The sequence below is a fragment of the Protomyctophum bolini genome (assembly GCF_963924005.1).
Source record: "Protomyctophum bolini genome assembly, chromosome: 13".
NCBI classification, from domain to species: Eukaryota; Metazoa; Chordata; class Actinopteri; order Myctophiformes; family Myctophidae; genus Protomyctophum; species Protomyctophum bolini.
Genome location: NC_137874.1, coordinates 37,594,395 through 37,738,573, shown reverse-complemented (window position 1 = coordinate 37,738,573; position 144,179 = coordinate 37,594,395). Strand labels below are relative to the sequence as shown.

At 44.7% G+C, this 144,179-nt stretch overlaps 3 protein-coding genes and 1 pseudogene across 9 annotated transcripts; 2 read left to right on the top strand and 2 right to left on the bottom strand.

Moving 5' to 3' along the window:
- Positions 1 to 30,237: 30,237 nt before the first annotated feature.
- Positions 30,238 to 34,035, bottom strand: LOC308327297 (polyamine-transporting ATPase 13A3-like; the record flags this gene model as incomplete). The annotated part of the gene is made up of 1 exon (XM_080780610.1): positions 30,238 to 34,035. The coding sequence occupies one exon, from the start codon at positions 34,033 to 34,035 to the stop codon at positions 30,238 to 30,240; it is 3,798 nt and encodes a 1,265-aa protein (XP_080636736.1).
- A 15,511-nt stretch (positions 34,036 to 49,546) lies between these two features.
- On the bottom strand, positions 49,547 to 70,957 carry nsg2 (neuronal vesicle trafficking associated 2; the record flags this gene model as incomplete). The annotated part of the gene is made up of 4 exons (XM_080781174.1): positions 49,547 to 49,780; positions 50,867 to 50,977; positions 61,664 to 61,774; positions 70,826 to 70,957. The coding sequence occupies 4 exons, from the start codon at positions 70,955 to 70,957 to the stop codon at positions 49,547 to 49,549; spliced, it is 588 nt and encodes a 195-aa protein (XP_080637300.1).
- Positions 70,958 to 75,166: 4,209 nt separating this feature from the next.
- Positions 75,167 to 76,219, top strand: LOC308327652 (E3 ubiquitin-protein ligase TRIM35-like; annotated as a pseudogene). Its single transcript has one exon. The product of its transcript is annotated as an E3 ubiquitin-protein ligase TRIM35-like (transcript).
- Positions 76,220 to 82,929: 6,710 nt separating this feature from the next.
- LOC308326661 (cytoplasmic polyadenylation element-binding protein 4-like) lies at positions 82,930 to 138,625 on the top strand. Of its 6 annotated transcripts, none has more exons than XM_080779641.1 (16): positions 82,930 to 83,357; positions 84,969 to 85,252; positions 86,284 to 86,466; positions 87,852 to 88,041; positions 89,008 to 89,111; positions 90,956 to 91,491; positions 92,318 to 92,521; positions 114,684 to 114,774; positions 122,453 to 122,503; positions 123,833 to 123,856; positions 127,691 to 127,855; positions 130,399 to 130,488; positions 132,913 to 133,031; positions 134,839 to 134,953; positions 135,488 to 135,669; positions 138,342 to 138,625. In XM_080779641.1, the coding sequence occupies exons 2-16, from the start codon at positions 85,066 to 85,068 to the stop codon at positions 138,567 to 138,569; spliced, it is 2,469 nt and encodes an 822-aa protein (XP_080635767.1). In that variant the 5' UTR covers positions 82,930 to 83,357; positions 84,969 to 85,065; the 3' UTR covers positions 138,570 to 138,625. The 6 variants fall into 6 exon arrangements, with proteins under 6 accessions (XP_080635767.1, XP_080635766.1, XP_080635765.1 ...); XM_080779640.1 differs by having other exon boundaries at positions 86,281 to 86,466; XM_080779639.1 differs by having other exon boundaries at positions 86,278 to 86,466.
- Positions 138,626 to 144,179: the final 5,554 nt, after the last annotated feature.

The window sequence follows — 144,179 nt, the reverse complement described above, 5'->3', positions numbered from 1 at the left end:
CACACATTTTATGAATGACACATAAAAAAATTGCCACCTATTAAAGCTCACTGTAGATCGGCTGTTTTTCGGCACACGACACAAGTGCAATTGGATCAGATCAAGCAAATCACAATCAGACTCAAAATCAGGAGTTAAACCTAACTTCTGAACGCCTAATCCTAACACTAACCCCAATCTGAGTCTTTTCTCCAATTATAAATAAAACATCTCTAAACATCCAACATTCCAATGATCTTGTGAGGACCAGGAGCAGGTTCTTACAATGTCTGTTCCTCCAATTCTGATATAGCCTACATATATTTGGGACATTTGACCTTCACGGGTATATTACTAAAACACACACACACACACACGCACACACACACACACACACACACGCGCACGCAGGGTCATGTGTGATGCGCAGCATTGTCACTCAGAGAATGGGGCGGCAGTGGAATATAAAAGCAGTCAACATGCAGCAGGATGTAAATTACACGGCGGGCGAGCGGCAGTGAAATGTACACTTCACAGCAGCTTACAGCTGTCAACTGCCAACACTGACACATACCAGACACACCACTCTGCCAGAGCCACCGTGCGCGCGCGCGCGTGTGTGTGTGTGTGTGTGTGTGTGTGTGTGCGTGTGTGTGTGTGTGTGTGTGTGTGTGTGTGTGCGCGCGTGTGTGTGTGTCACACAGACATCGTGTCTTTTCACAGGAGACAGTGTCCAGATTGTTTTTGATTTGACATCCAGAGTGAGATTTATATTTTCACATGCGTGGAACCATGAGTGATGAATGTTCTTCTAACTTTAATTCTTCGTCAACTGGGGGCTTTATAATTATATGGGGGGCTGTGTGTTGTTGGCAGAGGACACCCTTGAGTCGGAGCAGCGACAGTCTTCCATGTGTTTGTATGGTGGTGAGCTTCTCTTCCTACTTTGTCACTATTCCGTATAGACCAGGGGGGCAGTCAGACAGATATTTTGTGAAGCCACTAAGGAAATGAAAGTTCATATAATGGCCTGTTGTGGCGCTGTCATTGGACCCAGAAAAACCCATAGCCCCATAGAAGTCCATGTATTTGGGCCCAACTTCACCTAGACTGTATTACCTTAATAAACATGGTCATGAATACTTTCTTCTTCCAGTCACTAGTTTAAAGTCTCATTTCTAATGTCATAATATTTTTTTTGGAAAATTATGGTCCCATTAATTTAAAAAATGACCATGAAGTCGCGTATGTTCTGAGGGGCGTGGCTACCGTTACAGTCTATGAACGGGATCCCCCACCCACTCGAGTCAAAATAAAAACCAACGAAGAAGAAGGGGGGAAGTCCCGCCTCGTTGTCTGGGCCAGCCAATGGGCCAGCTGGGCCAAAACGGATCTAGAAAGATGGCGACTTCCATTGCAAAGACTGACAGGCTTCATTTTACGTTCATGTTAGACCCGGGGAACGCTTTCTCCATATTTTTTACAGTCTATGGATCCGACTGCATGCACGGCCCCATTATAACTACCCTTATCCCTAACCCCATAACCTCACTGTAACCTATAACGGCCCCATTATAACTACCCTTATCCCTAACCCCATAACCTCACTGTAACCTATAACGGCCCCATTATAACTACCCTTATCCCTAACCCCATAACCTCACTGTAACCTATAACGGCCCCATTATAACTACCCTTATCCCTAACCCCATAACCTCACTGTAACCTATAACGGCCCCATTATAACTACCCTTATCCCTAACCCCATAACCTCACTGTAACCTATAACGGCCCCATTATAACTACCCTTATCCCTAACCCCATAACCTCACTGTAACCTATAACGGCCCCATTATAACTACCCTAATCCCTAACCCCATAACCTCACGGTAACCTATAACGGCCCCATTATAACTATACCCTTATCCCTAACCCCATAACCTCACTGTAACCTATAACGGCCCCATTATAACTATTAACTACCCTTATCCCTAACCCCATAACCTCACTGTAACCTATAACGGCCCCATAATAACTACCCTTATCCCTAACCCCATAACCTCACTGTAACCTATAACGGCCCCATTATAACTACCCTTATCCCTAACCCCATAACCTCACTGTAACCTATAACGGCCCCATTATAACTACCCTTATCCCTAACCCCATAACCTCACTGTAACCTATAACGGCCCCATTATAACTACCCTTATCCCTAACCCCATAACCTCACTGTAACCTATAACGGCCCCATTATAACTATACCCTTATCCCTAACCCCATAACCTCACTGTAACCTATAACGGCCCCATTATAACTACCCTTATCCCTAACCCCATAACCTCACTGTAACCTATAACGGCCCCATTATAACTACCCTTATCCCTAACCCCATAACCTCACTGTAACCTATAACGGTCAAAATAACGGGATGCACGATTCATCGGTATTATAGCACAATCGGAATCGGCCATAAAAATGCCATATCGGTATCGGAGCGGTCTCAAAATAATACAGATTATATAGGTTTTCACCTACAAAAAACTGAAGAATTAAAAATAATTCTACATTTAATTAATTCAGTTGTGAAAAAACAGACACCATCTTTAACTAATAACCTTAATCAGAGCCTGCACCCTGCTCAGATGCTGCCCGCCTGGCACCACTGAGGCATCACAACAACACCCTCCGTGGCCCCTGGACGGCGGTCTGCCAGCCTACTGTACAACACACTGTACATTAGATTGATGAAGGAGGGGCGCCACGTGCTCAGACATGTGCCGATAATTAAACTCAACCGCAAACCTCGGGCTTCCATTAGGCACGCGTTGGGAATGCGTGTGGGACGCGCAAGCGTGTGTGCGTGTGCTCAGTGTGTGTGTATGTGTGAAATGTAAATTGCATATTCCTGTTTAATTACTGATGAACTACTCTGGATTAATTATTCATTCATTGTTCATCCTATTTGAGTATTATGTTTTATACCGTGTGACTGGATTATTGTATTTGCAACTGCAAGTCGACTATATGTTTACGTATGAATGGAGTGTCCGAGCGGGGAACGTAAAACTAGGAAGAAATATGTTTAGTCAGCATCGTACAGTCCTCTGATTACATCTATGTATATGCATTGCTTGGGGTTAACCTTAGTTTCATCCTCATGGAACTCAACGTTTTACCAGTGTTATTTTTGTCGACAAATGTCCACCAACTACCTTTTCTTTTCACTGACGGAAACAAAATAAAGTCTAAATAAAAACTAAAACAGTAAAACTAGGACTAAACAACAATTGACAATTTTGCCAACAAATACAAACTATAGACTAAAATGAGGCTGGGAGGGACTATAGTGGAGTCCAGTAAATAACTACTTGGTTGCACTCGGGTGTTTTGCTCTGAACATAGCAGATAACGGAGCTTGTAGATTGTCTGTTTTCAGCATGCGACCAAGCGTGAAACTATAAAAAGTGCTCTTCGGAGAACAGGTCTTCACCAGGTCAGGAATGTGTGTTGTGGTTTGGTATTGAGTGATCATACAGTTCACAAAAGTTGTCCTCCTGGTTGGCTGTACAGACATCGTTCCTCTCCCCGGAAACAGGAAGATTACCTTTTATATAATATAGTCTATCTTCATGATCGAGTGAATCAAGCCTTTCAATTACTTGCAAGCCCAGCAACTAGTCGAGACTGTGGCAACATTTTCCTAAACTCCTTCCCACAAGAACAGTCCCTCTAAAGGTCCTTTCAAACGAACAGCGAGCCGGACGCAGGCGCTGCGTCACGGCGGGATCCGATGGTACTGTAATTTCCGACGGAACATTAGGCCGTCATGCGGGAACAACAGTCGGAACTAGCGCTGGAACATGCGCTGCTCCCGTGCTTGCGGTTATTAGGGTTAGGTTAGGGTTTGAGGTACTGTAGGTTGTCGGTCTATAATGACTGTCGGACCTATAATAGTGTCGGAACTAAAGCAGCTCTGCTCCAGGTCTGCTCATGAGGGCCGCAGGACGCTTATAGAACTAAAGCAGCTCTGCTCCAGGTCTGCTCATGAGGGCCGCAGGACGCTTATAGAACTAAAGCAGCTCTGCTCCAGGTCTGCTCATGAGGGCCGCAGGACGCTTATAGAACTAAAGCAGCTCTGCTCCAGGTCTGCTCATGAGGGCCGCAGGACGCTTATAGAACTAAAGCAGCTCTGCTCCAGGTCTGCTCATGAGGGCCGCAGGACGCTTATAGAACTAAAGCAGCTCTGCTCCAGGTCTGCTCATGAGGGCCGCAGGACGCTTATAGAACTAAAGCAGCTCTGCTCCAGGTCTGCTCATGAGGGCCGCAGGACGCTTATAGAACTAAAGCAGCTCTGCTCCAGGTCTGCTCATGAGGGCCGCAGGACGCTTATAGAACTAAAGCAGCTCTGCTCCAGGTCTGCTCATGAGGGCCGCAGGACGCTTATAGAACTAAAGCAGCTCTGCTCCAGGTCTGCTCATGAGGGCCGCAGGACGCTTATAGAACTAAAGCAGCTCTGCTCCAGGTCTGCTCATGAGGGCCGCAGGACGCTTATAGAACTAAAGCAGCTCTGCTCCAGGTCTGCTCATGAGGGCCGCAGGACGCTTATAGAACTAAAGCAGCTCTGCTCCAGGTCTGCTCATGAGGGCCGCAGGACGCTTATAGAACTAAAGCAGCTCTGCTCCAGGTCTGCTCATGAGGGCCGCAGGACGCTTATAGAACTAAAGCAGCTCTGCTCCAGGTCTGCTCATGAGGGCTGCAGGACGCTTATAGAACTAAAGCAGCTCTGCTCCAGGTCTGCTCATGAGGGCCGCAGGACGCTTATAGAACTAAAGCAGCTCTGCTCCAGGTCTGCTCATGAGGGCCGCAGGACGCTTATAGAACTAAAGCAGCTCTGCTCCAGGTCTGCTCATGAGGGCCGCAGGACGCTTATAGTGTAAAACTAAAAGATAACCACAATCCAGGTCTATAGTCGCCCGCGGGCGTGTGCTCCAAACGAACACACGTGCCACAATTTCACGGGACCGTGGCAAGGAAAATACGCTGGCGTAGTCGCCCCTCAACGTCCAAACTAAACGCACGCCTCTCATTTAAAAGGAATTACTATAGGCACATCAGTCGCTCCCTGTCTGAAATACGGCCTGAATACTGATAAATCACAGTCCATTTTGATAGGTATCGTATTGCACAGTGGGAACAACCATTACTGAAGCCATTTTTGTCCCTTCGCTTCGTTGATCTTTGTCCATGACCCAGTCAAGTCATCTTTTCACAGCTTTTTTGTTTTGTTTTGTTTTTGGTGCATGGGGGGGGGGGGGGGGGGGGACCAGGTTTCATGGCGATCAGATCAGATCATAAGCCCTCCTCCCTATCGACTTCCTCTCCCCGGAGAGAGTTGTAATGGTGGGACAGTTCTTTAGGACCAATGACAGCTCCATAAAAGGCACTGAGCAGGTCGCCTTGTTTGAAACGGAGCCACGGCTGGGCTTAAGACCGAGACCATCATAATAATGAAAAGGAGTCGCCTTTCATTGTTGTGTCAGCGACACTAAAATGCACAATGGTGCACCGAGCTGTCCCTCTCTGCGGCTGCTGCTGCTGCACCAGATTACTATCTCTCTCTCTCTCTCTCGGTGTGTGTGTGTGTGTGTGTGTGTGTGTCATTCTATCGCCGTCCGACTCTCTGTGTGAAAGCCGATCTGGTCCCGCGGTGCGTTTAGCGGGACAGTGGACGCTATAGATGATGAGAGATCGGACAATATCATGCCGTCCATCACGTTTCCAGAGAGACAGAGGCGGCCATTCAGAGCGCTTCATTGAACAAGCGAGAGGGTCGCCGCGTCTGCTGCCAAAACAGAAGGGCATGAAGAACATGCACGGAAATAAAACAAGACATGATGATTGATAGTTACTGTACATGAGCTCTGGAGTTTCTCAAATTGGGATGCCATATGACGCAAGTCCAGGGGTGCTGCAGAATATAGCCTACTTTAATTTATCCATTTATCACTTCAGTTAAACCCATTTATGAAAAAGTCAAGAGAACGATTCACCCAAAATCTCATCTCAATTTTCCAGACTATAATACCTGAGGCCAGATTCTGCAAAATATCTTGCCAGTATGTCCTGGCCAGTATTCTCAAAAAGGTAACAGTTGTGCTCAAACTGTTTTCATGACATTTTGGCCGCCGACCTCCATCTCAAAATGAAGATTTGCACACGTTTTCGTGATTTTTCAAAAATAGCAGATCTGCAAGCTATTTTTCAATAGCTTAAGTATAAAATAATTAAATGTGACATAGTCACATACTATGACCTGAACATAACGTTCCACTTACACCCGTCTATACTTGGTAAAACGGACCTGAGTTTTGCTGTACTTGGTTCGTTCTTGTACCGATGTACACCGGCCATGTCTCTTCGGCAAAACTAGCAGGTGAGATCTGCAAGCGTCGACTCGACTCACAACGCGTCACAACCAGGCGTCACCGATATGGCTGTACACCAACAAAATGTGTCCGTGGCAAACTGGCAAAGACTCGGACTTGTCCGTGGCGAGTTCTAGATTTTTTTTTTAGTTTTTCACACCATTGTAACGTTCTTATCTTGATCATAAAAGGCCCAATTACTGAATGTCAAGTCTTCAGGTTCCCGTCATAATATGTATGACTTGCTAAGACACATTATGACTCCCCCCTCCCCCCGTGCCTCACATAATTCCCACCATTGTCAACAAACACAACGATGCACTCCCCAATCTCCCCATCACGTTCAGAAATACACACGTCTCCTCATTCTCTCCTCACTTCCACGTTAGAACGAACGACTTAATTACAGCCTCTCCACGACGACTCGCACATTAATCACGCCGATACATGTCGTTACGTTACTTGTCTTTGTAGCTGCCGTGTGGCTTTGCCAACCAAATAAATACGGCGTTTTTCAATTATAAAGCCGGCCCGCATAAACAGAACGGCAGCCCTGGCTGTGATTAGAGCGTCCAGGGAAAGCCTGTTTAACCCATTCTGAACGGGAACCCATTTTGGTGTTGGCATCATGTCATGCTTTAGCTATTGAAAAATAGCAGATCTACAAGCTCATAGCGCGCCACCGAGTGGCGCGCTACGAGCTTGTAGGTCTGCTATTTTTTGAAAAATCGAAGAACGACTGACATTTTTTAGAATCTGATCTCAGGTCAGAATGGGTTCATCAGACCAGTGTGTTGTCCAGTGGAAACCTCGTATGAATCTGATCTCAGGTCAGAATGGGTTAATCATGGCTGTGGTCTCTCTTCTTCTCTGGGACGGACCTCAAACCCATCGAGGGGCCCTCGTTTCCATCTCCTGCTGCGGCCCCGTCACCACTGGTGGGAGAAGTATATACGCTGGTGATTGTTTTGTTTTACTTAAGTAAAAGTATAGAAATGCCACGAGATAGAAAATAAGACTACGAATAAGATACTCTATATAAGCTGTTACAAGTAAAAAGGCCTTAATTTCAATCTTTCATTTGAGTAAAACTAAAAGTATTGCCATCAAAATAAACGTATAAAGCACCAAACATCTTTCAAAATGCTTTTTTGGGAAATACTGTATAGAACGTTACTTTATATTTCTTATAGCCAGAGTGTAGTTTTAATGTTTTAATGCATAATGTCTACAAAGTAACTATAGCGTCCGGTCAGATTAAAAAAAGTAGGGTTTCATCCTGAAGCAACATGCTCCATGAAACCACGTTTATGAACGGTTGTCACTAAAAGGTCTGTCTGTCTGTCTGTCTGTCTGTCTGCCTGCCTGCCTGTCTGTCTGTCTGTCCAATACCGTCCATCCGTCCGTCTATCCGTCCACCCGTCTGCCTTTTTTACTAAAGTGAAGTTTTTAACATTACTTGTAACAGAGTGTCCCTGAATGGTGGTATATGCTTTTACTTACAGTATAGGCCTTCATAATACAAAAACTAAATCTGCATATATATACTTCCACCTCTGGCTCTGTGTATGTTTTTTTTTATTTTTAGGTTTGACCCTTGACCTGTGTAAATGGCGGGACCATCACGACTACATAAAATATTAAGTGTTACGACATAAAATGTGTCAAGCTGCCGGCTTTGAAGATTAAGGCCTGCTTCCCCCCGGAGGCTCCCCGCGTGAAACAGGATCGGCTTTGTAAGTCCTAATAACTCCTTAATTTAGTGGTCTACATGCACGCACGCACGCACACACACACACACACACACACACACACACACACACCCACGCACGCACACACACACACACGCATGCACAGAAGCATGCACGCACAGAGGCCTTCATTTTGTGGTTGAATGGAAATGACTCCAGCATGGTGGAAATAAGCTACCGAGGGCCTTGCCACAGTGCGTGCGTGTGTGCGTGCATGAGTGGGTGCGCGTGTTGGCGCATGTGCGTGTGTGTGTGAGAACAGTCCCAGGTGCTACTGTAAGACTCGTTAGAATTTCAGAGTCCGCCTTTAAGAAACGACAGCGTTCAAAGCCCAAATAGCAGATAAGAAAAAGCTTTATATGATTATTAGTGATTATGTGAAAACATGCACATTTACATTTTCTTTAAAATAAGTCTAAATAAAATAGAAGAAATTGTCATGTAGGTCGAAAATGTTTCCAATACCTCTCTAGCACAATAATGTTTAAAATCATCACTAACAGGTATATTTTACCCGATTCCATTAAAAAAGAAATCTCATCAAAATATATTAAAGTAGCCTACAACGATAAATGGCAACATGAGGCACTGTCCTAATATTTAAACATGACCCTGTAGAAAAGCAGCTACCGGTAAATCTGTGAAAAATGTGGGTATAATATTGTTAAAATAAATATTCCTAAAAAACTCCTTTGGTCCACCTATTCCTGGGACACGTGAGCCTCGTCCAGTGAAGGCACAATATAATTGCATCAGCTGACCATTGTGGGAATATGTTGGTTGTTTTTTGTGCATCCTAAAGGTACCCAAGGTACCCTCCCACCTCAGACATGAGCAGCATTATGAAAAGCACATTGTCCAGGAGAAATTCACCCAAATGCTAGTGTGCTATAGTGCTCAGGGACAAACTGATCTCCATGCTGGCTAACCCCTCACATCCACTCTATGGTGACTTACAGGACAGAGTGAGCACCTTTAGGGCCGATTCATACTCCTATTTTAGAGCCGAATAAAAGTCGGTTCGGCTCTGTAGAGCCTACAATTTGACGTCATTTGAGGTTCGGGGGGGGGGCGGGTACCGTCCTAAAGTCGGCTCTTCGGTGCTACTGAAAATTTCTGACGAGCCGAAATCATTTCGGCACTACAGCGCCGAAACAGCGGTAAAATAGGAGTATGAATCGGCCCTTAGCCGTAGGCTCACCTTCCCTCCGAGAATGAACACAGAGCGCTATAGACTGTCCTTTCTGCCAACCATCAGACTACACAAACACATAAGAACTTTCCTGTGTCTGAAGTCTTTGGTCTTGTTGTGATTTGGTCCAGTTGTGTCCAATGTGTTTTTCTGTTTTTCTGTCTGTCTGTTGTTTATTTTTTACATTTTACATGCTGTAACGTATCAATTTCCCTGCGGGGATAATAAAGTAGGCTACATCTCATCTCATCTAAACACAAATTTTCCAAAATACTTTGAGAATTTGGCATTGTCGTCAAAGGCCAACATTTTTGAAATGTTGGGACATTAAGTGGATATCCTCCCCATCGCTGCACCCTCACAGTCACAACAGATACGACTTGTCGTAAAACACGGAGAAATGAACGCCGCAGCAGGAAAACCCCACAGCATTATGAGACCTGTGATGAACCCAGTTGGGAATTGAACGGCCATGATGGGTTTCATCATGGCCGTCATCACTGTGTTGTGTGTTTTGAATGAAGAATGGATTTAATTGCACTGAAACACAGAATTTAATATCTGCTGCCGTGAAGTTCAAATTGGTAATGCGTGTTTTATTCAGAATTCATGTCATAATATTCTACAATAATGGACCATGAGAATAAACTAATTAGGCAATTTGAGGTAATTATTTTTAATACTTTTACACTACATCTCAAAGGCAAATATTGCACTTTTTGCTCGGCTACAATGTTTTACATTGTGGTATTGGTACTTAACCTAAGTAAATGTAATGTATACTTCTTCCACCCTACACTACAGAATGGAAAGGCCAGGATAGTGAATACTTTGCATGTTAGCTCCCCCTTCTGGCGAATCTACAGACCTGCAGTTGCTGCTCAGGGTTTATTGTCTACTCCAGTGGTTTTCAACCAGTGGTCCTTGAGTGGGTTCCAAGTGGTCCCCAGCTACGGAGAGTTTATAACCAAATGGACCCTTATTAGATCTTTAACTATTGGATCGTAAAATGTAATCAAACCCTTACGGGTCCATGTTAAACATCTACATTACTTAAGTTGAAAGAAGTCTACACAATTAGAGCATGTAGAAGTATTGTTATTATACCAGTAAGACGCCTGAGGGGGAGAAGCGTACACGCATCCGCCTGGGTGACAGCAGACTGCAGGGCGAGTGCTGGCGCTTTGGCATGGGGGTTAGATCAACATATGGAATTAATTCTGTACTGGCCATACAGTATATATGGAGTGTGTCTTGAGTGTACATGCAGGGTTTTATGAGGTCAGATCAACATATATGGAATGTCAGAACAAGTCAGCTGCTTGTATGGAGATCTAAGGGTGGCAGAGGGGGCAGTGTCTTGAGTGTACAGGGTTTGATGAGGGCCCAGGTATAGGGCCAGCCCAGGCCTTAATTTCCGGGCCTGTTGAGCCGAGTGCGGCTGAACTAATAACTTTGGGGCAGGCCCGTCTAGAGCATGTCAAAAAAGTCATGTCACATTACACCCATTCTAGCCTCACTGCATTGGCTCCCGGTACAATACAGAATACATTTCAAAATCCTCACTTTCACCCACAAAGCACTCCACGGCCAAGCCCCTGCCTACATCACCGAACTGATTCAACCCTACACAAACACACGTTCACTCCGATCAGCCGATCAGCACCTCCTCGTGGTCCCCAGGACCAGATTAAAAACAAAGGGTGACCGAGCCTTTGTAGTGACAGCCCCCAGACTGTGGAACGCCCTCCCCCTGGACCTAAGAACTGTCCTTTCTGAGGCCTCTTTTAAAAAACAATTAAAACATTCATGTTCAGACAGGCATTTGGTCACATATAATCACTGTTTTTCTACTGTTTGTGTTTTTATCTGTGTGTTTTTATTGTCCTTTTTGTTGCTATGTTTTTTTTCACTGTTGACCCTGTGAAAATGGCTGCCTGCTGTTTTTATAGTTTTAATCTTGTACTATTGTAAAGCACCCTGTGCACTCGTGCTGAGAAGGGTGCTATATAAATAAAGGTCATTCATTCATTCATTCATGTGCGTGTGTGCGTACACACACAGAGGCCCCTTTTCCGCCAAAATAACTTGGCCAGCAATGTGTCGAATATAACCGGTCATATTGTCCATAAGTGGCGAAAATTAAATCAGTTTTCACTGTTTCACTTTTCTTTTTTGTGCTGATTTTTCGCTTGCTTGTGACATTGTTCGTATTGCATCTGCACCTTCTAACCTGTGGACTAAATGGACTAAATGGACTGCATCTATATAGCACTTTCATCCAAAGTGCTTTGCATTACAATGCACTTCACATTCACCCATTCTGAAGCAATTCATTTCCAGTGGAAACACTCTGAACATGGAAATTAAAACGTCTGGGTTTCCAAGGCTACTCTGAACTGGTTCAAAATGAGTAAATGACAGAACAGAACCGGTTCTATACCCCAGTGGAAAAAGGGCCTGCGATCGAGGGAGTAGCCTAGACAGAATAATATAAATAGTGCCATATTGTAGCATTATTGAGCACCAATTGTATTCAAGATAAAGGGCGGAGTGCTGTTTTTGTACGATAAAACATGAGGTTTGTGACGACGACTGTAAGAAAACTGTGTGCTTCCAAACTCCAAACTGTTCTGACTCTGACTGCCTCTCTGTCACTCTGAACAAAGCAGCTCCCTAATCAACAATATATATAAGCTACACTTGATTTCAATGCACACCAATTATCAAAGGTACAAAATGTTCTCTCAATGCAAAGATACTCTATAGACATAGGCAATAGGCTATACTAGTAGTACATATAATGAAATAAACAATGCATTTAGCAAATATAATCTTCAAACATTTATGTTTCATATATTTGACTGAATACTCAATATGAAATGTAAATTATCTCTGTGGTTTGGCTTCCACAACTGTGTTGGAGTTTTATTTTTTAGCAGAAAAGATATTTAGACAAAATATGCAAGTAACATACTGCAGGAGTCATGGAGTGAACTGAACTAAGTCCTGATTATTACTCATTATTAAGCTTGATGTGTCTTGCAGAAACACGTCATGAATACACGTCATGACCTTATGACTGATCTGCTATTTCTGGCAACTGCATTAACCGCAAAGACAGTTGGGGAAGGGATAACGTATACTAAATGACAGCTTTTCAACTGAAAAATGTCCAAATCCAACCGTAATCCGATATGAATTAGCCCTAAATCTGGGATTAAAGGGTTTAAACTCAAATCCATCAGAATTGGCCGCGATGTGCACAAAACATGCATGACCCCAGTGCTATGCTCACACGCACGCACGCACGCACACACACACACACACACACGCGCGCGCACACACACACACACACACACACACACAAACACGTTTGCCAGCAGATGGCACTATACATTCTTTCTCAGGTCAGTTTATCAAAGGAACAGCCACACTGAGACAGACCAACATTATTCCAAAAGCTTGCATTTTCTGGTGTCCTTATTTTATGTATTTAGCAAACATAGCACATCTAAAGCTTACAAACGGTCACATTGCAGCACAGCGTGAGCTTGTAGATTGGCTATTTTACCTATCTTTGAGTGGTGCAACCACTCCAAGGAACACCGAGGCCAAACGCCAGCCATAGCATCTGTTGCAAATAGTCATGAAATGAAAGCAAGCACTTACAGGGGCAGTTCACTGAAAAAGGTCGTTTGTCCCTATGTCCACGTACCTGTCCCTATGTTTACACAGAGAGAGAGAGATAGTGTTGCACTGTTGCCTGCTAATTACAGAGAGAGAGCGAGAGAGGGGGGGGGGGGGGGGGTATCTGCTAAAGCTAAATGCTAATTCCCCCACACAGTAACTGTCATTTCTCGACCGTTTCGGACGCAGGGCGGCTGGAAGTTCCGGGGGCCCACCGGGGACCCCCACACCGAGTCGCACCACTCAGTTCACACAGGTGTGATTTTTTAAGTAGTTGAACTTGTTGCTGTGTATACTGGTAGAAAGTGTATTTACGCTAAATATGACCCTTTCATTAAAACAGAGCAAAATTAAGCCATCATATGATTATAAATCCAAATCATCTAAACATACATACTCAGTAGCTTGCTGCCTGCCTTAGCAGGAATTTAAATACTAATGGCATCCTACCAACACAACAACTTATATGCCTTTTTGTAGGATTATTCTGTTAAGAATTAAAAGATACAAAGATGTCATTGCTGTTGGGCACAAACCGTGTAGATTTCATACATACATACATACATGCCACAGTGTCTCAGAAAAGTAGCAAAAATAGACAATCTACAATCTCACAAAACATCACAATGTGACATTGCAAGGAAAAACAAATGAATTCATTGAAATGCGAGGGTGCAGAGTGCAGCAGACTATAGCCGACACCAACTCAGGACTCCTGGATCACCTGTCCTATACAACACCCCATTGGATCAGGCACCGCTGACAACAACAGGTGGCACTGCTCTGAAGGAAGTCAAGGACTTCCAGTACCTTTGGGCTCATGGGTCAGCTCAACGGGAGCCATGGCTTTGCTCCAACAGGGTCAGTGTGCTTGTGCCTGACAAAGGGCCCAATCCATAACCCTATAGGTTTTTCTATTTCATTGTTTGTTGTATGTGTGGACACACACACACACACACAGGTCTGGTAAGTGTGCGTATACGCACTAACATTTATTCAGAGCGTGTGAACTGTTAGATCGGTGAGTCGTGAAGGACAGGGGTGACTGTTTTGGGGGCTGAGAACCACTGCCTTAGAACACTTACAGTCTCCATGAAAATGAGGACAAATTAGAGACAAATCTATCCATCTACAGTATATAGCAGGATCCTTGTGTTGGTCATGTACTCGCAAGTGCATGATGAATTCCGTGTCAGCCGCCAGCAGCACATCATTATGAATCATGCCCCTGTGCCGATTAATTAATATGAAAAAGGGGACCGTAATAATTCTCTCACATGCACAGGCCCCATGTGGCTGATATACAGCCACTGATCCAGACCCGGCCAATCAATCTGGCGTGTTCAGCACATGGACGCTGTCCGGTGGAAGCCTTGTATGTCCAAAACCGTTACAGTACGGTTTTGTATATTCACCTTTTATTTATTCAGGGAAGACCATTGAGAGCATATGCTCTCTTTTTCAATATACAGTATGGAATATTGTGGACATTAATGATGCTGATACACTTTTAAAAGCGAGCGACAGCCTGGCGTATTTTCCGGAAGTGCGTTATTTGTCTGTGGAACCCGGAAACTACTGGCGGAAGTGGCGATAGTCGAAATGTTGCCGGAGGAACGTGGAGGAGTCGCCGTTATTAAATCATATCATACCGTTACTTTTTCAAGAAATGGGAATAAAAATAAGCTGTGTTCCAATGGATCAAGTGGATAAGTCATTATTTAGTCAGAATTAAGCTCTCATTACTACTTTTCAATGTTTATTAAACAGACACACATGCAGGACCTTGAAAATGCTTCATAAATAGTCATTTTAGCTACTTTTTGTGTGACCAAAAACAAATAATATTAAAAAGATATATTGGGAGATACAAGGTTTCTGCCCGGCAACACCGACATGAGGGTGCAACGTGAGTGGAATAGACATCCAGAGTTCAGGCACTTTCATTAAAACAGAGCAAAATGAAGCCATCGTGTGATTATAAATCGAAATAATCTAAACATACATACAGTATAGCTTGCTGCCTGCTTAGCAGAAATGTTAAGATATTAACCCATTCTGACCTGAGATCAGATTCATACAAGGTTTCCACTAGGACACACACTGTTCTGATTAACCCATTCTGACCTGAGATCAGATTCTAAAAATGTCAGTCGTTCTTCGATTTTTCAAAAAATAGCAGACCTACAAGCTCGTAGCGCGCCACTCGGTGGCGCGCTACGAGCTTGTAGATCTGCTATTTTTCAATAGCTAAAGCATAACATGATGCTAACACCAAAATGGGTTCCCGTTCAGAATGGGTTAAAACAATGGAAATGCCAGCTTCCTTACTTGGATTTCGGGAGGTGTAGTTCCAGACTATATATAGCATTCTGAGATTGTGCAATAGTTGTCTGGCTACGCGAGACTAATGGCACCCCACCAACACAACAACTTATTTACCTTTTTGTAGGATTATTCTGTTAAGAAGATGCAAAGATGTCATTGCTGTTGGGCACAAACCGTGTAGCTTTCATACGTACATGCCATAGTGTCTCAGATAAGTATAGCAAAAATAGACAATCTACAATCTCACAAAACATCACAATGTGACATTACAGGAAGAAAATGAATAGGGATTCATTCAAATGCGAGGGTGCAGAGTGCAGACTATATCCGACACCAACTCAGGACTCCTGGATTACCTGTAACATCCCATTGGATCATCCACCGGTGACAACAACACGTGGCACTGCTCTGAAGGAAGTCAAGGACTTCAAGCATGGGCGGATTTAATGGGGGGGGGGGGGGGGGGGGGGCTGGACATTCATTTGGCCCCCGGGGGGTCGCAACCCACGGGTTGAGAACCCCTGCTTTAAGAGACCGGCATCACTATGGTTACGAATCTGCCGTAAAGCAGGTCGTCTCTGGGTGACTAACGTGAGTCGTTGTGACTCTTATGTACATGCTGCTGTGCTGTTATCCTGCCGAAGCTTTTCAGTAAACTTTTTGGATTATAATCAATAAGGAATAAGGACATTCGAGCCATATTACAAAGATGCCCCCGCCAGCCCGCCCCTCTGCAATTAACTAGCCTACTTATTTGCGCAGTTTTCTAACTCAGAAAGTGAACTATCTATAAGGCAACACTGACAGCAATCAGGTAAATATTAAATAAACAAACTTGCAGGATTGCAGTGTCCTGTCAATGCCGGTTGTTGTTGTAACTTGTGGTGTGATTCTGACTGTAGTTTGTAATCATCTCTCTTATCATGACATGATGACTCGCTGTACGGCTGTAGTTTGTGCGTGTGTGTGTGTGTGTGTGTGTGTGTGTGTGTGTGTGTGTGTGTGTGTGTGTGTGTGTGTGTGTGTGTGTGTGCATGTGCGTGTGTGTGCATGTGCGTGCGCTGCTGCCCTAAATAACACATTTTTACTTTTTAGGGGTTAGGGCATTGTCTAAAAACGGCAAAATAATTAATAAAAGGTTCAAACTACACCGATGACTTCAAGTACCTGGGCTCATGGGTCAGCTCAACGGGAGCCATGGCTTTGCTCCAACAGGGTCAGTCTTATATACACCAGTGTAAACAGGACAAAAACAAACAAACAAAGAGCTACAGTATAGTGCAAAAGAAAGAACACACACTCACACAAAAAGAAAGTGCTGAGTAAAGTGACAAAGTGTCAATACAGTTCAAGGTCAGCTGTTCAGCAGCCTGACTGCCTGGAGGAAGAAACTGTTACCGAGACGGGTGGTACGAGATGTGATGCTCTGGTAGCGTGTTTTGGAAGGGAGCCGTTGGAACAGGGTATTTGCGGGATGGCTGGTGTCTTTAATGATAATAAAAGACACCAGCCATGAATGGTGATAAAGGAAAGGCAGAGGCAGAGGATTCTCTGGTAATTGGTGTGTGTGCGTGCTGTACATGAAAGAACACATACTGTAGTGTGACTGGAGGTGTATCCGCACTGGAGAAAAACCTTTCAATTGTACACAGTGTGACTGGAGACAGGTGTATCCGCACTGGGGGAAAAAGCCTTTCAATTGTACACAGTGTGGAAACATACGGGACACGCTTTGTTTCTGTATTGTCCTAAAATACCCAAACTAAATGTAATGTAATCTCCTACAATTTCAAGTGCTATGTTGTCAGGGTGGGGGTCCCCGGTTCAAGTAGGCTATTATGCTTATATTGGGGGTTCCCCAGTACAAATATGCTTATATTGGGGGTTCCCCCAATATGCTTATTTTGTGGCATCGTGGCCTGAAACGGCCTGAGAACAAGTGCTCGATAGTGCATTCCAGTGCATTCCAAACAGAGCAGCATCAGAGACACATGGGGAAGAAAGTGCAGGACTTTGTTACTTGGATAAGGAGTGCTTATCTAGCCGTGGAATTGTGCTATATTGATTTGAGCCTCTTGTTCATCTGTGTTGCCACCAGAGGCACCAAGTTCATTTCACAAAGTGGATCGTTGTTAAGCAATGGATGGCACAGACGACTCACTGGACCGTGTGGGTGGATTAAATACTCTGATTGTTTTACCTAATAAGTAAAAGTATAGAAACACCACACCAGAATATAGAATGCCTATTTCTCTGATAGGTACTTCCCACCGCTGCACGTGACCATAGTGTGGTGATTGATATACACCTCACGTCTCTCCACTGGTTTACTTCTCTGGCTCTCAAGTGTTCAGGCTTACAGTGCTGAAGGACTATACTTCTGTTGTAATTACTGCTTCCACACGCACGCGCACACACACACACACACACACACACACACACACACACACACACACACACACACACACACGCACACACACACACACGGCACACACACACACACACACGCACGCACACACACACAGCTTCGTAGAGGGTATGCGCTTGACATCGTCATCAAACCCGGAAGTTATGCAAGAACGCCTACTGAGTCGAGTGGCAAAGAAATACTTTCTGGCCGTGACAGCCCATACATACAAACATAAAAGTTCTGTCTGATTGTATTAAACAACGTTAAATAAACAATGTTTAACAACTCACCTCCACTCCAACTCAACTTCACTTGATTTGCCATTCACTTTATGCATGCGCCGCATACACTCTATTACTATAGCCTGGCTCCAGTTGCAAAGTTGCAGTCAGTGTTTTACTGTTTGGAGGAGGAGTTTGCAGGCTATACTTATTGGCCAGTTTGTGACACAAAATAACTTGTAAGATATTTGGATTACAAAATATTTCCAGATTTTTGCCTTTTATGTTTTTTCATTTTCAGTTACAGATATCGTGATAATATAATCTCTTGCAATATATTGAATATCGCAATATAACGTATATCGTGCGATATTATCATTATCGAGGGCCTAATATCACCACAGATATTGTATTGTGAGGTACCCATATCGTCCCACCCCTGCTAGTAACACAAGTACTCTCTATACTCTCGCACTTTTAAGTCCAAAACTCTCACTCTCTCACTAGCAGACGCCCACACATTACATTGATCCATTTTGCCAGACTGACAGTTCAGCGACAAAATGAGAACCAAACCAGAGGTTAGTTGGTTACTGCAAGAGCGAGGTCTATCCAATGCCAACTCGCTGCCCTCCACACTCTCCTATATCTAACGTCAGGTTCATGAGCTCTGTAGCGTTGTTATAGCTAAGCTGTCGCGCCGCAGCACGTCTACATATATATATATATATGGTGTGCTTCTTTCCGCTCCTGAGCTTTTCCCTGCATGGGTTGGCTCCCATACAGTCAATTTACTTGCCAAGAGGAGGAAAAAGGGCCATTGCAGGTTGCATACCTGGGCTGTATTGTCTGAATGTGTCAATGTGTTCAAATGATCGAGCCAGTATAAGGCAGGCTCTAGACCGGATCTGAGCACTGAGCAGTATACATAGAAACCGTTCGCCAGCAAATCCAGGAGATCTTTTGAACGATCGCGGGATTCAGGGAGTAGACTAGACGTTATATATAATTCCTGGGAGACGTCCCCGGAACTTCCCGAGAGAGGTGGTGGGATGTGTCTGCATTGCGTTATTATTGCTGTCATACTTTTTTATGACGGAGTATGATGGATGTTTTGTGTACATCTGCGTCCTGCCAGTTGGCGCACTGTGCTGCGCCGGGGCTGATTTCCCGCTGCTGACATCTCATTCAACACTGTGCTCGTATGCTGCTTTCTGCCGCGCGGTTATTGATCCCAGTCTGCCTGATACAGGCCCGGTGGAATATGGCTCTGGCTGCTTTTATTTAGTTAATCTGGACAGCGGGAGAGCTGGATAAATGTTGTGCAGTCTTCGTTTTCAATGTCCTCAGCTGCCCCCCCTATATGTTCTGTTTGATATGGCGAATGGAGCATTTCTGTTGAACCGATGTCTTCAAATAGGAGGATCGCACAACACTGTTTTGCTTCTCTTCTCTTTTTTTTACCCTGGGAAGTAGCTGAGCACAGGTGCTGGTCTACTTTGAAGGGCTCATTTGCCCCGTTTGAATTCCTGAAACAAGACAACGACATCCCGAATAACCATTTCTTTAGATACCTGCAGGTGCGCAGTTTCGCTCAAAAACACTTCCCTTCCCCATCCCCGCCACCTAAGACTGATATAAAACATAATACTCAAACTCCATCCCTTGAGCAAAAAGAACATATCAAAAAGGTATGAAGTACTACAAAATATCAAACCCCCTTCATTTGATAACACTAAATGTTTAGCAATGTTTATAGCTGTAAATGACATTGTGTGTCACTAGTGCGTCTGTGTTTACATGGCTGTCATGTTGGAAACGGCAGTAAATCAAGCGGGGCGCAGCCGCGCAGCTGGTGCTCAGAGGGTTTGATTAGGCAGCGGTCTGTTATACAGCGGAGCGGTCATTATCAAGACATAACTCACCGCTGAATTCAGCGATTGACCAATCAGAATCAAGCATTCAACCAAGCCATTTAATAAAGCCTAACTATGAGCGGGTCTGTGTCTCCGTGTTTGTCTCTTGAAAAGGCATATAAGGCCTACACATGAGATGCATTTTATTTACACATACCAACAACTCCATTAACCTCAAACATAGCAGCCCATGTGTAACTGTCGCCCTTTTGCTGACCGTGATATAGGTTGCATTAATGATAGCATTTCTCAACACAAAACATGGTGTACGTTACACACACACACACACACACACACACACACACACACACACACACACACACACACACACACACACACACACACACACACACACACACACACACACACACACACACACACACACACACACACACACACACACTAGTATAGAGCCCTGAGGGACTCCGTTCAACCATAAAGGGTTTAAGTGGTTAACCTCAAGTTCAATTATTCTATGCATATTAGACACGTGTTTTCTTGTCTGCAGCCATACATAAATTAACCACTTTATAAGCAAACATAAAATACCGTCAATCACATCATCACATCACAGGGCTTTACAAGCCAATACAGAACGTTCTCTCCCTGGAAAGTTATCATGGTTTTTAATGTACGTGTATTTGTTTCTAATTACGTGCAGCGGCGTTTGGGGCCATTAATCTAAGATCATGTTGATCTGAAATGCAGCCAACAGAAAGGACACGGTAATTTCATTAAAATGCTAATGTGTGTTGTGATGGTGACCTTGCTGCTGATGCACCCCAGACAGGACACATATTAGAATAATTACGGTTATGTAAACGCATCACTGAGGGACGCAGTTGAGCGCCGCGCAGACTCTGGAATCCCAGTGTCCATATTTATTTATTTTTCAGGCCAAGGAGTTTTTTTTCTTTTTTAACTTCCAACCGAATCCAACCGAATGTTGCCCAGAATTGAACAGTGTGCAGGTGTTTCTTGTGCTGTCTCTTTCGTTTCCTGGCTTTCCAGAGCCTCCCAGGTGTAGATTGACTGCTGGGTTGTAGTTCACACCCACTTTCCAGCCTCCCAGGTGTAGATTGACTGCTGGGTTGTAGTTCACACCCACTTTCCAGCCTCCCAGGTGTAGATTGACTGCTGGGTTGTAGTTCACACCCACTTTCCAGCCTCCCAGGTGTAGATTGACTGCTGGGTTGTAGTTCACACCCACTTTCCAGCCTCCCAGGTGTAGATTGACTGCTGGGTTGTAGTTCACACCCACTTCCCAGCCTCCCAGGTGTAGATTGACTGCTGGGTTGTAGTTCACACCCACTTTCCAGCCTCCCAGGTGTAGATTGACTGCTGGGTTGTAGTTCACACCCACTTTCCAGCCTCCCAGGTGTAGATTGACTGCTGGGTTGTAGTTCACACACCCACTGCGGCAGGATAGAAGCAGACACTCTCGATCTCCCCCGAGAAGAGACTCCAATTGCGGTCGAAATTATAGCTGCAGGACCAACATATTAGTGTTTCCGGATGGTAACGGCAAGGTGTCCTTGAGCAAGACACTGAACCCCGAATTGCTCCTGATGTGCTGGTGGTTGGTGCCTTGCATGGTTTCTGCCGCCATCGGTGTATGAATGGGTGAATGTAAGGCACAAGCTATGTAAAGCGCCATGGTTGAAGGCGCTATATAAATGTTACCATTTACCTTTTATTCATGTTGAATTATTTTTGAATGAGCAAGAAAATGGGGGAATGACACACTTCTTCACTTTCAGACAAAACAACTTAAATATACAGTAGATGCAACATTTCAGTCTCTCCTATGGTATGTTCACAGGTTGAGGCATATACCGATGCTCTGATCAATAAACTGCCAATTGTGTGTGTTTGGTACATTTTCACTGTTCCCGATATCCCTAAACCCGGGTGAAATTCACCCAAATGCCTGTAGAAAAGTAATAATAATAATAATAATAAAAACAGGCACACAAACCTACCTTCTATCATGTCGCTGAGCATCTTGAAGCTATACCCAAGGACCCCCCCCCCCACACCTCAAACATCAACAACCTTATGAAGCTATACCCAAGGACCCCCCCCCACCTCAAACATCAACAACCTTATGAAGCTATACCCAAGGACCCCCCCCCCCACCTCAAACATCAACAACCTTATGAAGCTATACCCAAGGACCCCCCCCCCCCCACCTCAAACATCAACAACCTTATGAAGCTATACCCAAGGACCCCCCCCCCCACCTCAAACATCAACAACCTTATGAAGCTATACCCAAGCACCCCCCCCACCTCAAACATCAACAACCTTATGAAGCTATACCCAAGGACCCCCCCCACACCTCAAACATCAACAACCTTATGAAGCTATACCCAAGGACCCCCCCCCACCTCAAACATCAACAACCTTATGAAGCTATACCCAAGGACCCCCCCCCCACCTCAAACATCAACAACCTTATGAAGCTATACCCAAGGACCCCCCCCCCACCTCAAACATCAACAACCTTATGAAGCTATACCCAAGGACCCCCCCCCCCACCTCAAACATCAACAACCTTATGAAGCTATACCCAAGGACCCCCCCCCCCCACCTCAAACATCAACAACCTTATGAAGCTATACCCAAGGACCCCACCCCCCACCTCAAACATCAACAACCTTATGCAGCTATACCCAAGGACCCCCCCACCTGCCCAAGACCCCCCCCACCTCAAACATCAACAACCTTATGAAGCTAAAACCTTTCAATGCAGCAATAATGAGACTTCACTTCATCCTGGAAGTTGAGTTGCTGACACCCAGCTTCAAAGTGATACATGGCTTAAGAGGGTGTGACTAATAGAAATAGAAGGATAATCCCTCTCGCTGCTGGAGTCTGCATCCAGCAGGCTTTTGGTGTGCGTGCGTGCGCGCGCGTGTGCGTGCGTGCGTGCACTCTCTAGGTAGAATGCATACAGTATAGCTATACCTCAACACTAGCTCTGGTCCATAGCTCTAATGCGCGCATTAGAGCTCATCATGTGCCCTCCCCCTCAGACATTCCCTCAACCTGCCCGTTCAATAGGACAGTGGGATTTAGAGTGTCTTGACCTATAGTCTTGACTCTTGACGGGGGTCAATACATTATAATGCTCACTGGATCCTGTGGTGGTTCAATCAAAACCATGGCCCTTATTGACACGGCAAGGCAGTGCAATATGAATAATGAATAATGAATCAGACATGCAGTCCACACAATACCACTGAATGGGGTTGATTATGTGTGCAGTATAGGGTACTGAACAAATGTATGTATTCCAACCTGCTACAAAAGGGACAGACTCCTCAGGGGTGTTTGTCTTGAGTTTGACGGCCACCACCCATGCCACACACATCATTCTTCTTGTTTATAGCTAAAACTGCAGCAAATTACAAAATGTGAGCAGCACATTTTGTACTTCATTTGTACATTGTATTCAATGTATTGAGGCACTTTGCGATTCTCAATTCTTATGTTGACATTGAAACAATGACACGCTGCTTGCAAACAACGTCCCTCTCACGGACGTGAAAACATGCTCTGGGCTAGTTTCAGTTCATTTCAGTTGGATCACATACACATAGGAAACCCAAGTTGAGGACAAATACATTATTTAATAATAAAGAATACTAAATATATACAGTAACCAAACTGACATTATATTTATGGCAGTCACAACAACCATATTTGGCTATATAGGGTACAGGTGCCGTCCTCTCAGTCTTAAAAATAATAATATGGAAGAACATATTCTGAATAATTGGTATTGCCATGCCGTGCAATCGTGACACTACACTGTAGATATAGATAGATGGATAGATATAGAGATAGATTTTAGATAGACTTCTGGTCAATTTACGCATATAATCTATCGGCAATATAGCTTGCTACGCCTTCTCCCTCACTTTATTGATCACGTTCGCATTTAATTTGTCCTGCGTTTGATAATGGATTTGACGTCCTCGTTAATAAATCATCAGTTGTTGCTGCTCACCGGCCGTGAAAGGCGTGGCGCTCTGCTGCGTTCCGGTGGCTTGGCTCATGATTGATCGCACAATCTATGATCGACATCATTTTATTTTATTTATTCTGAAATGTCACTAGGGGATAGTCCCTTGAGTTGCAGCAACTCGTTTTCAAGGGGGTCCCCAATCATGGTCTTTTCAAGTAGTGCGTGGTGATCCTGGCTCGCCAAATCCGACCATTCTCAGCCTCGCTTGGCTTTAGTGGAACGGAATAAACCAGGCTGTACAGACCAGGATTTAATAAGACTATAGTTTTGGTTTAAATCTTGGATTAGTTCATCCAGGTTTTCGTGAAATAGGCCCCAGGTGCCCAGGCGGTGGCGTAACCGTCTGGGCACCCGACTGGTAATCCAGTCGCAGTGTGCCGTGGGTTCGACTCCCGAGCCCGACACGGCCTTTACTGCATGTCTTCCCCCATGTCTCTCCCCCGTTTCCTGTCAGCCTACTGTCTGTCCCTTCAAAAAAAAACAATAAAAGGCGTAATAAGCCGCAAAAAAAATATCTTAAAAAAAAAAAGAAATAGGCCCCAGGTTATTAAATAACCAGAATAGAAGTTTACATCAAGAGTAGCTGAATTCAGAGTTCATATTTAAATGAATTCATTGGATTTGACTGTGTGGCGAGGCCACGTGAGGCTCCAAGACTGAATGAGTCATAATCACATTCTTCATTCAGGAGGATGGAGTGTCCATGGAAACACTAACAATGTAGTCTGGCCTTCAGACTGGAACATTTGCATGACTAGGGAAATCACACACACACACACACACACACACACACACACACACACACACACAATCCGTTGAAATTAGTGATACCTGCACAAATAAATGACTCGTTATAGTAATTGAATCTGCACTTGCAAAAGGCACGCACACATGTGCACAGACTTTCAACTACATAAGGGGAGTAAAACCAGTGGTGGAAAAAGTACTACCTTTCTTTACTTAAGTAACAACAAAGTATCAACTGCAACATAGAAGTCCACAACAGTCCGGAATTCAACATTTACTTGAGTAAAAGTACAAACATATTGGCATTGAATATGTTTGTACTATATTGGCTCTTTTAAAATGTATATAGAGGGTATGCACGTGACATCATCATCATCATACCAGGAAGTTATACTCCATACTCGGTGGCAAAAGAAATACTTTTCTGGCCTTGACAGCCCAAACATCCAAACAGAAAAGTCCTATATCTGATTGCAATAAACAACGTTAAATGACATTAAACTCACTTTGCCAAGTCACTTTGCCACTCGATTTCCCATTCACTTTATGCATGCGCATACCCTCTATAGGCCTACAGTACCATGGCTGAAGTGGTTATACTGTATGTTTTGTAATAGCCCAATAATCAAAGTAAATAGTAACTCGTTTTCACTAGTTCTCCAAGAATTATTGTAGTGGAGTGAAGGTACAATGTTTGCCTCTGAGATGTAGTGGAGTAGAAGTGTTGGAAATTGAAAATACTCAAGTCAAGTACAAATAGCTCAAACTTGTACTTAAGTATACAATACTGAAGTAAAGGTACTAAGTTCCTTTACACCACTATACTAAAACACATCCCAGTACCATATTATGTTCATCCCTCATTTGTATTACTTTATATTTGTGTCTCTCAATCCCTGTATTTCTCTCTCCTCATCTTCACTCTCTCTCTCTCTCTCGCTCTGTCCCTTCCTCTCCTCAGAGCGACAGCCTTATGGACAGTCATTTCACACATTCACAATGCAGTGTTGTGTTGCCAAGGTCGTTTCACTGGTCCTTAATTGGAGAAAGAAAAGATCAAATGTGTGTGTGTGTGTGTGTGTGTGTGTGTGTGTGTGTGTGTGTGTGTGTGTGTGTGTGTGTGTGTGTGTGTGTGTGTGTGTGGGCGTACGTGCATGCGTGCATGCATGTATGCATTCAAATCTGTTTGCATATGTGCGTGCGTGCATGCATGTGTGCATATCTGCGTGCATGCCTGAGTGTGTATGAGCATGCATGAGTGTCTGTGCAAGCATTGGAATATAGAATAGTCAGAAAAGAGTGTTGCGCCACAATAAATCATACATAAATGCATGGACTGTACACTTCCGTTCCAATTTTGACCTCTCTGATGCAGATCCGCTCCATAATGGAAATGTGTTTCTAAAGGTAGCCATAATCATACCCATGTGATCGGATTTCCACTGTTTTCGAACCACTCTGCGATTGAAATTGAAAAGTGGTTAGATGCGTCTGTGGGCTTTTATGAAGTGGATTTCCAGGCCGCCACACAGCCTTCAGATCCAGTCCTATAGTATATTGCGACGAGCATGCAGAGAAATTGGGTCACCGAGTTTATGGCCATTTGAAGTAAACAGATTTGAAGTAACGGAAGTCACAGATTTGACACATGGGACAGCTTCCTCCCCAGTATCTGAAGATTATTACCAACATAGTCCAAAACCTCCAAATGCAAACTGCTCTCTGGCCTCCTCTTTTATGATAATATTTGGAAATCTCTCAGATAATCTCAGAACCTGCTCTGGGCTGACATGGTTCTCTGGATCGACTATACTAGCGGTCAGTGGGAACGTCTCCAAAACCTTTTTGAATGATCTTCACGTACTGTAGAGGTTTCTGAAGAACGTCTTAACCCCTTTTTGGGCGAGAACCCCTTTTGGTGTTTTAAGCATTATGTTATACTTTAGCTTTTGAAAAATAGCAGATCTACAAGCTCATAGTGCGGCGGTCTGCTATTTTAGAAAAATCGTGAAAATGTAGTGCAAAGCTAATCCGTTCAACGTTTCAACACACAATGTGTGTGTGTGTGTGTGTGTGTGTGTGTGTGTGTGTGTGTGTGTGTGTGTGTGTGCGTGCGTGCATGTGCAACTGTGCATGTGCGTATGTTTGTGTGTGTGTGTGTGCGTGTGTGCGTGCCTGCATGTATACGTGCATAATGGATTTGAATAAGATTTCCATATTGCGCGTGTTCCTTTGATGTGATAATGTGTGTGACATTATGCAGTGTTGGAGGTGTGTTGACTGACACATTGGAAGCGGCAGGGAGATGGATCACGGTGACATGTGTCTGGTGTGGTTGACAAGCTCTCCACGAGTCTCTGCACGCACACACATAGGCACACACACACGTTTTTATTTCTTCAGAATAATGAGAGGAGAATGTGTTGCTTGCATTCTGTATAGTGAGTGTGTGCAGGAAAGGATTCCATATAAGCCTTCTGGCTTCTTCCCTTCCTTGCATTGTATTTTTGTTCTTTGATATGTTATTGTCTATTTTTTGTACTACATGCTAAATAAATAAAACCTAAAACCTGGAGCAACTGAAAAGCATTTGCACCCATGATGATGTATTTTGTAAATGTGTCAAACTTTTCTTCAAAACACACTCTTCTGCACAACCAAGTACTATATGAGTCTGCACAACTGTAAATCAGGTCCTCGGACTAACCGCCAACGCAGTGATCACTTCCAACAGCCCCATTCATGTATATGCTTCAAACACGAGGACTATGCGGGGATAACCACATTTCCTCTGATGACACAATTAATCCCGTCTATACTGTATGAATTGTGAACACAGACAGATGATGACGGGACATTTAACCCATTCTAGGTGGGAACCCCTTTTGGTGTTAGCATTACGTTATGCTTTAGCTATTTAAAAATAGCAGATCTACAAGCTCATAGCACGCCACCGAGTGGCGCGCTACGAGCTTGTAGGTCTGCTATTTTTTTTAATCGAAGAGCGACTGACATAAGACATTTTTAGAATCTGATCTCAGGTCAGAATGAAAACTGTCAGGATGTAATAAGACATTTTTAGAATCTGATCTCAGGTCAGAATGAAAACTGTCAGGATGTAGAAGACATTTTTAGAATCTGATCTCAGGTCAGAATGGGTTAAACAGCTCAGTTCTGCCACACCGCCTCTCCTCCATGCATACCGATTCACTCTGCGGCGCTGACAGGAGAGGAGCTTTTGAAGAAAACCGCACGCATGCAGAGATATGTGTGCATTAATCGCCAGGGAGAGTGCTTACTGCTTAGGATGACTGACAGAGTCTCTGACAACTCTCTGGAAAGGATGGGGCATTGTGTGCGTGTGTGTGTGTGTGTGTGTGTGTGTGTGTGTGTGTGTGTGTGTGTGTGTGTGTGTGTGCACATGCATGCATATGCATGCGTGTGCACGTGTGTTGTGAGGGGAATGTCAGTGTTTGGAAACAGTGTTTGTGAGGATGGTGATCGTATAGGGGCTGCATGCAGCAACCAATTATTCGCCTAGCAATTATTCCATCGATACATTTGTCCGACGAATGTCGGACAAATTAAGCGAATAATCGAATAATTGAAGAAGCGAATAATCAAGAAACGTATTTGTCACAAACAGCCTGGAGGTTATTAAGATAGAGGGACAGACAGCAGGCTGACAGGAAATGGGGTTAAGTGAGAGATGGGGTGTGACATGCCGTAAAGGCCGTCGGGATCGAGAGTCGAACCCGCGACACACTGCCAGACTTGGGCTATACCAGACAAGGTGCCATGGACCACTGAGCCACGGCCCAGGCCCAGGCCCAGGCCCAGTCTGGAGGTTTAGTGCAGGCATTTTGAGAAATGTCCCTGAACAAAAACTGCAACAGAATTGCTTTCAACTGTTTTTGTTTCATAAATATGTTAGCAACAACATATCAAAAGTCCTAAGAAATCCCAGTTGTGGAACATATTGAAAGAGATGCTAAAGTAGGTGACGGTATGTACCATTAACCCATTCTGACCGGGCACCCATTTTGGTGTTAGCATCATGTTATGCTTTAGCTATTGAAAAATAGCAGATCTACAAGCTCATAGCGCGCCACCGAGTGGCGCGCTACGAGCTTGTAGAGGTCCATACTTTTGGAACCGTGAAGAGTTGTAATGTAAACTAGCTTAAAATAATCCAAACATTTTTAAAGACACAAACAAAATGGCAGATGGACACAGCAGCTCAGCCTTACATTAAATTGCATTCGTAACAATAATAGCATAATGAAGATGCTCTTTTGTTTAATAATAATGTAAAAAAAAAAAGGTTTAAAAGCCAGTTTGCTGGGGAGGGGGGTACAACTATTTGGGGATCCTTGGCATGGGAAAGTTCTGAAACCCTTCCATCAGAGGTCACTATAACTGATAGTGATGTCTGCCCTACAGTGGTTCTAAATGCCTTCCATCAGAGGTCACTAGCTAATAGTGATGCCTTCCATCAGAGGTCACTAGCTAATAGTGATGTCTGCCCTTATTTACACAGTGGTTCTAAATGCCTTCCATCAGAGGTCACTATAGCTGATAGTGATGTCTGCCCTACAGTGGTTCTAAATGCCTTCCATCAGAGGTCACTAGCTAATAGTGATGTCTGCCCGGTTCTAAATGCCTTCCATCAGAGGTCACTAGCTAATAGTGATGCCTTCCATCAGAGGTCACTAGCTAATAGTGATGTCTGCCCTTATTTACACAGTGGTTCTAAATGTCTTCCATCAGAGGTCACTAGCTAATAGTGATGTCTGCCCTACAGTGGTTCTAAATGCCTTCCATCAGAGGTCACTATAGCTGATAGTGATGTCTGCCCTTACACAGTGGTTCTAAATGCCTTCCATCAGAGGTCACTAGCTAATAGTGATGCCTTCCATCAGAGGTCACTAGCTGATAGTGATGTCTGCCCTTATTTACACAGTGGTTCTAAATGTCTTCCATCAGAGGTCACTAGCTGATAGTGATGTCTGCCCTTATTTACACAGTGGTTCTAAATGCCTTCCATCAGAGGTCACTAGCTAATAGTGATGTCTGCCCTACAGTGGTTCTAAATGCCTTCCATCAGAGGTCACTATAGCTGATAGTGATGTCTGCCCTTACACAGTGGTTCTAAATGCCTTCCATCAGAGGTCACTATAGCTGATAGTGATGTCTGCCCTTACACAGTGGTTCTAAATGCCTTCCATCAGAGGTCACTATAGCTGATAGTGATGTCTGCCCTACAGTGGTTCTAAATGTCTTCCATCAGAGGTCACTAGCTAATAGTGATGTCTGCCCTACAGTGGTTCTAAATGCCTTCCATCAGAGGTCACTATAGCTGATAGTGATGTCTGCCCTTATTTACACAGTGGTTCTAAATGCAAGGTCCAGGGAACCCCGTGGTGGGTGCTTGAGGAGAGTACAGTATAGATTGGGGTCCCAAGAGATACAAATATCATATCAAATGGGGTCGAATTCATATCAAACTGGGGGTCCATGAAAGCAAAGCTCCTGCTCCTGCCTAGGAGTCTATCACAATTTGGTAGGAGGAACGTTGTTCTTGCCTCGGCTTGGCTTCGGTGGTGGTGGTGGTGGATCTGGGTGGCCAGTCGGGGTCCGCGCTGAGCTCCAGGGCTAGTTGCATGTAGCGGGCCTTGGGGGCCGTTTGCCGACGACAGCATAGCCGCGATAGACACGTGTTCCCCCACACGTCAATGCCCCCCTTAGATGGCGGCACCCCGTCGCTGTCCCGTCTGTCTCTGCCGGACGTGAGCTTCCATAAGACGAAGTCGAAGACAACAATCTCCACCAGGACGGACACAGTGGCGTTGACGAGTACGATGCTAAAGAGCTTGACTCTCCATTCGAAGGGGACACAGACGATGTCCAGGAGCTCGTCGATGGCGGCGACCGGGTGAAACATGATGAAGAGCAGGAACGCGTACAGGCTCAGGACGGACAGCACAAAGGGCACGTTCTTGTAGCTGGGCTGTCTGAAGGGCTTGCCCTTGGAGAAGACCACGGCCACGATCAGGTACTGGAAGGAGGACACGTAGAAGAGGCTGGTGTTCTCGTAGTTCCGGATGTTGTGCTTGTCCACCTCGGAGCTCAGCGCCGGAGACGACAGGTTGCAGGCGTCGGACAGCGGCGTCCACGCCTCGTACCAGGGCTGGCGCCGCACGGAGAGGAAGGCCAACAACTGGAAGCCGAAACAGATGAGGATCTGGGACAGGACCGAGAGGAGCAAGGGGACCGAGAGCAGACCCGAGGGGGGAGGTCGCGGCACGAGCTCCTCCCACGCCGGGTTCAGACTCATGGTGAAGGCGATGAGGAGGATGATGGCCATGTCGATGAAAAGGAACTGGAAGTCGCCGAGGTTACCGAGGATGGAATAGAGCAGGGTGACGCTGCTGTACTGGATGATGCTGTAGAGGGCCATGAACTTGAACACGGAGAAGGAGGTGACGAGGGCGGCGCGGCCCTCCCCGATGAGGCTGGGAACACAGGAGATGTTGGGGGACTTGGAGGTGAAGGGAGCGGCCACGGAGGCCTCCAGCTGAGACAGGGAGATGCCGCCGTGGGCCCTCTTCAGAGCGCCCACGTCGTTCGCCCCGTCCCCGCACATGCCCACGAAGTAGTCCACGCCCTGCAGAGCTTCCACCAGCTGGGTCTTCTGATCGGGGGCCATCCTGGCGAAAACCGTCCCATTCAGGACCAGCTTCGGGAGCAGGTCCGGGAAGTGTTGCGAGATGACGGCGAAGGACTTTCCGCTCATGGCGAAGTGGTGCTGCTGCCGAGCACGGCGGGCCTTATCGGCAGAGTGCTCTGCGTGACACACCCCCTCCAGGTTGATCAACACCTCCTCCGGCCGCGGCGCCTCACCGCCGGGCTTGTCGGCGTATCGCCAGGTGATGCTGGCCTTCTGTCCGTCTCGGGGAGGCGTGGCATCGGAAATGATGACCGTGTCTTGGGGAGGGATCATCCCGCAGTCTCTGGCCACCGAGATGGCTGTCTGCATGTTGTCGCCGGTGACCATGACGGTGCGGATGTTGGCTCTGTGGAGATCCCGCAAAACCCCCGGTGTCTCTGCCTTCAGTTTGTTCTGCATGAAGATCAGACCCAGGAACTCCATGTTGGTCTCAATATGCTCCCTGTTGATGCTCTGCACCTTGTGCCAGGTGAGTTTGGACTCCAGGCGGCGGTGTGCCAAGGCGATGACCCTGAAGCCCTGCCTGGTGTAGTGCTGCAGAACCTCTGTGAAGTTTTCTGGCACCGTCTCCTTCTTGCAGAGAGCAGCCACCACCTCTGGTGCCCCCTTCAGATATGCATCCATGCGTTTGTCTCCCAACAGGCGAGCCACCACGCTCATCCTCTGAAGCGCAGATGAGAAGGGGAACTGACAGACGATGCCGATCTCGTACGCCAACGACAGCGTGTAAATGTCCTCGTCTTGCTCAGGAGACAAGACGGGTTGGGGCGGTAGCAGCCGCTTGGGCGGGCGCACCACGGTGGGCATGATGTGGTTGTGGAGTGTCGTCCCCTCCGCGGTAGCTTCCTCCAGGATCCAGCCTGTGGCTTCAAACATCTTGAGGTCGAGAGGGTCTCCAGACAGCCGCCCGTCTATCTTGGTGAGAGAGTGGCAAGAAGCCATGCAGGCCACAAAGCGAGACTTCACCAGGCTCTCCTTGTCTGCGCTCTCCTCCGACGGTCGGAAACTGCCACTCTCGACTCTCTGCACAGCGAACAGGTCCAGTCCGTCTTCCGTCAGAGTTCCAGTCTTGTCGAAGCAGACGAGGTTAAGCTGCCCACAGATGTTGATCATCTGGGGGCTGATGCAGAAGATGCCGACGCGCTTGAGTCTCTGCTGGGCGTAGACGATGCCCGCCGTCATGGCGGCGGGCAGCGCCGGCGGCACCGTGATGGTGATGATGTCCAGCGCCTCGATGACGATGGTCTCGGCCGGAACCCCGTTCCAGACGCTGAGGGCGACGGTGTAGACGAAACCGATGGCGGCCACGGCCACCAGGCACAGCAGGAAGAGGTAGGCGTCACGGTAAAGCTTGAAGTCCGTGGGCTTCGGGTAGAGGATGGAGCGCACCAGTCGGCCCTTGGCCGTACTGAAACCCGTACGGACCACCACGGCCTTGACCAGGTCTCCGGCGTAGTAGCGAGTCTGGATGACTTGCGTGCCACAGAAGAGAGTGTGTCTGGTGTGCCCTTTGGTTTGATAGACCTGGTCCCCCCCCTCCCCCCGTGACGGGTTGGGCAAGTTGGTCTTTGTGACCGGAACGCTTTCCCCGGTGAGCATGCTCTCGTTGACGATGCAGGTGCCACTGACCAACACGGCGTCGCAGGGCACGACGGTCCCGTTGCTGGGTATGACCATGATGTCACCGGGGACCAGGTCTGTGGCCATGGCGTGCTCCATCCCGCCGTTGGCCCGGCATACGGACACGCAGACGTTATTGTGAGCTGCCACCATAGCTTGAAGCATGATATATTGCTTTTTTATGGTGTACAGCGAGGTGGTTATGGATATGAGCGACATGATGGAAATGGCCGCGGCATAGTAGTAATACTCATCGGAAGCCCACAGGATCACGCTGAAGAGCTGGAAGATGTAAAAAGGGTTGAGGACCTCTTTCACGAGCAGCTTGAAAATGGACGGCACTTTCACCGAAATCTCATTCACTCCAAAGAACCGTCTCCTGTTCTCCTGTTGCTTCCTGGTCAGCCCTGCGCCGTGCTCCGAGTGGAGGCTGGAGAAGCACAGCCCCAGGTCCTCCAGTCCCGTTAGGAACTCAAAGTTCTGCAGGTCGTCGTTCCAAAAGTACTTCTTGCTGTGGAGCGTAAAATAACAGACGCGGGCAGGCTGGCGGCTGGCAGAGCACCCGTTGGGGCCCCGAGCCGATCTGCTGTCCATAGGGTGAGGGGTGCGTGCGTCAGCCAGCGGAGGGCAGTCTGTGGGGTTGGAGGAGAATGGGAGGGAGGTGATCTGGCTCTCCTCCTCCTCCTCCTCCAGGCCGTGGTAAGGGTTCCTGCTGGGCGCCAGCATCACTCGCACCCTGGCCAGGAACCAGCGACGGAACTCGTCGGTGGAGCGCAGCAGCACCACGTTGGCGTGGCGGGCGGTGGTGCGGCTGCACGTGGCCTTGGCGCACCACTCGGGCATCCAGTAGAGCGGCAGCAGCAAGGCCCCCCCGGTGCACAGCACCCCGAGGCCCACCAGCGCCAGACGCCAGCGGCACAGGCGGTAACTCTGCAGCACCATCTCGTCCTCGGCTCCCTGGTTGAGGACCTTCAGGTCTTCTCTCTCCATGCTGCAGGCGTGTTTGTTTGACCCAATGGCCTTCTGTTGACGAGTCACTCACTTTAGGAAGTATAGTCTTTAATGCCTTCTGTTGACGACTCACTCACTTTAGGAAGTATAGTCTTTTCGACTGTTGGTTCAAACAGTTTTCAAATGCTTCCGCCCTGAAAATGCGAAGAAACTACAGACGATGTTCCGTCTATGCACCCCCACTTCCTTCCTCGTCTTTGCAGTCACGCAAAAATAAATTCTACTTTAAATCGATTAAGTCAACACATGTCTAGCTTGCTGCTTAGCAGAAATGGAAATTAAAGAAATTGATTCAAAAATCTATTTTCGGAAAAAGGAAACTTCAGTTTGCGTGTAGCATTTGAAGATGGTGGATGGATGGATCACACAAACCTTGACCCCAGAACAAACATCTTCACACGGTGAAGATCACATCATAATTAAGGCTGTAATGAGACAAATACAGCTGTTATTCAACATAAAATATATCCAGATGTCTTTTTAGCTGTTTCCACACCCATGTCATCACTACGATTGCCCAAATATGGAGTTCCGATCGTCAGACTTCCCAATTACGCAAGTGCCCAAATATGTAGTTCCGTGCTAGTGATGCCCAAATATGAATGTCCTTGATCTCAGACCAGGCGTTCTAAGGATCCACCACTGATCTCAGACCAGGCGGTCTAAGGATCCACCACTGATCTCAGACCAGGCGGTCTAAGGATCCACCACTGATCTCAGACCAGGCGGTCTAAAGGATCCACCACTGATCTCAGACCAGGCGGTCTAAGGATCCACCACTGATCTCAGACCAGGCGGTCTAAGGATCCACCACTGATCTCAGACCAGGCGGTCTAAGGATCCACCACTGGAAATGGAGCCAATTTAAGGAAAACGCTGCAGTTCGCATTAAAATCAATGGGTATTTCACCAGACTTTCCCAATAGGAACCGGTTCAGTTCATTTTGGTTCTTAGTCCATGAGCCAGAGCTCCAACATTGGAATGTTAATTATTATGAATTGAGTGGTCAAAGCTTTAGCTACTTTAGTACTGTAAGTATATATTGATTGCAACAATATATGGTATACTTTTAATGTTTTTTTTTGTGGCAGAGAGATGCAGGGGGGGGGAAGGACACGCAGTAGAGGCCGTCGGGATCGGGAGAAGAACCCGCGGCACACTGCCAGACTGGATCACCAGCCACGGTGCCTGGACCACTGAGCCATGGCCCAGGCCTATGGTATATACCTTTAAACAGTACCTTTATAACGGATACATAATAAACCTTTATTTCACTTTAAGTAACAGACCTGAGTACAGCTTCCACCTCTGCGCAGGGAGACATAAAAAAAGAACACCTACTTTTTGTTATGTGCCCCAGAGAGACCTTCTACCACCCACCTATTATGTGTAACGAGCAAGATGGGAGGCCAAAATTACACAGTGAAATTACCCAGTAATTAGGGAGAGGAGAGAATGGAGTTAGGAGAGAATGGGGGGCTTTTAAAAGTTCACATATAAGGGGGGGGGGGGGGGTTCTGACAAGTATGCAGTCTGTCTGTTTCGGTCTGACAGGCCACAGATCACATTCACCAGCATACATACCGTATATAGCTCACAGTTTGCTTTTATATTCATTCCCACTGACGCAGCTGTCAAGCCAACGGTTTGATCCTTTGTTCCACTCACGTTTGTTGACGTGTGCTGAATTCAGTAACATTGTGGGTAGACAGACGTAAAGATGCTCCGGCACGCAGCTCTGGCCAGCGTCCGGAACTTGGGGCAACCCTTGACAGTACAGTGTAGCTCCAGGGCATTTTGAGCAGACAGGATTTGACACAGAGACGAAGGCACGGGAAGGTCTTGCAACACATTCACTGGCTTTTCTATTTCCTGTGTTTCATTTTGTTCATTAGTGGTAAAAAAGGCTGTGTTGATGTGTGATGCGTTTCGGAAATACTGAAATACTGAAATACTGCGTCCTAAGATGACCGTATATTCTCATGCACTATACACACTTAATATCTTCGCTGAGAATAGTCGATCTTCAAGCTCCCTGCATTAAGATCTGGTATATTTGGTGGAAGAGTGACGTGAACCAGCATGTAGGAGACATACTGGGGAGCCTGACCATTTACAGCTTTAACAGTAAAAAGTTAAATCTTAAAATCTATAAATGATGTCACCTTCAGAGTGCACGGTGAGATTCATACTGCTTTCCATGTTAGGTGTTTAGAATGCCAGACACCCCCCCACCGTCCCCTGTGCTCATGTCCCCTAGACATAAATATAGGACCGTTTGTTATGGTGGGCAATATTCACAACCATGAACCATCAGCCTAAAATGATGAAGACAAGATACACACGCGCGCACACGCACACGCACTACACAAATACATGCCATACACACACACACAGCATTAAGATGATATTTCTGCACCAGCCGAGTGCGTGTTTTTCTAACGTGAGCCTTTTCAATATTTTCAAAGGCAAGAGATCCACATATATTATGAACTCTGACACTCGACACTTTATGAACTAAAAGGACTTACTGTGCAATAATATGCGTTAAATGTTTGTATTTTGTGTTTTATATAGAGTATTATGTCTTTTGTTTTAAATGCACTGAGCTGGTTTGCAATTCAATTTCGTTGTCTCGTACAATGACAATAAAGATATTCTGATTCTTCTGATTATAGCACTGTAACCAAAATAGGTTTTTATAGGACATGGTTCTAAAAGAGAAAAAAGCTACAAAAAAATGTGGAGGTTATACTTTCACAAACAATCATATACAGTCAGATACATTCACAGCCTGTGTGTGAATGGAACTGAAGGTCTGTACATACAGTCAGGATACATGCCTTATACTGTATGTGTGAATGGAACTGAAGGTCTGTACATACAGTCAGGATACATGCCTACTGTATGTGTGAATGGAACTGAAGGTCTGTACATACAGTCAGGATACATGCCTACTGTATGTGTGAATGGAACTGAAGGCCATCTCACCACACCAAGGCCTGACTTGACTTGACCCACATTCGACAAAAACCCACACATTTCCCATGAATCACGACGACCAATGAATAAGTCATTCGATCTGGCGCGGCTTGCATGCTTGACTATAAGAGTTATATCTTATAATCTTTCACAGTGTTACCCAGCCATATGTCCTGGCTTTTTAGCTGAAAAATATTTAATAGAATATATGCGCGTCTGTCCTTTAGAAATAGGAAGAGAAGCAGCATTACCGTATAGGAAACCTGCAGTTAAGACATTAAAACCTGGGACGCATCTGTGTATTTATTTTAAACTTTAGTTATTGAGAATAGGATCTACACAAGCTCATAGTGCTGCACCGGGTGCCGCACTATGAGCTTGTAGAACGTGTGCAAATCTTTGAATATAACTAATTTTCTTTCACAGCAAACATTTTTAACACGTGCATATCTTTGCTTCTGCGGGAGGTCCCTGGAACAATATATTATTTTCAGATGGGTGGCCATGGGTGGCCAAATACATGAAATAGTTTGAGAACCATTGACAAATACTAAACACTACAAGTAAGACGCGCAAACGCGGGACGCGAACGCAGCTGGGTTGTTTTTGTGTGTGTGTGTGTGTGTGTGTGTGTGTGTGTGTGTGTGTGTGTTTTTTGTGTGATACAGCCGCGCCCTCTGGTGACAGACAGACATGTAGACATGTTCTGCTAGGTCTCATAGTTAGTGCTCACTGCGTTCGCAATAACAAATGTGCACTTCTGTTGCAGGTATAAAATTATGGAATTCACAAAACCAGGAGTTGAAGAGTTGTGCAACAGTGTTGCAGTTTAAGAAAGTGTTTAAACAGGAAAACATGATGAAATATGAATTAGAAGGTTAGATATAAGTGTTATTTTGTTCCCTCAGTGTTGTTTTGTTTGTTCTCTTGTTGAGCTCTTGTTCTTTTGTCTTTGTTGTTTTTCTTTCTTTTTTATTTGATGTAATCATGGTGATATAAAATGTATGGTCGGTAGCAGCATCAATTAGATGTTTTTTTTAATGATAGGGGCCTTAGAGTATATATGAATAGAGAAGACACCAGTCTCCTTCCATCCACTTGCATTAAGTTGCTAGTTGAAAAATAGCAGTTCTACAAGCTATGAGCTTGTAGAACTGCTATTTTTCAATAGCTAACGTATAACAAAATGGGTTAAAGTGTAATGTATTTTGCTTTCACACTGAAAAACAAAATGATGAACTGAGAGAAAATTGAACATGTCTTATAAATTAAACAAATTGCCTTTAAATGAGCTTATAATGGCATTATATATACAAGTTAGGAAAAAAAGAAATCTTGATGAAGAACAAAAACAGGTATGTTTAAAGAACATTGGTAGTAAAAGTATATCCATAAAAAAGAGGGATGTCATTAAGGGAGGTGGTCAAATGGAGTTGTTTTGGAGTTGTTTTGTAAAAACTGTTAAATGCCCGGATGCAAACTGTAACCCAGATGAAACCATAGAGAACCTGCTAGTGGACTGTCAGAGGTCTAGAGATGTATGGGGGGAAATGCCACAGATCGGTTTTTAACATTAACGTTACTTATAATGCAGTATTGTATGGAGTCTTTGATGAAAAACATGTCTGCTATGGAACAAGACTTCTATTGGGCTGTGGTTTGCACTGTGGTCAATAAGATCTGGAACACCAGGAGTGATCAGGAGGGCCATCTCTGGAGAGGTGGTCTTCATACAAATAGTAACTGAACTGAAAAGACAGAACCCTGGACTCAAGACAGAAAAACTGATACCAACACTCTGTGTGTGTATTGCAATTCCTTACTACTGTACTGCCAAACTCAATGTAATACGAGTGCCATGAATAATTTAAATAAAGCATATTTAAAAAGGAAAATGTATTTCGAAACGTAATTGTTGTATTAAATATTGTAGGATGGCATTTTGTATTGCCGCTATTTTTTGTATGTTATTTTTTATTCCTCAGGTACCCACACTTTCTCTCCATGATAAGGACAGGAATTGACCAGTACATAGAGATAAGTTTTGCCGTCAAGCCAGTCATTAAACAATAGCCGTCACAACACACAATCTTCAACACACCCACAACACAGCAGCCGCACACTTAGTAACACTAACTAACTATCTACTAACTGTAGTGTAGATGAACATCAGTCTTCATTTTTAAATGATGGCTGTCGTCATGTGAAAGCCCAAAACCTCTAGCTTGAACTTAAAACTTAAAAGGCTAATTGAAGTGGCCAAGATCCACATGATAATACTATTCTCTGTTACAACAACTCAGTTTGTTCAGTGGTAAACACAACACAACACAGACTGCAGCATCCACCCAATCCCAGAGCAGACACAACACAGACTGCAGCATCCACCCAATCCCAGAGCAGACACAACACAGACTGCAGCATCCACCCAATCCCAAAGCAGACACAACACAGACTGCAGCATCCACCCAATCCCAGAGCAGACACAACACAGACTGCAGCGTCCAATCCCAGAGCAGAAACACAACACAACACAGACTGCAGCATCCAATCCCAGAGACACAAACAGTCACTGACTGAACATTAATTCATTAATTGCCACCCAATCATTGCGTCCTAAAATGACAGCAACAGCTTGAAGTGTACACACAGCTTCATTTGCTTACAACACAAGCAGCAGCAGCAAATAAGGGAAAAAGCTCCGTACCTTGAGCTGTCTTCTACTTCAGTTGTAGAAGAAGGGATGGCGGCCAGCAGGGTCAAAGTTTGGAACCCACCAATGGATAGAGAGAGATAGAGCAGTCCTCTTTTAGTTGGTCCTCAGATGAGCCCTCCAGCGGGGTCTCCAGTCCTCTCCATCCTCCAGACATCCCGACTGTGGCGACTGTGGCTCAGGAGGTAGAGCAGGTCCTTGGGCAAAATTGCTCCCGATGTGCAGGTTGGCACCTTGCATGGCTTCCGCCGCAATCAGTGTATGAATGTGTGTGTGTGTGTGTGTGTGTGTGTGTGTGTGTGTGTGTGTGTGTGTGTGTGTGTGTGTGTGTGTTTAATCCCAGTGTCAATGGCACCGACCAGCCTCATTCTCCTCCTCCTGGAGGCCATCTTCTCTCACCCACCCTCGGTATCACTCCATACAGATAGATGCATGTTGGTAACGTGTTCATCCTGGTTGATGTTTAGCACTGCACGTAGCATTCTGGTGTAGCACAGTGGGGCCAGGGACGGTAGAGCAGGCTTCAGGGTCCAGCATTCACAGCTATATACTGTAGGAGAGCGGACATCATGAATGGTAAATGGTGCATTTATATAGCGCCTTACATAGATTGTGCATTACATTCACACATTCACACATACATTCATACACAGATGCCGGCGGAAACCATGCAAGGCACCAACCTGCACATCAGGAGCAATTAGGGGTTCATATATCATAAATAATAATAACTTGAATTTATATAGCACCTTAAAAAAACAAGGACACTCAACAAAAACATGCTATTTTTTCATGAATATACTATGAATATAGTAGAGTATTTTTTTTTTACATTGTATGGTTTTATTACTGTAAATTGTTTGACATTGACTTATAATAATAATTATAGTTGAATCTACTTGTTCAGTTATTGTTATTTTAGTATTTAAAAAAAAACCATTTGCACATAGCTTGTAGAAATGCCTATTCTCATACTTTAGTGTGACAGTCTTGTATGAAGAAGTATAGGGCATTAAGACATTTTGGGGCGGCCGGGAACCCCTTTTGGTGTTTTAAACATTATGTTATACTTAATGAGGTTTTTGAGGCCTAAATGGGGGATATGATGAACAGCAAACAAACACAATATTATTCACTTCACAGGCACAGCACACAAACAATGCTTTATATCCTGACTATAGTTCTTTCATTTTACTTTTTGTAAATATAATTAGTGACATGACATTACACACAAACAAACAATTCACCGCTATTAACCATGAATGCTAAAGCAGCTAATTACCGGTAACTGTAGGTAGTAGCTAGGTAAGCTAACGCACCTGGTCTCTTGGGGAATGGTCTGGACTCCCTTTTTTTCCATGGACGATAATTAAACTTCTCCTCCTGCTGTCACCGTCATGTCTCTGGGTAGTTTCCACTCCCTGACAACATTGACAACTCTGCTCATCTTCCATGAGGTGGAAGTTGGTACGTTTTAACTTGTTTATTTACTAACAAACACGAAGGAGTTTGAGTCAGACAAACACTCGTCAGTGTAGAGCAGGGTTGTGCGTGTGCGTGTGTGTGTGTGTGTGGGGGGGGGGGGGGGGGGGGGCGGGGAAACCAAAGCCCTTTAAAGAGCCCGCGCGTACACGGAATGGTAGTGTAGCGGCCAGCTATGGCTGCAGCCAATAAGACTGTCTTGGGGGTGGGACTTGAAGAGTGAGTGAGTGCCGGGTAGTTAGGTTGAGAGTGCACTTCTAGTATGAGGAATATAAATGCTGTTGTTGTTATTATATGAGTGTTCTAAAAGGAATAAAGAGGGATCTTTATCGTTGGTAATGGTAACCACGTCTCTGCCTCCTGTTCCTGGGATCGTTACAGTATGTACGGTATGGTATACGATGTACGCTTGTAGATCTGTTTATTTTAAGCATGCGCCGCCGCCACCACGCAAAGTTATGACGAAGCCTGCGATGCGACCTCTTTTCTTTTTTTCACTATTTGATTCGCTGTCATTTGTTTACATATTTGGTAGCTTTACAAAGTCCAGTGTGAGCATCAAACGGACCAAAATCAAAATGCTAATATTTGGTCCTTGGTCCTTGACCTTCTAACTAAGCGAACTGTGGGTGTGGAAACGGCCTAAATCTTCCTGGGGCAATATTAATATTATATTATATGCATTGCAAAGGCAGATGAAGGATGGCTATACAGTGTGCTGATGTGACATGATGTCACAGACCATCTGTGAGTCAGACCCATTGGAACCCATTTGTGGGTGATTCTTTTCCTACATTTGGTTTTGAATTATTATTTCGAAACATTTTCAAAAAACATTCCCAAAAGAACAGCAAAACTGTTCATGAAATAATAAAAAAAGATCCAAAGATTTATTTTCTTCAGTAATGTCATGAAGAAATGAAAGAAAAAATCTAAGAAATTCCATAAATTAGAACAAATATTTAAGATGTAGTGAAAATGTACAAGCTCACTAATTTCTGTTGTGGGTCACACTCTGAAAGGTTTGGGAACCACTGTGTGTGTGTGTGTGTGTGTGTGTGTGTGTGTTTCTGGCATTTCAGTATATGTTCTGTATTGGTCATGTCACGTGCTCCTGTTCTGTTTGGTTTTCTGTTACTCTGTTGTTGCCTTGGTTTGTGTATCTTATTTTGTAGTATTGTTCCTAGTGGTTCCTGTCTTCCTAGTTACTGTTTACCTGCCTTGTCTAACCTTGTGATTTGTCAGTGTTTCCACCTGTGTCCTTTTAGTCCCCCAGCCTATCCCAGTGTTGATTATCGGTTGAGTTCACCTGTGCCCTGTTACCCTGTGTCTATTTAAGCCCTGTGTTTGCCATATGTTCTTGTTATTTCGTAGTTCCCTGTCGAGCGTGTCTGACCTGTATTTGCTTTCTAAAAGTCCTGTTATTTATCTGCCTACATTTTCCCATTTATGGAAGTTCCTCTGTTTCGTTAATACATCCTTCTAAGTTTACTTGTTCTGTCTGCTGTCGCTTCCATGGGTCCTCTGTACTCAGTCGTAACACTAAGGCACAATTGTAGAGATACAATTATAGGGAAGTCGAGGGTAGGGTGGCACAGTGGTGCAGAGAAATGAATAATTAACTGCTAACCAAAATGCATCACAATATTGCAAAAACATCTCAAAGCAACCATAAAATGATAAATATTAAGGTACAGCAATTGCAGCACAAAATTATAATCCTATTATGTCATATAAGGACAAAATCAATAGCACAAAGAGTAACAAACACAAAAGCAAATTAAGAATTTTTTTTTTAAAAAACAAAGCAATTCCATTTTGGCCGTGAAGAACCACAGCGTCATGTAATAAAGCTTCACATTGAAGTACAAGATGATTATGATCGCCGCCAGGGGTGTGTGTCTCAACTTTCTCCATGCCTCGATATCGTAAAGAAGAAATACTGTGTCCCAATGTGTTGAAATGGGTAGCTGCATTGAGCACAATTGGAACATTGATTTATAGTTGCCAGGAGGAATGTCTGATAAAAATTTAGGATTGGTAAATATTCTGGCCCGATGGAACTCAACTTAAATCCACAGGTATTATAGTATATATAAATTGAGAAACAGACATTGTGAAGACCATTTTCCTGTCATGTAAAATGCATTGTGTTGTGCGCTTGTAGCTTCAGGGTTATGGTTAAAAATGTCAAAGGATTGTAAAAGAATAAATGCTGATATAGGAATACAAATGTGTGTGCGTGCGTGTGTGTGTGTGTGTGTGCTCGCTTGTGTGTTCTGAATCTAGGCCAAAAGGGATAATCTGTGGTCATACGTCACTTATATTTAGCGGTGGTTGTGTAGACCTCTCATAGTGCTGACACTCAACAGTGCGCGTGTGTGTGTGCGCGTGCGTGCGTGCGTGTGTGTGTGTAGTGCTGACACTGAGCAGTGCACTAGCTGTCACAGCGGGGGGGATTATCCAGGATGTACGTTAAACACACGCCTAGATCCGAGCCCTCCGTCTCTGCTCTTTCATGTACAGTATAGCGACTCCATCTGAAATCCAACTAGTCCAGATATTCCCAGCATTTTCTGGTTATAGCTGCAGGCACACTGAAAAGCATGTGTGGCCCACCCATCTGACCACTTAAAGGATAAATCCGGACCAGCACAGTATAGTGACTCCATCTTGTTGTGCAGATCTAGCATAGCATCTAGAACCGAACTGTTTTGAATAACCCGTGAATAACCTGTGCTGCAGGCCAGGGTAACCCGTGAAACAGGGTAACCCGGGCCATGATGCAGGGTACCATCCCATCCCCTCCCCTCCCCTCAAACCCCCTCCCCTCCAGAATCAGCAATACTGCAACAATCAGTGGCTCTCCCGTCAACAGGTCATATATCCTGCTCTGGGGGAACTTTGTGGGAATTATTCAGCTGAAAGCTATTTGCCGATATAATATAATTAGAGAACCACGGAGAAGATTAAGCCGGGGACTGTCAATTGTCTCCCTTAATTCTCTCTTATCAGGGCTTTAAAAGTCTTTAAAAAAAGAAGAACAAAAAGCAGGTCGAGGACACGACTGCAGGTATAACCACTGCCAGTATACTAAGTACTAAGTACTAATGTACTAAGTACATTTAACACTTAAGTACTGTACTGAATATTTGAAATGGGACATTCTGCAGACTGCATACTTTTACTTTTGGTACTTTACAGTAAGTACATTTATATTATGCCAAATACTATTGTACTTTTACTCAAGTACATTTTGAACTCCGGACCTTTACTTACCAATTTTACGTTGCAGAATTGATACTTTTACTTAAGTAAAACAATGGGGTACTTTTCCCACCACCAACCACAGCACAAAGAGCAGGTTTTCAGGGCTTACAAGGCTTGGCACTTCACTAAGCTCACTCTAAGAATCAAGTCATATAAAACAAGGATTATCAACTTGTACTTTATGTAATATATATTTATTTGGCCTCTCTGCCTTTGTTGATTAATTGATTGATTGATTGATTGACACAGCAATAAGGTCGTCATGCTTGGGACTCGAACCCGCCGCTCTCTGTCAGAGCCTATGTGTATGCTCCTTAACCGCTAGGCCAGCGGCTCTACTCCCCCTTTGTTCATGTCAACAACCCCAAGTTTGATATACGTCTAGACTACTAGAGTATAGTGCATGTCTAGGACTAATGCTTATTAGTCCGGGCCTAATAGTCACATTCTAATCTTTTGTTCATTTTTTACCTCTTTTTTTTTCTCACAATAACCACGGCATTAGCTATAACAATTAATATCTTGTTGGGTTAATAGAGACTATATGCCTGTTCAAAGTTTGCATCTTTCATTTGATTAGTTTGGAATACGTCTTCAGACTTACAGGGTTTCCATCGGACAGAGTGTGTGATAGGTGACGCGTTCGGGTGACGTCACCGGTTTAAAAACGACTGTCGCACTAGCTTGCTGAGGCTTCTGGGGAAATTGAGGCCCAATGCATTCCAATGGCGGCTCGCAATGGGATGGCTCTGTCCTGCTCTCTTCTGTTATTGATCTCTGTCCTGCTCTCTTCTGTTATTGATCTCTGTCCTGCTCTCTTCTGTTATTGATCTCTGTCCTGCTCTCTTCTGTTATTGATCTCTGTCCTGCTCTCTTCTGTTATTGATCTCTGTCCTGCTCTCTTCTGTTATTGATCGTCAGTTTGGATTCTTTTTCAACACGACGACAAAAGGATCACACCATTTTAAGGCGGATTTTCATGACACGGTTAGCGATGACGTCGGCAGGCTCTGGTTCTTCAAAGGTTAATGAAGATCTAGGGCCTAGCTCTTCAATATTAACCTTTGATTCTAGGCAGTCAAATGGGGATTGCGATGTTTTTTTTTAATCCCGCAGTCAAACTGTTAAGAAAATGTCTCCCAGTCTGTTGTATATTTCCTAATTTTGTAGAAGATGGCGTATAATATGCACCGCCGCCGCCATGGCCTGGTCTCTGTCTTCCTGCTGTCATCTATAACTGTTAGATTCTAACAGTCACATTAGTATGCTACAGTATGCCTGTCTACCGCCCCCCCAACCCCTGTCTCGCCGTAAGGTCATGGTGTTCAGACGTCTCTTCAGCGTCCCGTGGCGGGCGGGGGGGGTTACAGACAGCTGGCGGATCAGTTGAGCAACCGCTAATGAGGGGAGACAGCTAATTCTATTCTCATACGATCCTTTGTAGTCCCGTCCAGCCCCAGGCAAGTTATGTTACAGTGCGTACAGTCCCCCAGCGGAGTGGTGGAAAAAGTACTCATAGCCGAGGAGCCACAGGCCCCAAAAGCTCAAGGAATAGAGATTAACCTGTGATGTCATCATGACGTACTTTTTATTTGTGCTTTTTTTTTGAGTGGTGTAACCGCTCCAAGGAACAGCAATGTGCGGGGTCAATCCTTAAGGACATCACCGCGAGTATGATGGCCTCAACTCTTATCACCGTTTTAGGTGATAAGCTATCACCTAAAACGGTGATAACTTATCACCAAAAACTGGAGTATGTCTGAGCCTTTACACCACTGTTATAGATGCACATGGGAGGAAGGAATCTTGAGATTTTGACGTGCCCTTTGGTGTGCCTTGGTTTTCCTAATCCTGCATTCGGAGTAGTTTAACATTTCCGAGGGTCTGTAGTTAAATTTGGACTGACCGCTCCCGTCCGCATGCACAATTTAAGTACCCATTAGTAGGCTACCACATAATCCTGCGATGTACTGTCTAGCACAGCATAATCCTGTAATATTTCATCTGGGACCCAAAAAACACTATACAAACTTTACAAAGAGAATCAGCAAATATGAGAGAGAGAGAGAGAGAGAGAGAGAGAGCTACTTTTCAGGTGACTAAAATATGACTAAATGAGAATTCCTTCTAAATACTCAACAACAATCTAATCAAAATGTGCTGTCAAAATCAACACAGACTCTCAGGACTATATGGTCGTGGGACATGATTGTGCACTTTAAGTCGTTGGTTCCCAAAGTGGGATCCGGGGACCCCCAGGGGTCCTTGAGGGAGTTCCGGGGAGACCCTTATTGAGAGTGACTAAATGGAACCAAACGGACCCGTTAGGTATAGTTCCATTTGTACACTCTCAGAGTTAAATTAACATTGATTTTACAATATAAATTGGGGGTCACACAGATAGCAAAAAAAAAATAGCAATAGACACACTCCATACAGGTCATAGTAACAGACACACACTCCAAACAGGTCATAGTAACAGACACACACCATACAGGTCACAGCTTCTTTTATTTTAAGTTCAAACCTAGGACAAGTCGGGGGTTAGCTACACACTAATAAATTACACCACGTTTTGGTTTTTTTCCCTCACTACATAATCAACTAACAACAGCACGATATCTCAGAAAAGCACTCTTGACAACAAATGGAATATTTTACAATATACGGAAACAACGGCAACATTTGATTCTTCAGCCGGAGAAATAAGCCGTGGCCCGAGAAAGAGAGAGAGAGAGAAAGAGAGAGAGAGTTTTGGCAGAGATATAAACAATGATCACTTTCACATCTCCACATGTCTGAGGTTTACTTTTTACTCCATCGTCTCCTCCTCCAAACGTAGCAGGACACAGTCCTACAACCTTAGTATGCATGAATTAACATTATCTCATTATGCTCTAAGTGAAATATTTTGGTTAAAACGAAATGTTTATATTATTTTTCAAAAGTTGCTAAGGAAAATAACCCAAACGATATCACTTATAGTGGTCTCTCCAGGTTCTTACTGAACAGGTGGGATACCAACGTGTTCTTTATTTTTTTCTCCTCCAATGATGTACAGATAATATCGCGTAGGTTACCTCTACGTTTACGTACTGTATCTAAAAGACGCCAAGCAAAGTAAAGATGGTATTACTGTAACTTGCCACTGTAGGAGCACTTTCTCTTTGGAAACAAACAAATAAATAAATGAATAAACACATACATAAATAATTAAATAAATAAATGAATATTTATTTATACCCTTAGAAAAGCTTACATTATATGTCATATACATGACAACTATCAAGGCTTTGTAAAGGTTTGGCAACCACTCATAAATGTAGTTGCTACTTCTAGGATGAATACTCTGTTGTCGGTGTGAAGAGGTGTGTTGGGCACTGTGCCTTTAATGTTGTCGGTGGTGTGAAGAGGTGTGTTGGGCACTGTACCTTTAATGTTGTCGGTGGTGTGAAGAGGTGTGTTGGGCACTGCACCTTTAATGTTGTCGGTGGTGTGAAGATGTGTGTTGGGCACTGCACCTTTAATGTTGTCGGTGGTGTGAAGAGGTGTGTTGGGCACTGCACCTTTAATGTTGTCGGTGGTGTGAAGAGGTGTGTTGGGCACTGCACCTTTAATGTTGTCGGTGGTGTGAAGATGTGTGTTGGGCACTGCACCTTTAATGTTGTCGGTGGTGTGAAGAGGTGTGTTGGGCACTGTACCTTTAATGTTGTTGGTGGTGTGAAGATGTGTGTTGGGCACTGCACCTTTAATGTTGTCGGTGGTGTGAAGAGGTGTGTTGGGCACTGTATACCTTTAATGTTTCTTTCTTTTTTCTTTTTGTATTGTTTTGTTTGTTTTGGTATTGTTTGTTAAATGTTAAGAAAATAGGTTATGTCTGACTAGAAGTGATCCCGATATAATGTACTGTCTGTGACCTGAACCTAATACATTGCATTAAGAAATTAATCAATGAATTAATTAACACAATAATAAATCAATCAATAAAAAAATAACTAATTAACAAAGAAAGTTATCTTGAAGCCTTGCTGTGATGCATATACAGTACACAATAACCGATAAGTAGCCCGAAAACGTAAGCCTCTTTGACTTACTTAGCCTGAATACACCTATATGTATACAACTGTGTTTGTGTGTGCATGTGTGTGTGTGTGTGTGTGTGTGTGTGTGTGTGTGTGTGTGTGTGTGTGTGTGTGTGTGTGGGCGTGCATATAGCCTATGTGTATGTATAGCTTTCATGTATGTAGCCTACACACCATGTCTGTCTATATCTCCAGCACTCACCAGTGTGTACGCACGTGTGCGTGGGCATGTGTGCGTGCATGTGTGTCTGTGCGTGAGTGAGTGCATGTGTCTGTGTCGATGTATGTTTACACCGCCATATTTTTTCTTTTCTTTTCTTCTTAACCCATTAAGACCTGGGAACTTGATTCTACAAATGTCTTCTATAAATCATGACAGCTTTCTGAAAAAAATGTATGTTTCTAGTCAGTGGTGCTCATGTCAAGGACCCCAAAAATGCAATGTAATTGGCCTCCAACCCCCCATCTGAAAATATGTTGTTCTAGGACCCCTCTCCCCCCAGAAGCGCAGATTTGCGTTAAAAAACGTTAAGGAATATCTATTCAAAGATTTGCACGCGTTTTCACAGTTTTTTTCTTTTTTCTTTTCCAAAGATATGAGTTAACAACTTTTGCCGTGAAAGAATATACTTTATATTCAAAGATCTGCGCCACGTTTTCACGATAAAAACAAAAATAGCAGTTCTACAAGCTCATATAGCGCGCCACTCGGTGACGCGCTACGAGCTTGTAGATCTGCTCTTTTTCAACCAGCTATAGTTGAAAATAACAGTTAAAGTGGTTAATTAAAGGACCACTTCACCACTTTTTTATGAACGTTAGTATAAGGACCAATTATATGAAGGTAGGTTGAAAAGTGGTGAAGTGGTCCTTTAAAAATCTACAGTGACACAGAGATAAAATGCGTTCCAGGTCTTAATGGGTTTCTCCACATGCCCCCCCTGCTCCCCCCCCAGGGTCTCAGTGCCCCCCCTCGCTGATGGCGGCGGGGGGCGGCTTGTTGGCGGCATCGTCGTGTTGGCTAGCTGCGCCTGCTCCTGCTCCTCCGGGCAGCCAGGGGGCGACGGAGCGCGACGACGTGGTCTGCTTGGCCGCCATGCTGTAGTGGCTGATGATGGTGTAGAAACGGCCCCGCGAGCTGGCGTCCTGCGCCGCGTAGTACGCCTCTAACGACGCCGGGATGCACCGCTTATGCTGCGTGAGAGAAAGAGAGAGAGAGGGTGCATGGGAGAGAGAGAGAGACAGAGAGAGAGCTATGACTGACAGGCAATTAAGAGCAGCTGCATTGCCCTGTAGCGTTGAACTGCACATTAAACTGGGTCAAGTGAAAACACTGTGGAGTAGTTCTGCTGCTGCTGGGACTTTAAGGCCTCATACATACGCACACGTGTTCTGTCTGTGTTTGATGGCCGCCTCAATGCTTTTCCAATGGTTTGGTCACATGGTCTGACCAAACATTTGTGTTTGATTGCTGATTGTTGCTGCCCCCGGCCTCCCCCCATCAAACACAAATGTTTGGTCAAACCATGTGACTCCCATTGGAAAGGCATTGGACGGGGGGGGGGGGGGGTGGCATGTTAACGTGCTGTTTCGACACCACACTGTCCGCTCCCTCCTCAACTACGGGTCGTTCAAATTGGACCCGTGAAGACCTCTAGTACAAGTTTTGATCTTGCAGATCTGCTACCTCTTCTGTGTGACGCTGTACAGACAGACAGACACTGGTGGTCGTACAGTGAAGGTGTTTTACCTTGTAGATGAAGGCGTCAGGACAGGCGGGGTCGTACAGTGAAGGTGTTTTACCTTGTAGATGAAGGCGTCAGGACAGGCGTGGTCGTACAGTGAAGGTGTTTTACCTTGTAGATGAAGGTGTCAGGACAGGCGTGGTCGTACAGTGAAGGTGTTTTACCTTGTAGATGAAGGTGTCAGGACAGGCGGGGTCGTACAGTGAAGGTGTTTTACCTTGTAGATGAAGGCGTCAGGACAGGCGTGGTCGTACAGTGAAGGTGTTTTACCTTGTAGATGAAGGCGTCAGGACAGGCGTGGTCGTACAGTGAAGGTGTTTTACCTTGTAGATGAAGGCGTCAGGACAGGCGTGGTCGTACAGTGAAGGTGTTTTACCTTGTAGATGAAGGCGTCAGGACAGGCGTGGTCGTACAGTGAAGGTGTTTTACCTTGTAGATGAAGGCGTCAGGACAGGCGTGGTCGTACAGTGAAGGTGTTTTACCTTGTAGATGAAGGCGTCAGGACAGGCGTGGTCGTACAGTGAAGGTGTTTTACCTTGTAGATGAAGGCGTCAGGACAGGCGTGGTCGTAGGTGAAGGCTTTATAAACCACCAGGAACACGATGCAGGCCAGAAACGCCAGCGCCAGGATGATCAGGATGCTCACCTGCCAACACATTATAAAAAAAAACCTTTCATTATAGCTCGCATGCTCAACCGTTTTAAAACCCCCAATTCAAGCCTGGGAAGCATGCTGTCACTGTGTGTCATTTTAGATGTTGGCCTTGGCTCACCTCAAAAATAGCAGATCTACAAGCTCTGCTATTTTTTTTAATCTTTAGGGGGTACATCTTGAAAGTGTTTGAATAATGTTGAATGTATTTCAATCTAATAATAACTGAATTGAAAAAACAGTTTGGGAACTACTGAATTAGAAGGCCTCAGGTTTAATGGGTTAGTCAGAGTCTCAAGGACCTCCAGTTGTATTGAATGAATGAATGAATGAATGAATGAGTTTATTTCTAACATTATTTGAAATCAAATACATTAAAACACAGTTAGACCCAATCTCTTAAGTTTAGGACCAGGTTTAGGTTTGGACATTACAAGAACAATAAATAAGACAGAAAAGGTGCGTTCTCGCTTACGCGTCTGCTCATGGCGGGAGCGTAGTGTGGACAAAAAGCTGACCACAATCCAGCTCTTGCCGTCTGCTTGTGTGTGCATGAAACACACATAAGTGTGTGTGTGTGTGTGTGTGGCCGTGCGTGCGTATGTACTTGCGTGTGTGTGTGTGTGTGTGTGTGTGTGTGTGTGTGTGTGGTCGTGATGATAGATGGCAGGACAGAAGCAGTGTGAGGTCGGTCGCGCCTCAAGGCAAGGTGTTCCTGTTGCACTAAATGATGAACAACTCGGGCGGTGACACCATTCAAAGTGACCGGCTTCACTACTTTTAAAATAATAACCAAAAAGGGACGGTTTTGTACATACAACATTCCCACCCGAGCAATAGCAATATGATTACTAAAATATATATAGATGAGAACAATAATATTTGAATCAAAAATTCTACTTTTTCAGAAAACTTAGAGAACTTTAGAAGGTGTTATTTTAATTTGTATTGTATTTTATTCGGCTGGAGAAATGAAGATGCAGTGTTGTGTTCTCTTATGCAACACATAAGCTATACGGGTCCTTCTACAACTCTAGATGAAAACCTTTCTCTTTATCGAGGTTAATAATATTAGGCTATGTTTTATTTAGATTTATTATAGCCAAATGTAATTTTATTTTATTACATTTATTTTATTTATCATTGCTTTATGTCTTGAAGTTAATTCATATATAATGTTTCATGTAAAGCACTTGTCTTAGAACTCCCTTGTTGTTGAAACGTGCTATACAAATCGTCTTGCCTTGCCTTGCGGAATAATGAAATAGCTAACGTCTCATTTAGGTCTAACAGATGCCTGTGGGCAGTACAGTAGTGTATTAATACCCATAAGTACATATATTTTTAGGTAGTTTGATGTATGAGGGTGTCATGAGGAAGCTAACCTACAAACCAGGCTGTTTCTTTTACTACCATCATTTGGAACATGTTTGGTTCAACTGACCACTGGTGAAGATGCTCCTATAGCCTCCAGTATTTACTGCCTGGTTATCCCGCCTTTTCTTACTTTGACTTCTAAACACGACTTGCCCATGAAGTAAATGAATTGTAGGACAGCTTCAAAGCGATTAACGAGTTGCCCGAGTTATGTTTTCATTGTTCCAAGTTTTAAGACATACGGGCAATCCACCGGACAGAATGGGATATGAGACGCGTTTTGATGACGTCATCATCGCAAAAAGGTCTGTCGCGCCGGCGTGCAAAGGCTCATGGGAAATTGAGTCCCTATTTGTTTGCAATCATGGGAAAACTGCCCGGAGGATGAAGTCGCTAAGCGTCCCGTCTGTTGTTGTGATCGCCGCTATGGGATATCTTTCAACACTACAACAAGTGATTACACCGTTTTGACAAGCAACTCAGCGGTCGGTGCAGTGGCTGATCAACGGTAACTGTAAACCTAGCGGGGAGGCTTGAAACACGGCAGTTTAATCAACACAGGCTCTATTTCAGTGGTGCTGGTGGTGTGCGTCATCAGGATATTGCAAGTGAGCCCCCGAATAGCAAAAACACTGAGATTTGAATGACGATAATGTGTCTGTTATCCATTATTCATAAACACCTGCATGAGCTCAGCAGGGAATCACAGGTCGGTCGGTCTGTCTGTCTGTCTGTCTGTCTGTCTGTCTGTCTGTCTGTCTGTATTGCTAATAATACATTTTCAATAATGTGGAGATGGAAACGCTGCAGTCGGTGCACCTACTGTAATAACTGTATTAGTATTTACACAGTGCACGTGCGCACGCACGCGCGCGCACGCAGTGTTAGGAAGATTTTCTCTTCAAAGAGGGCCAACTTAATACCTGAACAAAGCCGCATACTGGATGGAACTGGTTCAGACTATAAAAACCGAGGTGAGCCAATTAAGCATCAGGCATACAGTACTCCTGCATGTATTTTATTTTGTGCCAGCACAGCATCGTTATCGATGGGAAAATGTCTCAATGTGGAAGAACAGTGCATGCGGTGCTCAACCTTTTCAGGATATTTTGGTTTTTACCCTTAGACTACCAATCCCAATTTTTTTGTTTGGGTAACAAATTGGCTTATTTTTAATTCATCATTTTAACATTAATAGAAAGATCTGATGGTTTGAATAGATCGTTTACATGACACTGACAAACCTAGTGTCTTCTCCGAAATTGCCACCAGATGGCGAGAATGCACTATTATGCTGATTTTGACAAAAATAGACGAATCTAGGGAAGTCACTTCCGGTTCAACGATCATCAACATCCGGCAGTATTTTGACCCTAGTCACTAGAGTGACTATCGGGGATGCTAAGCTAATGCTATATTTTTCATAACTAAGTAAAATTAACCTCAAATCAACCCCAAAACATTGCAAAATATCACATTTTTCATGGCGCACGATCACGCGGATTTCGGCCGTTTTTTGGTAGATTACATCCAACATTAGCGATATTAGCGAAAGAATGCTCATTTTTGCTCCGTTGAACCCCAAATAACTGACAGTCAATACATTCCGTTCCTTCCGTATATGGCATGTTTATATTTTTCGATTAATTCCGGTTTTTCCGTGTTCCGTAGCCTAGGGGTTAAGTTGTCATGGTGTTTCCAAGTGAGTTTGTTGTCAATAATAATTCCTATACATTTTATGTGGGTTGCTTGTTCAATTTCCTTGTTGTTTATAGTTAATTTGACTGGTGTATTTGTTTATTACCAAAGACGATGAATTTTGTTTTGCTGATGTTTAGGGACACATTTATTGATGTCAAACCATATTTTTAGGAAGTGTGAAGTGAGGGGTGCTCTTATCATCATACATCATCACATTCCGGCCAATCACCTTTTATGTTCACTTATTAAGCCCTCAGCCAATCAAATCGTCGCCATGGGGTACACGCACATGCACACACACAAAGCTGGGCGGCCCCTCAAAAATCACTCTTGTGTGAAGCCTTTTATCACGATGACCATGTATGATCACCCATTTTGCCATTGACTTTTATGTACGGGAGAAAAGGCGTCATAAAAAGTCCATAGACTTGGCCAAACACACACAGACGTCACGGACGGAACGCACAAAAGCCATGCAGGAAAAAATGGCCCTGCAATGCCACCGAGAGCGAAGCTATAAGCTAACTGTCACACTGATCTCTGCAGCAGACACCTTGTGGGAGGTTGAAATATGCATTTGCCTCGCAGTTATCACTGCAAAGAGGATTATGCCATTTCTCAGCTTCCACTTGACACCCCCGGCTTGGAGAAATCCACCAGCGCATTGTATAAGTACTGGACTGGAGTACAATGTTGCGTAATTCCAATTCCCAATACTTTACTTGTACTCCACTAACATCTCGGATCCAAACATTTACTTTGTAGATGTGGATTATTGTTACATGTACATTAACCACATCGTCCATGCATTTCGTCCATGTGAAAATAGCACATCTACAAGCTCACAATGTGTTGTGGGACATTCTGCACAACGGGTGCTTTTGCTTTTGGTACTTAGTTTTAGTACATTTTGATGCCAATACCTTTGCCCTTTTACTCTCAATATAGCCTACATTTTGAATTCCGGACATGTATAACAAAGTATTTCTATATTGCAGTATTCATACTTTTACTTTACGTGAAACATTTGAGTATATATACTTTTTTTGGTTTGGTGTTTATCCCATTTTTCGACGCTAAATGGTCCCCAGATCTCACAACCATGAATAGAGGGAAATTGGTTCTATCACAAGAGTCCAATTCAAGCCAGGTTTTAATTGGGGATGTCTATTTGATGTCTCTTTTGATAGACGCGCGCGCGCACGCACGCACACACAGTCTGTGTATGCATCTCTCTCTCTCTCTCTCTCTCTCCATCACACAGCGGGAGAGACGTCAAGGCAATTACAGATTGCGTGATCATTATAGTCTCTGGCGGCCGTGCGGGGGCGGGGTGAGGTTGGGAGAGGGGTGTGCTGTTTGGCGGTGGGCGGTGGGCGGTGGGGTGGGAGGGGGGGAGGGGTGTGCTGTTTGGCGGTGGGCGGTGGGGTGGTGTGGGGTGGGGGGGGAGGGGTGTGCTGTTTGGCGGTGGGCGGTGGAGTGGGAGGGGCGGTGGTATCCGGGGACAACAGAGGCTAAGTGACTGTTGAGTCTCGGTGTCAGCCGAGGGCGACGTGTATATATATACGTCACGGCTTATAGTCAGAGCACTGACAGGCTCACTGCGTTTTACTGTTAACCCTGTCCATCAGACAGAGTGACCGGCTCACTGTGTCTTAACCCTGAGTGACCGGCTAACTGCCTTTTAACCCTGTCCATCAGACAGAGTGACCGGCTCACTGTGTCTTAACCCTGAGTGACCGGCTAACTGCCTTTTAACCCTGTCCATCAGACAGAGTGACCGGCTCACTGTGTCTTAACCCTGTCCATCAGACAGAGTGACCGGCTCACTGTGTTTTAACCCTGTCCATCAGACAGAGTGACCAACTGCCCAGTGCCCACAGCCCTCCTATGAGACACAGGCTGAGTAGAAAATAAATCGTGCCATTTTATCATGATTATTAGTGAGGACCTATTATATGAAGATAGGTTGAAAAGTGGTGAAGTGGTCCTTTAACCCCTAGACTTTGTTCCCATTCATTCTAGGTCAGCAGCAGAATAGCCTTATATAACAGCATTTCCAAATCTGTTTGCAGAAAAGAATAGCTGGTCCACAATTTGCCATGTACAGTATTTTACAGTTAAACTTAATTATGGAGTGCCGCGATTTGTTTAACTTCAAGTTCTGTTTTGTAGCCTATGTGTCTATGGAGTTAACATTACTCTAATAGACACCCAGGTGTGGTTTTAATATTCAAATGTCTTCCCTGTGTATTTTTGGTTTCTTCCTGAAAGCTGAAAGCCTTTGAGTCAAAAGGTCCAGTCGAAATACACCACATTTAGTGACATCACAGCCCTAACCCCTCCTCCATTATCATACAACAGCTGTGAGTGAGGCTTAAGTTCAGGTGGGTGGTGCTAAGGTGAAAACCAGGTAGAACTGGTGGGTGTGGCCACATACAAAAAAATAATTTTAACACTTTCTGTACACTTTTTTTAGAAAACAAATCTAGCTCCTAGTATAATCATAGTATAGGCTACCTGGTGATCATTTTTTAGGGAGGAAAAGAATCACTGCACTTCGTAAATACATGTTCTACTCCTACGCTGGCGTCCATGAATGTTATACGAAAGTAGAACAAAACTAGCTGGTGTACAAGCTGCGCAATGCATCACCTCAGGATGCATTGTGAGCTTGTACAGCTGCTGTTCTATGCTTAGGGAAAGTGGTGGAAGTGTGTCTGTGGGTGAAAAGTATTGCGAAAAGCTTGTGAACAAATCATGTAGTTCCACACTGTTGGACGTTCCCAATGTACATTTCCCACCTCACCTTTCCAACTGGCCCTCTGGGCACTCCGCCACTTTGAAAACAACTGCTCCAAATACATGCACTGCACTTCATTATGGAAATGACTTTGTTGTATTCATGCAGGATGCGACGCCTCTAAAGTTCCTGCTGTCGTTTGTTTCACAGTGCACGAGGGCTTCGGTGGCTCTGCTCGAGTGTCGTTGCATACAGAGGGTGTGCTTAATACATGGATGAAGTAGCACTAACGTCAGCTCCATTCCCCGGGAGGCAGGCCAGTAATCCTCTTCATAAGCTGCCTGCTGCGTGATGCCATTTCAAAACGTGACAAGACACACAGTTCTGTGTCTTTTTTATGATTCTTCAAGCAAAGAATACACTTTGGTTGAGGTTTGGGGTTGTGTATATATAGTTAACTCATCAGACCAGCTTAGTGTATTTGTGGTTAGTGTCCGCCCTGGGACTGGGAGGTCGGGGTTCGACTTCGATCCCCGGCCGGGTCATATACCAAAGACTCGGTATGGCATTTGTTTAGAAGAAATTATTATTATTATGAACACAGCTATAGCCTACTGTATGCTGGAGTGTGTATGAATACATTACATTATCTATTGTGACCTTTATCCATTATTCATAAACACCTGCATATTAGCTCAGCAGGGAATCACAGGTCTGTCTGTCTGTCTGTCTGTCTGTCTGCCTGCCTGCCTGCCTGCCTGCCTGCCTGCCTGCCTGCCTATGAGAGACAGACCGAGCATAGTGAGGACCAATTATATGAAGTTAGGTTGACAATGTCAGAAGCATGTCGTCCTTTAGGGAATCGGACCGTTAGGAGGTAATCCTTCTAAAGAACAGGAATCATTAAAATCCTAAAGGGTCCCAAACTATGCAGGAACACAACGGGACAGGCGGGGCGGCTGTGGCTCAGGGGTCGAGTGTCATAGAACAGAGTATTTCTGAATTGCAGTATTGCTACCTTTACTTAAAGTAAAACACTTGAGTATACTTTCCTCTCACCACTGACATGTTTGACATCCAGGCTAACTGCAGCCTCTAACTATAGAAATGCACTCTGTCGAGTTGCCAACTTAACTAAATATTTTAAGAAACTTTTGAAACTGAAATTGGTTACGTCATCCACATTTGTCGGTGTTGTCCCTCGGAACCACCGCTTTTACATAAACATACACCAAAAATTCACAATCCCTGATTGGCCAAGGGTGTCACCAAAGTGCGCACGCAGCGCCCTGATTGGCCGAGGGTGTCTACGACATACGTAGCCGAAAACAGTACTTGCGCACGCTCTGCTCGCGCAAGTAATTACACACAGTAACACCCGGGAGGAGAGCAGAGGTTGTCTCTGAGCCACAGCTATAAGACCATCTACTGCTACAGTACATTAGCAGCAACATCCAACCGTCATTCTCAGACTTTTCATTTGTTGATCGGTTATGTCCGGTGGTTATTCCAGACATAACCAGTTCGCTATATGACACAAATATGACCATTTGGGTGTTGCTGCAATGGAGAATGGGAGTTCTGTCTACAGAGCCATAGTGAATCTACATCGTAATGTGGTTATGTCTGCGCCCTACATGGAATTGGCAAACGTCATGGTCATGCTGGCAAACAAACCATGTCACCATGACGTCAAACAAACAAACAAAAAAATAGTCGGATGGGTGGGCATAACGGCCCGAACGTCTAGTAAGGTAAAAAGTGGCCCAAAACTGCACTTGTTGTGAATGCAGAATTGCATTGAGTAAATGTAGAAGAACAAACTAATTGAAAGACACTTTCCATTCCAATTCCTATATACAGACTGTCCTTAAAATACTTAAGAAAATAAAATAAAAACTAAGAGGAACCATGAGGAAGTGCATTTATCTTAATAAGTGGAGAACTCTCACGGGCATTTGGTTTGGTCTGTTTCCATTTCTGTCAATGCCCAATTGTAATTATCTTTAACTGCAGCGCAAGGGCACTGGTTGGATTAATGCTCCCCAAATAATTAAAAGGCATTATGCAAAGGAGAAATAAAAAAGGGTCTTCTTGAAGTAGTGGCCCTATTTAATTTATAATGTAATTTATAAACTTTAAAACTTTAAAATACTGTCACACCCGTCGGCCCCCTCCTCATCCTCAACCTCTGTCCTTCAACTTGGACATTCATTATCTTGTTTAGTTAAGGTCTTTAGTTGTTTTGGCTGAGTGAGTATGTTTACTTGTTTAGTATGAACTTTGATATTCTTATCCTACGATTTTTGCAACCCATTGGGCTCTACACTTCCCCTGCCAACCTGGGGAGGGCAGCAAACTGACCTCATGCTTCCTTCTATGCATGAGGAGTCTAAGTTGCTTATTTTCTCCTGACAGGGGGGAGTTTCCCCAGCCGGACGTAGGGCGTGGAGGAACACATAACTTATTTAGTGTATATGTTCAGTATGTTCTGTGTCTAGCTCTGAGTTCTGTGTCGATCTGTTCCTTCCCCAGGTCTTTCCTCTGTTATTTTGTAGTAATGTTTGCTATCGTTTGTCATTACCTGTCTTGTCTCCCACCCTGATTATTTAACCCTATAGTCACCTCACCTGTGTCCTGTTTGCCCGAGCCTATCCCTGCGTTGATTGTCAGTTGATTCACCACGTATACGGCCTATACTTGTGCGCAAGCAGAGCACACCATGTGGTGCGCTCACCACTACTGGTACGACTGCACGCACGCACTGCTGTATCTCCTCCCACACTTTGCCTTTCAATTCCCTCAAACAAACAAAACAACAAAACAGAAAACAGCCATTATGATTGCTTCATTGTGTGATTGTTACAGCTGTGCGTGCAGGCGTGTCAATGAGTTGCATTGGTGTGGTTGACCTTAAAAACCGCCTCGTTCCGACCCGACCCTTTGGTGTGGTTTGGGCTTTAGTCCCATACCTGAACATTTTCCTAAATATGTAAGGCTAAATCCACATTCGTTTTTAACCATGAAACCATGTCTCCTGTGAGGACAAAACACACACACACGCACACACGCCCACGTGCACACACATGCACACAATGGCAACACAATAGAATATATCTTTTCTCCTATATATTCACTGGGAGCTGGCTTGCTAATTATAGTATGTACACCAATTAGTCGTGGTCTCTATGGAGACGGCACTTCAAACGGTGTGTGTGTGTCTGTGTGTGTGTGTGTGTGTGTGTGTGTGTGTGTGTGTGTGTGTGTGTGTGTGTGTGTGTGTGTGTCTGTGTCTGTGTGTGTGTGTGTGTCTGTGTGTCTGTGTGTCTGTGTGTGTGTGTGTGTGTGTGTGTGTGTGGGTGTGTGTGTGTTGGGGAGGCTGCTGCTTGTGGAATCGTAGTGGGATAGAGAGAGAGAGAGAGAGAGAGAGAGACCATGAATAGACATGATGAGAGTCACGGTCACCTCTGCGACCCTCTGTTCCTCCACAATTTGTTACAGCACGATGAACTGCATCATGGGAGAATATAGAGCACACCTCGACACAAACTCTGTGCTCTAAGTAAGAGCCCTATAGTTGAAACATCTTCCGCTACATTGTATGAACACATCAGAACAGTAATAGGTCTCCAGAGGAGGTGTTAAACATCTGAGCAGTTTGCTAATCAGCTCTGTGTGAGATCACGATGGAGATGTCTGACTCTGGAGAGCACGCCCCATGCTATTAATGATGGAAACATACACAAAACACGCACGCACGCACCACGACCAGGGGTCACTTCAGGGGTTTTAAACAGCTGGTGGATGGAAATGACACTTGTGCGCGGCTGCAACTTGACGCGTCTGAGCGAGAGAGAGAGAGAGAGTCTTTTGAACTTGTTTAATCTTATAGTCTAGTTTTAGTCAACTAAATATCTAAATCTCAGTCTTATAGTCTTAATGCAGTGTTATACAGAAACGATTTAGTCTTTTGAATAACACACCATTTCGTTTTTGTCCTATTTTAGTCATCTGAACCAAAAATACATAAACACATAAAAAAAAGAACCAGAATTCTAAAATAAAAATAAAGTGTATTTGTATTCATGCTGCAGCCGATTCCTCCCCTCAGTCCTTTCTCTGCAAAAGGTCAAATTAAGGAAGCCGAAAAAAAGACATCCGTCTGGAGCCAGAGTTATGCTTAGCTGTCTGTCTGTCTGTGACAGGTGACAGATGACAGGGAGTACACATGTGTGTGCATGTTGGAACATACAGCTGGAGGGGAGGGGAGGGGAGGGGAGAGGAGGGGAGCTATAAAGCGTCACTATATGTGAACCCTGCAGCCAGACATGCATCATCCATCCACACAACATTCTGCTTCTGTTAACATCAGCTCTCACTTGATCAGCCGCTGTCCATATGTAGAGGGTGCAGGGTTGACAGATGAGAGAGAGAGGGAGTGAGAGAGTGAGAGAGTGAGAAAGAGAGAGTGAGAGTGTGAGAGAGAGAGAGAGTGAGAGAGAAGAGGGAGGGGAGGCTTGACAGGCTGTCAGCTATAAAACTTATGTGAACCCTGCAGCCAGACACACCCTGTGCGTGCGTGTGTGTGTGCGTGTGTGTGTGTGTGTGTGTGCGTGTGCGTGCGTGCCTGCGTTTGTGTGTGTGCATGCGTGTGTGTGTGTGCTTGCGTGCCTGCGTTTGTGTGCGTGCATTTGTGTGTGTGTGTGCGTGCTTGTGTTTGTATCTGTGTGCGTGCGTGTGTGTGTATCTGTGTGTGTGCGTGCGTGTGTATCTGTGTGTGTGTGTGTGTGTGTGTGTGTGTGTGTGTGTGTGTGTGTGTGTGTGTGTGTGTGTGTGTGTGCGTGCGTGTGCGTGCGTACCTTCAGTCTCTCTGACATGCCATCGGTGAAGCTGATGGTGAACTCCTCCACCTTCGGCACCTTCAGCCTCTTCTTCTCTGTCTGGTAATCCGTACGCGTTTTCACCACCACCTGCAGCAGCATGAAGATGTTATCTGTCTGTCTGTCTGTCTGTCTGTCTGTCTGTCTGTCTATTTAAATAAATGGTGCCATTTATATAGCGCTTGTATCCTTTACATAGATTGTGCATTAACATTCGCCCATTCACACACCGATGACGGAGGAACCCATGCAAGGCACCAACCTGCACATCAGAACCCCTGATCCACTGCCACTGCAAGCTGACTATAAGGGCTTAGTTTAGTTTAGTTTATTTGCACATAATTATGTAAAAAATAACAACAATATGGTAAAATAAAATAAATACAGAAAGCACATATTTCAATAAGAAACAAAATTAGTTACATACATGATGTGCTGGAAGTGCCAAAAAAAACCCAAAGGGGCTTATCGAGTAATTTATTCATACTATATGTGTTATATGTGTGTCCTTCCCAGGAGTCCCTTCCTAGAAACGTGGCGGAGTCAAAAGTACAATATTTCCATTTGAAACGTAGCAGAGCAGAGTGAAAGTCATCAGCATGCAAAACAAAACAAACAAACAAACAAACACATACTCCAAACAAACTTAAAGTACAGGATTCAAGTAAATGTAGGCGATACGGTCCATTATTTTCCATAAAGAGCAATGTGACCTTCAGAACCATGGACAGCTACACTCTAGATTATGTAGCTACTCTTCCTTCAGCACCACAGACAGCGACACAATGTGCTTCAGCACCATGGACAGCTACACTCTATACTCACTCCAGTCAGCAGTGGCACCATAGACACAGTGTACTTCAGCACCATGGACAGCTACACACTACACTCACTCCAGTCAGCACCATAGACACAGTGTACTTCAGCACCATGGACAGCTACACACTACACTCACTCCAGTCAGCAGCACCATAGACACAGTGTACTTCAGCACCATGGACAGCTACACTCTACACTCACTCCAGTCAGCAGCACCATAGACACAGTGTATTTCAGCACCATGGACAGCTACACTCTACACTCACTCCAGTCAGCACCATAGACACAGTGTACTTCAGCACCATGGACAGCTACACACTACACTCACTCCAGTCAGCACCATAGACACAGTGTACTTCAGCACCATGGACAGCTACACTCTACACTCTGTAGCTACACTTCTCTCCTTCCTTCAGCCCCACAGACAGCCTTCAGCACCATGGACAGCTACACTCTCACAAGACACACACGATCCAACATTTTGTGGTGGGATGTAAGTACATTTACTTAAATAGTAAAGTACTGTACATAAGTACACTTTTGACTGAGGTATTTGTACTTTCCAAATGTTGTACTTTTACTCCACTACATGTATTTGACAGCTTTAGCTACTAGTTACTTTTGGATTTGGATTAGTATTTCAAAACATGCACTAACCACTTCAGCCATGTATACAATTTGTATAGCCGATCTACAAGCTCACGCATTTTTCAGAAGATTCGAAAAGTTTAAATGAGACATTCTGCATACTTTCTACTTTTGGTGGGACTTTAGGTATACATTTTCATACCAATACTTTTGTACTTTTACTTTACTTTTAATTATTATTATTTTTATTCTGGACTTTTACTTGCAACAGAGTATTTCTATATTGCAGTATTGATGCTTTGAGTACTTTGTCCACCACTGCACCCTGATCAATCACTACCAGGTCATTATTGAGTACTTTGTCCACCACTGCACCCTGATCAATCACTACCAGGTCATTATTGAGTACTTTGTCCACCACTGCACCCTGATCAATCACTACCAGGTCATTATTGAGTACTTTGTCCACCACTGCACCCTGATCAATCACTACCAGGTCATTATTGAGTACTTTGTCCACCACTGCACCCTGATCAATCACTACCAGGTCATTATTGAGTACTTTGTCCACCACTGCACCCTGATCAATCACTACCAGGTCATTATTGAGTACTTTGTCCACCACTGCACCCTGATCAATCACTACCAGGTCATTATTGAGTACTTTGTCCACCACTGCACCCTGATCAATCACTACCAGGTCATTATTGAGTACTTTGTCCACCACTGCACCCTGATCAATCACTACCAGGTCATTATTGAGTACTTTGTCCACCACTGCACCCTGATCAATCACTACCAGATCATTATTGACAACTTTGTAAGAGTTCAGATGGCCGTGTGCATTTATAGAGCATGCTTATTATTTAATGATCAATCAAATCAATCCATTTCGTGTTCCGTTTCGGATCAATGGAACTATAATACATTCCTTATTTATCTGTATCACAATGACGATTTCGTTTTTGTCAAGCTTTATTTCTCTCTCTCTCTCTCTCACTATCTCTCTCTCTCTTATTGTCGCATCACAGTTTCACAGGTAAAATATAAGTGGGTGATATTGGGGGGGGGTGATGTCACGATGACCTCATGGGGGCGTGCCTATGGGGTTACCAGGGGGCTGATGTCACGATGACCTGGGGGCGGGCCTATGGGGTGACCAGGGGGCTGATGTCATGATGACCTCATGGGGGCGTGCCTATGGGGTGCCCAGGGGGCCGATGTCACAAAAAAAATGCAACGTTTCATAATAGTTATCTGCGACTTTCGGTCGCAATAAAGAGTTCCCAGAACGGTCCCTAAGCTGAAAACGTACAGAATGTGTGGAGTTCTGCATGTGCTTATTTATGCATAGTTACGCTTCTTTCTGTCTGTCTGTCTGTCTGTCTGTCTGTCTGTCTGTCTGTCTTTCTTTCTTGTCGTGAGACCTTTATATACTGCATGTTGGCTTGTCCACTGTTGAGTGAGAAGACACTGTTGCACATTAAGTATCAGCACATGTGAGCGAGAAGCACTGCACTAGAGCAGAATGACAAGAGCTGTCAGTCAGTGTCTCTCTCTCTCTAGCAGATGAAGGCTACAGCTCTGCACTGCCTCTCTCTCTCTCTCTCTCTCTCTCTCTCTCTGTGGCAGATGAAGGCTGCAGCGTGCTGCACTGCCTCTCTCTCTCTCTCTCTCTCTCTCTCTCTCTGTCTCTGTCTCTCTCTCTCCCCCTCTCTCTCTCTCTCTCTCTCTCTCTCTCTTTCTCTCTCTCTAGCAGCGTGCTGCCCTGTCTAACGTTAAGTGGACCCCTGCAGGGAAACCCTCGCGCGAACCCCAACTCGGTGCAGTAATCAGCCTCTGTCTGTCTGTCTGTCTGTCTGTCTGTCTGTCTGTCTGTCTGTCTGTCTGTCTGTCTGTCTGTCTGTCTGTCTGTCTGTCTGTAATGAAGGAAGGACTTCCAAGGAAATAACCTGATCTAAAACAAATCGGCTCAATCTCTGCTTTTTGGTGACACGCTTTTATTTCCCTCCGTCTGCGTATCGATCGTTGTGGAGGGAAATATTCTGTGGGTCATGAAAGGTTGCTAAACACTTTAAACTGATTTATTTATTTGCTCTGGGTTAACCCATTTAGACCTTACAAAATGTCTTCTGAAAACCTGTTTCTATGTCAGTGGTTCTCAAACCATTTCATGTCAAGGTCCCCAAAAAAATATATATGTAATTTGGCCGCCGACCCCCATCTGAAAATATGTTGTTCCAGAGACCCCCATAGTGTGGCACTCGGCACATTATATGAACTTGTAGATCTGTTATTTTTCAATAGCTAAAGTATAGCATAATGCTTTAAAACACTAAAAGGGGTTCCTGTCCTGTTAAGTAAGGCAGAGAGACGGCGGAGAGACTCTCTCTCTCTCTCTCTGTCTGTCTCCACAGTGTGGACTATTAATAAACAAGAGAACCTGTCCATCCTTGGCCCAGTGCATGGCAGCATGCAGGAGAGACTCGGTCCACTGGCCTGTGAGATTAGCCACGGAACGACAGACAGACAGACAGACAGGTACGCATATTTTCAGACACGCATGCACACGCAGTCGCACGCATACACACACACTCACAGTCCCTAGGGCTTCTATGCATACTGAGGGTGTGTGATAGGGAGAGAGGGTGGGGTGGGGTGAGAGACAGAGAGAGAGAGAAAGAGAGAGAGCATATGGTTAGTGATTGACAGCTCTCTCCAGTTAGCTGGTGATGAGATGGAGAGAGACTGTTTCCATGTCTGTCTGTCGAATAAATGAATGACATTTTTATTTTCGTGTCATGCCACTTTGGCCCATCCCATATGGGATTATATGACACATTTCACAGAATACACTGAATACATGCCAACTGACACTACTGTCTGTCTGTCTGTCTGTCTGTCTGTCTGTCTGTCTGTCTGTCTGTCTGTCTGTCTGTCTGTCTGTCTGTCTGTCTGTCTGTCAGGTCGAATACAAGGGGGTTCATTAATATACACTAGAATAGTGTATATTAATGAAGCCCCTTGTATTCGACCTGCCCTGTGTCTGCCTTGCCCTCTGCCTTTGTCTGCGCCTGTCCCAAACGCTGACAGTAAATTGGTTATTTCCAAACAAGAGGAAGTATATAAATTAGGTCTCAATGCCGTTAATGTATACGTTTTGTAATGTAAATCTGTAAAGTTTTCAAATGATTATAGTGGAGCAAAACGTAAAATATTTGCCTCTTGAGTCGGAGATGTAGTGGAGTTAAAGTATAAACTAGTGAACAAGGGAAGCACTCAAGTAAACATTCAGGTCTGGTGAGCAATTTGCAATCAGGACTGCAGCATAAAAGGGACCTGAGCTGTTTTTGTTGGGTGAACAATGGAGAACCTTGAAGAGATCGACAACCAGAGAAGGAGAGGGGTAAGAGTGAGAGGAGGACGAGGAGGTAGAGGAGTAGATTGACAGAGAAGGAGGAGGTTGTGAAAAAGGCTGTTAGGTGTGTTAACAATCGTGAAAAACTGTAAGCAGGCCCGTATACTACTTAAAATGAAATGAATGAATGAATGAGTGAGTCCCTTGTATGTCCCTTTGTATGTTTAAGTCATTTGTCATATAACTATCTGCCCCATGCACAATTGCTGTTAATGAAGCCTGACAATCATAAACAGAAATCCCACATGTTTTTTTGTATAATGTTCCAATGTCCAGTGGCATAAAACATAATTATGTCATTAATCACAATTACTTGTGGTTAAGTAAAATGCCATGACAGTGACAGGACTTGTGTTATGTTTGATTGCTATGAGAAACACAATCAATCACCCTTGACATAAAACAGCATTCAAATGACCCCCCCCCCCCCCCCTTCTGGGAGGGGGGAGTCCCTGGAACAACATATTTTCGGGTCCGCAGCCAAATTCTGGGGATCCTTGATGTGATAAACATTGAGCACCACTGACTGCTTCACCCTCTGCCAGCCGCTCTGAGGGGCACAGGTACCGAACCCGCTCTATTGCTTTCCATGCATCAAGGCAGATGCGTGGTTCCATTAATGATCATCATGTGTATCATATTCAGCTGTGTGTTCACCCCCCCCCCCCCCATGGTGGTCATGGTAACTGGATTAACCGTTATGGGATGTCGACAGAGGATGATAGATGACTCCAAATCCGTGGCCCTAATCTCACTGGGGAAAACACAACAACAAAATGACGTGACGAACGTGAGAGAGAGAGAGAGAGAGAGAGGAGGGGGCTTAATAAGAACAGAGATAAAATGTAGGTGACATATATAGTGACTTGGCATAGTGGACCACTGAATTATTATTTTTGTATTATATTTTTGAAAATAACCACAGCGAGATGATTTATTGCATGAAGAGGAGCCTTCCAGCGCATATATTTAACATAGAAATGCGAGGCAGAAAGGTACTACACGGCCCTCCTTATGCTGTGTTCACACAACGTTATACAGGCTACCGTTAATGTATAATGGAAACCAGTGACATGGAGAATATATATAAACTTTATTTGCAGACACTTATAGAGCGTTGCAGTCCCGCCCCCTGAGACCCGGAAAATAATTCCCTGTTCATTTTCCTCATAGACCTTTCAAAAAGTATTTATTTAAAGACTATTGCTATGCTATATTTTCACCTTATATCACTCTGTGTGATCCCTGTTAAAGCCATAACTCCTTCAATCTACACATATAAATCTGAACATAAAATTCCCCAGTACAGCATGAAAAGTGGGTACATTACTACTAGTGACAAACATTTCACTTGTACTGGTCCATCTTGGGAGTTTTTTGCACTGCTATAACGAGCCGTGTATAGTGGAGTCCAATTAGTTTTAAAAAGTGCTCTTTTAACATTGTCTAGACTGTACACATGTGAATCTTTCGGGCCAGCGTATTGGCTTGGCCATATCATTGACAGCACTGACGCTGCACATCATCATCGTCACAGAAACCATCCCTAATTATGTGACCCAGGTATTTAAACTTCTTTACAACCTCTTAATGCTTCACCTGCCAAAGAGGAAGAGTGAAAGGTGAGCTTCTGGTCGTCCTTTGGTTGTCGGTGGTTGCTGTATACTCTTTATACAACAACTGAGACTCATTCATTTTAAAAGAACAATGCCCAAAATATTTTAAAGGTTACTTCCCGTATGCTAACCAGTTTGAACACGAGGGCTAGTGTAGCTGATCTTAAACCACCAAACCTGAGACATAAGGTAGGTAGAAGCTCATTTAAATATACAGGGGTGGAGGATTGGAACAAAATCCCAAGGGAAATTAAATTTGCCCAGTCTTTGAACATTTTTTAAAAATATGTTGAAAAAGTGGCTGGTGGGCAAGTTAGTATAGTGCTGTATTTATCTATTTATATCTATTCATTGTCTTTTGTTTATTGATCTATGATGGCCGGTTGTAAATGTCATTAGTATTGTAATGTTAGTACACATCTTCTTCTTCTTATCATATATGCTGTAACTATTTATTTATTTGGATCGCAATGGAATTAAGTCCTCTGACTTTTTGTGCAATCCTGATAATTCTGTACTGCTCTTCTATGAATTGTATCATGAATATGTCAAATAAATCAAATCAAAAAATAAATGAAATCAAGCCTGTCCATGAGGATACCTCCACTGACACCAACAGTATAAGACAACATGGACGCAGTATGCCATGCATCACTAGCCCAGAGAAACACACGTACTGAAACTCTATGGCTAGAGTGTTTCAGATGTTCTGCTGTAATCATAATCATGGCCAGCCACCCACCCACACATAGTCACATAGTTGCTCCACTTCAAAATATTTCCATAGTGCCTTCTCCACAGCTCAGCAATGTTACTTATCAGGCCCAGTAATGTTTCCATAGTGCCTTCTCCACAGCTCAGCAATGTTACTTATCAGGCCCAGTAATGTTTCCATAGTGCCTTCTCCACAGCTCAGCAATGTTACTTATCAGGCCCAGTAATGTTTCCATAGTGCCTTCTCCACAGCTCAGCAATGTTACTTATCAGGCCCAGTAATGCCATCAATACTAGAGGGTGTCGGCATCTTACTATTGTTAAGCACTTTCACTTCCTTCCAGAACTCGTCAACATTGTTTTGCTGTAGCTTTTCAGCCATAGAGTAATTGCCCTCATGGCCTGTACATGAAGTTACAAAGCTACAGGCTAGCATTCATGTTCAATGGAAGCCAGCTACACATGAAGATGCAAAGTTACAGCTAGGCCACCTTTAATGTTCAATGGAAGCCAGTCACATGAAGATACAAACTGACAGCCAACACTTGTAGCTTCTAATGCTTTGCTACAAAGCTATGACATGAATTAGGCTGGCTTCAAATATGCGTATACACACTAGCAGCTACAAGGGTAGGAAACAAGCAATTTGTTGTTTCTCTCTCCACACAATCCCTGCTTGTAACGGGGAATTGTTTCCGTCAGCCAGTTCCCTGTTCTGTTGAATCCAACCCTTTGTAATTCCCTTTAAATCTTTCTCACTCGCATATGTTCAGATGTGCTGCGTTGCGTTGCTTTGTAGTTTTGTATCTCTTTGTTGCTGCCAGGGAAGGTTCAATCTATGCCAGTGGTTCTTAACCCATTCTGACCTGAGATCAGATTCATACGAGGTTTCCACGGGACACACACTGGTCTGATTAACCCATTCTGACCTGAGATCAGATTCTAAAAATGTCAGTCGTTCTTCGAATCTTTCAAAAATAGCAGACCTACAAGCTGGTATCGCGCCACTCGGTGGCGCGATACCAGCTTGTAGATCTGCTATTTTTCAATAGCTAAAGCATAACATGATGCCAACACCAAAATGGGTGCCCGGTCAGAATGGGTTAAACTGTGGTCCAGGGACCACTAGAGGGTCCTTGAGGGGGTTCAAGGGTGTCCCGACTCCCCAGCTAAATGATCGGTAGGAACCAAATGGACCCTCACGGGTCTATAACTCAGAGAGTGTGTACAAATGGAACCAAATGGACCCTCACAGGTCTGTACACCCCTGCGGGTCCATTTGGTTCCATTTGTACACTCTCAGAGTTATGGGGGAGGGGGACTGTATAGCATGCATTTATGATTTTATGTAGACGAAGTCTGCCTCTGTTTGTCTTTGTATTTGTATGTTTTTTTTATGTCACTATGGACCATGTGTCTGACTGTAATACAGTTTGATTGATTGATTGGACTAATTGACTAATGCATGTCAAACTGAGCATCCTATGTAAACGTTTTGAGAAACACTGATCTTTGGTGTATGGAAGCCAACACACTCTCACCGTTCTCAAACCCAAGGCGTATAGCCTAAGAGGGAGACGGCTCGCTCCGCCAAAAGAACAACGGGCGAGCCGTCTAAATCGGACGTGAGCCACGAGAGAGAGGCACCTCCGCCGAGTGCAGACGTGGGTCAAATGTTTGGTCAAATACGTCCCGAGCCGATTTGGGAGGGGCGAGAATGCCTGTGGTGACCCAACACGTTATACTAATGCTCTGATGACACGCATAAGCGTTGTGCTACACCCTTTTGTTTTTTTTAATCCCTACATTTTGATGGATTTGGGTTTAGGACACCACTGAAAACCACTGCTGATGTGCAACATCCTTTTCTCATTTACCAACGCTGCTGTAACACTGCTGTAACATGCACTGCACACACACACACACACGCACACACACACACACACACACACACACACAGTACACACACACACACAGTGGTCCCACCTTCTCGGGTGCTGTGCACTGCAGGCTGCCCACGTCCAGGGGTGTGATGAGGGGAACGTTCTGGAAGCCATCCTCCACGCTGGAGGCTTTGGAGCCTTTGTTGTCCTGAAGATTACTCCCCAGTTTCACCATCTTTCAGCCTCTTTAAGCCTAATCCTTTTATAGTTCCCCGCGGAAAACTGCGCAAAGAAGAGGAGACGAGAGAGTGGACGGGTTTGTTTGATGTCACTCTGGTGGGCAGCTGTGGGGTTAACGGTAGGCCGGGTAGGGGTTACAGTTGATTTGGGGGGGGGGGGTTGTATTTTTATCCCACAAGTTTTGTAACCCGTTGCCAATGCCTAAACTGTAATCCTGGGCGCTTACTCTCCCTCTGCCAACGTGGGGAGAGCTCCGAACTGAGCTCATGCTTCCTTCAATGCATAATGCAATAATAATGCATTATTATTATTTATTTTTTCTTTAATTATTATTATTATTATTATTTTTTTAATTATTATTATTTTTTCTACGCATTGTGTTTGTAGACTGTTTTTGCCGCGCGACACCGTCACACGACAAAGGATAAATCAGGCTTATTTTGTATCCATGCATGGGGAAAAATATCCCCCAACCAAAAAAAAACAACAACATATAATACAAATCATCTAAAACACTAAACCTATACTACCTCTTTCTATACCCTTGGGAAAAATATGAAAATAAATCATTAAAAACCATTAAAATCCATGTTGACCGGCCACTTCAACCCCAGCATCCATATTGGCAGGGGGAACATTAGCCCCGAAAAAAATAGCTGATCTACAAGCTCACAGCGGGTATATCGGCATTATTTTTTTTGCATAGAGATTTGGTGTAAGTACAGTATATCCAACTCCCCCCCCCCCCCCCCCCCCCCCCTTTTTGTGTGTGGTTACATTGAAGTGCTTAAATACAGTTTAATTTAAATATCCTTAGTAACATAAAATAATAAAACAAATAAATGTTACTCACATTTGAATCCTCTCCTTTTTGGGGGTCTGTGTGTCTTCCAATCCTCACCCTTTTGCGAACCGTCTGCAGGTATATATATAGGCTATACAACGAATACAATGATGAATCGGTATATAGGAATAAATATAGGCTATACAGATTCAGCACAGTATATGTATTGTGAACCAGCTATAGCAGAGATATCATATAAGGTCCGTATATGATAAACAGATGGATTATGGTCTAGGATTCCGTATCAACCGTCCGATGCTGCTGTGCCTGTGAGGAGGGGGAGAGTCAGACAGACACTGAAGCCTATAGGAGGATGCTGCTTCAATCCACGCAGACACAGACACACGGCCCCGCCCCCCTCCCATCCACCCAGCCAACGCACGCACGCGCGCGCGCGCGCGCACACCGTTTAATCCCATGGCCCGGAGAGACACCCCCTTTCCCCCCCCCCCCAGCAGCGGCGCTGGGATTGGCCCTGGGTTGTCAGTATAGCATAGGCTACCTACATCCTATAAGGTTGCACATTTGGAGGTTTTATATTGGTCTCATTTTAGTCTGAATTTGAAAATGCATACATTACTTTATATCTCAAATTATAATAGAAAACGAAAAAAATCACCCTGACAACCAGCTACTTGCCAATCACAGCGGGACCCTTCCCTCCAGGCTATGGGAAATGTATCCTGATATAGCCTACGCACATGCAAGGGGAGCTTTTATTTTCAATGGGAGAGTCACAGTATAATTTAATGAACACTGAGAGGGTTTTTCCACTAGTCTATGTCGCCATCTAGAGGCACTTACAATTAACTCAGTCTGAAGAGTTTCCTTTTCTTTATTGTTTGCCTCTAATGTCTAACATATATTCCACATATTAATATTCTGTCATACTACACATGCATGTTGTTTTTTTTATCACATTGTCACTGTCACTATGTGGTGACAAAGTGGGACATTAGAGAGGTCCCACAAGCGAAGAGGTTCAAATAATCATATTTGAACCTTCCATCCATCCAATGTGTTTAAAATGACCCTGGACCCCACTTTCGACACCACTTGGGACCCCATGAGAACAATTCATCCAGGACCTGAATGAGATCAATAAAGTGCTTTGCTTCTGACACAATGTTTACAGTTAACTCTGCAAATAGCAAACAGAACTGAGTAGATACTGAAATATTTGTTCAGTTTGCTATTTGCTGGGTTTACTATTTGCTGGGTTTACTGAGACGACAGCACATACACCCCTGGTGACCACTTCATATGTTTGTGGTTCTCTATGGAGGTATGTTGCAAAATTTGAGTGCAATAGTCTAACAAATTTTTGATGTGTGGAAGCACATCTGTGCCGTTACAGTCACTGATTTGAGAGGTTGACGGAAGCTATTTGTAACTTGTACTGGAAAATGGGCTCGTGTAAAAAGGAAATACACCTGGAAATGTTGGATTGCAAGTGTGCAACTGCGATTTACACGTGTGCAAGTGCGATTTACACGTGTGCAAGTGCGATTTACACGTGTGCAACTGCGATTTACACGTGTGCAAGTGCGATTTACACGTGTGCAAGTGCGATTTACACGTGTGCAACTGCGATTTACACGTGTGCAACTGCGATTTACACGTGTGCAACTGCGATTTACACGTGTGCAACTGCGATTTACACGTGTGCAAGTGCGACCTTGACCAATTCCGCCCATACTTTGACTATTCAAAAAATAGCAGATGTACAAATACAAACACATAATTTGTGACACCTTATGAGCTTTTTACATCTGCCATTTCCATCCTCTAGATTTGACAAATGTAAACACATTTGAATACTTGTTGTCTTGGTACTGAACGTGCATTTCGATGCCAACACTTTTGTACTTAAAGGCATACAGTAGTAGGCCTATACGTAACTGTGTTTAGCCCATAAATTAACGTCCACATCTACCAAAACAAACAGATACAGTGAGAGGACAGCGTGTGTTTCTGCAGGTAAACACTGTCCACTTCTGTGGCCGATAACAGGCTGATATCGAGGAACGTTTGAGGCATTTGAGGCATTTTGTTCCAAAAATGTGTTTTGCAAAAATCCACCTTTTGGGTGGCGCTATAACAGGCCATTCTAGAAATTTTCAAGGTTCATCGTTGGCATCCAGGGAGTGTGTGTGCAAAGTTTGGTATCGACCGGGTTAACGGTGCCGGAGATTAACTGTACACAGACGGACACACACACACGGACACACACGGACACTCACACGGACACACGGACGGAGTGCAAAACATACTCTCCCTCCTTGCCTTCAGCCTGGTGGAGACAATGAAATGTTTTCATGGGCGAGTGGTTATAACCAGGCTAGTTCCTGCCTCAGAAATGGAGCAAGAGTCTTAATCTATGACACCTCAGACAAGACAACTACATCTCCCAGAGTGCACCAGCAAGAGGGCTGCTCTGTTTGCCTGAGTTGAAACACCTGAAAAGGCTGGAGTGAGCATTCTCACAAACAAAGTACCAGAGACAAGTCTACTGGGTTCCTATCCTAGTCCAAGGAGGTTTGTCATTGTTTTGTTTATGTTTGCAATACTGCTAATATTTGCAATACTGCCTAATGTGTTAACCCATTCTGACCTGAGATCAGATTCATACGAGGTTTCCACTGGACACACACTGGTCTGATGAACCCATTCTGACCTGAGATCAGATTTTAAAAAATGTCAGTCGTTCTTCGATTTTTCAAAAATAGCAGACCTACAAGCTCGTAGCGCGCCACTCGGTGGCGCGCTATGAGCTTGTAGATCTGCTATTTTTCAATAGCTAAAGCATAACATGATGCTAACACCAAAATGGGTTCCCGTACAGAATGTGTTAAAAGCTGTTTTGTACTAGTTTGGATTGGAACGGAATTCACATGGCAGAATTGCTTAATTTGTGTTTGACAGTCTAAAAGTATACTTTACAAAAGATACAATAGAAAGTTAAAATGATTTACACTTAAGAATTTAAGACTTCTAAATGTGGACAATTATTGATTTATTACTAGGTTAAATGTTTAAAACACTAGTTGAAAAAGAGCTGATCTACATGCTTGAACATCAGCTATTTTTCTCTTCATTCCAAAATCTTTACTTAATTTGAAATATTTAAGGTGTTTACCTTTTTTTTAATTTAGTGTTTAAATTTTAATTTAGGTATTTGATTAAAAATACGTTGTTTAGCCTACATTTATTGTTTAAAAACAAGAATGGTTTAACTAATTGGAACATTTGTTTAAAATATATTATTTGTTGATTGGACATCTTTGTCTGTCTTGTTTTCGAAGGTTGTCAACCTGACACAACTGATTGGCAGAGTTCCGGTGTGGACTGCGTGTTAAAATGGCTTCCAACTCAAAGTCGTCTCTCTCGGAAGAGAACTATTCCTGTCCTGTCCTGTGTGCTGTGACATCTTTAAAGATCCTGTTCTCCTGTCCTGTAGCCACAGCTTCTGTAAAGACTGTCTGCAGGACTGGTGGCGAGAGAATAAAGGAGTGTCCAGTTTGTAAGGAAATATCTTCGACGGATCGTCCACCTCGTAACCCGGCTCTGAAGAACCTGTGTGAGGCCTTCACACAGGAGAGACATCAGAGAACGTCAGCAGGCTCTGAGGATCTCTGCAGTCTGCATGCTGAGAAACTCAAACTGTTCTGTCTGGAATGTCAACAGCCAGTGTGTCTTGTGTGTCGAAATTCTACAAAACACACCGGCCACAGAATCAGGACTGTCGATGAAGCTGCTCTGGATCACAAGGAGTAGGTCCAGAAATCACTGAAGCCTTTACAGGACAAACTGAAGGTCTTTAATAAAACTAAAACAAACTATGACCAAACAGCAGAACACATTACGTTCCAGACTCGGCACACAGAGACACAGATGAAGGAACAGTTTAAGAAGCTTCATCAGTTTCTACATGATGAAGAGGAGGCCAGGATCACCGAACTGAGGGAGGAAGAGCAGCAGAAGAGTCAGATGATGAAAGAGAAGATGGAGGGTCTGAACAGAGACATATCAACCGTTTCACACACGATCAGAGCCATAGGGGAGGAGCTGAGAGCTGAACACATCTTATTCCTGCAGAACTACAAGACTACGATGGAGAGAGTCCAGCTCACACTGCAGGACCCACAGCCGGTCTCAGGAGCACTGATAGACGTGGCCAAACACCTGGGCAACCTGACCTTCAGAGTCTGGGACAAGATGAAGGACATTGTCTCCTACACTCCTGTCATTCTGGACCCCAACACTGCCCATCCAATATACACCCTGTCTGATGATCTGACCAGCGTGACATGGGGATTGGAACAGAAGCTCCCTGACAATCCAGAGAGATTTGACCAGGTCGGCTATGTCCTTGGCTCTGAGGGCTTTAACAATTACATTTTAGGCATTTAGCCAATGTTCTTATTGATTGACATTTTTATTTTGTACAGTTAGCAGAATGGGTACAGTTCAAGGAAGTACACAGCTATACAAAATCTACTAAGAGTATATAACAAACGACTAAGACGTGTTTACATAATGGTCCTCCATTTTCAATTAATCAGAACAAGACGTACAAATAAACACTTCTATGCAAAATATTATATAAAATTAAAATTAAAAAATAAACCATCAAATACACCAGTGTTTCCCCTATATGCCAGGGGAAACGCATTGTGTGGCCAACACAATCATGACCAGCCACCACAGTATGATTATTGTTGTATATTGTAACGTAGTATAGGCAGCCGCGAATAGGCCAAAAAAAAAAGGCAAATATAACATAGACTGCAAAAATCCCCAAACCCCCCCCCCCACGCTATCTATCATTTATGATCATCATACATTGTCCAGAGTTAGACAGATCTAGGTAAGATCTTCAGAGGACCACCAGGACCAGTGTAAATGACTGGAAAGAGTGTCACTGAACCTGTGTGTGTATGTGTGTGTTAGTATCAGGATCACAGAATGACAGCTTTCCTTCATTCCAGTCCAGTTGGACTCTGATCCTCTGAGGTTTCTGCTTCAATGAGAGAACAGTGTCTGACCCTGAGGAGGTTATCCAGCATGGACCCTGTGTGGTTCCCTTCCTCTGGTAGGACTCTACTAACACACCTACATACCAGTGTGTATTAATTGTCTCCAACCTCAACATCCCAGCTGTGACTCCCTGAGTTAAAGAAACTAGTCCCAAGAACATGTTTGTAAAGGATATTCTCTGACTTTGTTTTCCTGCTGTTTGTGTTCAGGATTGATTAATTAAAGATGGTCTCTCTTACCCAGACTCCTCTCTCTCTCTGACCCACGTCTCCTCTGTCCCTACAGCAAAATGGTGAGCTTCTCTCCCCTGGGCTGGAAGCAGGGCTCGTAGGGGAGGATGAGGTATAGAGGAAGGCTCATTTCAGGTGCGCAGTTCTGCTAGAGCACATAAAAAAAACATTGCATACATTAGAAACTGGGCTGCACAATATAGTCTCTATGGATGTGACACACTACTCTGCTAGCTCTAACACTTTTTTTAAGACATTGTTTAGCTTTTTCTGCTTTATTGATGGTATACAGTAGATAGACAGGAGATGGAGAGCAAGAGATACAGGGAGTGGCGCAGCAGTGGTATTAGAACGAGCAATAAGCATGCAGTCCTTTATAATGACTTTATAATTAATGGTCACTCACAGACTTTATTTTGGTGAGAATCATAGTGTGCAATAATTATCACAGTTGGATTATTGGATCAATGTTCAAGCTGCCGGCTTGAACATTGAGGGGACAAATTGTGCCTGAAACGTATTCTTATTTGGGTCATCTTTATTTTAGTGTGTCCAGCAGATGTCACCATAGCTCAGTAAAGTAAAGTTTATAATCAATCTCAGTGAGAACATGGAAATCAGCCAAACAAAAGTGGGAAACCAGGATAATTCAATTCCATTGATCATTGCAATGGAAAACAAGACAATCAAGGGACATTCTAATTGTCAAGTCTATTTAGCTTTTCATGTGCAGAAGTCAGGGCTTAAAGTTCTCATAGTCCTGGGGACTGATTTCAGTCCTGAGGATTTCATAGGGGTCATTTAATGAGATCGCAGTGCAGTGCGATCTCAGTGCAGTGCAGATTTGTAGAAAATCTTTTTCAGTCTTGGGATTCTTTTTGGCTTTAAGCCCTGGCAGAAGTCCATTATTGTGGTTTGTTTTACAATGTGCTTCATGTGCAAGGCCTGTGCAATTGTTTTCTGTAATGTGGCGATCACCTCTGCATCCAGATTTGTCTAGGGTCATCTCACTTGGCATGCAAATCACACACACACACACACACACACACACACACACACACACACACACACAACTCTTCAACCAACAATCAGAAGATGAGCTGCTACACTTTGCTTTGGACAAAACAAGTCATATTTTATCATATTATGTTGTCTAGGACAATGTAATTGAATACAAAAACTGTGCTGTCCACACATGGGTTAGCCTACTTGGAAGCTATTCTGTATAATATACATATTGTATTGGCTTGGTGGCACGTTCCAGTGCAGTGACACATATTGCACACATTACAATAAAACAAATCACATCAAATATAGGCAAACAAATAAAAAACAACAATGTATCAAACATAATGACAGCATCAGCTACAGTGATAAAAAGGAACAATTGCATCACATTCTAACGATGTTAGACATGATTTACATCTTTATTGCCATTTCCAGTGTCTTCCAAGCAGGGCAGGGATTCCATGGAGGACACGGCTGTCGTCTCCCCCTCGGTTTGGCCTTGTGCCACCCAAAAATGGCATGCCATAAGGCCACACCACAGTGGATTTAATGCCCTGGCTGACTGTATATATATACACCAGTGTCTTTTGTTGAGATTCTAAATACTTAACAACTCCCCTGAGTCCCCATCTTTAAACCAATCCAGTGACTTTGATTGGTGCTGGGCTGAGCATGGATCAGATAAATACAATAGTAATACCATCATTCATTATTTCATTTATTTCACTGCAGATAGTTATAATCATTCATAAACCTTAAATTCAATTCAATCTCAATCGACTAAAACTCTTGTCTTATTTGATGCGATGGCATTTGGCCTTATTTGTGTCTTGCCCCTAAAATGACGAAATTCCAGGCCTGTTTCCAAGTATTCCTTGTGTGGACATAATTATTTCCTGGACAAAATAACAAAATGTGACTTTGTTTTGTCCAAAGTAGCTGGTTGAAGAGAAATGTGTGGTGGGTGGGATCATTTGCGATTGTAGTGGGTTGAGCTTCGCTGGTTGCCCTCCTCGATCGTCACCAGGCTAATTTCATATTTAAATCTAAATCCCATTTTTCCCGTTTCTTGTTTAGTGTGGCATAATTTAATAGTAGTCTAATGCTTCAGAACATATTTGGCTCTGGCCGTGCCAGTGGTAGCAGGTGGTCCAGATTCTAGTCCGACAGGTGGGTTGGTTACAGTGGTGGTAGGCTGCGTTCTGGGTTTTACTTTTATAGTGCATGATAAGTGTCTGTCAATGTATTGTGTGGCCCTGGTCTTTCCCTAGTGGGTCTGGGATCTAGGGTATAGCTACTGGGACGTAAGTCGGGACTTGATCACCCCGGCTGGGTCCCCCGAGTGAGGAGTATGATGTTCGCGAGATCCGAAACCCTGATGACCTTGGGATACATACATCACTGAGGATACGTCCCACCTGCAATGTATTTTTGTTATTGTTTATTTGTTTATTGTGAGTGTTTAACAGTAGGACTATCTCTTGTTTTGCAGTGGCAGTGACTGAAGTGTGCTTTGCTGTGCGTGCAGTGCACACTTTGGTGGCGGTTAGACTTTTCCCATCACTTGTTAGGAGTGAGGGGAAAACTCCCTGCCATATCCTCCTGTGTAAAGGTCACCTTTAAATCCCTGCTACTGGTACAGTATCACACCTGTCATTTTTAATCCCTTTGATATTGATATTGACATTTTGCAATAAAGTCAATTTGAAATAGACATTTTCTTCTCTAACATGACACTCTTCTTCCAGCTGAAGTCTTTATTTAAAGTATTTTATTCTGTCTTGAATTATAAATAAACAAAATCCTTCTTTTTTAATGTGGAAACACTATCTGCTCCTCTCCTTTTTCAAAGCTGTAGTTGGGTATTCATTATTCCAGTGTCTTGTGAATTCATATTATCTGGGTGAAACTCCCAGGGGTGGTGTGGTCGGGTTTCCGGGCCTAAGTGGTCACACATGCAAAGTGAGATGGCCTGAGACAAAGCTGGATGCAGAGCAGAGGTGATCATCACAGAGAACAATAGCACAGACATTTTGTAAGAAAAAAAACAAACCACCAGGAAATAGGCTAGCACAATGGACTTCTCCGTATGAAAAGCTAAACAGCCTTGACAATATATATCAAGGCTGTTTGATATGAGTGTGTGGGTGACAATAATTATCACACGAAAAGGTGAAATTACCTACCTATAGGTTCTATCCTGGAGGCTAATCTTTCCGGTGATAAAATATCCACCAACGTAATCAAAAATGTCAACCAAAGAACAAGATTCCTTTACAGGATCTCCTCACTGGTCAACAAAAACCCCTTGAAGACCCTAACAGGAGCCCTCGTGCAATGTTTCTTCGACTATGCATGCACCTCTTGGTACCACAGCTACCTCAAAGGCCCTTAACTTAAAACAAGGCTCCAGTCGGATTTCCCCAAACAAACTGGCCAGGCTACTATTTGGCCTCACTCCCCGAACCCACCTCACCCCTGCCCACTTTGACAGGCTGGAATGGCTTAGGGATGATGACAAGATTCGATACACCATGACAAAGACACCCATGTACCTGTTTAAATACTTCCTTAATGTCAACGAAGTCCACACCCAGGGACTATATTAATTTCGCTCCTATGCCACCAAAATGTGGAACGCCCTACCAACAGTCATTAAGATGTGAATCCCTTGACTGCCTCAAAACCGCCCTCAAAGGGCACCTACGGATGGCTGCAATTCGTAACTGGCCCCCGTAAAATCTGAATCCCCCTCCCAACCCTTTCTCCCCTCACTGTATATGTCCCCCAGCCCCCCTTTTTCCCCCTTTTTACCTTCCTGTTTTTGGCTATAATTTATAGAAGTATATATTTGTACGTCTCTAAATGTCACGATTAATTGAAAATGGTGGACCCTATTGTAAACAAGTGTAATGCTTTAACAGAAAGAGGATAATTCAAGCTTTCCGTATACAGCTGCAATGTTGGTGAGTTAACGTCTGATTGATTGATTGAAATCTGTATTAACAGTTTGCAGAATTACAGTACATTTCAAGCACAAACTCAATACAAAGACTGTTAACTGTATGAGCTGTCAAGGCCAGAAAGTAGGTTTTGCTACTCATTAGGCTGTGGCGTTTCCTCATAACTTCCGGCTACGATGTTGTCACGCACAGGCCAACACATTGATGGACATTGATCCATCCGGCCTATTTCACAACTAACAAAGTCACACACACACACACACGCGCGCACACACACACACACACACACACACACACACACACACACACACACACAGACACTTGAGCGTTCTTGAGCAGGAGGAATTGGACCAGAATTATGCCTAAGGTAGAGATGCTTCATTTTTAATGAATTCAATGTGTTATTCATGTTCCTGTGTGTGTGTGTGTGTGTGTGTGTGTGTGTGTGTGTGTGTGTGTGTGTTGGTTGGATTCCAAACTTGTGAACAGCTTCGCAGTAGGTTATGTTCCAGGCATGTACAACACAATTTACTTTACTTACTTACTTACTTACAATCACAATCACCCACTGCTACGCTCAACATCTATAGTTTAGAAACCATAATGATTTTGGTTAAGATTGCGGTCGAATCTTGTTGCTAAATGCTGGCAACCACATTATAAAACGTTATATAAATAACATTTCTTAATGGGTATCAAGTATATCATGGGCAAATTAACAATATGCAATATCAAATTAGCCTGGCTCCCAGACCATATACTCTCTGGGTGACCTGCACTGAATCTTCACGCTTCAGTCTGATAATCAGGCTAATGTCAAATGGCAAGAATTGCAGGGCAAAACAATTCACATCTTATTAGAGAATGACCTTGTGTGATATATTCGTTCGGCCCTTGAATCGGCCCTTAGTCACTTCACATCCTCTCAGTTGCAGGTAGCAACTAATAATACTAACTATATACCTATATAACTAACTAATATAACTAATAATACTAAGCATAGTATTATTCTGACGACCCGCACCGAAGAAGACATGCGTCCAGATTCCAGAGGAAACATTGTTTCGTGCTTAACTAAACCTGTGCGCCTGTCGACTCCCAGCTGTTGGGAGTTCTTTTTCTTTTTCTGGAAACTGGAATTAGGCATATTTGCTACTGGTGCAAAATTCTGCCAATTCTCCTTATTTATCATGAGACCCCCTCCCCCCCACCACGTCCAGCTGGACTGCATGTATGTGACAGATTTATTAGGAGGCCATTTGTGGCTGCATGACACACTGTCATCTGTGAAACCTGAGACTAATGGTGCCATAAAGAGAGAGAGAGAGAGAGAGAGAGAGAGAGAGAGAGAGAGAGAGTTGCATGCAGGACAGTGGCATAGTAGGCTGGACTGACAGGGCCTATCAGAAGAGGTGGCACATCATGTTGATTGAGATTTGATTGTTTCATGGATGTTGGAGGGTCACACTGTGAATATAATATATTCACATTTCATTTGATTGGATAATTTATTTTGCTGAAAATACACCAACGCCATCTATCTATCAGTATCCATCCATCCATCCATCCATCCATCCATGCATCCATCCATGCATGCGCGGCGTCGCGCGAGCGTGCACTCAGCGCGTGGTGGGTTTGCTTGTGTGTGCGTGCGTGCGTGTGAATTTTCTCACGACCTCCTCATCTACTAGGATCAATAAATTGGACCTCACTGGGCGGGGTTTGGCTGCCACTGACAGAAAGACACCTCAGTGGGCGTGCCGGCGGCGATGACAGCGACTCCTCGTCCAATCTCTCGCGTCGTTGGGGGCGGGGCGTCCACCGGAAGCGAGCAGCGGCTGATCAGCAGTCAGTTGTTCTTGTCATTCGGCCGAGAGACACAGAGCCGAGCAGCACGTATATATATATTTATAGAGAGAAATATACATTTAAACACATAAACACATTATTCCGAACCCTATCCATGATGAAACCCGTCGAATAAGGCTCGACGAAGAGGAACCCGACGCACCGAACGCGCTGCCACGTCGATTAAATAATCCTAAATTTGAAGTGAGTGGGGGAAAAAAGGTAGAGAGACATAGAGGATCAGCCACTAGGAGAGAGAGAGAGAGAGCTGTGTCATTGAGCCAGAGCAGGACACGTCAGAAGAACTGAACCCGTCCCGAACCCCCCCCACCCCCAGTCCAGTCCAGTCCCAGAACCCCCCGATTTATAGATCCAACACATCCGCTCTGTAAGAACCCCATCACGGGATCCATTCTACACCATCTACAGAACCATCGCCGGACCGGGGATCGAACCAACAAGGTGAAATATGGCTCTATTTTTTCCCCCTATCTATTCCCACCCCCCCCCCTTCCCCAAGCCCTAGTACGTCCAGTACTAGCTTGGTTGGAGCTCTCCCGAAAAGAGCAGATCTGCAAGCTCACAAGGCCGTGAGCTTATTGCAGATCGGTTCTTTTCGGGGTCGTTACTTTGAGTTATACCACGGCGTTTTAGCACTGGGGTTGCTAACGGGGGGGGTTAGTTAGCTGGGTTGGCTAACGTTGGAGGTGGAGGAGGGGGGGTGGATGCTAACCAACGGTGACCGATCGAGAGGCGCTTTCGCCCGGCTTCACACGCCTCGTAAACCCCGTGCATGGACGGTGGTCGATATAATCATTCATAATAATAAATCATCATAATTAACATGACAGCGTTTTGATCCACGGTCTCCGGGAGACCAAGAGGGGTGTTTCTGTCTGTGTGTCACGTTTAATAAAGGTCCAAATGTCCACTGGCACTGACAGCTGTCAAACAAGGTCGAAGGTGGTGGTTCTCTGAAAAATAAATAAGTACAAAAATACATATAATCTTATCATGACTGTGATGTGCTATTATGACGCATGGGTGATTCAGTAGCCGTGTGACTCGACTGTCACACACAGAGAGGTGGTTGGTGGTCAGTCAGAGGGTTTTTAGAGAATGTGACAGTGACATGCTAACCAAACCAGCCTTATAGCAGGCAGCAGCAAGCAGATCTGCTGTGGCCAGCAGGCAGGGCAGGCAAACTGACAACGTCACGGCGGGGGTTTAAAATTAGAACCTGGGATGGATGGATGGATGGATGGATGTGGCTTTTCTTTAGGGCTGTGACACTATAGTATATAGCCACTGTTTTGGCTTCAAGAGGCATTTTTCTATAGGTACCTACAGTAGGCCTATAGTAGCCTATGATCGACGGTGACTTTGTTAATCGAATAGTCAAGAAGAGTGATATTTGGATATTTATTTTGTTAAATATATTGACAAATAAACATGACAGTTTTATTTTATTTTATTGATTTAATCGATTAGTCTGATTTAACTGCACATGATTGCAAGGTATTGCGCAGAAAAAGCCCCGAAACAGAAACAGCCGATCAATCGATCTATACACAAGCTCCCAATGCACCGTGATGTCACGTGTCTGTGTTGGGAGCTTGTAGATCTGCCATTTGTGGCATTTCAATGATCAATTATTTATTTTTAATAATCGATGGAATTGATTAACCGTGGCGCCCACTAGCCTCTTTCAGTGTGTCCATTGTAAGAAAAAGAGCTTATTCATCACTGCATGTTGTGGCATAATAATAATCATTATGTATGTCAAGGATTCCAGGGAGTGAAGCAGGCTACTGTGTACTGCTTGTGCGTGCATGTATAATGATTATGATGAAATGACTCGTATAAAATAATGGCGCTTTTGTTTGATGAAGAAAGTTGACGCTGTCTGTTTGTGTTGTCAGTGGAATGGCTTCATTTAAACTGGCATCAGTTGGATGCACTGCTGACTCGGTGCATGACACTGTGTGTGTGTGTGTGTGTGTGTGTGTGTGTGTGTGTGTGTGTGTGTGTGTGTGTGTGTGTGCGCGTGCTCTCCCCCTCTCCTCTCGACAGGGCCTAACGATCACGGGATAGCTATTTGTGTGCGTGTGTGTGTGTGTGTGTGTGTGTGTGTGTGTGTGTGTGGGGGGAGCGGAGCCGGAGCAAACAAATGGGGGATTACGGGTTCGGAGTCCTAGTTCAAAACAACACTGGCAACAAGTCTGCATTCCCGGTCCGAATCCACCCCCATCTGCAACCCCCCCCACACCACCACCAGAATGTGTCGGCGCAGCCCACCGGCCCGCAGGCCTTCATAAACTCCACGGCCGCCCAGGGGAATGGCACCACGGCAGGAGGTAACCTCTTAAAACACTCTAGACTTACTGAAACACTGACTGAAAACGGACTGAAAACTGGCTGAAAACGGACTGAAAACTGCCTGAAAACGGACTGAAAACTCGGGGCCCACTATAGTAGAAAATCTCGAAATTGTTCGCCGCCCACCCATCTGTCCACCTAAAGCAACCGATATTGAAAACCAAATACAAAAGAAAGATTACGCGGTGGAAATCATCTCCTGACCCCTCAAATGTTAAGTGGTCAGATGGTGGGTGGACCCGTGTGCATGTTTATTTTACTGATCAGTCGATCGATTGTGTTCCACCTCGGATCAATGGAACTAAAGTGAAAAGTTTAGTTTAGTCATTTATCAACTTATTTCTTTTCAAAATCACAAAGATATGTTTGTATTAGAATCTTTGTGTTCGGCCAATTATTTGTGCGCTTTGTGCACATCACGATATAGGTCACGGTATATGATATGTATTACTGATACGTGTTGATTTTGAATAATGACCCTAAATCCTACAAAATTTACTTTTAGTGCTAGACTATTGATCACCGATGTTTTGAACGATATATTTGTCAGCAAAAATATATTGTCAGTTTCCAAAAAGCAAGGAAATGCATACAAATAAATCACGTTTAATTGATGGAAAAAAATATTGAATCATTTTATCATCACTGTCGGGCAGAAACTGATTGATTTAAATATATTTTCTAAACCTAACCGAAACGTCACCAGTGTTAGGTACTCTGTTTTATTCCTGTATGGTCGTTTGTCCAACACCTGGGCTAGAGTGGATGTGCATCACCTCTCATAGGGCATAGAATAGTAACACATTAATAATTCATGTCATCAACAAATACAAATAGTATATATTCATAGAGGAGAAAAGGGGGGAAAAACACAGTGTACGATGACCCCACATTTCAATGGGAATTCATAATCTGACTCCACTTGTAGTCTTACGATAGATTCCTTTTCAGGCCATTGCAATGAATGAAGTATATCGTATTCTATCCAAAATCCCATCTCCAGGAGGAGGAGGAGGGGGCTCTCCGTGGCTGTTTCCGGCCTCCGCCACCCACGGGAACATGGGGGATGACATCCTGGGGGTCCCAGAGAAGCCCAAAGCACAGCAGCAACAGACGCAGGAAATGCAGGAATCACAAGAGAATCAGCAGCAGCAGTTGTCCCCTGGGAGTCACCACCAGGAGGGAGGAAACGGTAGGCCCCCCCCCTCTTACAACGTAGCCTGCCACAATTATGACCATGTAGTAATTTGCTTGGGATAATCGCGGTGTCATATGATCTCTTTATCTCCACATCACCTTTTTATCTGTGTAGTATATGCCCGTATATGGGCATGCCTGTGTCTGCCAGTCCTCGGTTATGTATGTGTCATACATAATGTCATATAGTGAATAATACAGGATAAGATGTTTGAAGCACAATAGATTATTGGTAGTCATTTCTTTGAATTTTCATGGTTATCACAATTATTTGTATGACAATTAAATGTGTAGTGATATTTAGTTAAAGGGTTACATATAGCTCTATAATTTGGAGGGGTTGACACTAAGGTCTCCCATTAAATCCTCCCATTATACAGAGTGATATACAATATATTTTTAAATGTAGCAACGCAAAGCAAAGCTCATGATAGGTAAACAGTGCTCTTATTTTACGTTCCACAGACACGGCTCATGATAGGTAAACAGTGCTCTTATTTTACGTTTCCCAGAAGACAGAGCGCTCTGGCCACGTTCAGGTGTTTAGACAGATGTCGGTTGCGTCCCCTCTCAAATGAGCACTTACCCCGCTCGGGCAACCTGAAAGCAAACTCCACCTGCCTGACAGTTTAAATGACCTGTCAGGGGCGGGTGGGGTAACCCTTAGTGTCAACGCCTGTACTGTGTGATGGTAATCATTGCTATAGGGTGTTTGTTCAGTAACGGGAGTCTCCCCGCCTCACCAGCTCTTTGGTAAACAGAAAAATGACTTTTCAGGTTGGGATATTAAATTCATCCAATCGGGAGAGAGAACTCATACAGGATAAGTGGAATTGGAAGTGATGACACAAAGACATTAGCAGACAAATTTGGAAATGGAACACGATAAGATGATCAATGGACACACTCCAGATTGGTTGAAATTGGCAACGCACCTGGAAATGGATTTTCCCTGTACTATAGAGTCAGAGGTATTGAGCAAACACTCAGCAACAGAAATGATTAGCCTACTATCACAAAATAGAGCTTTAACTCTTTTTCATTTTGATATATATATTTTTTACCAACAACCTTTTTGTTTTAACCTAAAGATATAGTTAACAGTGCCTTTTTAATCGTTAACTAAAGGCTCATACATACTGTAGTCTAGATTTTCGGTGGTTAGGTGACCACCGAACTACAACATGACGTCACGAGCCGCGGTGAAGAGCAAACCACCGCCACCGCTCCAGCCCTTCTCTCTGTTTTTTACTCGCCACCGCTCAACGTTGTTTCAGCTCCGGTGGTCAGCTCACCACCGGAGCGGTGGTCACCTCACCACCCAAAATCCAGACTAGTATGAATAGGCCTTAACATGTCCTGACGGTGATGACCCTATAGGTGGTGGGGGTGGGATCATGTCGGACCTGGAGAAGGCCCGCTCGGAGGAGGGCAAGGCGGACAACGGCGGCGCCGCTGAGACGGCCATCAAGGACAAACAGCTGCGCCTGGAGTCGCCCGTTCTGACGGGCTTCGACTACCAGGAGCCGTCGGGCCCCGGCGTCCAATCAGGCAACGCCTCCTCCACCAGGTTATTATGGTTTTGCATGTCATTTAACCCATTCTGACCTGAGATCAGATTCTAAAAATGTCTATTACATCCTGACAGTTTAATTATTAACCCATTCTGACCTGAGATCAGATTCTAAAAATGTCTGTTACATCCTGACGGTTTAATTATTAACCCATTCTGACCTGAGATCAGATTCTAAAAATGTCCATTACATCCTGACAGTTTAATTATTAACCCATTCTGACCCGAGATCAGATTCTAAAAATGTTTTCAAAAATAGCAGACCCACAAGCTCGTAGCGCGCCACCGAGTCAGAGAATACTGATACAAAAAACTCCTTTTGGTCGTTAACGCTGATTGAATTGGAAACATTTCCTCGTATTTCTAGTTTATTGAAATAATGTCATGCATATGTTCCCAGTGCATGCAGGCCTTGTTGACTAGATTGCTACTGACATGATCGATCATTTATATGGAGAAATCCCGTCAAGAAGCACAGCCTGCCAGACCGTGGTCTGGCAGAGTGGAGTGGGTGGGGCTTAGCGAAAGGGTCAATTGGTCCTCACTATAATGCTCAGCTCATTATTATTATTATTTGTTTCTTTAGAGTTTGTGGACGGTTCAGAAACCTGACTAACCAATGACATCATTGCTGGGGAATCCAAAATAATCCAGCTAATGTTGCTTCCTGTGAAGTTAGAACGCTCAATTGAAAACGTTTGAAGTCTTGTTTGAAATGACTAAACCTGCCTATAGTACCGACGATGTAACTGGTGTCCCGGTTTTTGAGCTGTCCTCTACGACACAACAGTTGAGCAGACAGAAACCGTGCTGTATTATAACGAGCGTTATACCGAGGATAAAATTATACAGAGACGAGGTTGAAAATGGGTGAAACTATCCTCTTGAACTGAAATGTTGTGTCGTCCATTCTAGTTGTGGTTGGTTGTTTAGTTTCATTAACTGTGCTCCTCTGTCCCTCAGTGGGTTCAACAACTGGTCTGCAGCCATTGCTCCCGCTCCGGTGGGGTCCGCCATCATCAACGAGGACGTCAGCTTCTTCAACCCGGCCGCCTCAGCAGGCAACGGTAATAATACGCCTGGAATATATACAGTATATATCTTCTGTTTATTAAAAGGCTGCAGAGATGGGAAGACCCACGTTACTGAACAAACACACTATTCACCATAGTCACACGTCGGCCATTTTACTATTGAAACACAATTTGTGCCCAAGACGTCCACAGACGTCCTAGGAATTACCGCATGTAGTGCTCAGGACGTCTGTATGTCTTGGTAAAAAAAGAAATCTTTCAAAATGAAAAAAAGTGGGTCTAAAAGTGGTTACCCCACCGTCCCACGTCGCCATTTTGAAAGAATGAAAGGGCACATAATGTGTTAAGTTAAAATAGTATATGATGTGAGGCTGTTACTACAATATTACAATATATAGCTATTTAACACGTTTACTGAACGGACACTCTATAGCAATGATTAGTATCAGAATAGCCTATGGAGCCATTTAACACTTATTTGAATGGAAAAACCTCACTTAAGGTGTTTGGACACTGGTGTGTTTTCAGAGGACGTAAAAAAAAAAAATCAACCTCACTTTATTGTCAATCACGTTTGCACACTGCCGCTGAATATTGTATCCGTCTTCTGCAGCTGTCTAGAGGGGTGTGACAGGTGACAGGCTTAGCCTGACAGCTAGTGATAGCCTACTACTTTCGGATAATACAAGTATTTGGCTTCATATACAGTATATCTTCTTCCCAAAAGGACTTTCAAGGAAGGGTATGGCCTGGTCAGCCTGCAATGGCATGCATAATATCTGGTCATCCCAGCTTAGTAAGATGTTCAAAGTAAAAAATATTTAGGACGACCGTCGAGCCGATTCTACTCTATGGCTCAGAGACATGGACACTTTCAAAGAAATTATAGAAACGGCTGGATGGCACTTACACCCGCCTTCTAATGAGAGTGTAAAATCGCTCTTGGAAGAGCCACCCATCGACTAATCTAATATACGGCAACTTTCCCCGTGTTTCTTCACTAGTCCAATCCAGAAGAACACAGTTTGCCGGCCACTAATAAAACTTAAATGTTAAACATCTGGATCACTTAATTTCCAAGAAGTCTATGCAATTAGAGAATGTAAAATAATTGTTATTTTGATCAAAGTTTGCCTGTTGACTCTAACCAACATGCATCAACACCGCATGAGATTGTGGACAAAACCTTAAAACCGACAACACAATATTCTAAGTTTAAAGTCTGAGAGGCTATATAACTCTCATCAAATGGTGGTCAAAGTGGCTCAAATTGCCCGAATAAATAATTGACCTATGATATGAAGAGGGGCTGAAAAGCACTGACCTATCCTGTCCATGTCCCCGACAGGCCTGGGTTAGGGTTAGGGTTTAAAGCACTGACCTATCCTGTCCATGTCCCCGACAGGCCTGGGTTAGGGTTAGGGTTTAAAGCACTGACCTGTCCTGTCCATGTCCCCGACAGGCCTGGGTTAGGGTTAGGGTTAGGGTTTAAAGCACTGACCTGTCCTGTCTGCTCCCCGACAGGCCTGGGTTAGGGTTAGGGTTTAAAGCACTGACCTATCCTGTCCATGTCCCCGACAGGCCTGGGTTAGGGTTAGGGTTTAAAGCACTGACCTGTCCTGTCCATGTCCCCGACAGGCCTGGGTTAGGGTTAGGGTTAGGGTTTAAAGCACTGACCTGTCCTGTCCATGTCCCCGACAGGCCTGGGTTAGGGTTAGGGTTTAAAGCACTGACCTGTCCTGTCCATGTCCCCGACAGGCCTGGGTTAGGGTTAGGGTTAGGGTTTAAAGCACTGACCTGTCCTGTCTGCTCCCCGACAGGCCTGGGTTAGGGTTAGGGTTTAAAGCACTGACCTGTCCTGTCCATGTCCCCGACAGGCCTGGGCAACGGGCCGCTGCTCTTCCAGAACTTCTCGCACCACGTCAGCCCCGGCTTCGGCGGCGGCGGCGGCAACTTCTCGCCGCAGCTCGGCGGCCACGCCCCTCCCCCCCCCCACCACGCCCCGCCCCCCCACCACGCTCCACCCGTACCGCCGCCGCCCCACCCCCACTTCCAGCCCCACCCCCTCCCGCCCCCCCACGGCCACGCCCACAACGCGCCCCAGCAGCAGCAGCACCGGCGCTCGCCCGCCGCCTCGCCCCACGGCGCCCCCCCGCTGCCGCCCCACCCCTTCTCGCACCGCGGGGGGGCGGGGCCGGGCGGCCCGCCGCCGCCGCCAGCCTTCGGCCAGCTGCCCGGCCACCTGTCCGCCGGGGGCGGCGGGCTCACCAAGCCGCCCCCCTCCCCCTGGGGCCCGGCCAGCTACCAGAGCCCCTCCCCCTCGCCCAGCTCCGCCTCCTGGAGCCCGGGAGGCGGAGGCTATGGGGGCGGAGGAGGAGGAGGAGGAGGAGGGGGCGGCTGGGGCGGCTCGCAGGTGAGGGGCGTCCTCTGGTCGCAGCTTTGTTGTTGTTGTTGTTATTTTTTATTCAATTTCATTATTTTAAATTATTATTAGTATTTTTAATTGGTGAACTCATTTAAATCATGTTTAGAATTATTTGAGATAATGTCCATCCATACGTTTTCAAACAATTGGCAGAAATAGCCGATACGCACAAGCTCACAATGTGTGACAAATCGGCTAGTTCTTCCACTTTACCACTTTTCAAACTATCTTCATATAATTGGTCCTATACTACTGTTCATGATAAAATGCCACAATTTTGTTCTGTGTCTCATAGGAGGGCTGTAGAGTGTGGGCAGTTCAGAAAGCTGTCCACCAGTGTCATCATTTCTTTCAAACATAATTTTTTGGAAAAGATATTTAGAATCGTATTATCGTGAGAACGATGGCTTCCATTTTCGCATTGCAACTTTTCAGGAATAGAAAGCCTGAAGTTTCTATTGGCTTGGATTCCCCATCGATGATGTCACTGGTGGACGGGTTTCTGAACTGCCCTCCTATGAGACACAGACCGAGTAGAAACATTTTGTGCTATTTTATCATGAACATTAGTGAGGTCCAATTATAAGTTGATAAATGGTGAAGTTACTTTAATAAAACATAATTCTAAGATTTACAAATATGCCCTGTCTTGGACACGGTACATGTTGTTATCATTAGATTTTGAATTAAATATTGTTTTCGTATCCAACCAAGCCTATAGAAGATTAAAACCTGGAAATGCCATTTGTTTATTTTACTTCACGACTACATTCATTCAACGTCCAATCAATGCCGTGCTCCTCCTCTGTGGCAGGGCGGCAGGGACTACCGGCGGGGGATGAACGGCGGCGTGACGCCCATCAACTCCATCTCGCCGCTGAAGAAGACCTTCCCCAACAATCACATGAGCGCCGGCTCTCAGAAGTACCCCCGCAACGGGCCCGCCGTGGGGGGCTTCAACCCCAAGTCCTGGATGGACGACGGCGTGGGACGCAACGACAACATCTTCCCCTTCCAGGTCAGTGGGCCGTCTGTCTCCAACACATTCGTATATGACTTGTAGATCTGCGTCTTTTGTTCATTAATCTGAGCGCCCGTCATTGGCGTAGTTCTACGTTAAATGGTCTTTTTTTTTATAGTGGTTCTGACCGATCGGGTCGTAATGCTACTTAATACGTTTAGTGCTGGTTTGCTAGGTGATTGTGTTAAACGTGAATGGTTCCCATCCACGGTTCCATACGTACTGTAGATTCTCCATCCCAATTCTAGGCATCGGAGGCGAAATGGTGTGCACATATAGACATAAATGGGCGCCACCTGACGGCAGATCTCGTCTCACGAACGATTTTCTCCTGATTTGTCTCTCTGAAAATAATATCGTTTTTTGTGGCAGTACGTGGGGAAGATTGTGTGGCTTGTGACGATCGGGTCCAATATTTAGTTCAGTGACCATGGAGCTAAAGAATGGTTCAGATGCTGTGTTCACGTTCACTGTGGTTCAGAAGCTGTGTTCACGTTCACTGTGGTTCAGATGCTGTGTTCACGTTCACTGTGGTTCAGATGCTGTGTTCACGTTACCCGCACCCCGCTTTGACAACCACTGTTCTATATGGAAGCATTTTGCAAAGTGGTCAAACTATCAAGTGGACATAAAGAGTGTTTGAAAAGAGTTTTGAATTGGTATGAGTAGCGATAGAAAATGTGTTCAGAAGCATTCTTCACATATCTCATAAAAAGCCGGGGGGATCCCTAGTCTCTAGAGCCAGACCTCTATTCTACATAGTGTCTTCTGAAAAGCCACGAATGGAAGCCGTCATCTGTTGTGTCATCGCGGAAATATATTTTTAAATATCTTTAACCACTTGAACCCCAGCATCTTTATGCTGAAGGGAGGGGAGGGGAGGGAGGTGGGAAATGGCCAAGAATAGCCGGCCGACACGTGTTGTGAGCTTGCCGACCGGCTATTTCTGGGAAAGGCAAGTACAGAGCCAACTCGGGTCCAGTTAGAACAGAGGGTCTAAGTGGTTACATTTTAGAATGTCAGTTTTGTGCTGAGCAGCAAGCTGGATAAAATGGCAAATACGTGCAAGATATAGCACATGATGACATGATTATATTGGCACATTTCCTAATAATGATGACTCAATCAGGCAAGCTGGTACACTCAGACTTCCCAGTAATTCTGATAACATTGCACTTCCAGGGAACAGTGCACAGACGTTTAGTGCACTGTTCTGTGGAAGAAAATGTTCACTTTGCTACATCACTAAATGCATGGTCAGGGACCACATGCAATACCTCCACGGACCACCAGTGGTCCACGGACCACCTGTTGAAAACCCAACACAACAGTGGTCCCCAGTTTGATCCTTAGTCAAGGTGGTGGTCCTAGGTTCACAATCAGTTGAAAACCCCTGCACTAAGCACATAGGGCATAGAATGATAAACACAATTCTATACATATTGTGCTACACAGCACCTTATGTCTATACTGTACCTTACCGGACTAGATGTCACGGCACGTGACGTACAGTGTGTACTGTACTGTGATGATTGAGTGACAAATAATACACCTGGAATCTTGACCACCAGTGTTGCCATGTCTGTTAACTTATTACATAAGCAAGTTTGGGCTTGTTTTTCTTGTGAAGTCACTTTTTTTAGTCACAGATATTGGGTGGTTGTGGGGTTTCTTTTGGGCCTGTAGTTTCTTATTTAGGCTCGCTTGATGTTGATGTTGTTTAAACCAGTGGTTCTTAAACATTTTCACAGAAAAGACCCATCTTGTGCGGCGCCAGGGACCTCTCCATAAGAGATTTGTATTGTTCAAATGTTTAAAGAAATATTAAAAAAAATGCAAAAAGAAAACAAATGCTGTTCTGCAAGGAAGCTCACAATGTGTCGCATCGCAGCGCGCTGTAAACTTGTAGGTCGGCCATTTCCAAATAGCCGTATTGCCTAGGCTTCTTTTGGGCTTGTTTTCATTGACCTGGTTGCTTATTTCTCTCGAAAAAAAATCGTACAACACTGTCCACTGCCCACTGTCCACATACATACTGTACAACATCATCGTGCCGTACAGGCCCCTCTATCCGCCCTTACAGTTGTGCCACAATATGTAGCGTAGCTGTGTTGGCATCTAACGGGACAGATGTCAGAGGTCGTCTGCCTCTTGCTATAGCCATCCTTCATGGGAGGAATTCACGGCCGAAGTGTGACGAGCCAAACAGATTTGTCTGGAACCTGGCTATAACCAACCAGGGCCCAGTATGCAAATATGGGGCGGGACATTGCAAAAAATAAAAATATATACTGAGAGGGAGGACTCGCTAGTATCGCTACACGAGTCTAGGCCGGTCAGCCCCCTCACCTCCCAACCCTAACGATGATGATGATGAGTAATGTGGCGGTGTCACCGCAGTGCTGCCTTCCACGCACATGTGCTTGTGGTGGTGGGGGAAGGGGGAGGGAGACTCTAAATGAAGATGGTGAATGAGAGCCTAAAGTCTGATTTTTAGGCCTGCCACAAATGATTATATTGTTGCTGTCCATTTGTTATTCCGGGTTCTATGTTACCCACTTCCCTGTTAGTGTTGGTGTGTTGGTGGGGAACATAGACATGCTCCCAGCAGACCTACAATCTCAGCAATGCACGGCATCACTGTGGTTCAGATGCTGTGTTCACGTTCACTGTAGTTCAGATGCTGTGTTCACGTTCACTGTGGTTCAGATGCTGTGTTCACGTTCACCCTGGTATTGGAATGAATCAGTTCTCACGTCTGTCATTTTGCGTTCCATGGCAGCCAGCATTGTCATCTTATGGCAGTGCATCTCAAAGTGGACCCCCAAATCGATCTGTATTTGTATTATGTAACTTTTCTTTCTTTTAATTCTTCAAAAATATCCAAACATTTTTCGGTATTTTTCAAAACATTTTCCCCGCACCCCACTTTGACAACCACTGTTCTATATGGAAGCATGTCGCAAAGTGGTCAAACTAGCAAATGGACATAAAGAGTGTTTGAAAAGAGTTTTGAATTGGTACGAGTAGCGATAGAAAACGTGTTCAGAAGCATTCTTCACATAATAAAACCCCAATGTTCTCAGATATCTCATAAAAAGCCGGGGGGATCCCTAGTCTCTAGAGCCAGACCACTATTGTACATAGTGTCAGTGTAGAACTACTGCCTTCTGAAAAGCCACGAATGGAAGCCGTCATCTGTTGTGTCATCGCGGAAATATATTTTTAAATATCTTTAACCACTTGAACCCCTGCAGCATCTTTATGCTGAAGGGAGGGGAGGGGAGGGAGGTGGGAAATGGCCAAGAATAGCCGGCCGACACGTGTTGTGAGCTTGCCGACCGGCTATTTTTGGGAAAGGCAAGTACAGAGCCAACTCGGGTCCAGTTAGAACAGAGGGTCTAAGTGGTTACATTTTAGAATGTCAGTTTTCTGCTGAGCAGCAAGCTGGATGAAATGGCAAATACGTGCAAGATATAGCACATGATGACATGATTATATTGGCACATTTCCTAATAATGATGACTCAATCAGGCAAGCTGGTACACTCAGACTTCCCAGTAATTCTGATAACATTGCACTTCCACGGAACAGTGCACAGACGTTTAGTGCACTGTGTTCTGTGGAAGAAAATGTTCACTTTGCTACATCACTAAATGCATGGTCAGGGACCACATGCAATACCTCCACGGACCACCAGTGGTCCACGCCGGACCACCTGTTGAAAACCCAACACAACAGTGGTCCCCAGGTTGATCCTTAGTCAAGGTGGTGGTCCCTGGTTCACAATTAGTTTAAAACCCCTGCACTAAGCACAGGGGCATGGAATGATAATGCCCCTAAAGTAAACACAATTATATACATATTGTGCTACACCTTATGTCTATACTGTATCTTACCGGACTGGATGTCACGGCACGTGACGTACAGTGTGTACTTGGATGATTGAGTGACAAATAATACACCTGGAATCTTGACCACCAGTGTTGCCATGTCTGTTAACTTATTATATAAGCAAGTTTGGGGCTTGTTTTTCTTGTGAAGTCACTTTTTTAGTCACAGATATTGGGGTGGTTGTGGGTTTTTTTTGGGGGCCTGTAGTTTCTTATTTAGGCTCGCTTGATCTTGATGTTGTTTAAACCAGTGGTTCTTATTAAACATTTTCACAGAAAAGACCCATCTTGTGCCAGGGACCTCTGGCACAGAGATGAGATTTGTATTCAAATGTTTAAAGAAAAATGCAAAAAGAAAACAAATTCTGTTCTGAGAGCTCAGAGTCACAATGTGGCGCATCGCAGCGCGCTGTAAACTTGTAGGTCGGCCATTTCCAAATAGCCGTATTGCCTATAGGCTTCTTTTGGGCTTGTTTTCATTGACCTGGTTGCTTATTTCTCTCGCAAAAATCGTACAACGCTGATGGCCGCCCACTGTCTGCATACATACTGTACAACATCATCCCCTCTATCCGCCCTTACAGTTGTGCCACAATATGTAGCGTAGCTGTGTTGGCATCTAACGGGACAGATGTCAGAGGTCATCTGCCTCTTGCTATAGCCATCCTTCATGGGAGGAATTCACGGCCGAAGTGTGACGAGCCAAACAGATTTGTCTGGAACCTGGCTATAACCAACCAGGGCCCAGTATGCAAATATGGGGCGGGACATTGCAAAAAAAGAAAAAAAAAATACTGAGAGGGAGGACTCGCTAGTATCGCTACATGAGTCTAGGCCGGTCAGCCCCCTCACCTCCCAACCCTGACGATGATGATGATGAGTAATGTGGCGGTGTCACCGCAGTGCTGCCTTCCACGCACATGTGCTTGTGGTGGTGGGGGAAGGGGGAGGGGGAGGGAGACTTTAAATGAAGATGGTGAATGAGAGCCTAAAGTCTGATTTTAGGCCTGCCACAAATGATTATGTTGTTGCTGTCCATTTGTTATTCCGGGTTCTATGTTACCCACTTCCCTGTTAGTGTTAGGGTTGCAGACGGGGAACATAGACATGCTCCCATGCAGCAGACCTACAATCTCAGCAATGCACGGCATTGTGAGATTGCATTACTTTTCTTTGTAGTTGTTACGTCCCCACCAAAGAGGTCCAGGTGTTATGTTATGTTTGTGCAAAAGCTCCTTATTGGCTGTTTCCCCATACCATAAGCCCTAAATGAATTGCATTGAATTGAATGGGAATTGAATGGGGCTATGGGGTGTTGTGCTAATTCGCTTATTTCCATCGCTCAAAATTATAATTTCTTTGTATATATCCTCTCTTCATAATGTAAATAATATCCCAAACGGCACACTTTACTACTTATTTTGATGGAAATAAGCGAACTAGCATAACACCCCATAGCCCCATTCAATTCCCATTCAATGCAATGCAATTCATTTAGGGCTTATGGTAGGGGAAATAGCCAATAAGGAGTTTTTGCACAAAAAACACCTGGACCTCTTTGGTGGGCACGTAACGACTACAAAGAAAGGTAAGAAAGATAAGAAAGCATTCTAGCATGGAATTCTCCTTTAGGAATTCTCCTTTAAGAATTCTGTCTACTCAGTCACTCTCACTCCGAGGAGGGCTGTGGACAGTTCAGAAACCTGTCTACTCACTCAGTGTCTCAGAGGAGAGTTGTGGACAGTTCAGAAACCTGTCTACTCACTCTGTGTCTCAGAGGTGGGCTGTGGACAGTTCAGAAACCTGTCTACTCACTCAGTGTCTCAGAGGAGGGCTGTGGACAGTTCAGATACCTTCCCTAGTGCCTACCAGTGACATCGGTAGGCAGGTTTGGCTTCTATTGTAAAGCTAGTGGATTGCGCTCATCCAGTCCCTCGCTGGTGCTGGACAACAGGTTGATGCAGTGTAAGAGAGAGAGAGAGAGAGAGAGAGAGAGAGAGAGAGAGAGAGAGAAGTCTGCCCACAGTTAGTGCCACAGTGTTTTATTTATCTAAAATACCGACATTCATAGACTCGACTTACCAGGAACGGAAAGGCTGTGGTATATTTTAGCTTGGAAACCCCACCGGTCACTGGTAGGCATGTTTCTGAACTGTCCACAGAGTGAGAGGGCAAAGAAAATGGTGCTATCTTATCATGAGCATTACTGATGCACCCAATCTTCGTCCGCAGAAAATATTCGGCAGAAAATGGCTGATAATGCATTTTATAATAGGCAGGAAATATATCACCAAATAGTGTATTCAATTAATGCATTCAAAAGAGATGAATAAATGTTTTATGGACCCATAAAACATATAATAAGTGATTATTATTCAAGTTAAGTTATGCCATGAATCAGGTAGCTATAATTAAGGTAAGGCCATGACAGCAATGGTAGGAAAAAAAAGATATAATATTAATCGTATTCGGTTTTCGGCCAAGAATTTCCCTTTCGGTGCATCCCTAATGAGCATTATTGTTGAGGGCCTGTTATACAACCATGGGTTGAATGTGGGTGAAGTGCTACTTAAAGAAAAGGTTAAAAAAAAAAAGTGAGTAGGCTAGGCTTATTCTTCCACCATTGTGTAATGTGGGTATGCGATATGGAATTATGAGGATGGAGTTACGGGGGGTGGGGGGGAGATATGCGAGACGTAAGGCGAGAAATCGGCATCGGATTACCGCCATTAATGTTTGCTAAACGATGAAAAGAATCTGACCGAAAGAGCCGTGTATGAATGAATGAGTGAGTGAATAGGAGGGCGTAGGTACCTAATATACAGTACATATACCCCACTGCGTGACATGTAACCTAATGGTGTCCACTGTTACCATGTCATTAATAACCCATGCAGGAACACGCACGCACGCTCGTGCGCACACCCTAGCAGCCATTGTGAAAATGCCAGCCTCATCCAACAGTATAATGAGATGTAGATAGTCCAGTATGTAGTGCAGATAAGGGGGTCTTCAATAAGGGGGTCTTCGTGTGTAGCAAAGGGCTGATGGGATTGATGGAGCGAGCTAAACGCTGGGATGGGGATGAATTTGCTTTATTGATCGAGGCTAAGGATTGATTGATTGGGTCTTGGCGAGAAGGCAGGGGGGGGGGGGGCAGGGTGGGCTGTTTGCAATGCGCTGGGCAGGGCAGGGCTGTCATTTTAGTTACTTGAAGATTAATGTTCATAGTCATACAGATTATTGCGATTGACGGTTGAGTTGTGTTTTTGGAGCTGACTATGTGCTATGGAGCCAGGTGGGGATGAGGGTGATATGGAGCCAGTTTGGGAGGAGGGTGATATGAAGACAAGGTGGGGGATGGAGGAGGGTGATATGGAGTCAGTTTGGGAGGAGGGTGATATGAAGACAAGGTGGGGATGGAGGAGGGTGATATGGAGTCAGTTTGGGAGGAGGGTGATATGAAGACAAGGTGGGGGATGGAGGAGGGTGATATGGAGTCAGTTTGGGAGGAGGGTGATATGAAGACAAGGTGGGGATGGAGGAGGGTGATATGGAGTCAGTTTGGGAGGAGGGTGATATGAAGACAAGGTGGGGATGGAGGAGGGTGATATGGAGCGAGTTTGGGAGGAGGGTGATATGAAGACAAGGTGGGGATGGAGGAGGGTGATATTTAGCGTAACAAGCCTGCTAAGAGGCTTGGTTCTGCACTGATCTGGGAACTGTGAGTGTTCCTGACTCTGTGGCCGTGATGGTGTCATGACTTAGAATTTATACTTCTCCACTAGTCCCTCCCTAACATTTATAGTGTGTATATATAAAAAAATGTCTATTTTTTTTTAAGGTAGTCGATGAATATTTTTCGACGAATAGTTTCAGTCGACATATCATCACATCCACATAATCATTCTATGTTACCTTCCACATCCACACAATCATTCTACGTTACCTTCCACATCCACACAATCATTCTATGTTACCTTCCACATCCACACAATCATTCTATGTTACCGTCCACATCCACATAATCATTCTATGTTACCTTCCACATCAACATAATCATTCTATGTTACCTTCCACATCAACATAATCATTCTATGTTACCTTCCACATCCACACAATCATTCTATGTTACCGTCCACATCCACATAATCATTCTATGTTACCTTCCACATCAACATAATCATTCTATGTTACCTTCCACATCAACATAATCATTCTATGTTACCTTCCACATCAACATAATCATTCTATGTTACCTTCCACATCCACGTAATCATTCTATGTTACCTTCCACATCCACATAATCATTCTATGTTACCTTCCACATCCACAGAATCATTCTATGTTACCTTCCACATCCACGTAATCATTCTATGTTACCTTCCACATCAACATAATCATTCTATGTTACCTTCCACATCAACATAATCATTCTATGTTACCTTCCACATCCACAGAATCATTCTATGTTACCTTCCACATCCACAGAATCATTCTATGTTACCTTCCACATCCACATAATCATTCTATGTTACCTTCCACATCCTCATAATCATTCTATGTTACCTTCCACATCCACACAATCATTCTATGTTACCGTCCACATCCACATAATCATTCTATGTTACCTTCCACATCAACATAATCATTCTATGTTACCTTCCACATCAACATAATCATTCTATGTTACCTTCCACATCAACATAATCATTCTATGTTACCTTCCACATCCACGTAATCATTCTATGTTACCTTCCACATCCACATAATCATTCTATGTTACCTTCCACATCCACAGAATCATTCTATGTTACCTTCCACATCCACGTAATCATTCTATGTTACCTTCCACATCAACATAATCATTCTATGTTACCTTCCACATCAACATAATCATTCTATGTTACCTTCCACATCCACATAATCATTCTATGTTACCTTCCACATCCACATAATCATTCTATGTTACCTTCCACATTCACATAATCATTCTATGTTACCTTCCACATCAACATAATCATTCTATGTTACCTTCCACATCAACATAATCATTCTATGTTACCTTCCACATCCACATAATCATTCTATGTTACCTTCCACATCAACATAATCATTCTATGTTACCTTCCACATCCACGTAATCATTCTATGTTACCTTCCACATCCACATAATCATTCTATGTTACCTTCCACATCAACATAATCATTCTATGTTACCTTCCACATCCACATAATCATTCTATGTTACCTTCCACATCCACATAATCATTCTATGTTACCTTCCACATCCACATAATCATTCTATGTTACCTTCCACATCCACATAATCATTCTATGTTACCTTCCACATCCACATAATCATTCTGTTACCTTCCACATCCACATAATCATTCTATGTTACCTTCCACATCCACATAATCATTCTATGTTACCTTCCACATCCACATAATCATTCTATGTTACCTTCCACATCCACATAATCATTCTATGTTACCTTCCACATCCACATAATCATTCTATGTTACCTTCCACATCCACATAATCATTCTATGTTACCTTCCACATCAACATAATCATTCTATGTTACCTTCCACATCCACATAATCATTCTATGTTACCTTCCACATCCACAGAATCATTCTATGTTACCTTCCACATCCACATAATCATTCTATGTTACCTTCCACATCCACATAATCATTCTATGTTACCTTCCACATCCACATAATCATTCTATGTTACCTTCCACATCCACATAATCATTCTATGTTACCTTCCACATCCACATAATCATTCTATGTTACCTTCCACATCCACGTAATCATTCTATGTTACCTTCCACATCCACATAATCATTCTATGTTACCTTCCACATCCACATAATCATTCTATGTTACCTTCCACATCCACATAATCATTCTATGTTACCGTTCACATCCACATAATCATTCTATGTTACCTTCCACATCCACATAATCATTCTATGTTACCTTCCACATCCACATAATCATTCTATGTTACCGTCCACATCCACATAATCATTCTATGTTACCTTCCACATCCACATAATCATTCTATGTTACCGTTCACATCCACATAATCATTCTATGTTACCTTCCACATCCACATAATCATTCTATGTTACCGTTCACATCCACATAATCATTCTATGTTACCTTCCACATCCACATAATCATTCTATGTTACCTTCCACATCCTCATAATCATTCTATGTTACCTTCCACATCCACACAATCATTCTATGTTACCGTCCACATCCACATAATCATTCTATGTTACCTTCCACATCAACATAATCATTCTATGTTACCTTCCACATCAACATAATCATTCTATGTTACCTTCCACATCAACATAATCATTCTATGTTACCTTCCACATCAACATAATCATTCTATGTTACCTTCCACATCCACGTAATCATTCTATGTTACCTTCCACATCCACATAATCATTCTATGTTACCTTCCACATCCACAGAATCATTCTATGTTACCTTCCACATCCACGTAATCATTCTATGTTACCTTCCACATCAACATAATCATTCTATGTTACCTTCCACATCAACATAATCATTCTATGTTACCTTCCACATCCACAGAATCATTCTATGTTACCTTCCACATCAACATAATCATTCTATGTTACCTTCCACATCAACATAATCATTCTATGTTACCTTCCACATCCACATAATCATTCTATGTTACCTTCCACATCAACATAATCATTCTATGTTACCTTCCACATCCACGTAATCATTCTATGTTACCTTCCACATCAACATAATCATTCTATGTTACCTTCCACATCCACATAATCATTCTATGTTACCTTCCACATCAACATAATCATTCTATGTTACCTTCCACATCCACGTAATCATTCTATGTTACCTTCCACATCCACATAATCATTCTATGTTACCTTCCACATCCACATAATCATTCTATGTTACCTTCCACATCAACATAATCATTCTATGTTACCTTCCACATCCACGTAATCATTCTATGTTACCTTCCACATCCACGTAATCATTCTATGTTACCGTCCACATCCTCATAATCATTCTATGTTACCTTCCACATCCACATAATCATTCTATGTTACCTTCCACATCCACATCCACATTCTATGTTACCTTCCACATCCACATAATCATTCTATGTTACCGTTCACATCCACATAATCATTCTATGTTACCTTCCACATCCTCATAATCATTCTATGTTACCTTCCACATCCTCATAATCATTCTATGTTACCTTCCACATCCACATAATCATTCTATGTTACCTTCCACATCCACATAATCATTCTTCGTTCCTTATTGAAGTAAAACAGCAAAGTCCTTCCAAACGGGACAAACAAGACCAGTGTCATTTGGGAAACAAAGGGATATTTATGCCGGGGACAAGCAAAGTAGGGCAACGTTACAAAACACATTTTTGCTGCTGTTGTGTTGACTTGGGGGGGGGGGGGGGGGGGCTTACTACTGTTGCACTGTAGTTGTCTGACCTGTCACAGTTATTACATAATCAAAATGTGGGATAATTGAGATTTATTTCTTCCATAATCGTTCCGTTATCGTCTAAATGAATCCATCTGTTGAAAATGTCTTTGTAAATGTCGGTTATTTGTCATTATCTCTCCTGTGCATGGTTTCTGTTTACAAAGCCTAGAAGACAAACGTAAATGTCTGTGCCTTTATTTTACTCCCAAGAGTGTGCAAATGGAACCACATTTGTACACTCTCAGAGTTAAATTGACACTTGAGGATTTTACAGGGCATATTGGGGTCCCAGAGACTAAATAAATGAATATGAATGTATTAAATCGGGGTCCGTGGTCTAATGCATGCAAGACTGCATGTGCATTGCCATGGATTTGATACGATACGCATCACAATGCAGGGGTCACAATTCAATATATTGCATGTCATGTTGCAAAATGTTGAATGTAAGGCGGTATATATTGCGATTATAAATCGAAATTGATGAAAACAGTCATAGCCAGTTAGCCACAAAACAATTTGCTCTGTGGAAGAAGGTTGCTCAGTGAAGTGAAGCCTTATCCTTTCCTACAGTACTGACCCCAGCACCCCAGTGTGTCGATACACTCTCTCACACACCCCTAATGCATGTCAAACTAAGGGTCCTTGAAATGGAAACTGAGCTAGCCTAGCTAGAGTTAGCCTAGCCGCACGTCCTGATAGCGCTGCTCCTGTTTGAGTCTCATCTGCCCCAAAGTGCCATTGTCTCAACGCCCTCTAGATACTGCAAGGACACTGTGTGTGTGTGTGTGTGTGTGTGTGTGTGTGTGTGTGTGTGTGTGTAACCTCATTTACAAGCGGCAGTAACAGCATGGCTAATGTAAGCCCAGAGGACCGGTGGAGAGTAACTTACTCGAGTACAGTACTCGAGTAAAGTACTCGAGTAAAGTACTCGAGTACTGTTTCAAGGATTTTGCTTTTGTTTACTGCAGTATTTTCCGGAGCCTTTTATACTTTCTACTCCACTACATCTCTGAGGGGAAAAAAAAATATTGTACTTCTTTGCGCTAGTACAAAGGTTTTACAAGTAGTCAAGTCCTATTTTATAATTTGGTTATTAAAAAATAGCAGATCTATTTGTATGTTGTGAGCTCGTGGATAAAAAAAACCAAAACACTACTTTGGTACTGTTAAGTGCATTTTGATGCAGATGCATTTGTACTTTTACTCAAGTAAAAATGCAATTACTTGTAACAAAGTAATTGTGGTATTGTGTGGTATATCGCTGCTGATGGCTTCTTCCACCACAGGCTAGACGGGCTGTTTGAGGGTGAGTAATGTAATCTGACACTGAGTGTGTGTGATTGAATTCATACTCTATCTCCCTCTCCCTCTCTCTCTCTCTCTCTCTGTGCGTACATGTGGATATCATGTTACGTTGGTGTAGCCACGGTGATGGCAGTAATCCGATTTGATTCTACTCTAGTCCAAGTATCAATACCACAATGTACTCTGTAGAGGATACTCTTGTTGCAAGTACAAGTACTGTATATTCCTCACTTAAAAGTACAAAAGCACTGGCGTCAAAAATATACGTAAAAGTCGGTGCTAAACCTTTCTCTTACACACACTGAAACCAGACAGTGGCCTTGTGGTTAGAGTGTCCACCCTGAAACCAGACAGTGGCCTTGTGGTTAGAGTGTCCACCCTGAAACCAGACAGTGGCCTTGTGGTTAGAGTGTCCACCCTGAAACCAGACAGTGGCCTTGTGGTTAGAGTGTCCACCCTGAAACCAGACAGTGGCCTTGTGGTTAGAGTGTCCACCCTGAAACCAGACAGTGGCCTTGTGGTTAGAGTGTCCACCCTGAAACCAGACAGTGGCCTTGTGGTTAGAGTGTCCACCCTGAGACAACCAGACAGTGGCCTTGTGGTTAGAGTGTCCACCCTGAAACCAGACAGTGGCCTTGTGGTTAGAGTGTCCACCCTGAAACCAGACAGTGGCCTTGTGGTTAGAGTGTCCACCCTGAAACCAGACAGTGGCCTTGTGGTTAGAGTGTCCACCCTGAGACAACCAGACAGTGGCCTTGTGGTTAGAGTGTCCACCCTGAAACCAGACAGTGGCCTTGTGGTTAGAGTGTCCACCCTGAAACCAGACAGTGGCCTTGTGGTTAGAGTGTCCACCCTGAAACCAGACAGTGGCCTTGTGGTTAGAGTGTCCACCCTGAAACCAGACAGTGGCCTTGTGGTTAGAGTGTCCACCCTGAAACCAGACAGTGGCCTTGTGGTTAGAGTGTCCACCCTGAAACCAGACAGTGGCCTTGTGGTTAGAGTGTCCACCCTGAAACCAGACAGTGGCCTTGTGGTTAGAGTGTCCACCCTGAAACCAGACAGTGGCCTTGTGGTTAGAGTGTCCACCCTGAAACCAGACAGTGGCCTTGTGGTTAGAGTGTCCACCCTGAAACCAGACAGTGGCCTTGTGGTTAGAGTGTCCACCCTGAGACAACCAGACAGTGGCCTTGTGGTTAGAGTGTCCACCCTGAAACCAGACAGTGGCCTTGTGGTTAGAGTGTCCACCCTGAAACCAGACAGTGGCCTTGTGGTTAGAGTGTCCACCCTGAAACCAGACAGTGGCCTTGTGGTTAGAGTGTCCACCCTGAGACAACCAGACAGTGGCCTTGTGGTTAGAGTGTCCACCCTGAAACCAGACAGTGGCCTTGTGGTTAGAGTGTCCGCCCTGAAACCAGACAGTGGCCTTGTGGTTAGAGTGTCCACCCTGAAACCAGACAGTGGCCTTGTGGTTAGAGTGTCCGCCCTGAAACCAGACAGTGGCCTTGTGGTTAGAGTGTCCACCCTGAAACCAGACAGTGGCCTTGTGGTTAGAGTGTCCACCCTGAAACCAGACAGTGGCCTTGTGGTTAGAGTGTCCACCCTGAGACAACCAGACAGTGGCCTTGTGGTTAGAGTGTCCACCCTGAAACCAGACAGTGGCCTTGTGGTTAGAGTGTCCACCCTGAAACCAGACAGTGGCCTTGTGGTTAGATTGTCCACCCTGAAACCAGACAGTGGCCTTGTGGTTAGAGTGTCCACCCTGAAACCAGACAGTGGCCTTGTGGTTAGAGTGTCCACCCTGAGACAACCAGACAGTGGCCTTGTGGTTAGAGTGTCCACCCTGAAACCAGACAGTGGCCTTGTGGTTAGAGTGTCCACCCTGAAACCAGACAGTGGCCTTGTGGTTAGAGTGTCCACCCTGAAACCAGACAGTGGCCTTGTGGTTAGAGTGTCCACCCTGAGACAACCAGACAGTGGCCTTGTGGTTAGAGTGTCCACCCTGAAACCAGACAGTGGCCTTGTGGTTAGAGTGTCCACCCTGAAACCAGACAGTGGCCTTGTGGTTAGAGTGTCCACCCTGAAACCAGACAGTGGCCTTGTGGTTAGAGTGTCCACCCTGAAACCAGACAGTGGCCTTGTGGTTAGAGTGTCCACCCTGAAACCAGACAGTGGCCTTGTGGTTAGAGTGTCCACCCTGAAACCAGACAGTGGCCTTGTGGTTAGAGTGTCCACCCTGAGACAACCAGACAGTGGCCTTGTGGTTAGAGTGTCCACCCTGAAACCAGACAGTGGCCTTGTGGTTAGAGTGTCCACCCTGAAACCAGACAGTGGCCTTGTGGTTAGAGTGTCCACCCTGAAACCAGACAGTGGCCTTGTGGTTAGAGTGTCCACCCTGAGACAACCAGACAGTGGCCTTGTGGTTAGAGTGTCCACCCTGAAACCAGACAGTGGCCTTGTGGTTAGAGTGTCCACCCTGAAACCAGACAGTGGCCTTGTGGTTAGAGTGTCCACCCTGAAACCAGACAGTGGCCTTGTGGTTAGAGTGTCCACCCTGAGACAACCAGACAGTGGCCTTGTGGTTAGAGTGTCCACCCTGAAACCAGACAGTGGCCTTGTGGTTAGAGTGTCCGCCCTGAAACCAGACAGTGGCCTTGTGGTTAGAGTGTCCACCCTGAAACCAGACAGTGGCCTTGTGGTTAGAGTGTCCGCCCTGAAACCAGACAGTGGCCTTGTGGTTAGAGTGTCCACCCTGAAACCAGACAGTGGCCTTGTGGTTAGAGTGTCCACCCTGAAACCAGACAGTGGCCTTGTGGTTAGAGTGTCCACCCTGAGACAACCAGACAGTGGCCTTGTGGTTAGTGTCCACCCTGAAACCAGACAGTGGCCTTGTGGTTAGAGTGTCCACCCTGAAACCAGACAGTGGCCTTGTGGTTAGAGTGTCCACCCTGAAACCAGACAGTGGCCTTGTGGTTAGAGTGTCCACCCTGAAACCAGACAGTGGCCTTGTGGTTAGAGTGTCCACCCTGAGACAACCAGACAGTGGCCTTGTGGTTAGAGTGTCCACCCTGAGACAACCAGACAGTGGCCTTGTGGTTAGAGTGTCCGCCCTGAAACCAGACAGTGGCCTTGTGGTTAGAGTGTCCGCCCTGAAACCAGACAGTGGCCTTGTGGTTAGAGTGTCCACCCTGAAACCAGACAGTGGCCTTGTGGTTAGAGTGTCCACCCTGAAACCAGACAGTGGCCTTGTGGTTAGAGTGTCCACCCTGAAACCAGACAGTGGCCTTGTGGTTAGAGTGACCGCCCTGAAACCAGACAGTGGCCTTGTGGTTAGAGTGTCCGCCTTGAAACCAGACGGTGGCCTTGTGGTTAGAGTGTCCACCCTGAAACCAGACAGTGGCCTTGTGGTTAGAGTGTCCACCCTGAGACAACCAGACAGTGGCCTTGTGGTTAGAGTGTCCACCCTGAAACCAGACAGTGGCCTTGTGGTTAGAGTGTCCACCCTGAAACCAGACAGTGGCCTTGTGGTTAGAGTGTCCACCCTGAAACCAGACAGTGGCCTTGTGGTTAGAGTGTCCACCCTGAAACCAGACAGTGGCCTTGTGGTTAGTGTCCACCCTGAAACCAGACAGTGGCCTTGTGGTTAGAGTGTCCGCCCTGAGACAGGGAGGTCAGGGTTTAATCCCCGGCCCTGCCGGGTCACACCAAAGAAAATGGGACCCAATGCCTCCCTGCTTGGCACTCGGCATCAATGAGTTGGATTTGGGGGGTGTCAACTCAACTAATCAAATGATTCTGATCCAGCATTTAGAACAAATGATTCTGATCCTGTATAGAGCAAATGATTCTGATCCAGCATAGAGCAAATGATTCTGATCCAGCATAGAGTAAATGATTCTGATCCAGCATAGAGTAAATTATTCTGATCCAGCATTTAGAGTAAATGGTTCTGATCCAGCATAGAGTAAATGATTCTGATCCAGCATAGAACAAATGATTCTGATCCAGCATAGAACAAATGATTCTGATCCAGCATAGAGCAAATGGTTCTGATCCAGCATAGAGTAAATGATTCTGATCCAGCATAGAACAAATGATTCTGATCCAGCATAGAACAAATTATTCTGATCCAGCATAGAGCAAATGGTTCTGATCCAGCATAGAACAAATTATTCTGATCCAGCATAGAGCAAATGGTTCTGATCCAGCATAGAACAAATGATTCTGATCCAGCATAGAGTAAATGATTCTGATCCAGCATAGAACAAATGATTCTGATCCAGCATAGAACAAATGATTCTGATCCAGCATAGAACAAATGATTCTGATCCAGCATAGAGTAAATGGTTCTGATCCAGCATAGAGAGCAAATGCAATTCCTGACATGGCTTTGAAAATAAACCGCGACCAGGGCTTATCACGTCCTCACAAGTATAGTAATGATAACAAACGTGTGTTCTCCAGGAATATGCTCTGTATTTGATGAGTGTCCCCCGTTTGTGGAATGTATATGTATATACTGTACATATATATATATATTTTGTTGGGGCATTTACAATGAGCCAGCTGTATTGTCGAAATGTATATTATTGTATGTGGGTCGTTGGTGATTATGAGCATTGCATCATTGTTTGAAAGAAGCACCAGCATGGAGTCCCTGATAAGCGTGTGTGTGTGTGTGTGTGTGTGTGTGTGTGTGTGTGTGTGTGTGTACGCACTGCACAGACCCTGGCTACGTGCACGGTCACAACGTGGCGAAAAAAAAGATGTGTGTCAAAGGAAATGAGGCTGTGACCGTTTGCACTAGTTGTAACCTGCCAGTTGTCGTGTGCCATTATCCCACAAGGCCAATGTATATAGACTGTGCTTTGGAATGCCACTGGTTTTCATTTGGCATAGCCAAGGGTTCCCAAATGTTTCAGGCTGTGACCTATACTAATAATACATGTATCACATTTGAAGTGGAGGGACCCCACCTCCACCCTGACAAGCACTCGGAATTGTAGGCATTACACTTAATAGTTTGCCTCGGTTCCACAAATACATATTGTGAAAATTTTGCCGAACTACAGTACAAGTTTACTGTGCTCGTTATAAGCCGGGTGCATGAACAGCCAATCAAACCGGAGTTTCTTCTGTCCGGCCATGTCTTCCGACTACAGTATGATGTCCTTCAGACTGAGGTTCGGCTGGGTTCGCGGTCAGAACTTTGGTCAGAAATCCCCCACAGTGCGTTGTCGGTCGGTCACGACATTCAGGCATTCATTTAACCACGGGCATCATTCTGCTGCAGAAGTGCTGCTCGGCTATGCTGTAGTGAAGTGTACACACTGCTCCAGTCGGAGCAAACGGCGCGCAGGAAGCATGCGTCAGGCTTTTAGTGTGATGCAGCTGACTCATGCGCTTACAGGCCTTGCATCCGAGCACAGCCATAATGTGCCACTGCGCAGGCTGCATCTGTGGTGGTGTGACTCAGCCCCGTCCATCCGCAGCTGTGTCGCAGTTCCCAATGCGACCCGGACCCGCCTCCCAGACAGCCTCTAGAGCAGTGGTTCTCAATGTCCCGGGGGTCCTAGAGGGGGTTCCCGTGGGGGTCCCCAGGAATTATATTTTGTTAACCCATTTAGGCCTGACGTCAAACTAAGAAAATATGTTGACATTCTGAAAGAATATATATTAAAAGATTTGTTGCCGCATTTTTAAGATTTTTTTCAAAAATAGCAGACCCACAAGCTCGTAGCGTGCCACTCGGTGGCGCGCTACGAGCTTGTAGATCTGCTATTTTTCAATAGCTAAAGTATAACATAATGCTTAGTTAAAACACCAAAAGGGTGTCAAGAATGGGTTAATGTAGCGTCACTATCAATGGTCACTATCAACTTAAGTCCTATTCTATACTTTAGCTGTTAAAAACTTTAGCCCGGTCGACAAGCGTCTTCTCTTCTGGGGGTCCCTGACGCAAAATATTTTCAGGTGGGGATCCGTGGGCCGAATACATTAATGTGGGGGTCCTTGACATGTCCGTGATGAGCACTGCTCTATAGGAGGTCAGATGCGTCTCTGTTGCTGCTCACAATGCGGCGACACACCGGCTACGACAACGTTTCCGGCCCGCTCCCAATGTGACAGAGGATTTACGACGTTAGGCATTTGTAGGTCTGCTAATAGGCCTTGTGTTTATTAGAAACCAATTGGATCCTCAATAAATGCTATTCGTTCATGTTGATGGTCCCTACATAGCTGGTATAGTACCCTGCACCACATTTCGACAGCTGACCCTAGCTGGCAAGGGTGTGTGTGTGTGTGTGTGTGTGTGTCTGTGTGTGTGTGTGTGTGTGTGTGTGTGTGAGCATCTCACCAGGTATCTTAGAGCAGCAGCAGCATTTGCATGTTGGTTTTGCATGCGTGTGTGTGTGTGTGTGTGTGTGTGTGTGTGTGTGTGCCCATAGGAAACATCTCTCGGTCCAGTAGGCAAATGCCAACGTCTCCTGGGAGCTCTTCAGCAACGCTGACTGTCCATTTAGGACCATTCACTGTCCACTTTAGTAACAAAACAAATGTCCATTTGAGACCAGTCACTGTCCACTTTAGTAACAAAACAAATGTCCATTTAAGACCAGTCACTGTCCACTTTTGATAACAAAACAAATGTCCATTTGAGACCAGTCACTGTCCACTTTTGATAACAAAACAAATGTCCATTTGAGACCAGTCACTGTCCACTTAACAAAACAAATGTCCATTTGAGACCAGTCACTATCCAATTTTGCTAACAAAACAAATGTCCATTTAAGACCATAGTTAAAGATCCAGGCACTTACTCCATGGAGGCAGTGGGGCAAACATGTTACAGTAGGAAGCTGTTTAAAAGCACTTTACAATGGTTCATTCATTCATACATTGGGAGGTGAAGCGGCGTCCTCACTTCCCACATTCACACACCAGTGGTGGCGAGCTCACACCGACCGACTCATTGGAGGCAGTGTAGGGTTCAGTGTCTTGCCCAAGGACACTTCGACATGTAAACAGGAGGAGGAGCCGGGATTCGAACCGCCGACCCAGGGATCATTGGACGACCTGCTCTACCTCCTGAGCCACAGCCGCCCTAATGGGCCCTGATACAAAAACCACTGCCCTAACAGCATGAACAACAGCCTTATTATACTAACTATACAGAACATTCACACACAGATGGCTCACCCACCCACCCTCACGCCCACCCACCAAACAACAGACGAGAAAGAAGGGCACAGTGGAAATACATCAGTGTGTATGTCCCCAAAAGTACAGTCATGATGTAGATTAGAAGCATAAATAAGTTGACTGCCACTTTTTTCAAGTCATTTTTTTTTTCTTTTTTCGTCCCGTGACCTGCTTTGAGTCACCGCCCCACTCTGTTTAGTTTTTTTGCTGTTGTTGTCGTCGTCCTCCTCACAGCAAGGGTGTTTTCCCATTCGAGTAAAGATGTATGTTGCTGCCCAGATAGTGTAGTTGTAGTGGTGGATGGAAGGACAGACAGACACGCAGACAAACAGATGGTAGATGGCTGCGCAGACTGCTAGATAGGCCGTGCGCGTGCGCGTGTGCGTGTGTGTGTGTGTGTGTGTGTGTGTGTGTGTTTTATGTTATCAGTCATGCCGGGGGCAGTGGTCAAGTCATGTGTCTGCTGTGTGTTCCAGTTAGCCACAGAAGCGGCCCTGGAATGAACAGCAGGCCTCTCTGTATTGTCTTTAAGACATTTAGACCTGAGGACGATTCTACAGTTTTCTGAAAAACCCCATGTTTCTATGTCAGTGGTTCTCAAACTATTTCATGGTCAAGGACCCCTAGAATTATCTGTAATTGGCCTCCAACCTCTCATCTCAAAATATGTAGTTCCAGGGACCCCCAGGAGCAAAGATTTTAGTTATAAATGTTCGCTCTGAAAGGATATATATTCCACATTTGCGCCACATTTTCACGATTAAAAAAGAAATAGCAGACCTCACAGCAGATTCTCACATCACAAAACCCTTCGAGATGTGGTGTAGAGGGGACAGAAAGGAGCACACATTAGTACATACCCCTGGGGGACCCCAGGTCAACAAAGTATATTAGGGGTTAATTGATTTGAATTGACTTTCATTGACTACTGACCCTAAACTTGACCGCGATTTTGTATTGTGCTTATGAAGACGTGCGTCCGTGTGTGTGTGCGCACATCTTCATAAGCACACTTTTATTGTATTTTTTTTATTGAAGTTTATTGTACGGATGGAACATGCAATAACATTTTCTTTATTGCGTCCAAAAACCAAATGGCACCATCCACAACAACATTGTGCCACACACTTTTAGTCATAGTCAGTTCAACGCTGTGTGTGTGTGTGTGTGTGTGTGTGTGTGTGTGTGTGTGTGTGTGTGTGTGTGTGTGTGTGTGTGTGCGCGTCCTTGTTGGGTTAATTAGGGTAAAGGCTATGCCCTTATCACTTGTGTGTGTACACTATACATTACTGTACATCTGTAAACACATGCATGTATGTCTCATGTGTGAACTGTTGCCTTGGATGATCTTTGTCTTGTCAAAGCTCTCGATAATAATGTATCTGTGGTGTATTGTGGTCTTATTACTTCATGTATTTAGTACTTAGTGCTTCATGTACTTCAGTATTACTTCAAGCCTGTCAGTGTCATCACCATCATGAAATATCAGCTGACTGTATGTAATTATCATACAAACAAAGTTGCGATGAATATGGGCATTGAACATTGAATATGGGCATTGAACATTGAATATGGGCATTGAATATGGGCATTGAACATTGAATATGGGCATTGAACATTGAATATGGGCATTGAATATGGGCATTGAACATTGAATATGGGCATTGAACATTGAATATGGGCATTGAACATTGGCACATATTTCCAGTTTTCCTCGATATACTAGGCTTTGTAAACGAGCATCGCACGGAGCCGATATGACAACATCATTTAAGACGTGCAATTTTGTATTCATGTCTTCCAATGTCTTCCATGGCAAAAAGAAAACGCATTAATCAAAGCAACGATGACTCTACATAAGAGTGAAGACTTGTGGTATGTTCCTGTTTTGCGATAAGGCCGGTCTGGGTTTGAATTAAAGGTGTGAAACGTGTCCATCATGGGGTGGCTATAATAGCAAGTTATCATCATAGCTGACTGATATGACACATCCGTTCATACAACTAGACGGATACTCTGGCTGACTGAACTGGAAACGTATATATCGAAACTCGAATGCTGGCTGAGAGACCCCGGGCTGCTGTAACGCTACGGCAAGGGAGTGAAGTAATTAAAGACGCCAACGGGATTACATACAGAATAGCCAAAGCTTGTCTCCATAATTGTGATACGACTGATAATTAAAACATGGTGGTGTTTCCTTGTGTCTCCACAGGAGCGCACGCGCTCGTTCGACGGCTTCAACATGAACACCCTGGAGAGCTCTCTGATCGACATCATGAGAGCCGAGCAGGACAGCCTGAAAGGTGAGAGCGCACGCCACGCCACACACGCACGCACGCACGCACGCCAATCACGCACACCACACACTCACGCCACACACACTCACAGCACACACTCACAGCACACACTCACAGCACACACTCACAGCACACACTCACAGCACACACTCATGCCACACACTCACGCCACACACACTCGCCACACACAGACCTCACATGTTGATCGTCGCCTTTTTGTCCAGAACAGTTACTTTTCATGATTACGAAGAGGAAAAAAATGGATTTTCCAAATGGATCCGTTGTAGTTATTATTTAGTCCCAAGCCTCTTTTTTAATACTTTCCCAATATTTACAGACGCACTTAACCACTTTCACTTCCAAAAAGGTTTATTTAAAATAATTGCCGATCTACTTGTGAGCTTGTAGATCGGCGATTTGTTTTGCAATTATTTTGCTATTTTAATGCACCTCCACACATTTCTGTTTAAACACATCGGTGTTGATTTTGACGGAATTCGTCATATTTGTTGTCATCTGAAATGTCTTAGTGTTTGTTGGTCTACGTTTAGTTGACTCTAAATCTACAGTCGATTTAGTCGACGAAATTTAATCTACAGTCGATTTAGTCGACGGACATTTAATCCACAGTCGATTTAGTCGACGGAAATGCATGTCGACGTGCCTTGATGACGTCGCAAAGGCTGGTTTTACACTTGGTGGCATGCTGAAAATTGCCGATCTACAAGCTCTCAATGTCCGATCTAGGAACTCGCATCAGTGAAGGGATTGTTTATACGTCAGGCTTAACGGTGTGTCTGTATAGCGTGCGCGTGTCTGTATAGCGTGCGCGCATGTGTGTGTGTGTGTGTGTTTGTCTGTATGGCGCGTGTGTGCGTATATGTGTGTGTGTCTGTCCTCTCTGTCTAGCTCTGTCTTTACTGTCTGTTGTCTTTGTCTCTCTCTCTCGCTCTCTCTCTCTCGCAGTGTGTGTGTGTGTGTGCGCGTGCAGTGTGTGTGTGCAGTGTGTGCGTGCAGTGGTGTTTCAGTAAAGTGCTGATCGTGTGCAAATCAGACACAGTGAAGGAAGTCCAGGAAACCACTGAGACAGCAGTGTCCACGCTGCATGCCGCAGCAGCAGTGCATTCTGGGTATTCATGCATAATGCATAATAGGGTGGGGTGTGTGTGTGTGTGTGTGTGTGGGGGGGGGGGGGGGTAGGGTACGGTAGGGGGGCTTAAATAAAAAGCCGGTGGTGTGTGTTTGTGTGTCCTCGATGAAGACGCGGTTTGCGCTTTAACCCATTTTGGGGCGTGAATCCCATTTGGTGTTTTAAGCATTATGTTATGCTTTTAGCTATTTAAAAATAGCAGACCTACAAGCTCGTAGCGCGGCACCGAGTGCCGCGCTACGAGCTTGTAGGTCTGCTATTTTTTGAAAAATCGTGCAAATGTGGCGCACATCTAAATATATTCTTTCAGAGCAAAGCAGTTTTTATTAACTCGTATCTTTGCTTCTGGGGAGTCCCTGGAACAACATCTTTTGAGATCGGGGTCCGCGGCCAATTACATATAAATGTTAAAAACAATAAAATAAAATAAACAATTAAACAAACAAATCTAAGAAATTACACAGGGCAAAATTAAAAACAAATAATAATCAAGAAGTGAAAATAGCCGATCTACAAACTTGTGTGCTCGTATCTGCACAAAATGGACATACTATCTAATACCAGTAAGACGCGCAAACGCGGGAAGCGAACGCAGCTCGTACATATTTGGGTTTTGGACGTATAGCTGCTTTGGGGACTCCTTATATGGTTATGGCTGAGTCATGGTGACGTAATCACTCAGCTCCATATATGGGCACAAAAGCGTGACAGACAGACATGCAAGCCTCCTGAGCCCTCTACATTGCTCTCCTTTATACACACATGAGAGCAGAGAATACATTGAAGGTGTGGTCAGTAGTGGTCAAACATGGTCAGACATTGGCCTCCTGTAAGAATAGGTCCTCTGACGGACAGTCAACAGGTGGATAGTATTCTCATTTCAAAACTTCTCTTACAACACACAGACAGACATGATCTGCTAGGTCTCATAGTAAGTGCTCACTGCGTTCGCAAAAACAATATATATACAGAGAGAACAGAACACAATAGCTTATCATTTCGCACCACATGTGCGCATACCACAACAGCGTGCCGCGTAAGAGTGGAATGTGTGAAGGAGTCTGCGTATTATGTACCCAGAATCAGAGGTGTTGTCGGTAACCGTTTGTGTGAGAGGGAACGGCCCGTGGAGGGATAGCGTGTGACCTCAGGGGGGCGTACACTCCGTACAGTCGGGTCGGGGTGTGGGGGTGTTTTTGGGGGGCTTACTGTACGTACAGTAGGGGTGGGGATACTGTACAGTGCGATGTGCAGCTTGTTGTTGTGACCTTATCGTTGTGGCTTGTTATCTGCGCAGCAGATGTGTGTGTGTGTGTGTGTGTGTGTGTGTGTGCCTTGTCTTTACTAAAATAAGCCTATACTGCATTTGGCCTTCCTCCTCCTACCCCATGCAGGCAGCCATGTTGGCTCTCATATCCTGTGCGTGCGTGTGTGTGTGCGTGGAACAGCAGGGCCTGCTTTAGTCCTGTGCGTCTGTCTGTCTGTCTGTCTGTCTGTCTGTCTGTCTGTCTGTCTGTCTGTCTGTCTGTCTGTCTGTCTGTCTGTCTGTCTGTCTGTCTGTCTGTCTTGTCTGTGTGTGTCTCTCTCGCTCACGCTCTCACGCTCTCTCACATCTCCAGAAGCACATGTGCACGAGGCAGAGCACAGATGTGACATAGCAGAGACACAATGGATGAATGAATGACTGAATGAGTACAGTAGCGCTCTGACTGGCTTCCAGCATTGTTCCTACTGACAGAAAGAATCCCTCTGTGTGTGTGTGTGTGTGTGTGTGTGTGTGTGTGCGTGTGTGTGTGCGTATGTCTGTGTGCACGCGCCATGCACACTTGTGAGGGACGGCCTAATTTCCCCAAGACTTTGTGAGGACAACCTTCCTGGTCCTCACAAGAGATTGTTGTTTAGATAGATTTACATTCAGGAAAGCATTCGGGGGTTAGTTAGGGTTGGACATTTAGACGTCGGGGGTTAGACGTATAATTATGCCTTATTCATACGTAGTGGTGACACCTTGTGAGCTTTGGGGCTGCACCATATGGACAACATTTCATCTCTCTGTATTTAAATGCCAAATATTTAAATATGGATATTTATATCCATATATTTTACACACCTCCGGAACCCGTTGGCGGTAGGAACCCGTTGGCGGTAGGAACCCGTTGGCGGTAGGAACCCGCTGGCGGTAGGAACCCGTTGGCGGTAGGAACCCGTTGGCGGTAGGAAGGAACCCGTTGTGACCGCATCATGCCTTTGCTGGCGTCGACACCAGGCAGGGTTCGAACACACATCCTTCCGCATGAAAGGCATATGCTCTAACCTACATGATATTACCGTTAAAATTATTATACAATAATATGAATGATATATTGTGCAGCCTTAGTGAGCTTGTAGATCGGCTATTTTCGGCTTTAGGGTTAAAAAACGGCATTCATGAAATGAAGTGCCATTGTCCTCACGAGCATAGTAATACAAAGGTGCGTGTGTGCGTGCCTGCGTGCGTGTGTGCGCTGTAAGCGTGTGCAGCCATCTGGACAGATGGCTGTACTGTAACGCGGCCATATGCTCGTCAAACAGCGCAGCATTCTCTGAACCACGTGCAACCTATAGCATCCCTATTCTAGGGCAAACGCTAGCCCAAAAATAGACCATCTCCATATTTGGTGTGTAGAGGGTGGGGGGGGGGGGACCGGGGGAGGGGATGACGGCACCGGCTAGTATACTTTTTTTTTTTTTTTACCCCATTTTCTCCCCCAATGTATAGTCGTTACGCCAATGAGTTCCTCCCCACACACATCTCTGTGTGTTGTTGTCACTACTGGGGCTCTACTGTGGCTCTACTGGGGCCGCCCACACACACACACACACACACACTGCTGCCAGTGATGAGCCCACACACACACACACACACACACACACACACACACACTGCTGCCAGTGAGGAGCCCCCACACACACTGCTACCAGTGAGGAGCCCCCACACACACTGCTGCCAGTGAGGAGCCCACACACACACTGCTGCCAGTGAGGAGCCCCCACACACACACTGCTACCAGTGAGGAGCCCCCACACACACACTGCTGCCAGTGAGGAGCCCCCACACACACACACACACTGCTGCCAGTGAGGAGCCCCCACACACACACTGCTGCCAGTGAGGAGCCCCCACACACACTGCTGCCAGTGAGGAGCCCCCACACACACACTGCTGCCACTGAGGAGCCCCCACACACACACACACACTGCTGCCAGTGAGGAGCCCCCACACACACACACACACACACTGCTGCCAGTGAGGAGCCCCCACACACACACACACACACACTGCTGCCAGTGAGGAGCCCCCACACACACACACACACACACACTGCTGCCAGTGAGGAGCCCCCACACACACACTGCTGCCAGTGAGGAGCCCCCACACACACACACACACACACTGCTGCCAGTGAGGAGCCCCCACACACACACACACACACACACACACACACACTGCTGCCAGTGAGGAGCCCCCACACACACACTGCTGCCAGTGAGGAGCCCCCACACACACACACACACACACTGCTGCCAGTGAGGAGCCCCCACACACACACACACACACACACACTGCTGCCAGTGAGGAGCCCCCACACACACACACTGCTGCCAGTGAGGAGCCCCCACACACACACACACACACACTGCGGCCAGTGAGGAGCCCCCACACACACACACACACACACACACACACACTGCTGCCAGTGAGGAGCCCCCACACACACACTGCTGCCAGTGAGGAGCCCCCACACACACACACACACACACACACACACACTGCTGCCAGTGAGGAGCCCCCACACACACACACACACACACACACACACACACTGCTGCCAGTGAGGAGCCCCCACACACACACACTGCTGCCACTGCCAGTGAGGCGCCCACACACACACAGCTGCCAGTGAGGAGCCAACACACACACACTGCTGCCAGTGAGGAGCCCCCACACACACACACTGCTGCCACTGCCAGTGAGGCGCCCACACACAGCTGCCAGTGAGGAGCCAACACACACACACACATTGCTGCCAGTGAGGAGCCCCCACACACACATACATATTTGTCGACAAAATCAACTAAATTTAGATTTTTGTCTACTAAAATCATATTCAACTCGACTTAAACTAGACTAAAACTACAACTTTTCGCATGGCCAAAATCTGACTAAAACTAAATTAAATTGTATTCAAAAGACTGACAAAAAAAAAGTACATCAACATTTGTTCTGACCACCACAGGGTAGGAGCTGCATGCGTGTGTCGCGTGTGTGTGTGCATGCGCGTCTGTGTGTGTGTGTGTGTGTGTGTGTGTGTGTGTGTGTGTGCATGCGCGTGTGTGTGTGTGTGTGTGTGTGTGTGTGTGTGTGTGTGTGTGTGTGCGCGTCATGTGTGGGTGTGCCGTGTGACGTGTGTGTCATGTGGGCCTGAACAGGGCGAGGTGTGGGATGGGAGGGGGGGTGGGGTGGGGAGGGGAGGGGCCAGTAGAATTCCTAGTGTCCCGGGACGGTTGGAATGCACCAATCACTGGGCGTGTCGGCAGCCACGGAAAACAATGGATGCTCTATTTGAGCTCCATGCCACCATGAGAGAGAGAGAGGGGTCTGAACACGGTCATTAAGTTGCTGTTATGTTTCTGTTTGTTAATGTATTTTCATTGCTACTGTATTGATTGTTGTTCATTATTGTTGGTATGTTTGTTGTTGTCTCTGTGTGCACAATGTTGACTTTTGTTTTGTTGAGAGACAGACACACACACACACACACACACACACACACACACAGACATGGAGCATGTGTGTGTTTGTGGGCTGTTAATGACCTGCCCATGACTCTGGATGCTTAATAATAACCCACTGTAATTAAGAAGTCATTAAAATGTCTTCATCACCGTGAACAGTATGTATAGCATCTGTCATTAGTATAGCATATGCTGTATGTCTGTATAGCAGAGGATCTCTGCCTCTTGTTTTTCTCTCTTTCTACTTCCAGCCTTATTTTATGCGTATTTAGACACATGGTCGGTGTGGCGTGGCGACACATTACATCTGCTATTGTCCATGTTCCCCCTATAATGACATTTAGTCCCCGAAATACGTTATCACATGTGATGAGGTATGAGGAGACGATGCTATAGTGTCACCTCATACGTTATCACATGTGATGAGGTATGAGGAGAAGATGCTAGTGTCCTTCATACGTTATCACATGTGATGAGGTATGAGGAGACGATGCTAGTGTCACCTCATATGTTATAACATGTGATAAGGTATGAGGAGACGATGCTAGTGCCCTTCATACGTTATCACATGTGATGAGGTATGAGGAGACGATGCTAGTGCCCTTCATACGTTATCACATGTGATGAGGTATGAGGAGACGATGCTAGTGCCCTTCATACGTTATCACATGTGATGAGGTATGAGGAGACGATGCTAGTGCCCTTCATACGTTATCACATGTGATGAGGTATGAGGAGACGATGCTAGTGTCACCTCATACGTTATCACATGTGATGAGGAGACGATGCTATAGTGCCACCTCATACGTCATCACATGTGATGAGGTATGAGGAGACGATGCTATAGTGTCACCTCATACGTCATCACATGTGATGAGGAGACAATGCTATAGTGTCACCTCATACGTCATCACATGTGATGAGGAGACGATGCTATAGTGCCACCTCATACGTCATCACATGTGATGAGGTATGAGGAGACGATGCTATAGTGTCACCTCATACGTTATCACATGTGATGAGGAGACGATGCTATAGTGCCACCTCATACGTTATCACATGTGATGAGGAGACGATGCTAGTGCCCTTCATACGTTAACACATGTGATGAGGAGACGATGCTATAGTGTCACCTCATACGTCATCACATGTGATGAGGAGACGATGCTATAGTGTCACCTCATACGTTATCACATGTGATGAGGAGACGATGCTATAGTGCCACCTCATACGTTATCACATGTGATGAGGTATGAGGAGACGATGCTATAGTGTCACCTCATACGTTATCACATGTGATGAGGAGACGATGCTAGTGCCCTTCATACGTTAACACATGTGATGAGGAGACGATGCTATAGTGTCACCTCATACGTCATCACATGTGATGAGGAGACGATGCTATAGTGTCACCTCATACGTTATCACATGTGATGAGGCATGAGGAGACGATGCTATAGTGTCACCTCATACGTCATCACATGTGATAACGTATGAGGAGACGATGCTAGTGCCCTTCATACGTCATCACATGTGATGAGGAGACGATGCTATAGTGCCACCTCATACGATATCACATGTGATGAGGTATGAGGAGACGATGCTAGCATCATACTAGCACATATGATTCACGAGGACTTTTCTTAATGTATTAGATGTATTGCCCTGTGTTGTTCTCGCTTACTGTGAATCGCTCTGGATTAAGTTAAAACGGCGAAATTGTTAATTGTGCTGCGTTGTGCGTGTGTCTGTGTGCAGGTCGACTCGGGTTCCCTCATCCTGGTGCCGACAACCCTCTGGCGCTAAATGGTACGTATGTGGTACATGTGTGTGTGTGGGGGGGGGGGGGGGGGGGCAACGGTTTACGGAATTAACCTGTTCATCGACGGGTTAACAAGCCAGCAGCCATCCCCAGGGCCACCAAAAATGATCTGTGTTTGGCCACATTTCCAAGATTTTTCGAAAATGGCAGATCTACAAGCTCACAGCGCGGCACTCGGTTCCGTGCTATGAGCTTGTAGACCTGCTATTTTTCAATAGCTAAAGTGTAACATGATGCTTAAAACACCAAAAGGGGTTCCCGCCCAGAATGGGTTAAGCAGCCCCTCAAACTGGGACCCCCTTAACCCATTTTGACCTGAGGCCTAAAATCTCCGGCCGGGGAAACTCTCCCCTCTCAGGTGAAAAGAAGCAGCTTGGACTCCTCATGCTTTGACGGAAGCATTAGGTCAGTCCGTATAGCTCTCCCCAGGTTGGCAGAGGAGGTTTAACGGCCAGGATTACATTAGATAATTGACACTGGGTGAAAAAAAAGGTTGCAAAATCGTGGGGTCGATACAAATGAAAGAGAGCAACGGTGCTTCACAGCCGTGACATTGTTAAACTATATGCTTGCCTCCATGTACGTATACACGCATGCACATTTTCCTATAGGAGTCATGTGACACATGACTGTGACATGATGAGCTGTCATGTAGATCAGTCTCTGACCTCTCTCTCTCTCTCTCTCTCTCTCTCTCTCTCTCTCCCCCACCTTGCTTTTTTTTATGAGCTTGCGCGTTTCTCTTCCAGTCTATTTGTCGCTCTCTCGTGCGCACATCTTTTTATAGCCTCTCTCCCTCTCTCTCTCTCTTTCTCTCTCTCTCTCTCATACACACAAACACGTGCACACACACACACACACACACACACACACACACGGACATACGGACAGGCAGATGTTCCAGCTGTCTCATGTCCTGGTTTAGGTAGTCACGCATCGCGTGTGTCACGGTTTTTTTTAAAACAGTCCATCTATGCAGATGTCAGAACAGGCCAGCTCTATATATGGAGATATAGGGAGGGTGACCAAGTGTTGTTCGCCCTGTCCAGAGCGATTGGAAAGTATAGTAGCAGATCTATAAGCTCGTATCGCGGGCACTCGGTGCCGCACTATGAGCTTGCTATATAGATCCTACCTGCCTCTTCACATTCAATAGAATTGGATCCGGCTCCTCCGGTCCTCACCCCTATAGCTGTGGCGTTGAGCTCCCTCCCGACCACCTGGGCCATCGATGAAGGATGCCTCGTTCACCCTCTCGTTCCAAAATGGTTGTAATGATCTTCTGTTCTCATTGTGCTTCTCGCCCCCACACGCAGCCAGGAATTATGGCCGCAGACGAGGTAAACATGCTGTTTTATTATTATGGTACAAAAAGCACCCGTCCGTGTGTTGGTGACGACGTCAAAGTTCAAACCAAGTGTTTTACGCATGATGGTTTTTGTCGGTTGTGGGGGTTTCATCGGATTGTGGTGGTGTTATTGTGGTTACAATCGACTTTTTGTGGGAGCGAAAGTTCGGGTTGAAAGGGTTCCTGTGGTTGAAGATGGTGTAAGTGACGTTTTTTGTTGTTGAAACAAGGCCTTATTTATATAGTGTTTGTTCAGTAACGGTGTTAAACAGCTCTATAGTATTGTGACAGTAATTGTTGCTATAAGAGCGCTCGTTCAGAAACCGTGTTAAATAGCTCTATATTGTGACGGCAATCATTGCTACAGGGTGTGTTTTGTTCAGTAACAGGCCGGGGTACCCCATCTCTCCAGATCTTTAATTCACATGAAATACATATTCAGATATCTATGTCATACTATCAGTAGAGAGCATCTACTGTATGCACAGTTACAATCTGAACCGTTCTGTTATTGCATCGCGTGTTTATCCTGCATGAGTTCTCTGTCCTGATTGGATAAAAAATGCCCTGAAAATGTTACTGAACAAACGCAGATGATTCGTCACTAGAACAGAGCTGTTTAACACGCATTTGAACCAAGAAATGTCACTCGCACCACCTTTTTTAATACAATTAAAACCATCCATCCAGTGAAATTGTCGGCATGGTTTTTGCTACGGGATCATCTCAAAAACATTGGAATGCCGTGGGAAACATTGTACATGCCTGTATATATGCAACCATTACGTTTAAAACAAACGGAAGGTTTGAAATATTTCACTTTGCCTGCAACGAATCTAGAACATATTAAAGTTTCACTGTTTTAATTATATTATATATATATATATATATATTTCTTTTAACGTTTTCCCACAATATTCTACCTTTTTTGCGATGATCCTGCAAATGTCTGTTTGGGAAACGGACATAATCATGGGATTTATTGATTGATTGATTGTTTGATTAACAGTTTTCATAAAGTTTCAGAGGGTACAGTCAGTTATACAATAAACGATAAACGTATAAAACAAACTCAACAAGCCCTGAGGGCTTGGTTTCCATTGTGGTCAAGAAGAAATGCATTACTGTACAAGAAGACCCCCATGAGGATTATGAAAACTATAGGTCCCTGCGAACGTTCACGTTATTGGGGCATGACACGTGAACGCTATGTCTCATACCGTAACCCCTTCCATCCCAGAATGCACTCTGGATGGGAGGATGGGAGGAGAAATCCCGTGCCGTCTGTATTTAATATATACTCTAACCCTGTAAGACCCGGATTAATTTCTACTTGCAAAAAAGAGATTTCCACCTTACTACTAGGAATTAGGTTAAAAAGATATGTTAAAAAAAATGTATGCACATTATATAATAATTATATAATAAATTAATAATTTACATTTGGGGGATATCTTTCACAATAATGAATAGAACATGTTCTAGACATTCTAATGATCACAAAAAAACATATATTACAATTATTTTACTTACTTTTATTAGGGTTAAAGGTCAAAAGTCATAGGTTAAAAATTGTAAAACATTGCACAGCGTCCAGACATTTTTAATTTGTGTGAATTTCAGCCTCTGTGGGGGGTATTTATATGCAAATATCATGACCAATGGCATTGCAATGAACATCACTGATGACGTTTAGGTGAAAAAAAAGAACAGAAAAAAAACAATAATAATTAAGTAAATAATTCAAATAGAATTGTTGCTATACCCAGCGTTGCTTTATAGTATAAAGCAACGCTGGGTCTTAGAGGGTTAAGGACCCACCGCCATGCATGTTGTGCATATGTTACATGTTCTGACACAGCCATGCTGTGCGTGTGCTACATGTTCTGACACAGCCATGGTGTGCGTGTGTTACATGTTCTGACACAGCCATGGTGTGCGTGTGCTACATGTTCTGCTGTGGTGTCACCGTGTCTCTTCCTCCACCATGACGCTATAATTCTGTTGGCCACTTCAGTGTCACGTTTTTTCAGTGGTGCCAAAGACACGCAGTGTGGGACTCCCAACCTCGCCACAATTTACACACAAAACACGTAGCCAGCACACGCGCGCGCACAGACACACACACACACACACGCACACACTTCACCGCCGCACAAAGCAGTGACGGCGAATCCGCTTTTTGGGGTCTCAGTGACCCACTTTTAAACAACTTTCAATGTGGCGTCCCTATTTTGGGCCTTTAATGTCATTATAATAGGGGAACGTTTCGCCAGCATTGTTAACCATATAAGCCCAAAGCCGGAAAGATAACGGATCTACAAGGTCACAACGTGTCACAGCGTGACACGTTTTCAGCTTGTAGATCAGCTTTTTTTTTTTTTTTTTGTCAGTGCTCGACACCATCACGCATAATCAAGCATAATTTATCTCTAATCCCCAAACCTACCTTCTTTTTCAACCATTAACCCATTTTGAGCGGGAACCCCTTTTGGTGGTTACATACATTGTTATAATTTAGCTGATCGTTATAAAATAGCAGATCTACAAGTTCATAGCGCGCCACTGAGTGGCGCGCTATGAACTTGCAGGTTTGCTATTTTTGAAAAATCGTTAAAATGTGCCTCAAATCTTTCCGGAAATTGTCATGATTTAGATTGTATTTCAACGTCAGGCCTGAATGGGTTAAAACAACCATTTATTTTGTGAGGACCAGGAGAATGGTCCTCACAACGTCTGACCAATCTCTCAAATTCTACCATACCAGGTATAGTAAGGTATAGTAAGACAAACTCACATGCATGGCACGCACGCACGCAAACACAGCGCCGCAGACCAAGTACTTATATAACGACACTGTGTGCGTGTCCGTCCTGCGTGCCCTTCCTTCTGCGACAGCAGCATTGGGGAGAGTATAGGATTACTGTACTGTACTGTACTGTACTGTGCTGTACTGTACTGTTACTGTACTTTACTGTACCGTACCGTACTGTACTGTACTGTACTGTACTGTACTGTACTGTACTGTACTGTACTGTACTGTACTGTACTGTACTGTACTGTACTGTACTGTGCATGCATGCAGCTCAGTAGCTCATTGCATTTTACTGGCGTGGAAATTAAATGAATCCCCATGGATTAAAGTTCTCATTTCACTCGTTTGGATCCCATAGAAGCCAAAGCATGTCTTCCATGGAAAACGTGATGTGCAGAGAAAAATGGACGATCTACTATAGCTCTCAATGTGTCTTCTGCAACACAATGGGAGTTTGTAGACGGGCTATTTTTTAAATTTTTTAAGATTTAAGAAACTAGCGTTATGTTCAAAAGCATCCTCACATATTTCATAAAAGTTGGCAGTATGTAAAAACAGGAGGAACAATATTACTAAAATACACCAATTTACATATTAATGTGTTAATTGTTTAGGAAACAGCCCTAGTGTAGGGCCTCCTTTCACACTGTTTAACAAATCGCGCCATGAGATTTGATGTAAGGGATAATGGCTGGGTTTCTCGAACGCATGATGTGGTGTAACACTTGTAGTGCCGCACATGCTCAGTTGCTCCTCTAGGCCGCAACACAGACGCCTGTGAACATAGACATTTCTTTTTAAGAGAGCCTATACTGTCAGCTGTCCAGCAGTCCAAATATTATTACATTTAATTTCAGAACGGTAGACCTGAGGCCTACATGGAGCATCTATGCACGAAATTACTATGTTCACAGGCTTCTGTGTGCTGTAAGTAACGCCGTCCAGCTGAAATGGTGGGACGCCTGAGCGCCGTCAGTGAACGCTCCTCTCCGTTGTGTCCGTGTCTTGCAGGCCACTCGTCTCTGTTCCCCATGGAGGACGGCTTCGCGGACGAGGAGCGTGGCGACCTGGGCGGTCTGGGGACCCCCCACTGCTTCCCCCACCAGAACGGAGAGCGCCTAGAGCGCTACTCGCGCAAGGTGTTCGTCGGAGGCCTGCCCCCCGACATAGACGAAGGTATGCCGAGTGGTTGAGCGTGTGTAAATATGCGCAGTGGTGGAATATGTACAGATCTTTTTTTTTTTTTAGTAAAAGGTCCTGTATTCAAAATGTGACTTGAGTAAAGTATGAGGCAAGCGTAGGCATTAACCCATTCTGACCGGGAACCCATTTCGGTGTTAGCATCATGTTATGCTTTAGCTATTGAAAAATAGCAGATCTACAAGCTCATAGCGCGCCACCGAGTGGCGCGCTACGAGCTTGTAGGTCTGCTATTTTTGAAAAATCGAAGAACGACTGACATTTTTTAGAATCTGATCTCAGGTCAGAATGGGTTAATCAGACCAGTGTGTGTCCAGTGGAAACCTCGTATGAATCTGATCTCAGGTCAGAATGGGTTAAGATATTTCTTTTAGCAAAATGTACCCGTGTTATGCAAAATAATGTTTTCAACGTTGGTCAAAATCCTTTGAAAATATCTCTACAATACAAGGTCACGCGTAGCGACACGTGACGTTGCAGATTGGCTATGTTTTAAACATTTTAACCCATTGTGACCTGAGATCAGATTCATACGAGGTTTTCCACTGGACACACACTGGTCTGATTAACCCATTCTGACCTGAGATCAGATTCAAAAAATGTCAGTCGTTCGATTTTTCAAAAATAGCAGACCTACAAGCTCGTAGCTTGTAGATCTGCTATTTTTCAATAGCTAAAGCACAACATGATGCTAACACCAAAATGGGTTCCCGTTCAGAATGGGTTAAAAGGTTAACCCCAAACTCATAACTGGCTCAGGTTCCAGTAGAACTAGATGTACATACTGGCTCAGGTTCCAGTAGAACTATAGATGTACATACTGGCTCAGGTTCCAGTAGAACTAGATGTCACCAGGTCCGCGACAAAGCCGTGAATTAAACACATAAAACAAAAGGCGTGGTTTAGCGTATTAAGTCGATCGTTTGATTAAACGATTAGCCGCCGTCAAACTGTTTTAATTTAAGGTACAGCGCTCGTGTTTCAATGTCGTCGTCCTCTCGTCCCTGGCGCTGACATTGAGTGACATTTCCAGCATGATTGGGTTCACATAAAAGCAAGTGTGTTTTCTACGCGTTCGCAGGCATTTCCCTGTCAGGGTTTAATTAAAGATAATGGATTAATTGGCCTCCAGGCGTCCCTTGAAACCTCCCGACCGTTAAATAGAGAGCAGGCGGGCGCTCATGACGTCTCGCACATCGGTGCGTGGAGGGAGTTTCTTCTGAAATATCCTTTTGAGGGTGTGACACACAAACAAAACAAAGATTTGTGCCTCGGGGTCGGGGGTCCCAGAGAGAGAGAGAGAGAGAGAGAAAGCGGTATCAAATGGGGGGCCTGACGCGTGGCCTAATGCTTCGGGATATTGGGAGGTCCTTGAGAGGTTTGAGAATCACTGAGCATGTAGATCGGCTATGTTTGCATTTTGTCGTACAAGACAAGTACAGGATTGTGTGTGTGTGTGTGTGTGTGTGTGTGTGTGTGTGTGCTCGCGCAAGCTTATGTAAGAAACGAATCGGTTCACTTTGTACCCCTTAGAGAGAGAGAGAGATAGAGAGGCTGTGAGCATGCCTACAGTATACATTTATGTTTGTATACCATCACATATACAGTGTGTAGGGAATGCGTTTAAATAATTGTGTGTGTGTGTGTGTGAGCGTGCGTGTGAGCGTGCGTATGTCATTCTCTCTCCACCGTACAGCAAAGCACTAACGCTGTGTCTCTATTGTGTCTCACACGTAGCAGGTTTCTGTTCGGTAGGGGACGGTATACAGTGGGGGACACGTAGCAGGTTTCTGCTCGCTAGGGGACGGTACAGTGGGGGACACGTAGCAGGTTTCTGTTCGGTAGGGGACGGTACGGTGGGGGACACGTAGCAGGTTTCTGCTCGGTAGGGGACGGTATACAGTGGGGGACACGTAGCAGGTTTCTGTTCGGTAGGGGACGGTATAGTGGGGGACACGTAGCAGGTTTCTGCTCGCTAGGGGACGGTATAGTGGGGGACACGTAGCAGGTTTCTGTTCGGTAGGGGACGGTATACAGTGGGGGACACGTAGCAGGTTTCTGTTCGGTAGGGGACGGTACAGTGGGGGACACGTAGCAGGTTTCTGTTCGGTAGGGGACGGTACAGTGGGGGACACGTAGCAGGTTTCTGCTCGGTAGGGGACGGTATACAGTGGGGGACACGTAGCAGGTTTCGGTTCGGTAGGGGACGGTATACAGTGGGGGACACGTAGCAGGTTTCTGCTCGGTAGGGGACGGTATAGTGGGGGACACGTAGCAGGTTTCTGCTCGGTAGGGGACGGTACAGTGGGGGACACGTAGCAGGTTTCTGTTCGGTAGGGGACGGTATAGTGGGGGACACGTAGCAGGTTTCTGCTCGGTAGGGGACGGTACAGTGGGGGACACCTCCCCCTGTGTGGGATGTTTTGTGGCAGTGTGTCACGCAGCTAAAGCATGCTTGGTCGACTTCAGCTAAATTCTCGCTCCTTTCTTTCTTTCTTTCTTTCTTTTTGTTTTACCAGATGAGATCACGGCCAGCTTCCGCCGTTTCGGTCACCTGTTCGTGGACTGGCCTCACAAAGCCGAGAGCAAGTCCTACTTTCCTCCCAAAGGTGAGTGACCTTTTATTTTCTCCTGTCAAACACGACCTTAACCCATTTTGGTGGCGGGAAACCCCATTTGGTGTTATAGCATTATGTTTTATGTTATAGCCTAGTAGCCAAATAAATGTCAGCCAACCAGAGAGCTCTGTCTCCCCTCCACTGCTACGCGGCAGTGGAAAGCGTATACGAGTAGGGCTTTAACTTCTAGTGATTTTTACTAGTTGACTAGTTGCCTATTTTACTAGTCGACTAGTTGTTTAACTAGACCTAGTTTTTTTTTGTTTTATTAGTCCAAAATGGGTTAGTGAGAGAGGTTGAGCGCATGCGGTGACACCTGCCCGATACTCGGCAGGTGTGTACCTAACATAACATGATGTTTTATTTCTGCATTATGTATGATGTGTGTGGGTTTAGTGCAGTCAGTCAGCGAGAGGGAACACGGCGTTCATACGGTAGGGAATACAGCTTTGGTTTCTGGTTCTGGCCTCGCCCCCACATGACTTCTGGCTGCAGCGTTTCAACCCACTTAGACCCGACCATTCTACACGGGCCTTCTACATCCTGACAGTTTTCTGAAAAACCCTGTTTCCTGTATCAGCGGTGCTCAACCTTTTTTATGTTGAGGACCGCCGGAAATATCTGAAATAAAAGATTTAGAAGTAAAAAAAAAAACACGTTCGCTCTGAAAGAATATATATATTCAAAGATTTGCGCCGCATTTTCACGATTTTTCAAAAGAAATTGCAGATCTACAAGCTCCTAGCGTGGCACTCGGTGCCGTGCTATACGAGCTTGTAGATCTGCTATTTTTCAATAGCTAAAGTGTAACGTAATGCTTAACCCATTCAGACCGGGAACCCGTTTTGGTGTTAGCATCATGTTATGCTTTAGCTATTAAAAAATAGCAGATCTACAAGCTCATAGCGCGCCACCGAGTGGCGCGCTACGAGCTTGTAGGTCTGCTATTTTTGAAAAATTCGAAGAACGACTGACATTTTTAGAATCTGATCTCAGGTCAGAATGGGTTAATCAGACCAGTGTGTGTCCAGTGGAAACCTCGTATGAATCTGATCTCAGGTCAGAATGGGTTAAAACACCAAAAATGGGTTCCCGCCCAGTACGGGTTAATAATACCGCGTGATAAAACACTTCCATCTTTAGCCGGTCGGTTGCTGTCTTTATGTTGTCATCTTGTGCACGCAGCAATGCACACATACTGTACACCCGGATGCATTTAACCCATTCTGACCTGAGATCAGATTCATACGAGGTTTTCACTGGACACACACTGGTCTGATTAACCCATTCTGACCTGAGATCAGATTCTAAAAATGTCAGTCGTTCTTCGATTTTTCAAAAAATAGCAGACCTACAAGCTCGTAGCGCGCCACTCAGTGGCGCGCTATGAGCTTGTAGATCTGCTATTTTTCAATAGCTAAAGCATAACATGATGCTAACACCAAAACGGGTTCCCGGTCAGAATGGGTTAACAAGAACAGACACGACGTAACACGACGGCAAATTGTAGGCCCGTCACAGATATTACATAATCGCCTAACTGCAATTATCTGAGATCAACATCGCAATTATGTAAAAGTAGCAGAAAGGGCAGATATACAAGCTTACTTTGTGCCATGGACAGTTTGCAGAATTACAGTACATTTCAAGCACAGACTCAATACAAAGACTGTTAACTGTGAGCGGACGACCCAATTAAGCATTACACTTGTTTACAAGAGGGTCCACCATGTTCAATTCATCAAAACATTTAGAGACGTACAAATAGACACTTCCATTATAGTCAAAGAACAGAACAGGAATTCATCATAAAGGAGGTAAAAAGGGAAAAGAAACATATACAGTGAGGGGAAAAGGGGGGGGGGGGATTCAGATTTTACGGGGGCCAGTATCGAATTGCAGCCGTCCGTAGGTGCCCTTTGAGAGCGGTTTTGAAGGAGTCAAGGGATTCACACGTGTGACGTGTTGTAAGCTCAACTATTTCCAATATTTTGTACGTGTTTAGGAAACAAAAAGAATATACAAGAATGAATAAATGTGTCTGTGATTTCTTTGTATATTTAAATTATTTGTCATATCTGCCCCCCCCCGTGTACTTTGTGTTTATGATTATAAACAAATACAAACTATAGGCTAAAATGTCAGGGAAGGGCTAGTGGAGAAATAAAAGTAATTTCGTGTTTGGTCGCGCCTGGGCATTGCTCTCTACATGCATCCAACCATTAGGATGCCATCGAGACATTTTTGATGACTAAAACTAAATGGAGTTGTTGACTCAAACTAAATTAAAATCAACACTGACTCTGTGTGTGTGTGTGTGTGTGTGTGTGTGTGTGTGTGTGTGTGTGTGTGTGTGTGTGTGTGTGTGTGTGTGTGTGTGTGTGTGTGTGTGTGTGTGTGTGTGTGTGTGTGTAGGCTACGCCTTCCTGCTGTTCCAAGACGAGAGCTCTGTTCAGGCGCTGATCGACGCCTGCATCGAAGAGGACGGAAAACTCTACCTGTGTGTGTCCAGTCCTACCATCAAAGACAAGCCGGTCAGTATGCACACACACACGCACACACACACACACACACACACACAGAGGAATGGAGCCGGTCAGTATACCAACGCAGGTGCACGCAAACACACACACACACAGAGGAATGGAGCCCCGGAAATCGGGAACATTACAAACCCTGTTCTGAATTTATCGAGACCCGGCGAGTATCTCTAAGCTTTTGGCTTGTCGAGCCTGTTGGGTCGGGTGTAGCGGCCCCGCTAGACCCAGATCCCGATAAGAATGAAAACGTCGGGAGCGACGGTGTTGTCGGACTAATGCCTGTCGGACTGTTGGTATGTCTAACCAACTGTATGCACCCCGATGTAACTGTTGGTTCTGACTAGGGTTGGGATTCGGAAACCGGGTCCATTTCAGACCCGGTTACGACATTGCGGATCCGGAGCCGGTTCCATCGTTTTTTTTATTAACGGTTCCCCAAACGGTTCTCATCAGTCGTCATTTATCTCCGCTGTGTCTGTGCATGCATGCAAGCAGAGCCTGAGGTGACGTCACCCCACCTAAAGGAGTGTGTGGGGTCGGGGAGGATACGCCCCACTGTTCTGTGCATTCAGCGACCGCTCACCGCTGCGGAGCGAGTGGGACAGTATGTCGAAGAGATCTCCACAGTGTGGTTAACAGAGAGGGAAATGACTCTGAGGCTGAGCACGCAACGTGGAATAAATGTTATGCTATAGTTCCCTGCAAAGGTTGTTGCAACTTGTACCAGTTGCACGTCCACATTGATGAAACGACTCAAAATCAATATGCCTACACGAGTCCACGACTCACGAGAATAATCTAGGCAAATGGCGTTTGAGAGCCATGCGGAAAGCCCGCACTCCCCGCAACTCCACCACAGCCGGCGGGGGACGAGGATGATGCAAGGCTGGTTCACTTTCCCCAGGCTAGTAACGTAATAGAAAATAAAAACTACTAATGTCTACAGAGCTTTTCATTAGGTGTATTGTACAACTGTTGTTAATGCTGTTAATTTAGAACGCCAATGTCTCAACGTCTTTCTGTCTGATATTTTATGAATCACGCCAAATCAATTTGTCTGCACTTATTTTTTTACTTTAACTTATAAGCAACTCAACTGCTTTTGATTTGTCTCTAAATTAATCGCGTGACTGTTGAGAGCCCAGCGTTTAGGTGCATTTATACCTCCATAGATTGATTAGCCTACTTTATAAACAGTTTGCAGAAAAAAGCACAGGAACGTAGCCTACAGTTCAATACAAGGTCTGCTAAAAGGATTTTATAATCCAAGAAAGCACTATTTGTTTCCATTAGGGTAAGGGGTCCTTCATATTAAATTAATCTGAACATTAAAGACAACATTTGTCACCACAACAATATCATTATTGCAATGTGTACTGTATTTAATATACAGCAAATTGCAATATACAGTACAAATTGCAACAATGATATTGTTGTGGTGGCTAGCTGGTGGTGGTGGTGGTGAAGTTTAAATAATAGTGCCAGCTCATAATTGTAAAGTGCATTTTCAATAATTTAATTAATTAATTTGTGTTTATTATGTACTTGGTTAGGTTAGTTATAATATAAGCATAATCTATGTCAGAAAAAAATGGGAAAAAATAATATTAGGATCCGTTAAGGGAACCGTTAGGAACCGGAACCGTTAAGAGGGATCCGGAACCGTTAAAATTCTAACGAATCCCAACCCTAGTTCTGACATGTCCTGCACGTGTGTGTGTGTATGTGTATGTGTGTGTGTGTGTGTGTGTGTGTGTGTGTGTGTGTGTGTGTGTGTGTGTGCGTGTGTGCGTGTGTACAGGTCCAGATCCGGCCCTGGAACCTGAACGACAGTGACTTTGTGATGGACGGCTCCCAGCCTCTAGACCCCAGGAAGACCATCTTCGTTGGCGGTGTCCCGCGTCCGCTCCGCGCAGGTACACTTCACCCCCAGGGGTCTTCAACAGGAGGCCCAGGGCAGTGGTTACCCAAACAGGACCCCCACAATGACACTAATTAGACCCGTTTGAAAATATATGCCAGGGACCCCCATAAGACGAGATTCTTACGGCTCGAAACATTTTCTTTCCAAGCACCCCCATTTAATTGCATTTCTATCTCTGGGACCCACATTTATATTGTAAAATCAATGTTAATTTAACAGAGTGTACAAACGGTTGGATCCACGGTTGGATCGACAAGCTCGCAACGCACTTTGCATTGGACTCAGTTTCCCAGAAGCCCTCGCAAGCCAGCGTTGATTTCCGGTTAGGTCATCGTAAAGCGCCGGCCTCGTCACCATGTCCGCGACAAAGCCGGTATTTCTTTTTAGGTTATCAAGAAACGACGAATTAAACAAATGTAACAAGTAGCGGTGTTTACGCAGGGTAAAGACAATGGCATAAAAAAGTGAAGCTGTTGAAATGTAGTAAAAAGTGTGTGTGTGTGTGTGTGTGTGTGTGTGTTTGCAGTGGAGCTGGCTATGATCATGGACCGGCTGTACGGGGGCGTGTGCTACGCGGGCATCGACACGGACCCGGAGCTGAAGTACCCCAAGGGGGCGGGGCGCGTGGCCTTCTCCAATCAGCAGAGCTACATCGCCGCCATCAGCGCTCGCTTTGTGCAGCTGCAGCACGGAGAGATCGACAAACGGGTGAGTCAGGTCGTCTCTCTCTCTCTCTCTCTCTCTCTCTCTCTCTCAACAATTACATGTCATGAGAAAACATATTTGTTTTTGGGACTTACTTTAACGGGACTTATTTGGAAATTAGAATCCTTGTCCTTAGATGGAAGAGGGTATTAAATACCCTTTTAAAAGGCTCCCTGGCTAATAAGCATTGTATGCCTTAATTAGGGATGTTAATCGTTCAATCAATGAATCGCCGTTAATTCTGCGGTTCTATCATTGGGTGGTTTTCTGTGCTGCCCGAGGAACCCCCAGGGCTTAACTGGGGGTCAACACACTCTATAGTAGGAAGGATTACCACAACAAAACAAAAAATAAGTGATATTTGGACGTCGCCTTAGCTCGATTATAGCATCGATGGCCACAAACCGGACGCGTGTCGTACTAACACGGACTCTGATGTGGCGGAAACAGGATGGAGACAAGTACTTTTTTCCCCACCTCTGTCCACTCATGTCCTCTCTCCTCTGTCCTCTCTCCTCTGTCCTCTGTCCTCTGTCCTCTCTCCTCTGTCCTCTCTCCTCTGTCCTCTGTCCTCTCTCCTCTGTCCTCTGTCCTCTGTCCTCTCTCCTCTCTCCTCTGTCCTCTCTCCTCTGTCCTCTCTCCTCTGTCCTCTGTCCTCTCTCCTCTCTCCTCTGTCCTCTCTCCTCTGTCCTCTCTCCTCTGTCCTCTCTCCTCTCTCCTCTCTCCTCTGTCCTCTCTCCTCTGTCCTCTCTCCTCTGTCCTCTCTCCTCTCTCCTCTCTCCTCTCTCCTCTGTCCTCTCTCCTCTGTCCTCTCTCCTCTGTCCTCTCTCCTCTGTCCTCTCTCCTCTGTCCTCTCTCCTCTGTCCTCTCTCCTCTGTCCTCTCTCCTCTCTCCTCTCTCCTCTCTCCTCTCTCCTCTGTCCTCTCTCCTCTGTCCTCTCTCCTCTGTCCTCTCTCCTCTGTCCTCTGTCCTCTCTCCTCTGTCCTCTGTCCTCTCTCCTCTCTCCTCTCTCCCCTGTCCTCTCTCCTCTGTCCTCTCTCCCCTGTCCTCTCTCCTCTCTCCCCTGTCCTCTCTCCTCTGTCCTCTCTCCTCTGTCCTCTCTCCTCTGTCCTCTGTCCTCTGTCCTCTGTCCTCTCTCCTCTCTCCCCTGTCCTCTCTCCTCTGTCCTCTCTCCCCTGTCCTCTCTTCTCTGTCCTCTGTCCTCTGTCCTCTCTCCTCTGTCCTCTCTCCTCTGTCCTCTCTCCTCTGTCCTCTCTCCTCTGTCCTCTCTCCTATGTCCTCTCTCCTCTGTCCTCTCTCCTCTGTCCTCTCTCCTCTGTCCTCTCTCCTCTGTCCTCTCTCCTCTGTCCTCTCTCCTCTGTCCTCTCTCCTCTCTCCTCTCTCCTCTCTCCCCTGTCCTCTCTCCCCTGTCCTCTCTCCTCTCTCCCCTGTCCTCTCTCCTCTCTCCTCTCTCCCCTGTCCTCTCTCCTCTGTCCTCTGTCCTCTCTCCCCTGTCCTCTCTCCTCTGTCCTCTCTCCTCTCTCCTCTCTCCCCTGTCCTCTCTCCTCTGTCCTCTCTCCTCTCTCCTCTCTCCCCTGTCCTCTCTCCTCTGTCCTCTCTCCTCTCTCCCCTGTCCTCTCTCCCCTGTCCTCTCTCCTCTGTCCTCTCTCCTCTCTCCTCTCTCCCCTGTCCTCTCTCCCCTGTCCTCTCTCCTCTCTCCTCTCTCCCCTGTCCTCTCCTCTGTCCTCTCTCCTCTGTCCTCTGTCCTCTCTCCTCTCTTCTCTGTCCTCTCTCCTCTGTCCTCTCTCCTCTGTCCTCTGTCCTCTCTCCTCTCTTCTCTGTCCTCTGTCCTCTCTCCTCTGTCCTCTGTCCTCTCTCCTCTCTTCTCTGTCCTCTCTCCTCTGTCCACTCTCCTCTCTCCTCTGTCCACTCTCCTCTCTCCTCTGTCCACTCTCCTCTCTCCTCTGTCCTCTCTCCCCTGTCCTCTCTCCCCTGTCCTCTCTCCCCTGTCCTCTCTCCACTCTCCTCTCTCCTCTGTCCTCTCTCCCCTGTCCTCTCTCCCCTGTCCTCTCTCCCCTGTCCTCTCTCCCCTCTCCTCTCTCCCCTGTCCTCTCTCCCCTCTCCTCTCTCCCCTGTCCTCTCTCCTCTGTCCTCTCTCCTCTGTCCTCTGTCCCCTGTCCTCTCTCCTCTGTCCTCTCTCCTCTGTCCTCTGTCCCCTGTCCTCTCTCCCCTGTCCTCTCTCCCCTGTCCTCTCTCCCCTGTCCTCTCTCCCCTCTCCTCTCTCCCCTGTCCTCTCTCCTCTGTCCTCTCTCCTCTGTCCTCTGTCCCCTGTCCTCTCTCCTCTGTCCTCTCTCCTCTGTCCTCTGTCCCCTGTCCTCTCTCCCCTGTCCTCTCTCCCCTGTCCTCTCTCCCCTGTCCTCTCTCCCCTCTCCTCTCTCCCCTGTCCTCTCTCCTCTGTCCTCTCTCCTCTGTCCTCTGTCCCCTGTCCTCTCTCCTCTGTCCACTCTCCTCTCTCCCCTGTCCTCTCTCCTCTGTCCTCTCTCCTCTGTCCCCTGTCCTCTCTCCTCTGTCCTCTCTCCTCTCTCCTCTCTTCTCTGTCCTCTCTCCTCTGTCCTCTCTCCTCTGTCCTCTGTCCTCTGTCCTCTCTCCCCTGTCCTCTCTCCTCTGTCCTCTCTCCCCTGTCCTCTCTCCCCCAGGTGGAAGTGAAGCCATACGTGCTGGACGACCAGCTGTGCGACGAGTGCCAGGGGACGCGCTGCGGCGGCAAGTTTGCGCCCTTCTTCTGCGCCAACGTCACGTGCCTGCAGTACTACTGCGAGTACTGCTGGGCCGCCATCCACTCCCGCGCCGGCCGCGAGTTCCACAAGCCGCTGGTGAAGGAGGGCGGCGACCGCCCGCGCCACATCTCCTTCCGCTGGAACTGAGGGGACGGACGGACCGACGGACGGACCGACGGACGGACGGAGAACGTGAGAAAAGATGGCGGGTACTAGGAGGAGGGGGGGGTTGAGACAGAGTGGGACGGTAGCGGGTTCTAGGAGGGGGGGGGGGGGTTGAGACGGAGTGGGACGGTAGCGGGTTCTAGGAGGAGGGGGGGGGGGTTGAGACGGAGTGGGACGGTAGCGTTAGGGAGTCGCAAATCATTGTACAAATAAATGCACTTTTCTGTTGCTGGTTCCTTTTTTTTCTTCTTTTTTTTTTACCTCTAATTACATCAGAATCCATTTTATTTTATTTATCTTTTCCTTTCTTTCAGTTTTCTTATTTTTTAACTAAGTTAATATAAATCTATATAGATATATCTATATTTTGAAAATAGAAGAGAAGAAACTGGAATTATACCCCCCCCCCCCCCCCCCCCAAAAAAAGAAAAAAAAGTCCAGCAAGAAATGAAAGAAAAACGTGTAATATAATTTTAATTTATGCATTTTGATTTTGTTCTTATATTTTTTTATTGGTGAAGAAGAAAACAGATTCTATATAGGAAAGACTGGGTTGTGAAATGCTACCCTGCTATTCAATTGGAGCTTGATTGGCCGTTGAATTAAAAGCAGTTTATGATTTGTTTTGATACAATGAGGACAAAGAATGACAAATATTCAGTTATGATTGACAATGTATACTTTTATCTGAAATTCAGTTTTTTTTATTTCTCCTTCCTTTCGTTACGATGCTCCAGAGAGAGAGAGAGAGAGAGAGAGAGAGTCCTATTTAAATTGAGTGATTTGACTTTTTTTTTTTTTTCAAAGAGGTATGATTTAATTTTTCATTCTGAGAAAAAGAAGCTCCATAAAATATAATATACGTATATCTATGAATTTGAAATGTTGTTGCTGAAGAAGAGTGCACTTATTTACCTTCATCTACACCAGTGGTTCTCAACCTGGGGGGTCGGGCCCCAGTTCAAATATGATTTATTATTCCTTGGGCCCCAGTTCAAATATGATTAGTTTGGGTGTTCCCCAGTTCAAATATGATTTATTATTCCTTGGGCCCCAGTTCAAATATGATTAGTTTGGGTGTTCCCCAGTTCAAATATGATTTATTATTCCTTGGGCCCCAGTTCAAATATGATTAGTTTGGGTGTTCCCCAGTTCAAATATGATTTATTATTCCGTGGGGGCCAGTTCAATTATGATTAGTTTAGGTGTTCCCCAGTTCAAATATGATTTATTATTCCGTGGGGGCCCCAGTTAAAATATGATTTATTTCGTGGGGCCCCCAGTTCAAATAGGATTAGTTTGGGGGTTCCCCAGCTCAAGTATGATTTATTTCGGGTGTTCCCCAGTTCAAATAGGCCCGAAAAGGTTGAGAATTGCTGATCTACAAAGTGCAGAACAAGAGTGTGACACCCTGAAGGGTGATTTAAGAGTGTGACACCCTGGAGGGTGATTTAATAGTGTGACACCCTGAAGGGTGATTTAAGAGTGTGACACCCTGATGGGTGATTTAAGAGTGTGACACCCTGAAGAGTGATTTAAGAGTGTGACACCCTGAAGAGTGATTTATACGTACTGGTGGAGCTGGTGTTGCCCACCGAAAGTAGCCCGTCTTCAAGAGACTATTGTATGACTATTTTCAAGCGCAACACTGGCACATTAATTGTAAGTATAAACCAGGCATTTGTAGTTTAACCAAAGCTTATTTTTTTAATTTAGATTTGAAGAATAGAGGGCAAAACAAGCCGAAGCAAGCGGTGCTTCTTTACTCCCAGAAAAAGAAAAACGAAAATGTTTCAACATCTTGATGTTTTGTTCTCTTCCCCCCCCCCCCCCCCCTGAGACCACACTAATATTTTGATGTTACTTGATCAGATCGATTTTCAGCAACAATGTGTTTTGGGGTTTTTGATCTCCCATCTTGACATGCAAAAACTAATACCTCAAGCTCAGCTGCTAAATATTGTGCCGAATCTAATTTTAAGAAGCAAAAGAGAAGGCGGAAAAAAGGAAAAGAAAAAAAAAAGAGATAAGCTTTGAACTCCTTCCCACAATCAAAGGGAAGTGACGCAAAGCGAGGCAACGCTTGAGCGTTGGGACGTCACACTAGCTTTGTCTCTTCCTTATTTTTGTAATGGAGTAGCATGGGTAGCAGGGGTGATGGCCGCCGTTAGGGAGGGGTGCATGGGTAGCAGGGGTGATGGCCGCCGTTATAGCTAGCCTGCGATACACACAGAATCCCAACGACTCCCTTCAGACTTCCGGTTGCAGACCCACACAGCGATGCTAAATCACTAGTTTCTCATAGTTTCCGGGGAACGTAGTTGGGATTCCTTGGGTTCCCTTTGTTTCTTTCAACAACAAAAAAACAAGCAAAGGACTTTTAACCGGTAGGTCAACTCTTTATTTCAAAAGAGTCGTGTCCAGCGAGCCATCTCCGTATACGGCTCCCATCGCTGCTACAAATCGATGGGGGAGGGGGGGGGGGGTCAGTACCGATGTCCTTTTTGTTTTGTACTTTTATTTTGTATCACTACTCTTCGGACGTGTTTGTGCAATTCTTTCCTGAGTCTTTGACGTCCAAACGTTGTCGTTGCAGCCGAGTCGGTAGACCCTGTTAATCTCGAGAGGCAGTCCCTAAAAAAAAATAAGTCGAGATCTTTCTTTGTTTTTTTTTTGGTTTTTTTAAGTCCTACAGAGGAGTTTGCTTTCTCTGTTGTTTAGCTTAATCCAAGCCAAGCTACCCCCCACCCCCCCCTACACACACACACACACACACACACACTCAGCAACCCATGTTTTCTAAGCATAAATGAAGATAGTTTGCTCTCTGCGATGTGCTCTACTGCTGTTCTGTGTGACCATGACCCACATGCAGTTTGTCCTTGCTCAGACACGACGGTCGCACCCCCGTGTGCCGGGGATTTAGGGAACCAAAGATGGCCGTGCATCAGTGGGTTACACCTTGTATAGCTCATTTCCGATTACATTTTTTTTTTTTTTTATTATTAATATTTTTAGGTTTGATCATTTATTGCAAGGAGTTTTATTTATATTTTTTTTTTTTCATTTGCATTTTTTTTTTTATGTTTATTTTTTCACCCATCTTAATTCTTAATTTCCACCCGATTTCACACACTTATCCAGACCAGACGGACTCTAGCAAACCAAAGACAGGGCCTTGGATCCGTAACAGTGCTGTAAAAATGCGACGGTTCTCCAAAGTTAGACTGCTTTGTGAACCATCGCAAAAAAAACGAAACCCCCCCCCCCCCTGGAGAACGCCAGTGCAATCCATCTCGGAAAGAAATAAGTAACTTAACAAACAAGCAAAAAAATACACCCTGCTTTTTTTTTTCTTCTCCACGACGATTGCCCGATTCAATCACTTGTCTTAACTTCTAGTCGATCTATAATAAACATGGTCACAAACACACACACACACACAAAAAGAAACCTCCCGTTTTAGTCGAAGTTTTCTAAAATATCTTAGCCTAGCGTTTGAGCGTGTCAGGGAGTGTAGTGCAAACATGTAGTAATAATAATAATAATAAACTTGATTCTTGTAACACACTAGTGAGAGCGCTATCCTCGCGTTGGGGGGAGGGGCACTGTTGCACCAGTCGTTGCACCCTGGACTTCAGTTGTGCGGGTGTGATACACTTTAGAAGTTAAATGAAACACTTTGTGAAGAATTTGCTGTTTAAAAATGAGATGAAAAAGGAAAAAAAAAAGATTATTTTATACATGGCCTGCTGATTTTTTGGTACAGTGTTTTCTAGCTAAATTATTTTGTCATGCACATAACATTTATTATGCACTACTTTTTCTAAATATTTTCTTTTTCCTCTTTTTTTTCCCCAACAGTCATTTTAGGCACATTTTTCACAAAATGGGAAGACTCCTTTTTGCAATACCTCAATTTTTTCACATTGTAAAAGGTAGCTTTTGTACTTTTGTTACTGAGAGATCTGCATTATATGGAAATGTTTTCATTTGAAGAGAAAAAAAAAAGTAGAGTGATTTCAATATATATTATTTTCAATTATGCTTTTTATACATTTCAGTGCTGAGGAAAATCTTTACAAACTTGAGTGCACACTTGTGTTGACGCGACTTAAAAAAAGAAAAAGAAAAAATCTGCAGAGGATACAACCAAAGCGCACCTCTCTATTGGGTCCTAGCTTTCGTAATCGTACACTAGACGTTTTCAAATATGATTGATAAGCGGCATGGCGACATTTGAAACTGATGTTAATGTCTCTATAAAAATGGCTATCCTAGTTCGGGTTTGGGGGGGAAATAGTAACTTTGTCTTGGGTTTCCACTCCATAGCTGGAAATATAACTTACTATTATTATAAGGAGAATGCAAAAATTAGATTCACGCGTAAAATGCGGAATCTTGTATCACACGAATGGATGTTTGGTGTTTAGATATTTTAATATTTGAAGAAAAAAAAAGTATATACATATATATTCTTGAACTTGCCAACTAGCTCCTATATTGTAATCCTTAGCATGCATGACAAAAAGAAGAAGAAAAAAAAGAAAAGAGAAAATGACAAGTTACATGAATTAGCTATTACAAATGAATTGTTGTGGTGTGCACCAATGTTTCTCAAATATTACATTGTTAATATAAGGACACCCTCTCACCTCTCTCCCCACCAAACTCAACCCTAATGCTTAAATGTATACGTTGTCATGCGATGGCGGCACTCGCCAAACAGTTGTATTTTATATAATGCTAAAAAAAATAGCCGCTATGCAAGCTCACAATGAGTCGCAATGGGACTCGCACGTAGCGGCTATTACGAAATCGTTGTGCGGAGAAGTATAAATAAGTCTCTAGTCTCCATGTGTCTTAATCTCCTAGCTTCCCCATTCTCAGACCTAGTCTGCAGAATGCTTAGAGCAGTATGACGTAAGAAAATATAATAACGGGAAAGAAGAAAAACAACACAAGGCAGGAACTTTTTATTCTAGCAAATGCAGGACTTTGAGCATCTTTTTTTTCCCCCACGATACTGCTGAATAGACTTGAGAAGCGTTCCCCGCACGCGGCGGGCGGCGCGTCGAGGAGCTGACCTCAACAACGTGTCAAGGTGACCTTTTGACCTTAGACCTATATGGAGGAAAGGGGAGGGGGGCGGAGCTTAAAAAAGACTTGAATGTGGTAAATGTTGCAAGTTAACTTCAAGTTGTTATGTGCAATACTTCTTTTGAAACCTGTTTTCCAGATGAGAGACACACAAAAAAAAGAATCTTTGCAATGTAATTCTTTAATGCCATTTTTAATTGCAGACATTTAATTAAAAAAGGAAGATGTTAATATGTTTTTCACAGTCATTTTCTACTGTTATTGTACTCCTTTTCATGCTGGTGTTTGTATAAAAAAAAAGAAAAGAAACGAAATCAAAACTATTTGTACTAATATAAATAATTGAAGTTATTTTTAAAACATTAAAAAGGTTTTTTTTTGTGCTCATTTGCTTATTTTGGTTTTTTGGAGCTACTGTGATTGGTTGCATTGTAATTATTAGGTCAACAATGTATTTAGCTGTTTATTGGTATATTTTTAATTGGAATGTAT

Excerpts from the sequence above, each read along its gene's own strand:
- LOC308326661 (XM_080779639.1), top strand. The coding sequence starts at position 85,066 with ATGGGGGATTACGGGTTCGGAGTCCTAGTTCAAAACAACACTGGCAAC. Across the intron at positions 88,042-89,007 it reads GGCAACGCCTCCTCCACCAG|TGGGTTCAACAACTGGTCTG; the intron begins GTTATTATGGTT and ends TCTGTCCCTCAG. Across the intron at positions 114,775-122,452 it reads CGAGCAGGACAGCCTGAAAG|GTCGACTCGGGTTCCCTCAT; the intron begins GTGAGAGCGCAC and ends GTCTGTGTGCAG.